The sequence below is a fragment of the Rhinopithecus roxellana genome, chromosome 2 (assembly GCF_007565055.1).
Source record: "Rhinopithecus roxellana isolate Shanxi Qingling chromosome 2, ASM756505v1, whole genome shotgun sequence".
In the NCBI taxonomy this organism is placed as follows: Eukaryota; Metazoa; Chordata; class Mammalia; order Primates; family Cercopithecidae; genus Rhinopithecus; species Rhinopithecus roxellana.
This window is the reverse complement of record NC_044550.1, coordinates 19,180,387-19,324,565: the sequence shown is the minus strand read 5'-3', so window position 1 is coordinate 19,324,565 and position 144,179 is coordinate 19,180,387. Positions and strand designations below refer to the sequence as shown.

The 144,179-nt window shown below is 35.9% G+C and overlaps 1 protein-coding gene across 2 annotated transcripts; it reads left to right on the top strand.

The window, feature by feature from the left end:
- Positions 1-32,098: 32,098 nt before the first annotated feature.
- DKK2 (dickkopf WNT signaling pathway inhibitor 2) lies at positions 32,099-142,706 on the top strand. 2 transcript variants are annotated; one of them, XM_030913467.1, is made up of 4 exons: positions 32,099-33,085; positions 138,579-138,729; positions 139,867-139,974; positions 140,319-142,706. In XM_030913467.1, the coding sequence occupies exons 1-4, from the start codon at positions 32,864-32,866 to the stop codon at positions 140,567-140,569; spliced, it is 732 nt and encodes a 243-aa protein (XP_030769327.1). In that variant the 5' UTR covers positions 32,099-32,863; the 3' UTR covers positions 140,570-142,706. The 2 variants fall into 2 exon arrangements, with proteins under 2 accessions (XP_030769327.1, XP_030769323.1); XM_030913463.1 differs by having other exon boundaries at positions 139,819-139,974.
- The last annotated feature ends 1,473 nt before the right edge of the window (positions 142,707-144,179 follow it).

Sequence of the window (144,179 nt, the reverse complement as noted above, 5' to 3'; positions counted from 1 at the left end):
AAAAAATTATACTTTATCATAATTTCTCTAATTATCTACATGACTTTATATACTTTCTTTCTGTTTATTCGGGGTAAATCTTCATTCTCTTTGGAGAAAAGTGTAAATCCAACATATGTTACATTATTTAAAAGGTATCAACTGTACTTTCAAAATACACTTAGTTTATATGTTACACTCCCGAACACTAAATTCTGATGGTTTCATTGCATCACAATGAAAGTCAGGGTGGGCTTAAGAAAAAAGTGAAACTTTCAGAATGCACATTTGCTATTGATTATGAGAATGTGTCAGATTTGTGTGGGGGGAAGAGGGAAGGGTGAATGGTGCATGATCTATTAATAAGAAACAGTTTAGTGCAGTAGATCACTAAAGCATGGCTAATTCTGAAGCCAAAAGCCACACATTCTTAACTTTCCCCCTAGCTTTAGAACTAGTCTCCACACACTCCCTACAGGAACTGGAACATTACTCTTTGAAAGCAAAGCCAGTGTTTAGAAAATCTGAAATTGAGCTAACAGCACAGCATATAGAAGTCACACAGGATGTTATTTTAAACTGTAATGCAGAAATGTCAGTTCATTTGATATCTTTATTTGTTACATGTGGGCTTGAAGAAAGTAAGTTATGTACATTTTTACTTTACATAAACTGTGTTACAGGGTATTTTCAACTGTCAGGGAGGTTTGAGACCCATCAAAAAACAAGATATTTGCTGAATGTTTTAAAAACTTGGAGAAAAGAACATACAATGATTTCTCTCGTTTATTCCTCTTGTAAAGATTATGTTTAAAAATATCACTCAGTAGTGATTCAGAAAGGATGTCTAACTGGAAAAATTGTATGGCTTTTTAATTGATTGAAATCAATTTAAATGGCTATGTGATTTAAACATCTAACGCATGTTCTATTAACCTACCCCCTCTCCATTGCATATAAGTCAAAGATTTAAACACACAGTTGGATCCAAAGAAAGAGTCATGCAATATCCAGAGGTGGTGATTATCACATTTAATTGATCATATTTAATTGATGAATGCTTATGCTACTCTCCAAGCACTAAGGTTGAAATGTCTTATGTGGTACACACTCTAAACTTAGCTTTTCTCCCTTTACTTCATTACCAGTTTGTTTGACTTCTCCCAAAATGTTAAATAGGATAGTTGATTGATGACCTTCTACTAATTGATTAGCTACTATAAGAGGAAAAAATGGAACGTGAAGTTTTAAATCAATAACGCATGCTTTCGTTTGCACAATAATGTGGAGATTATATACCACCATTCTGCATAAAATATATAAAAATGATTTAAAAATCAGTCTAAATTTTTATGTCTCCATACTATAGATAAGCAGAAAACTCTTTTAGATATATCAGTAAAATAAAGTAATTCTTGGTAACTTTCTTGAAAATGTTTCCAAAATAAAAGAGAGAGAAAAGAGCAAAGTTATTTTTCTTTAACGAAGATGTAAAGAAAGAAAAATATGAAGTAAAAAAGGACTTGAATTTTATCACCTTAAAAATTTAGAAATGAAGGTCTGTACACTATGCCTATATGTTATAGCTATGTGGATAGTGTCTTAGTCTGTTTATGCTGCTATAACAAAACACCTTAGAGTAGGTAATTTTCAAAGAACAGAAATTTATTTCCCACAATTCTGGAGGGTGGGAAATTCAAGGTCAAGACACGAGCAGATTCAGTATCTGGTGAGGTGTTCCGTCTCTCCTTCCAACATGCTGCGGCCTTGTTATATTTTCCAGAGGTGAAAAATGTTGCATCCTCACATGGTGGAAGGGACAGAAGAGCAAAAAAGGGCCTAAGCTACTTCTCTCCAGCTCTTGTATAAGGCACTAATACACTCCTGATGGCAGAGACCTCATGACTTGACCACTTTCTAAAAGGCGTCAATACCACCACAGAGGATTAGGTTTCAACACATGAATTTTGAGAGACATTCAGACGATAACATATAGAAAAAATATACAATTTAGAAAAGGGTCCACCAAGGTGTGGTGGTGGTTTTGCATCTTGACTGAGGCCACGGTGTCTGAATAGCCAGAGCATGTTGGCGATAATGTACCATAACTTCCTCTGCACTACAATTTAACTGAAAAGAACCACCTGTCAGTATAGATATTTCTAAACAGATGAAGGGATATGTAAAATATGATATGATTTTAAAATTTTTTCACCTTCAACAAAGTATTATGATAGGACCACATCTCTTTCAAAATTGTGAAATTAAGCAGAAACATATTTAATCTGGGTTTTATAACCAAGTGTGCTCAAAAAACTAAAGCATACATCTTTCCAAATAACTAACTTGGAAATTTTAAAAATAAGGAAAGCTAAAATTACAGAACAAACTTTATTTAAAAATACTTATTTCAAGCTGCTTAATTAGGAGAGGACTCCACAGTTGCATGTTTGCCCCTGCCCCTGCAAAAAAAGGTAACTATGCAGCAATCAAGAACAGTTACGTTGACAACTATTGGATTCCTTGAATGTTTTCACTGTTTTTATGTTTTTATTTATATCCAATTAAATTAAAAGTTATTGTTTTAGTGCAGTGGATGATATTTTATTACGATTTGAATAACAGTAGTCAGTACAATCCACTCTCAAAAATAACTTTTGGACAGTGAATACCTACAAAATAATTTTGTTTATTCATTCCCTTATTCATCCAGCAAATATATTTTGAATGACATTTCTTTACTAGGCATCATTTAGGCACAGAGGACATAGCACATAATAGTTCACTTAATCATGTATTTTTGGTAAGTTTGTTGCCAGAGTATTCCCTGGGATTCTTGTCTTTATGGGAGGATCTCAAACTATTTTGAACAAAATAAAAAGAAGAGATTGATGAGAGAGATCACTGAACAACTACATGTTTCTAGTTTTCGATTTTTAGACAGTTTGTGAGTTCCTCATGCAGTCAATGTTAAAATCACTCCCTTTTTTTCCATGGGAGAAATATCCAGCAATGAATGTATTTACTTTGAGTTGACAAGACTGAGTTTTCCATCTTCAACGGATGTGCGGGCACAGGAATTAAATTCATAAAGAGGATTGAAAAGCTCAATTTTTGCATAGGTGAGCCTGTGATGATAAACTATATAGCTATTACATGCACACAGCAAAGGATTTTGTGGCAAGTATAAATAAATTATTTATAAATCTTTACTGATTAGTATCTTTCTCATTTTTAGAAGGGAACAGTTTTGAAATTCTGGCCTTGCTCAACCCAAGAAATCATGATGTTATTAACCACATATGCAGCTATTTGTGGACGTTTCCAGTGCATGGAGACACACAGAGAGAGACAGAAAGAAAGAGGAAGAGAAAGAGAAAAATTTTAAATCCCACATTTAGTGACATGGTAAATAAAATATAATACACTGGCTACTTTTGTGAATTTTGTACATAAAAACATAAGATAAAGAGATTCTGCTAGAAAAATAGGGGTGGACAAATACATGTTGAGATGATAATACTTTACAGCTTCAGGAAGCATCAACTTGTTTCAATACATCAAATTCAGTGTGAAAAGATAATTTACAGGAGAGAACTCAAAGAGTCACTCCAGATTGTGTTGGCACTGGCAGAGCAGACAGACCCAGCACACACCTAAAATCTCCAATCTCACCTGGACTCAGCACAGTGGCTTGGCTGATCAATTCTGTTGCTCACAGTAGAGTGACCAGCATGCAGACTCTGGAACCAGGCTGTATGGATTTTCATCTTTGTTATGAGCAGCGAGACTTCAGCAAAACTAATTAACTTCACACTCTCTAAATTCCCCAAAGTAGTGCTGATAAAATTCTCTAATTCATACAGCTGCCCTAAAATCATAAAACTAGACCCTTTAAACAATCTTTGGTGCTCAATAGTTATCTGCTATTATTATTTTTTGTTTGCATTCGTGTCTACTCCAAGTATTACCATTCTCCTGAGATCCATTAATAACTCCACCCATCTCATTCTCAACTGACAATCTCAACATCCAGTTTAACCGAGATTATTGAATTCCTTGGGTGTCATCTTTCTCTACTTCCCACTTCTATTAATTAGATTATCTATAAAAACAGGTGTCTTAACTTTCAATTTTCTAAGCTTAGGGATATGGTGTCTGTCCTATTGTGGGCCAGCCCATCTATATTCTTAAAGTTATCCTGTCTTTTTCATCTTTGTTACATTTGTTCTACTTAGAGTGAACTTTTCAAGTTATTTTTGGTCAACTTATTCCTCTCTGTAAATCCTTTTAATGGGATTCCTGGGTCCTTAGAATAAGTTGCTAATCAGACAACATGGCCTCCATGATCTGGCTTCTGTCTACATCTTCACTCACACTACTCATCACACTTCGTGCCTTGGCTTTGTGGCTTCAGCAACCTCATTTTTCTCTAGTCACACTAACAGAATAAGCTCCTTCCCACTGTAGGACTCTGCTCATGTGGTCTCACTTGCATGGAGTGTCCTTCCACCATGCAAGCATCTTATTAAGCCTAACTTGATGCTACCCATCTTCTTCCAACTTCGATATTACTTTATCAAGTAGAACTTCTCCATCATTCCAAAGTTGCTGATTTTAACCTCCTTTAAAGTATCCTAAAATTTCTCCACCATCTCTGAAGTATTCTGACACTGCCCTTGATACAATCTAAACTGTAGACTTCATAATTACTTGTTCAATTCTTCGATATCTCAAGCAAAACTTCAACAAAGTCTACAACTATGCTTTCTTTCTCATTGTTGTATTTCTGGCACTAAGTGACTATTTTTAATAAACAAATTATGGTGTGATCACTAGAAGTTTTCATGTTAGAAAACTTTCTTCATCCTCCTCTTTAGGCTATTAAATTTCACTACATGATTTATGAGATTCACCTAAGCTTTAAAGTCTACGTAACCAGCAAAGAAACTGAGGAGGAGTTTTAGTTATTTCACAGCCAATTATGATGAATTGATTTTCTTACCCCTCTAAAATTGTTTTATGAATTATTTATGGAATGTTTCATTAATGACTTTTATTGCATTAGTTATAGCCATCTTGTACTTTTGTGCTGAAGAGGTGAAACTTGGGCAGGTTAGTTAATCTTTCTTTGACTTAATTTTCTTATTTTAAGTACAAAAATATATTTGGTTATCTCTAAAGTTTTTAAAGACATTGTTCTTGGAATATGATATCTACTCAATAAATGGTAGAAGCTCCTCATGATTCTTATGATTAATATTAAAGCCAGATATAAAAGCTATACCTGCAATCTATTATATGTGTGTGTATACGTGTGTATATATAATTTCATATATATATTTTATTTCATATATTATATATTATATATGTATATATTTGGAAAACCTATAAAGCAAAGTATAGCTTGCCTGGTTGCAACCAATCAAAAAATAAAGAAGAAACTATTCCACGAGAAAGGACAAGGAACAGAATTGGTTGTGTATAGTAGGTATAAAGTATATGTTTGTTGAAAGAATAAATTAATAACAGAATTATAATATTATAGTATAACTTTCATTTTTAGAAATACAGGAAAAATTGAAGTTATTTTAAACTAGTGTTAATTTAGCAAACTTAGGATATTTTAAAATTCTATATATCCATGCTGGTAGATAAATTTACTTTTTGATGTTTCACTCTGGGTTTTTAAGTGTAATTTAATGTAGTTAAACATTTAAATTAGACATTTAAATTTAGAGCAAAAAAGGAGTCTTGATAAAATGCGATATGAATTCTTATTCATTTTTAAAAATTATCTAATACTTTCTAGTTATGGTAGAATCCTTCTTAAAAGGTTTGAAGTCATATATTATCACTTCTGACAATGGAGTCCACAAAGGGTATTTTTAAAATCTCTATAATGTTCTTATCTTGGAGGTTGATTATGAGTGTCTGGTTATGGCAGATGTTGCAGGAGTAATTATAAACAGTAAAATGATTACGTAAGGCTTACATGTAGTAGTAGGCATTCTAGGTCTATCCTGCACCTTCAGAGGCAACTCTACTCTCCACTATTATTAGGAAAGATTCAACAAAGTATTGATAAATATTGCCTTCCTTAACAAAGTCATGTAGCCCATAATAATACAGGCCCTACTTCTCTGGATTTGTCTTGGAAGTAATAAGCCGGGGAAGAGTAAGCCCCTACTTCTGATGTCACCATGTCAGGAGTTGTGGGAGTTGCAAACATTGAAAACCTATTTTCTTTTTTCATTTTTTTTTTTTTTTTTTTGAACCAGAGTCTTGCTCTGTTGCTCAGACTGGAGTGCAGTGGTGCAGTCTCAGCTCACTGCAACCTCTGCCTCCACAGGTTCACGTGATTCTCCTGCCTTAGCCTCCTGAGTCTGGGATTACAGATGTCCACCATCATGCTTGGCTAATTTTTGTCTTTTTAGTAGAGACAGGATTTCACCATGTTGGCCGGGCTAGTCTTGAACTCCTGGCCTCAAGTGATTGACCCACCTCAGGGTCCCAAAGTGCTGTATTGCAAGTGTGAGCCCCCTCCCCCAGCCTTAATAACCTATTTTCTTGTAAATGAACCATAGTTGAGGTCAGAGTGGGAGGTAGCTCTGTGGAGTCTCTGAGCCCTGTTCACAAACCAGGGCAGCTACAATGACTTTCTAGCTCATTCCTATTAGGGTGGCACTCCATGAGGAAATCCTACTCTCTCTTCCATCTTTGTGCAGGAGCAAAGAGGACAAGTACACCCAAACATAGCTAAGAAAAGACATTCACATCACACAAGTCAAAAGTCACATTTATTCTCAGGAAGAATACCTAGAACCGTCCCTGGGATAGGGCCTTGAGACAGAAAGGGAAAATGGGGGTAGGTATTACTGGTGTCACTTGCATTTGCATTCACTACATGCCCTTCCATTCAGAAAATAAAAATGTACAAAACCTATTTCCTAAATTTCTAGGATTGAGAGCTCAATTCATTCAAACTATCAAGATAATTTGGGGACTAATTATCTTTAAAATTATTTAGGTTTATTGGTAGCCATTCTGAAACTTCAGTTGAATAAATGAAAATGTTAGACTGGAAACATATAAACCTAAAGAATGTTGCAGAAGCCTACCTGTTCACTGGAGAGTTGGAGGTAATGCAAATGATACTTGTCAGGTTTCTTACTCCTAAATAAGTTCTACTGATGGAGCTCCAAGTGTCTTAGTTGCACATCACAGCCATCAGTGAAACTTACAAGACAGGCATTGTAATTGTTACAAAAAGCCTGGGACTTGGAAATGGTTATGCCAAACCTTCTAAACCTAGCTCTACCAGTTAGAATTTTATGTTGATTTAAGACGATATAAATGAAAGTTTAAATAGCAAAACATTGAGATTGGTGGGAAGAGATGAGAGGCATCTTTTATAAAATAATTTATAACTTCATAAAATATTTGACTAAAGAATTCTTGCTAATAGAGCGTTCAATAACATGAAATTAGAAATACTGAGCTTTTCAGTATTGAATCAACTGTCTTGTGCGATTCTTTTTCTTGTGCAAAAGTATACATCTCCCTGTAAAATTAAAAATGTAGTAATTCAGACAAACAAATTTCAAATTGTGTTCTATGAAATCCTGGAGTTGAAGCAATAGTTTAAAGAGGTTCATTGAAAGACAGTGTGGTCACGAAAGGCATGCTTTAACACCACCACCTTGGGGACCTGATGCTGACACGGAAAATATGTTGGGGATAGAAAATAAAACTGCCTTCTCTGGTTTGGGGAATTTAGAGTTGCTTTAGGGAAACAGTGACTAATTTATGACAAGTATTTGGAGACGAGATAATGTGTCAAAATAAACGTATCTTTCTTATTTGCTTGAGAGGAAGCAAGCTGCTTTATGGAGTTCCTTGGAATCCTTAAAAATAACAGCAAGATAACTGTTTCCATTATTCATGGAATGTTTTATTCTTGAGGCTAAACAGGTCAAATATTTGTGCTTATGTAGGTGAAACTGAAAAACTCCACGAAATGTCGATTACTGAACTCTTTGGGCATGATCCAAGCCCACAGCTTGTCGTACCTGTGTTCTGTTCCTTGAGCTTCCTCAGTCTAGGAACCAGTACCTGACTTTAGCCACACACAGATTCTGAAGATTATGTAGGTCGAACAGTGGGCAGGAGAGCAGGGTATATGGTAACAAGACTATAGTTGGAATTGAGTGCTTGTTTTCTTCCCATGCATAAACAAGGCAGAATTTACAATGCCAATTCCTTGATCACCCTGCTTCTATGCGTCATCCAGACTATTTATTCTACCTGAAAAGCCCCTCATATCTTTTTTCCCTCATCCCACTTAAATTTAATGCTTTAGTTTTGGGAAGCTTCTAAAGACAGGTATATCTGGGTTCAAAGCTCATCCTCATCTGTCAATTTGATATAATATCAATGACTCTCAGGGGTGTGGTAAAGACAAGATGAAAAAATGTACATGCAGCACTGAATAAAATGACTGAGACATAAGCGACCCTTCAAAAATGGTAGCCTAAAGTCAAAGATACTGAGATCTAAATCTATTTGCTTTCAATATTGTCCATAACAATACTATCCCAATGTGCTCTTTCTCTTATTTTCAGTTTCTTCAGCGAGTACTATCTGTATGTACTTTGTATGATCATAGATAACCTAAAAAAATGATATTACCTTGTATTTTTTCTACAATCATACAACATTTTTTTCTATTGTGGTTATAAGCTTACTCAGGTTGAGAAATAAGTAGCCAACTTCCTTAGATTTTATCCTTAGAGGCTATTTTAGGCACACAGTAGGAGAGCACATAGGTTTTTGATAAATGATTTGGAAAATGAATTTTAAATATGTAAAGGCCCCTGACCATATGTCAAAAGTGGGACAGCTTGAGTAAACAATTTTTACTCTCTACTGGAAACAAATGTACGAGATAAGTTTGTGGATGATATTTGGCAGATTTGGATCTTTTTGGAAGATATAGAGGAAAATAATAGTTCATAATGATTCTAAATTTAATTTAAAATTGATTCAAAAGTCCTTCTTTTTGGTTATTACAATTGTTTAGGTTCTGGGCCTCCTCCTCTAATTACTGTGATTTTGGGCCCCTTGTATTTCTCTTTTATTTCTTGCCAAGGAATAAAATCAAACCCTGATGTGATTAGCCTTTTTTTATGTTTTCAACCAAGTCATTGTCTTTTCAGGAATATAGAGAGTGAAGCAGGGGAAAGTAAAGTTCTGGTTGAACTGTTCATCTCTGATTTCTCCTCTGGGAAATTTTTTTTTTACGTCTTCCCTCCCTTGAATCTCGGTAGATGCTATTACTCATAATTATTCACTTTTCTCACTAGCTTTGCACCCTGTACACATTGGTACTCTTTCACTTTACCACATTGTACTGTAACTTATTTCTTTGTTTACCTGTCTCCCTTCTGAGACTGAGGGTTGCTTGAAGGTGAAGATTGTGCTATAGTAACTATCCTGAACTCCTGTTTCAATATATGTTTGGGAATTATCTATTGAAATTAATTGTTGCGTTCTTAGGTCATTACCGTTACTTTTAGTTTAAAAACATGGCTACAGTTCACTTTCACAAGTGATCAGTGATAAATATTTGGCTAAGCTGTAATTTTGAAAAATTGTCTATTTTTAAAAGTCGTTGTGATGTTTTGTAATCTCTCAACTCTTGGCAATGAACTCCTTCTGCTTCACATGCAGCTTCAAGCTCATGGTGAAAAGTTTCCTGTCTGTTCTGCCTTTTCTGATTAATGTTTTCCTGTTGGGTGTGTGTAAGTTATTTACTTTTCCTATAATGACACATTCTGTCCAACTATATAGTGCCTTCTACCTATGTTGTTACATAAATATCTTAGATTTAATTGTCCCTAAGGAAATAATATGATATTTAAAAGATTTATATTCTCCCTGTTGCTCCTCTGATGAGTAAGTTCAGCAAATACAGAAAGGATGTTCAATGGGATATTATGTAATATGTCTTTGTTTAACTGTTTTAATTTTATTGTTGTGGGGGAGATAAACATGAGACTATATAAATTAAGAAGTGAATTCTGTTTATCTCTCTTCTGTATTTTCAACTTTTATACTTTAATTTTTTACCGTATAAACTTCTAAATACAACAGCATTGTAATGTTAATACTAAAATTTTTCTCTCCTCATAATTGGGAGAATAAAGGAAGATATATGTACATAGATAGGAATAGATGTTGTTATGGTTTGGCTGTGTCCCTACCCAAATCTCAACTTGAATTTTATCTCCCAGAATTCCCATGTGTTGTGGGAGGGGCCCGGGGGAGGTAACTGAATCATGGGGGCCAGTCTTTCCTGTGCTATTATTGAAATAATGAATAAGTCTCACCAGATCTGATGGGTTTATCGGGGTTTCCGCTTTGCTTCTTCCTCATTTTCTCTTGCTGCTACCACATAAGAAGAACCTTTCACCTCCTGCATGATTCTGAGGCCTCCCCAGCCATGTGGAACTGTAAGTCCGATTAAACCTCTTTTTCCTCCCAGTCTTGGTTATGTCCTTATCAGCAGTGTGAAAATAGACTAATACAGATATACATATATTTTACATCAAAACAATTACTGATATTACCACATATTAATAACAGTAAAATTATTTTCTACATGCAGTCAGGGCCAAAAGGGCAAAATTAATATTTTTATATAGAATTAAATTATTTTATGAATAATAGTAAATCAAATGTTTAAAAAAATATTTTACATTATATTTGAAGTAAAATGATCTCACATTAACTTTTTACTGTTTAACTGCTATGATATTTTACATTATTTTATAAAATCATAACATTAATGAGTTTAAAGAGACCTGAATGTGAGTTGTCATTTTGAAGATGAGGTTAAGTTACTTGCCCAAGGTCACACATCCAGCTAGTAGCAGAGTTCTCTTGACGTGAAGGCCAAAGTCCTCTTACTTTTAGGCAAATAAATCAAGAGTACACATTAAATCATGAATTATTAATGTATTCAGTTCTCTCTTTATCAACTTAAGACTTTTTCTAATGGGCTATATGTTTGGTGACAAATTTTCATTAACTATCAGTGCAAGGCCTGCTATAAATATGTAGAAAGCTATTGCTTAGTGTTTGTCTCTTTATTTATTCAATAAATATGTATTTAGTAACTACAACATGCTGCATGGTGCTAGGCACCAAGAGTGCCAAAGTGGATGAGGCATTCCCACCACCTGGGAAGGCATGGCTTTAGTAGGAGAGCTGGCCATGTAAACTTATATTCTAAACAGCAAAGTCTCTTTGAATGTTGGATGAAGAGTGCATTTGAGTAAGGACAGATTACATTCTTGGAGTTGTCCAGGTTTAAGAAGCTAAAACTTTTAAAAGAATATAATTACACATATTGAAACTGTGAAATAAGTCAATAGGGCTCTCCTGTACCTAATTGAAAAACTGTTTCCCTGGAATTGTTACTTTTACACAGTCTCCTCTCGTTTGTCCTCAGGAGTTTCTATGCTCCACTTTTTCATGACTGCTTGTTATTTGTTAAAGTCCTGCCACGAACCTTTGCAGCTCAATGTCTTTGCTCTTTTCTTGGTGTCTGTTACCTTCCTCCAGGTCACTATTACCCATTCATTCCTCAAACCTCCGTTCAAACATCGTTTCTTATTTGAAGCATTTCTTGGCCTCTACAAGCTGAATTTATTATTGAGTCATTCCAAATGCAATATCTTTTTGAAGTGACTGCTATTATAAAATTCTGCTATGCCTACTTTATTGTATTGTGACTTCACACTTTATTAATTAATTTAAATAAGAGTGACTCCTAATATTTTCCGTGTCTTAATAGGCATGTGTGGCTCTCATTAGAAGAAATATATCTCCTTCCTCAAAACTGTATTGATGTAATTTAAAGACAACCTCCATCATTTACAACAATGATTGTTTTAATATTCACCTCATAGTATAGAGAGATAGGTTGACAGGAGTTTTCTTCTGAGGTTCCTTAACTTTCTGACTTAAAAGAGCAAGTCAGATGTCTCGGGATGAGCTTTGAAAACCTTGATTTTGTACCACTGAAGACATTAAATAAACCAAAAACTGCAGGTAGAGAACAGAGTGTGTGCCTCAAATAATAACACATTTGAAGCTTCTTTAATGTGTTATCCTACATTGTTTTCTGTCTTTAAACATAAGAAAAGTGCTTCCATGTTCAAAAACTGCCCAGTTTATTAATAAAATATTATAATAATCACCTTTATAAGTTTGAAATACCAAGCAATATAAGAACATAAACAGTTATAACAAGTATTGTACACTATTTTACATTGTTCATATTAGTGACTTTTTAATGACATTGGCCTCTCTCATCTTCTAAACTAATATCATTTACTCAATTGCTTCATCAGTACTGTTTTGTTTTGTTCTTGAGATGGAGTCTTGCTCTGTCACCAGGGGGGAGTGCAGTGGAGTGATCTCTGCTCACTGCAACCTCCGCCTCCCGGGTTCAAGCAATTCTCCTGCCTCAGCCTCCTGGTGGCTGGAATTACAGGCACCTGCCACCACGTCCCTAACTTTTTTTTTTTTTTTTTTTTCATTTTTAGTCGATACGGGGTTTCACCATGTTGGTTAGGCTGGTCTCGACCCCTGACCTAAAACGATTTGCCTGCCTCAGCCTCCTAAAGTGCTGGGATTGCAGTGAGCCACTGTGTCCGGCCCAGTACTCTTTTTAATAGAGATTATTTCAATATGTCACACTTCAGAAAAAATATCAGATCTTGGAAAACTTCAACTCTTGCTTTAGTTTCCTCCTAAATTTCTTTCTATATTAGGTCATAAAGATTTCCTAAAGCTAAATCAGACAGATTCAGTTTGTATGGTTATACTTTCTTTATTTTAGATAAATATTATCTATTACAATAGAAATATGTTTTAAATTATTTTATGATGTCTTGAGAAATTATGTTCACTGTAACATCAGAAACAATTTTGGATTTTTCAACTGATCTTATGGGTTAGTCATTGATATTTTTCTATTTCCCTTTTTTCTCCTGAACTGTCCAGTAAAATCAACATTACTAAACAGTTATCAGAGTGAACGTATGTTGATTTGTTTCTAAAATCTGTTTCGAGTCCTGAAGTGTGTGTATATATATACACAAAATAATCTATAGAGATAATGCCCTTAATTTGAAACTTCATAAGACATAATGGATAGAATACATTTAAATATGTTTAATGAATTATTTGAGATACTTATATTTTAATTTACTCTTTAGTAAAAACAAGCCAAACTCCTTTGTATGGAGCAAAAATCATTCAATAGTACTTTTAAAGTATAAATTAATTATTTGAAACATTATGATTTGTTTCTAATACTATCTGTTATGATTTTATCCTGCATCCCCAGTGAGAAGAAATGCATAAGTACCCCTGTGGTAATCAGAATAGTTTTTACATTACTTTCTGTGGAAGAAAATGTAATCATTGTCTTCCTGCTCACATCCTTTTTGGAAAGGCCCTTTCTCTACTGGAAGCCATGGGGGACTGGTGAACCAGTGAAGGCTCTTTGTACCAGGTGATCCTACCCCTAAAATGACCTAAACTGATTCTCTTGGCCATGTATTTGGAATTTAAAACCATCAAACTGAGTGAATCATCTAGCAGAGGTAACTGAGTCTGAAGATCATAAAGAGTTGTGACTAGAGTTGGCTCTAAAAAAAAAAGCCAAATGCAGTTGAAAGCCAAAGTTCCATGGAGAAGAGAGCCACAGTCAGCAAATCAAGAGAGTAGCAGTATCAGGTCAACATCTAGGCAGTATCAGGAGACCAGCTGTCTCATGAAAAGCAGAGGGTGTGGTCTTATTCTGGGCTCCCAGGTCTGGATCCCATGCTGTCAAGCTGAGCTTTTGTTTTATCCTCAAATGCTTGGGTGCTCTTAATTGGGAGCCTGTTGGACTCTTACTATCAAGTTTCTTTTACTGCTTACTTCAAAATTCCCATGCACATTTGAGCAAATTCTTGTTATTTTAAAAGTAATAATCCCAAGAGAGGTATTTATAAATCAAAAGTGTAAGAGATTCTTCTTATAGTTCCATTTCATAAAATTAGCAGATTCAAAGTATATGAATAATAAGATACATTTCAATCTAAAAATAATTTTTCAATCGTAACATATATACCCATATTGGAAAATCATAAACACTTGTTTTCATATAATGTCTATCACCAAAACCAATCATGTCAGATGTTCTCTAATAAATTCTGAAACATCTTTTTGCTTCCAATCAAACCCAAGCTCTAGCATGTGTTAAGCTTGACTTAAAGGAAAATAATAACTTATTTGCTCAAGAGCTTCAGTAATGAATTTCTTCTATTTGTTTCTAGGTTGGAATTTTCCAAAGTAGAACTTTGATTCATTCCAAATTCAGTGTATTTTTAATCTATTAGAATTCTTTTAATTATAAATGACGAAAACCCAGGCTTGAAGTAGCTTAAGCAAAAAGGGAAATTTATTGGTTTTATTTTATTTTATTTTATTATTTTTTTTTATTTTTGAGACAGAGTCTTTTTTTTTTTTTTTTTTTTTTTTTTTTTTTTTTTTTTTTTTGAGAGGGAGTCTCGCTCTGCCGCCCAGGCTGGAGTGCAGTGGCCGGATCTCAGCTCACTGCAAGCTCCGCCTCCCGGGTTCACGCCATTCTCCTGCCTCAGCCTCCTGAGTAGCTGGGACTACAGGCGCCCGCCACCTCGCCCGGCTAGTTTTTTGTATCTTTAGTAGAGACGGGGTTTCACCGTGTTAGCCAGGATGGTCTCGATCTCCTGACCTCGTGATCCACCCGTCTCGGCCTCCCAGAGTGCTGGGATTACAGGCTTGAGCCACCGCGCCCGGCCGAAATTTATTGGTTTTAATCGGAATGTCTAACACTGGACTTCAGGTGTGGCTCAAATCATCATCAGTAATTTTTCTCTCTTTACTTTGCTTTCCCTTGTACTACATACTTTCTCAGGTAAATTATCTCCTACCTTACATCCTGCTAGTTAAGAAACCTTGACAAAAGGAGGACTTCTTACTTCTGATGCTTCCAGCAAATGTCTGACCTTGGTGCTAAGAATCAACTTTTGTGGCCAGGGATAAAATGCTCCTAGTTGCTAGGTCTGGATTCTCTGTTCACTGTTACGGCCACATGAAGTAAGAATGGGACAAGGGGAGCAGGGTAGTTCTACAAAGGAAAACCAGAATGCTCTTACTATAAGAAGGAAGATAGGTGGTGCTGGGAGGCATAAGCAAAGATATCCCTTATATCCACCCAACACTTCACCTATTCCTGTATTCATTCTGACTTCACATGCCCACCTCAGCTCTTATGGTTTTGTTGCTGTTGTTATTGTCAGATATGGGTTGTTGACCTACTCATTCTCATGAACTGATATTACATTATCTTTCAAATGGTATCCACTAATTCAAAAACTATTTTTCCAATAAGAATCTTAGGATCTGAGATCTCTTATGTGATACGATTCAAAGAGTGCCTGGAGATTTCTTTTGTTTCCAAATATTTCCTCCCACTATCTGACACTATCACACTTTTTGAGGTTTTATGAGTCTTGGAGTTTTACAGTTTTATTTAAACACAAATGTCCCCCTGGAGCAGTAGTGCCCTAAGCCACTCAGAGTTGGTGCAAAGGCAGAAATTTCATGATGGCCACTAATACAATAGTTTTCTTAGGAGCAATGTTTAAGGGAGACCAAATATTAGATTATTTTCATTGGCACAGCATCAAAGATTTATCTGATCTAACTTCACAATTTTGCTTATAGTTATTCCTGACTTGAGATATATTTTATGTCTTAAATTCTAATAGAAAAATACAGATTAATTACAACAGATATAGGATCGAGAAGCAAACTAAGAAAAATGACAAAAAGGTGTATTATTCATAGATGTTGAGAAAAATGAAGACATTTCAAGTCTCTAACCACATGAAAGACAAGATATGGGCCAGGCACAGTGGCTTACACCTGAAATCCCAACATTTTGGGAGGCCAAGGTGGGGGGAATCACTTGAGGCCAGGAATTTGAGACCAGCCTGGCTAACATGGCGAAACCCTGTCTCTACTAAAAATACAAACATTAGCTGGGCATGGTGGCACATGCCTGTAGTCCCAGCTACTTGGGAAACTGAGTTGGGAGAATCATTTGAACCCAGGAGATGGAGGTTACAGTGAGCCGAGATCACACCACTGCACTCCAGCCTGGGTGACAGTGTGGTGAGAATACATCTCAACAAAAAAAAAAAAAAAAAAAAAAAAAAAAAAGACAAGATATGATAGCAATGCGTCACTGTTTGTAGGGTGTTCAGACTAAGTAACAGAAAGATAATGTTACCTTTGAATGTTTTTCTGGTAAGAAAAACTTATTTCAAAATAACAAATATTGAGAGCATGAAAATGTTATGAAATACAAGTACAAAGCAGTGATGTTTTATTGAGTTGAACTGAAGAGGATTTAAGTAAGTTTGTATTATTAAGTGCCTTCTGCATGCTAGGCACTGACCTAGATGTTTGGCATTCATCCGTATGTAAAATAGACTAAAATCCTCACTCTCATTGAGCTTACAGTGAAGGACATGTATAATAATCAACACAATAAATAAGTAAGGTATATAGAATTATACAACTTACAAATGCCATAGGGAAAAATATAGAGCAAGTTAACAGAGATAAGAACTATGGGGTGGTAATGGTGCAATTTTAAGTAGGGTAGACCTGATTGAGAAGATGGCATTTGGACCAAGATTTAAAACTGGTGAGGGAGTGAGCCACACAGCTGTTGGCAGAGGTGCCAGCTGGGGCAAAGGTCCCAAGTGAGAATGGATCTTGAAGGTTCAGAAGCAGCAAGAAGGCTGGTGTGTTGGGATTTAATGAAAAAGGAGGAAACAGATGAGAACAGAGAGAATGTCGTTATATATTCTATAACAAAATATCTTATGACAAAGGTTGTATCCTCTGAGGTTTTGAAAGTGTAGCTATTACAATTTTAAAAATATGTTCTGCTTTGTAAATATGTCTAATTTAACAAGGTCTGTGATATGGTCTACTTTGGTTAGATGTTGTTTTACCTATCTTAAAGCCAAAGTTCCATAGAGAAGAGAGCCACAAGTCAGCAAACCAAGAGAGTGGCAGTAGAATAAGGCAGAAGCACACAGCTAGGCAATATCAGCACACCAGCTGTCTCATGAAAAGCAGAGGGAGTGGTCTTATTCTGGGCTCCCAGGTCTGGACCCCATGCTACCAAGCTGAACTCATTCCTCAATTTGGAATCTCATTTTATAAATAGATGTTTAAAATGTCATTTTATAAATAGATGTGAATTACAGTCATGTGTCCACCACAACATTTTGGTCAACAATGAACCACATATACCACAGTGGTCCTGTAAGATTATAATACCATATTTTTTACTATACCTTTTATACTAATATGTTTAGATACACAGATATGTATCATTGTATTACAGTTGCGTACAGTATTCAGTAAGTTACATCCTGTATGGATTTGTAGCCTGGGAACAATATATCCTAGGTTTGTAGTAGGCTATACCACCTACGTTTATGTAAATACACTCTATGATGTTCACACAATGATGAATCTCCCAAGGACATCTTCCTCACAATATATCCCCATCCTTAAGTGATACATGACTGTATTTCCTAGATAGTTTTTTCTTCCATGTATGTTATCAATAGAAGAGTGCTCTTAAAAATGTTTTTTCTTGATAGAACCTAAGGATGCAAAGCAGCTTTATGGGACTGTATGCAGCCATAGACTTGACAATGATAAAAAGGACATCACCTTGCTGCAAAATAGGCCTAAGAATGGATAACTGCAAACAATCTCCCTCTAGCATCCAAGAGGGAAAAATGTGTATGTCTCACTAAAGTAGAATTTGTGCTGAAATGAAGTCACAGATGGTGTTCACTTTGGGCGTTACCACCTATGCTCTGAGTGACTATGGGCCAGTTATTCATCAGAATCTTCAGTAAATAAAGAGGTTTGATTGTATCATTGTAAAGTAACTGAACCAGATGTTAAATTGATCTGAGATCAGTTTTTATTATATGTATTTGTCAATTTGTAATTAAATTATATGTATAATCATTTGTTTCATAAACATTTTTAAGTATCAAACTCTGTGAGTGGAGTTAAAGTATTTTGAAAGAAAAATTACACAAAAACAGAAAATCAGAATCCCTATTCTTAATTATAATATATTTTGGATTTTCTGTCCCAAATATTTATCCCTATCCCCATCTCTGCCACTAAATGACACAATTTGTGGCTTCTTTCTAAGTAATGTGATTACTTAGGGAATTGCAATTCATTTAATGTTAGACTAAATAAAATACAAGACAGCAGGTCTGTAAAAGGAAATAAAATATGACATTCCAAAAATGGGTCTTTTAGTGGTAAATTGAGAATTGATCGAATTTTTTAATTGATCTTCTTTTACTACTTTTTAGATCTTCTTTTACTAATTGTCTTGAAGTCAGTTTTGCCTTTCACCCTAGGTCTTTTACTGCTGTATTTCCTGGATATTAACATTTTTAAATTTTTTTTTAACCTATTCAAGTAATATAACCCTTGAATATAGGTATATCTTACATTTACATAACTTAAACAAAAATAGAAATAAACTATAAAATATTTAAATAATATTGAAATTTATAAAATTAAGTTACTTTTTACCAATCCCCTTTTTCTCAATTTTAGCCTCTTCCTTTGTTCTCTGGAAGAGATTCATAAGAGAGGGATACCTTACTGAGTCAAAGAGCAAATGCATGTATAACTTCACTAGATAGTGAAAGTCCTCTCCATACAAAGTGATGCCATTTTGTATTCTCACTAGAATGTATAAGGGTGCAACTGTTTTCTTACAGCCTTGCTACAGAGATATGGTCAAAAATCCAAAAAAAATGGATTTTTGCAATCTGATAGGTAAGAAATGGTGTATTGGTGTAATTTTAATTTGCATTTCTCTTGTTATGTACCAACTTTTTTTTTTTTTTTTTCTATTTTAAAGAGATACTTAGTTTTGTCTCTTGAAACTTGCTATTCACCTCTCCAGGCTATTTTCTCTGTAAAGTTGTTGAACTTTTCCTTTTTCAGTTTTAGAAGCTCTTCATATATTAAAGATATTCACCATTTTTTCTTGGTATAAAATGCACATATTTTTCCTTTTGTCATTAATCTTTTAGCTTTGTTTGTAGTGATTTTTGCCATGAAAAACCATCTTCATAAAATCAAATTTTCCAGTCTTTTTCTTTATTACTATTGTATTTAAGCCAAAAGTAAAAGTGTGCTGGTTGTGGAGGAATTTAATTTATAAAGGAATTCATCCATATTTTCTTTTTACCTCTTGCATTGTTTTATTTCTTTTACATTTAAGTTCTTTATTCATTTGGAATGTGTCATGTTGCAGTGTGAGGAATAGATACAGTTTTAGCTTTCTTCATATGTCTAGGTAGTTAAACCAATACTTCAAAAAAATAAGTAACTGTGAGATGACAGGTATGTGAATTTGTTTCATTATTTTAACCATTTTACTATCTATATATATATCCTATAACAACATGTTGTAAACCTCATATGTACCCAATAAGATTTGTTTTTTAAAAATCCATCTTTTTCCTCTACATATTTGAGATGCTGCTTCTATCATATACTAAATGTTTATATGCAATTGACTCTACTTCTGAGTTTTCTGTTGTATCATGTGGGTCTGTGTGTCTGTTTATGTGACAATAACAAAGTAACCTCTTTTCCAAAGACTTCAATTTCTGGTTAGTGTATCTCCAGTCCTCTGACCAATACTCTTCTTTTTCAGAGTTTTCCTGATCCTTCTTGTTTACTCTCTCAAAAGATGTTTATTCAATACATTAATTTTAAATAAACTTTCCCAGTTTAGAGAAAAAAGAAATATGATGTATTTTTATTGAGATTATATTAAATTTATAAAGTAACTCAGGAATAATGGACATCTTGATGATCTTGAGTCTTTGACTTAAAGGACATTGTATAACCTTATGTTCACCTCAAGCTACTTAAAATTTTTTTCGGAAGTCTAGTAGTACAGTTACATTCATATAGATTTTATATGCTTTGGGTTATGTTGCATTATTAGCTTTGGCAATTGACATGGGGTCTTTTCTTCCATTACAATTTCTAATTTTTTTTTTTTTTTTTTTTTTTTTTTTTTTTTGAGATGGAGTCTTGCTCTGTCACCAGGCTGGAGTGCAGTGGCGCGATCTTGGCTCACTGCAACCTCGGCCTCGGGGGTTCAAGAGATTCTCCTGCCTCAGTTTCCCGAGGAGCTGGGACTACAGGTGCACACCACCATACTCAGCTAATTTTTGTGTTTTTAATAGAGATGTGGTTTCACCATGTTGGCCAGGATGGTCTCGATCTCTTGACCTCATGATCTGCCCTCCTCGGCTTCCCAAAGTGCTGGGATTACAGGCATGAGCCACCGCGCCTGGCCTAATTTCTAAATTTTTAAAAATACCTAAAGGCTAATAATTATTGGATATTAAGGTTTAAAACTGCTTCTTTAGTAAGTGCTGTTTTTTGAGTTTTTCAGATATATACTTATGTCAAATGTATTTTCCACATTTATACTTTTGTCAGATATATACTTATGCAAATAGGAATTGTTTACTTTATACTTTCTAATTCTTATGGTTGTTACTTTTCTCTTGCTTAATTGAATGAATGTTAGCTCTAACCAGTGCTCACAGAAGTGGAAACTGTCGGCATTCTTGTCTGAGTTTCCCATTTAAACATTAAGTGATTTGCTATTAAGTGAAGATGCTAACTTTTGTGATGAGATGCAGGTATACATGCATTCATAGATTCCCATTTTATTGATTAATTTTTTAACATGAATAGCATTGGTTGAGTGTTGCCAAATGCTTTTTTTTTTTTTTGCATCTATGAAAATGATCATATATAATTTTTCTCCTTAGCTCTATTATACTAATGGAGCATGTTAGTGTATTGACTAAACTTATATTTCTAAACAAGCCCCATTTGGTCATGGTTTATTGTTTAAAAAGCCTTTTGGATCTTCTTTACTACTATTTTACTTAAAATTACCTCACATCAATATTCACAAGCAGATTAGTCTATTAGTCTCTCATATAACTTGTTGCTGCGTTTAGCCATTAGATAATACTGTGTTTTCCTCTGAAGAACATCATATAGTCTTAGTTCTACAGGTGACTTCATATTTATCACAGTCCCTATTCTTAACAGTAATATATTTTGGATTTTCTGACCTGAATTTATCCCTAGCCCTATCTCTGCCAATAAGTGACATGATTTATGGCTTCTTTCGTTCAAAAAATGTGACTACTTAGAGAATTGTAATTCATTTAATGTTAGACTAAGTAAAATACAAGACAGCAAGGCTATAAAAGGAAGTAAAATATGACATTCCAAAAATGGATCTTTTAGTGGTAAATTGAGCATTGACAGAATTTTTTTAATTGATAAAATTTTAAATCTTTTACTAATCATCGTAAAGTCAGCTTCTTTTTCCTCTCTATGTCTTTAATTGCTCGGTGCCTTTCGTATCATTCCTTATTTCAATCTTGCCAATCATTATAGTTGTTGTAATATTGTTTTCTGGTAAATTTCCAAGGAGGGGCTTACGTAATAATGTTTTCTGACTTCTTGCATTCACAAACCATTTTGTCTGAAAACTGTTACGTGAAGATCAGTTTAGCTGGATTTAAAATTATTCATTCACATATTCTTTCCTTGAGTATCCTAAATATGTTACTTGTCTTCTGATATAAAACGTGTCTGTTGAAATGTTCTTTGTAAGTGATATGATCATTTTGCCCACTGGCCAAAGGTTGTTTTTTTCAAGGTCAATAGTTCAGCTAGAATATGTCAGGGTGTTGTACATCCTGGATTTGCTTTCCCCTAAGAAAGTATATCGGTAGTTTGAAATGTTTTTGGTTTTGTTCTCATTATTTTAGAAAAAAAATTGATTATTGTTTTTAGTATTTGACTTGTTTCATTGCTTGGGTTTCTTATTTGGTGAAAATTATTATAAGTATGTTGGATCTTCTTTGTCTATCCCATCTATATTATTTCGTGGTTGAATTTTTTATCATTTTACTTATTTCTCTCTAATTTTTCTCTTTCCCATCTTATATTTATCCTAAAGCATTATATGTGGCTTTTTTGTTCTTTCCAGTTTAATATTAATTCTGAAATCATTTTTCTTCTTACATCACTTCTTCAAATCCTTTTTTCTTGAAACATACGATTGGAAAATTTCTAGTTATGATTTATAATGTTCTTTCATTGAGTAAATATGTTTCTTAAAAATGTTATATTTTGAAATATTAAGTTACTGTTTATATGTATTCTCTGACATTGCTTTATAGCTTGCTTCTAGTGATACTGTTTTGTCCTTATTTTTTTTTTTTTTTGTCATATTAGATATACACATGATTGGGCCACAGTCTCATTTGGTTGCCCAGGTTTAAGGCAAATGAGTTTTCCTTTGCTATCAGAGAGATGGTTGGGCCAGAATAACTTTTCCAGTTTTATTGTTCTTGGCACCCCCTCTTCTATTGTTTTTATGAAGTGGTTTTTAAAATGGTGTCACATTTTTGAGATCTGCTTCCTCTCCATCCCGACTTTCATTTAGAATTTTTTCTTTTGTCCCTAATTCCTTAGCCTGCTCAATTTGAATTCTACTCCAAACAATTTCTCCTCACCAGGGCCTTTGATCCTGGAATTAGGGCCTGCAGAATCCATTTTCTTCTGATTTTGTCTACTGTTCTCAGATTGGCTGTGCTCTTTCCAAAGAGGATCTGTTGGAAATTTGAGGATTCTCTTATTCTCAGAACTCCATTGCTTTCCCTCAAACTTCCTTTTTTTTCTTTTTTTTTCTTTGAGATGGAATCTCTCTCTGTCACCCAGGCTGGAGTGCAGTGGAATGATCTCAGCTCACTGCAACCCTCAACTTCTTGGGCTCAAGCGATTCTCCTGCCTCAATCTCCCAAGTAGCTGGGATTACAGGCATCCGCCACCACACTCAGCTAATTTTTTTGTATTTTTAGTAGAGACAGGATTTCACCATGTTGGCCAGGCTGGTTTTGAACTCATGACCTCAAGTGGTCTGCCTGCCTTGGCCTCCCAAAGTGCTAGAATTCCATGCCTGAGCCACCACACCCAGCCCAAACTTCCTTTTTTATAATAACTGATATTATGTGGGCCTTGTAATTATTGGGGGTTCGACTTACTCACCTTGTCACCTAACTTTACTCTAGATGGTGTGTGTGTGTGTGTGTGTGTGTGTGTTGTGTGCTCACATGTGCATTTTGGGGAATTGTTATTATCATCTCTTTTTCTGGTTTTTCGTAACACTGCAGGAGTTAGAATAACTATGCCATCATGTATTCCCAGATTCTACGTTCAAATTTTTACCTATGAAAATTTTAAATGACATCCTCACCTCCTACCACTGTTTTGGGTCTGCTTTATTTGATGGTTTATTTCAAGCAGTGGAACAAGGTATAAATTCAGGGTGATGTGATTGAGGAAAGAAACAGTTTGCTAAAGTAGTTTTTGAAAGAACAAGGACAAAACGTTGCTAACATAATTAGGGTAGTAGGCAGCCACAGCAACTAAAGGAAGGTAAGGATGGAAGTCCCTGGATTTTGTTGCATTTTTTTTTTTTTTTTTCAGGTAGCGAGAGAAAGACAGATAATAAAGTGGTAGTAAATAAGATGAAAAAAGTGTCGTTAATTTCCAATGCATTCTGCACACTTGTGAGACCATTTACAATGTTGTGTAACTGCCTCTGTTTCTGAGTAGTTTGGAAGAGCTTTTACAATGCTACATGGGCAATGTCTGCATATGCCTTGACATAGGGAAATGGTTCATTATCTATGAAGTTAGATAAGAGAAAACTTTCTGAATTTTTTTTAGTTCAGTCAATCTAATATTTGAAGAGTGTTGCAACCTTTTCATGAGAGGAATAGGTGAATTTATTTATCAGTTCTCCTCTATTTAATAACACTGGTATAGGAAAGGCCATTAAACACCTTACTCCAGAAAAGTTACTTTGTAATAATCTCTGGCTCATCTCTGTTACCATGATAAGTGTCCATTACTGCCCTCTGCTGCATGAACTTGGACCTCTCAGTATTTCCGACTAATAATCACTACAAGATCACTACTTAAAAAAATAATAACTATTACTAACCATTAACAGGAATTCTTTTGTTGTCAGAGAATAATACCATGATGGGTTGTATTTTCCATCCCCCACATATATAGATTTACTTAGAGGAATTCCTTAGAATGGTTTCCTTAGAGACATTTTTTAACATTAAATAGTCCCTGAAACAAAAAATTGGATATGATTGTGTCAGCTATATTCAGAAAGTATTTCACAAGTGAGTGACAGATATCATCATAATAAGCTATCTTAAAATTAGCCATTTTAGGCAGTATCTACACTTGGCTAAAGAGAATGAAGAGTTTGGACTATAACATGTATAACTTTTGATTATAACTTGCAGCTGGGGGCTTTTTTAATAAACGACCTATAAAATTATGCTAACATATAGGAGGAAACACCAAGTAATTTAGTGAATTTGGAAGTGGTATTTAGAAGGCTGGAAATATAGCTTACCTTTTCATGTTAAAAAGAGTCCCCATTTATAGTTATAGTTTATATATTCCTGGCCTCAGTGGTAGCTACCTCCAGTGTTAAGTGGAGGGGTGAAATACATTGAAGATTATAAAACAAAAAGATGGTTTTCAAACTTTCAGTACTTCTATTAATACTGAGCATATTTATACAATATATTTTGATATATAAAAGGCAAATTGATCGAAGGTTTGAGAGTTTCATTTTATTATTAATTTAAAAATACAACACTGATTGGCATTGGAGAACAAGGCTAACCCAACAATTTCAGCTGTAACATATAAACAGCTGTTATATTCTTGGAGATATTGATTGTTCTTTAATATATACAAATGTTCACATACATTCTTGACAATAACAACCAAAATACATTTTATAAATTTCAGGAAAAAACAACAAAAAAGCTAAAGTAAATTTGAACTTATTCCAACTCAGATTTCTTAATAACTTAAAAGACTAAGTGGTCAAGTGCACTTATATTAAAAGTGATTTCATTACCAGTTTCAATGAAATTAGATATCCTCCCTGTTTTTACATATTTAGCACTGCCTTGAATTAATTAAAGGTACTGTGATTCCAAGGAACTATTAACTTTCTGAGTAAATTAAACAAATCAAATTAAATAAGTGGACAAATTAAGTTAGTAACAGAACAACTTGCTGATTGCTAGATCACTGTAGTTTTGATTGCTGTTTCCTTTTTCTTTGATCTACAATGATTTCACTTTTCTATCATGTACTGATATGTTTTATTGTTTCCATCTTTCATTAACTAGTCACTTTTTAAAAATGTAGAAATGACTTTATGTTCTTGGCAAATTGCTTGTATTCTCTCTTCTCTTTTTCAGGACCCCAGTGGAATCTTGACAATCACAGTCAGACTCAGTTGGCTGATTTGTAATTTAACCATAAGTCACACAAAGAGAGAAGGTTAAAAAAATGAGTATCATTAACACAGCTCCAGAAATAAAATGGTAATAAAAATATTTAAATAATATTTTCAAAATAAACATATAACAGTTCTCTGTTGAGTTTAGGAACTCTGAGAAACCGCTATATGTCTTTTGTACCGAAATGTTACTGTTTTCCCAAGTGTTTCAATATGCAACTACATCTATAAATCTATCTGTTATGAGCTGAATTTTGCCCTATGCTCTGCTGCCAAGTTCATATGTTGAAGCCCTAAGTCCTACTACCTCAAAATGTAACCACATTTGGAGATGAGTTCTTTAAAGAGGCAATTAAATTAAAATGAAATTAAAGTAGATCCTAATCCAATATGACTGGTTTCTTTATAAGAAGAGAAAATTTGAACACAGACCTAGGGATGACCACAGGAGGACACAGTGAGAAAGTGGTGACATATAAGACAAGGAGAGTCACCTCAGAGGAGCCCAAACCTACCAACACCTCGATCTTAGATTTGTAGCCTCCTAAATGGTAAGGAAATGCATTTCTGTTGTTTCAGCCACCAAATCTGTAGTATTTTGTTATGGAAGCCCTAGAAATCTAATATGCCATCTGTAGCAGAGGGCCTTTTTAAGTTCTCTGCTTTATAATTATTAAGGCCCAAGAGTTTTACTATATTAGGCAAAGCTGCAATACATGTAGTCATGTACTTATATTTTTGGTGTTCTTTGCAATCCTTTGCCAAGTGACTTATTTTAACTCCTTCAGAGGAATCTGTGTTGGGGTCTGCTACAAGGGTGAAATGGCACCTCCAGTTTCTTCTGATGGATTCCCCTTTTCTTGTGTGCCCTCCATATTATTGCCATAACTGGGCATCCATTACTGCAAGTGGAGACACACTGTCCTGCAAGCTACTCTTTGCTCAATATTATTTTAATACTGGACTGTACATTCATTATCTTAAAGGGATGAATTGTGGGATACAAATAAGAGACACTATATGTAAAGTGTTCAACAAACTGGCACATGTAAGGCATTCAATAAATCTGGTTGTTATTATTATTACTTTTATTATCACTGTATATTCCAAGCCAGTTACCTATAACATTCCTTAAGCTGACTGAAGCATAGTATCTTGACTTTCTTATATCCCAAACTATTTCTGACCCTAGGTATTATAATTTATACCTAGAATGTCAAAAAGTAGGATCTATTACAAACTAATCTTCCAAAGATAAACTAAACACATTTTTCATTTTCTGTTACCAAGCCCAGTGGTTTGAAATCTGTGTTTCAAAGACAGATTTTTGAGTTGCCTCTTGAGAATCTATTTCCTTATTATTTGCAAATCCACACCATAGTTTATTTTATGTGTGGTATGAGTATAGTTAAATTTTTGCCATATTCATTAATCATAGGTTCAGATAATTGATCAGGAATAAACATATGGTACAATGAATGGATTAGCTACCCTGCCTTTTCATTTTTAATGTTCCCTACTTCAAATGACCAAATCATTTCTGACTAAATAAATTGCCATATGTTTAACAGTTTCCCCATTTGAGTAATGTTCATTTTGGAAATTGTCTGTGATACTAACAGGGTAGAAATAAATCTATCATGTATTTGGCAGGTTGACGGCTCATAGAGTATTTTGCCCAGTTCACTGTGGCTGCTAAATTGGATCAGCTAACAGTTGATTAAAACCAACCAAACAACAAACACAATCCTTTCCCAAATAAAAACAGTAACAAAAACAGGCACTTAAAAGTTAACTTTGATCCAAGAGCTGGATCCCTCTCCTCTGAAATCTTATAAAAAATAGCACAGTTCTCAACTTACTTTGAGACCTCAGCAGAACCCTAGTGAGCCGAAAGGAACAGAATCTGAAAATCACTTGTCCAAATTATCTAAATGTTGTTTGTTTTGTTGCTCATCAGGATGAGATTCTTTGGAATTGAACCTCACTCAAGAATTAAACATATGATTCGTTCACTGCCAAGTATTACTTGGTACTTTAGTACTGTTTCAAAAGATGAATCTTCAAAAAACCTGCCAGAACTCAGCAGTGAGAACATACCACAAAGGATATGCATTGTATAGAACTAACAACAATTTTATATCATAAAGGAAAGTGTTTCTTATTAAACATTTGATGACTTTTTCTAATTCCATCTCCATCTACGGTCACATACATGCACAAGGCTCAGTAGACGTCTTTATCTGCCTGAGTTTCAGATTATGTTATTTGCATTATTTTGTTGTTTGGGTTCAGGCTAAGGGGAAATATCTGTTCAGTAATCCTCTTTCATTTAAGTGGCAGCTAAAGTATGGATAAGATGACTAACTTGTTAAGGTTCAAAAAAGAAGCTGTTGGCTGAGCAATTGTTTCAGATTGATTTACTGTGAAATCTTCTGACCCATTTCACTTGTGCATGTTTGTGTCAAGCATAGCTAGTGATTCAAACGTAGGCGATGAGATCTTTTTTATTAGCTGGTCCTGTTGTCCATGAGACCTTGTCAAGATCTCATCAACAACTGAAATTAATGCAGGAATCAAATAGGAGACGCAGTTTTTTCATATCTGGTATGAAAATTATTCCCATCAAGAAACACAAAAAATTTTCACAATATTAATGCAAGCTTATGTTTGTTACCAGGTATTTAAAATTGATTTGTAACAACACATGAGACTGTTGTTCTTAGGCAGGGGAGAAACATAAAACTCTCAAAGTATTACTAGGCTACAGAGCCAGGTAGCTTGGTTTACTATGGAGAGGGAAAACCCACATAATCTTATTTTTCAGATCCTTAACATCCATCAAGGTCCAACCACACATTAAAGATTTTCATGTCTATTCTGTGTGTGCAAGATAATTTGGTGTCCTGTGGGACCTACCAAAGAGAATCTTACTTCCCAGGTGTGCTATTCTGTTCTTATTGACCTAACATTACCATCACTAGGGTCATTTCTTTGAGTTCAACAACAAATGTAGGAGTATTGTCTCTCTGAACACCATTAAAATGTGCATATAAATTCTGAAGGGAAAAAAAGAACTCTGGGGGACATATTTGATCATTTATATTCCCAAAGTCACATGAATTCAAGCCAGCTTGGCTTGAATTCGAGTTGCAGATATTTTGTGACAGATTGAACTCTCAGACTGGCATAATTCAGCAGCGGCTGAGAATAAAGAAAGGCTCACAGCAGCCACTTCTGAGAGCGGCTAGAAGCAGATTTTAGTAAATCAAGGTGTCTACAGAGCTCCAAGCCCCTTTAGATGGAAGGCCCCCACTCATTCACCACTGTGTCCTCAGGGCACCATACCTGCTTCATGTGTGGGGAATGCATGAACAACTGATAAAAAGGCTATTGTAGGAAGTATTCACTAATGCAGGGAGAGAGCTAATGGGATGAAAATTAGTAAGCTGCAGTAAACAAGACTAAGGTGACAAGTTATATACCTTTGGGACTAAGTATTCGAAAGGAATCCAGGATCCAGAAACAACTGCTGAGAAAGTAGTGGCTTTTCTATGAACCAAAATGGCCCCACAGATAGAGGAGCAAAGATAAGAGGGAATGTATGACCAAAGGAAAAAATGTCCATTAAGGCACTTTCTTCTGGACAAGAGGGTTGTACATCCTGCTTTTGTACAGTCTTATTTTTAAATATCTACTCTCTAATTATGTTATAGCAAGTGGCATAAAAATCTACTTTCCCAAGTAAAATATGAAGCTTTTGTCTTTATAGTTAGGAAAACACACAAGGGAAAAACACGTGTGGTGCTATGACAGTAATCCAAAGGATTATGTTTATTTACAGTTAGTTGATTTTGTGTATGCATATCTACTTGTCAACATATGGGTCATGTATGTTTGTTTCTGTCTGTCAAAAAAATTTACAGAAAGTATTTGTCTCATGAATGAAATTAGTTTTTGACTCCTTTTTAGCCTAAGGCGTAATTGTGTATGTTTTAGCTTTTGATTCTGTATGTCTGATTTTGTTTTATATGGAAGAATGTTTGTGTAAGTAGATTTTATGCTGACTTTCAATTTAACTGTATTTGTAAAAAATTGCTGTTGGAACTTGTGGGGTGTTGAATGAGCCTCTGAGATAATGTCTTTAGGTTAGTACTCAGAACTGAGAGTGAATGTGTTGTGCTTGATATTTCTTTTCTGTTTAGCAGTACATATAAGTAAAGTTAGGCCTGTGTATGTGGGATATTATTTTATTTAGAAGTAAAGAAAGAAAGAAGTGACAGAAACAGGCAAAGCATCCTCACATTTTCTCATGGTTCATTTGTGTTTGTTCTTCAATGTATGGTCAAAGTCTACACCCTTCCAAGTGAATGTAGAGTGATCTGTTGCCTACATGTTTAGCTTTTATCTTTTCCTTTTCCTCTAAGCTACTTTTCAGAAATATTTAAACCAGTAGATTCCTAAGTTAATTTTCTCAGTTTCTGTCATGCTTTCTGATTGGCAAACCCAGAATGAAGGCAAAAGATATACTCTTCCGTAAAATCTAAGCTTGAAATCCTAAGTACTTTATTTATAGAGTAAGGACCCATCTCCTTGCCTTTTATTAGTGTCTAGAATGCCTCACTTAACTTTATAAACTTACAAATTTATTACTGGGCATATATAGATGTTAAATGTTCTTACTACAATAATATTATATGCGTGTATATATATATAAATACATATATACATTGTACATGTATGTAATGTCACACACATATAAAGTTTATATCTATATAGCATGAGATCTACCTTCTCAATAAGTTTGTAAAAGTACAATGCATTATTGTTGGCTATAGGTACAATACCATATGGCAAATCTCAAGAGTTTGTTCATCTTGGTTAACTGAAACTTTATGATCATTGATATAGTAACTCCCCATTCTCCTCTCCTTCCAATCCCTGGTATCCACCATTCCAAACTTTGATTCTACGCATTTAACTATTTTAACTATTTTAACTATTTTAGTTACCTCCTATAAGTGGATTTGTCTTTCTGTGACATCGTATGATGTCCTTCAAGGGTCATCCATATTGTTATTCCTGGCATATTTTTAAAGTGGAAAAAAAAAAAAAAAAAAAAACCCCACACACTAAAATGTGAAAAAATCTCTATCTTAAAGAAAGGAAATTCAAAAGATAAGAACACATGCCAAAGGGTGCAAATTTTAATCCCCATTTGCTTGTGTATTAAAAAAATTCTGAAAATGAAGAATTTCAGAGCAGACAGATTCATAGGTCAGGACTGAGAAATTTGCAAAACCGGAGCTGTCTGGGAGAAAATAGCTCTAAATCCACACTTTAGAACTCTGCGTTGTTTTGGGGAAAATAAGAGTCACTAACATTCTCACTTAGCGACAAGTTTAATTCCTACTCATGGACATGCGCCAGGATCAGGTGTGAAAGCTGTGAAATCTAGGTCCAAAAATTCTGAAGAGGTTGCTGCTAGTATCCTCCCCTGGCGGCTAGCAGCCTTCTAACTTCAAGTTGTGGCTCAATGCTTGGATTTCTCTGCTCCTGACCGTTAGTGTCCGCGAAGCAGAAATGCAACAACTTTTGAACAATCCCTTGCTGTGCTTGGGAAGTCTCGCACTTGGCCACCAGACATCACCGAACTCAGCGCTTGTCTCCTGCAGCACTTCCGTGGCTCGCTGAACTGCTGCCACTGGCGCCCCCAAGCTCCAGCGCGTCCCAGTAGTTCCCGGAGCCGCCTTCGACCTTCAACGGAAGGGAATTGGACCTGGAGAGCCCCGGGGGCTGACAGGAATGACTTCTCTTGTAATTTCCAGGGGTTAGAAGGCAGGAAGTCAAGGGAGACAGGATCTTAAAGGCTCCCTGCCCCCGTTCATTCCTATCTGGGATTTCCTTTTCGCAAAAAGAGCAGTTGCCTGGCATGGTAAAGATGCTCAATCGAGCTGTGAGATCCTCCTCCTTCACACACTCCCTTGGAGGCACAGGCTATAACCAAACATGAGCGCACAAATAATACAATTCTAATGAGCAGATGCGCAGATGCTTACTTTTCTAAAGCTTCCATAGGGTTTTTCCAGCTCTCCCCGCAGAGTCAGGGGCTGAAGAAGGGTGGGAAGATCTAAGGAAGGGTGGCGGCGATCACGTGGTGGCAGCTTGCCCCTCTCCGTTTCCACCTTTGCCCTCCGCCTGTTTCCAAAGACCCCTCCAACCGCTGGAGTTGTTGGCAGGAATTAGGAGCCCCTAAGTTCCACTCACCCCATGGAAAAGCTATATTCCCCTTTTCCAGCAGTTGTGGGGCGGAGACAGAGCGGGAGGATGAGGAGGAAAAGCTGGAGTGGAAGCCACAGAAGGAGAAGCAGCACGCGGAGGTGGGGGAGCGGGGGCGGAAGCGGTGGGGGGTGAGAGAAAAGCTTTCACTCTTCGTCACTCTTGAATTGGGGGCGGAGGTTAAAAAAAAAAAAAGAAAAAAAAAACCCACTGTGGGAGTCTATAAAAAGCAAAGAGGGAGGGGGAGAGAGCAGAGAGAGAGAGAGCGGGAGCCCGAGGCGAGCGTAGCGCAAGTCCGCTCGCTTGGCGTCGCTGCGCTGGCAGCGGTTTTCTGTCTCTTGTGAGTCAAGGGACTACGCTTCGGGGCAACTGTGAGTGCGCGTGTGGGGGACCTCGGTTCTCTTCAGATCTCGAGGATTCGGTCCGGGGACATCTCCTGATCCCCTACTAAAGCGCCTGCTAACTTTGAAACGGAGCGTTGTGTCCTGCGAAGTTTGACACATAAAAGTTAGGAAAAGAGAGGAGAGAAAAGCAACTGAGTCGGAAGGAGAAGGAACTGGTGCGGGCCACCTGATCAATTAAGAGGAGAATTAAACCGCTGAGATCCCGAGGGGACCCAGGAGGTGCGGGGCAAGAAGCAACGGAAGCGGTGCGATCCACAGGGCTGGGTTTTCTTGCACCTTGGGTCACGCCTCCTTGGCGAGAAAGCGCCTCGCCTTTGATTGCTTCCAGTTACTGCAGAACTTCCTGCCCTGGTGGAGAAGCTGGTCTCGCTTGGGTTCCGCTAATTTCTGTCCTGAGGCGTGAGACTGAGTTCATAGGGTCCTGGGTCCCCGAACCAGGAAGGGTTGAGGGAACACAATCTGCAAGCCCCCGCGCCCCGAGTGAGGGGCCCAGTGTTGGGGTCCTGCCTCCCCTTGCATTCCCACCCCTTCGGGCTTTGAGTCTTCCTGGGGAACCCCTCGCCGGGAGATGGCCGCGTTGATGCGGTGCAAGGATTCGTCCCGCTGCCTGCTCCTACTGGCCGCGGTGCTGATGGTGGAGAGCTCACAGATCGGCAGTTCGCGAGCCAAACTCAACTCCATCAAGTCCTCTCTGGGCGGGGAGACGCCTGCTCAGGCCGCCAATCGATCTGCGGGCATATACCAAGGACTGGCATTCGGCGGCAGTAAGAAGGGCAAAAACCTGGGGCAGGTAGGAAAACCCTCAAACACATTCTTCAGACAGGAGAGGCAGGGGCCAGCTCTCTTGGGCTAGCAGTTTGCCATTGCATCTCGCAAAATTCGGAACATGGCCCCGGGTATAGAGAACAGACTGCTGGGGAGGGATTCCCTGAACAGGGTCTGCGTGGGTGGGGGGTGTCTGGGTGGCTGCTGGTCCTGCACTGCACGGAGTGAATGGGTTAGGATTCGGTCTCACCTTTGCATTGGGGCGTGGGCACGTATCAAGATCTAGTGCTTTTCTTTGGAGAAAGTGGTCAGGATGGTCCTTCCATTTAACACTGTGATCAACTGATGAAGATGTTAATAGCATTTAACCTGCAGCACCTATTAACGTGCCAGGCACAGTTCTAAGCGTTTTACATATTCACTCATTTAATCTTCACAACTTTGTGAGCTAGATGCTGTTGCTTTCCTATTCTGCTAATGAAGTAATTGAGGCACGGATTGATTAATGATTTGCCTAAGGCACATAGCTAGTATAAGTAGCAGAGTGGGATTTCAGTCTAGACATTGAGATATTGGGCGTTTAACCATTATATTTTACAATCCGGAGGGGGAATTAGTCCTTTTCAGGTTCTCCTTCCCTCCCAACCACTTTCTCTCTTCAAAGAAGTAAGGTCACAGACAAAACAACTGCAGTAGACACGCATTTCTCACTCACGCATAATAGTACATAAATCACCCGGAAGGAAGCAAAATGATGAGATGGCAATGACAAAGTCGTAGGCGCCAGCGATACAGCAGAATACTGAAGGCGTTTTTGAGAGAGGGAACTTTCCGCAGGCGCCTCTGTCTCTGTCACACAGACAGATAGATTGAAAGCTACTTGCAAATAGTTATACAAATAGACACGCACAGAGACGAGCGCGTACACTTGGTACCAGCTGTGGCTGGCGCGCAGTGGCCAGCAGAGGGGGCTCTGTGGGCACTGGGAATCACGACAGCTCCCCCTTCCGCTCCTTTTTGTGGGAAGCCAAAACTGAGAAAGCCAGTTTGCCAATGGCACACGCACCTCGCACAGCACAAGTGTCAACCCCTGGCGGCGGCCCAAGCCCCAAAGATCTGAGTTTCCTTGGAGCCGAATGATGCTGCGGTTCTGCGCGCTCTCGGTGTCCTCCGCCGCCCCTGTCCACAGCGCAGCCAGCAGGGTGAAGGTTGACAGAGAGGGCCAAGCCAGTCTGGGATGGACAGAGAGACAAGACTCAGGCCCGGGCTTGGCCCCCTACTGCCCTCTCACGGGGACAATTTTGCAGTTTTGCTAGTTTTGCAGTTCCAGAACTCTTCCCAGATCTTTGAAATGTCTACCATTTCAGCTATCCTTTCAAGGGATTACAAAATCAGCAATCAGATTTTTTTTAAGGTCTCAGGAAAAATAAGAAAGTACATATACGTACACACAAACATAACTGTTGCACATCCTCATACACGTGCACATGCCTACACGCTTATGTGACCACTTTCATTCGTTTTTCCTCTCCTGGGAGACACCCTAGGATTATCAATAGCAATGGACCTAACCTTTTCTTAGAAGTGTGTCGTAAGATGAAACAGGGGTTAGAAAGAATGGGTGCTCTCAATCTAAATCATGACTCCTCTAATGCTACTGACTTCAAATTTCATGTTCCCAGTTGAAGAAAGCTTAATGTGTAGTTCTCCCAAGGACACAGAGAAGCACTCAATAGTACTGAGGTTCCTTTCCATTCTAATCTATGTATTTTCTGGGAAATTTTTGTAAAGCGCTTTTTGTTTCTGTCCCACAATTGGGCCCACATACCTGATGTTCCTCTGTCAGAAGATCAGTTACACGCGTCTTTTCATTACCCATAGCGTTACACAGGTGAGACTGAGGAATGCATCCCACAACCTAGCTTCTTCTTTATGTTTTGATACTGTGTCTGTATATAAATCGGTATAAAATACGTTTTTATGTGGCTCCCTCTCCAAATAGCTACTTGATTATGTTTCTTAAAGAGTTTGGAAGTCTATTTACATCGCCTTACATTGAGAATTTATTTATTTATTTATTTCACAAATGGGTTGAATTTCTAATATGCTTTTCATAACATACCAGTTCTATGGAATATCTTTTATTATATTTACTGAAGTGGAATCCTAGATTGTTAAAATTTGACATTAAGCTTGTGAAAAAAATTGTTAACATATTCAAGATAAAGGTAAAACAAAATAAAATATTGGGTTGAATAGCAGGAGGATAACTGGCAAATGGGAAAATTTTATTTTGTATATTCTTGTTTAATGAATGATCTAAAGTATGTACCGTTATGAAGAAACAAATAGTAAAACATTTTCTCTTTGAAGTAAAAAGAATAATTCTTTGGCTATTTGCGAGTCTCTTTATCTTTTTTATTCTATAGTTATGTGGTTACCAACATTCTTACTATTATTATTTTCATAAATGAAATGGAAATTAGAAAGGCTATTACAGGGAAGATGTCATTTCCTTTTGTAGAGAAAAACTCTAGAATAGAAATGTAGCTGAACTAGAGTTTTAGGCATCACAATAGTAAAATATGATCGAAAATATTGGAATTAAAGTGTCAGCTAATCTAGTTAGCTAACCATATAGTATCATCCTAAGACCTATTAAGTTTGATTTCCCCCAACTCCCTTTATACTTGACAAATGATGTTGAAATAGATTTCTTTCAGGGACACAGGAGGAAGAAGCTCTAGGATGCAGCTTCAGGTCGGCAGATTGGAAGCTTAGTCCTTGGTGTTCTTTCTCTCCAATGGAAATTGCAAATAGCCTGTTTTAATTTTTCAGGATAGAGAATTGAATTTTGCCACTGCAGAAGGAATTCTTGAATAAATTTAGAAAATTCATTAATCCACAAAAGTGAAAAAGAGACTTATATGAGCTCTAAAGTTTTATTGAAAGTTGCCTGATTTCATGTAAAGATAAATATTCTTATTTACAGGAATTCTACTTGTTCCATAGGCAAGATGGATTATTTGTAATATCACTTCTAAAATGTGCCTTTGAATTTTAGAAAAGATTTAGAGAGAGAAAATCCACTGTTCTCCAGAGGTGTTACATTTCTCAGTTTAGGTTTGCTTTCAAAGACACCGTATGAGTTATAAAGGAAACTGACATAGTAAATTGAGAGTGACAGTATTCAGAAGATTGATACAGAATTAGCAAAAATTGAACTGCTGAATTATTCACATCAATGTTTTAATTTGCCTTTTCATTTGCAGCTATTGCTAATAAGTACTGCATGTATGTACTATATTTGTATACAGGCTAAATTAAGTTTCAGGACTGTTACTAATATATTTACATAATATATAAATATTTATGCATTTTAATATATATGCCAATTTCTAAGGAGACTGTTTCAGATGTTCTAAATTAAAAGTAATTTCAAACAAAATCTTCAACATCATGTGAATAAATATATTTTGACGAAGTATGCCATTTCTCAATGCTACCTCTGAAGTTTGAGGTGTTGACTTTTATGAGCCACCTTCAAAACAAATTTTAAAAACCCAAACTACTAAAAAAATCAAGCTTTGCAATTCACATATTTTTCTGTGTGAATGAAAAACCTTTGGATTTGTGTTTGCAATTGCTTCTTTTATTCTACCTTTTTTGTCTTTTTGAGACCGGCAGATGAATTTAATTTGAATGCAATGCAGTAGCATTTTGCGATTCTTTTAAAAGTGACTAGAACAGTGATAATTATAGTTATAGTTTAAATGTAGATGAGCTTTCTGATATGTGTTTCTCAAAACAAGCTATGGTTTAACATAAATTCAGATTCTATGCTTTTCTAATATGACTTGGACACTTCAAGGATAGTGGTTTGGATGAAGTTATGTGTGAGAAAAGAATGAAAATTCACTGAAAGAGAAGCTTGAACAAGTTGACTGAAGAGCACTAATATTTGTAGAGTGCATTTTCTTTAATGAAAGTATGCTGTATCTGTATGCACAAACATTCATGAAAGTGCTCACTGAAATAAACTATATACTCTATTTTCGGTAAACGATCTCTTCGCTTTCTGAAATCATCCATGACTTTTTTTTCTAACCTCAGCCCAAATTTCTCCTGCTTAAGAGTAAATAATCTGATAGCCTCTCTGGACGTTGACTAACACTAAATATAATCAGGAAATAAAATCATTTTTATGATTAAATTTTTTAAAATAAAGGAATTTGAAATAATCCATATTAACGTTCCTTTCTTCTCACCACGAATTATAGAAAATTGATAGTTGATACAAGTGGAAAGTTAGCTCGTGAATAGCAAGAAATTTTAATGATAATCTAATATGAACATCCATCATTTTATTTTTGTGTTAGACTAGAGAGCACAAGAGGACAAAGTTGCTCAAACTTACTCCAGCTGTGACTCTGACCCTGTCATAATCTTCTTGAATATTCTTCTCCAGTACAAACGTTTGCACCTTCTTCTCCTTTCCAAGATGTTTTGAAACTTATAATTTTAAGATTAGGTAAGGCAATGTCATAGAACTATAGCTAGTGTATTCTGATCTAGGAAAATATTGACTCTTCTTCATTTCCTTACAAACTGCTTTAAACGTACATTAAAATAGTCGGTTATATTTTAGAAGAAATTTATAATAGTTAACATATTTGCCATTTTAGACTCAGTCTCTAATGACTGTTTATTCTTTAGTATTGAATTAACAGCAAAATCAATTACAATCTTATTTCTGCCTATGACTTTCTGACAGCCTGCTGGAGTTGTTTTACTTCCTTATGCCTCTAGTCACTTGTGCTCATTTATAACAAGGAGATAAACCTGTTTTTAGCAATTTATCTGATTGTTCAAATGGTTTATGTGATATTTGTGTCTGCCTGAGCCTCTTACTGAGTCCTTTTTTAACAACCCAGAAGCATAAACCAAAAGGAAGTAAGGCTAATCATAATTGATAGACATTTTGCATTATGTAGCATCGCTTTAAGATTGCGCAGAAAGATTTAATACAGAATGCATAAGAAAAATTTAGTATTACTATTTGAGGTAAGCGAAAGTCAATTTTCTCTTCCTTCTCTGTCCACTCTTGACAGGAACTAGAGCAGAATATCATATTTTTCTCTAATTGTTGTGTTAGGACAAATATAAAGCATTCTTTTAAAGAAGTCAGTCAATATAACATTTGGTAGGTTCTTTTCTTTGTAATGGCAAATTGAATCAAAGAAAACTTTAAGGCAGAAAGATTTCAATATCCTGTTTAAATTTTTTAATAGAAGTAATTAGTTTATGTATCACTAACAACAAAATTGCTACACTAACATGTATTCCACAACCCCTGAATCTGTACAACAGATTATATTTTGGGAATCTCAATAATAGTTTAGATTTCTCTATGTGCTTTAAATAATAAATTCAGAAATAAAATTAGCAAAAATACAAAAGTAGTAAATTTTTAAAAAATGTTACTTATCTTTTTCCACAGAGTCAAAAGGGACAAATGGATATCAGATATCCTTTTAAATACTTTGCAGTATCTAATTTAAAATAAAACAATCTAAAGCAAAAAAGAACAAATCTACAATTTTAAAAAATCAATGAGCTAATAAGTACATTAAATGACAAAACAAATAAAAATATCACAATTAGGGAAACTGACTTATCAAAGTGATAGATCTGTCCAAACCTCTCCCAGGAGACATTAGATCTTCATGTTATACTTTATCATCTGGAATAAGATTGTTCTTTCTTCAGGGAAATAGAAGAAGTGAGTGATCTTCAGGTATATTATTTCCTTAAACTAGCTTGCAAGAACTTATGGCACACAATAAATTATAATAAGGGGTACCATTAATTGATTATTCACTCTGTGCCAGGCATGAAACTAAATCCTCAATTGCATTAACTCTTTTGATCCTCTAGGCAACCCTTTGAAACAAATCCTAGTATCATCCTTATTTTTATAAATGACGAAACATTTAATAAATAATAAAAACATTCCTGAGACACAGAGAGGTTTTACAATGTGTACAAGTCACATCGCTGTACATGGAGAAAGTTAAAGTTCAAACCTAAGCAATCTAATATTAGAACCCATATATTAAACCACCTACTTATGCTGCTACAATATGCTGTTTATTCTGAATTTAGGAGAGAACATGAACACTTACTCTTCCCTCTCTATACTTGAGTGACATGGGTATAACTCCAATTTAATTGAAAGTCACAACAAAATCCAAACTCCCTGTTGCTCCCCAGCTGCTACTCTGAGAAGTCTAAAGTGTGTTAGTACTTCGTGGATGCTAAGGCAGGCACCATAACAATACATTATTTTCACCTCTGCCTCTACTTCCCTCCCTGCCTTCCCACATAACCCTATCTTTCTTTTACTCTTTCCCATTAAAGTATAAAATGATAGTGTCACCCCAAGTAGAAAGTAGATTCTGTTGCATAAAGCTTATTCTCTCTTCTTTCTTCACACCCAGCAAGAAATTCCCCTGTCCTCATCTTCCTGAATCTGAATGTCACTATGTGATAGAGAAGCACAGGCACAGGCTTTCCCAATGGCTCCTCTGCAATGCCTTTGTTTGTTTGGCTGACATGTCCTACATCCTGATCAGATGGGGGAAATTCTCTAAATTTAGAGTCTTGTATTGCTTTTGCTTTTTCCTTACCTTTGACCCCTTCTAGCTGCAGTTCAGATAATCAGATGATCTGTGTCAGCATCACAGCACTACAATTTCAAACAGGTTTTAAATTCCACTCACCTCTGATTAGTTTAATGTGTTTGGAAAAGTCAGTTAATCTCTCTAGTCTTTCCTTTTTTCAGTATACCCATAAAATAGGGATAACAATAACAACAACAACCATAAGAGTAATAATGCTTAACTTACTGGGCAATGGTGAGGATCACATGTGATAATATATATAAAGAAAACTTTGAAGAATAAGAAAGTGCACTTAGTTGTTGTGCTGATGTCATTATTACCACTGCCATTACAGAAATAAGTAAAGTCAAATGCTCATGCACCAAATAAGAAGTGGCCTCTTAATCTTCCCCACCAAGTTGGGCAGAGGTACGAGAAGGAAAAAAATGAACTCAATTACTCTGAGGCTAAGAATTATAAAGCAAAACGAGACAAAATAAACATACACATACAGATGATGTGACATTTCTACTATGTAATGTTTACATTAAGAGAGATGATAAGTCAACGTTGTCTTGTAGAACATAAGCACACTGGCAAACAATTAAGTAATTAGTGGAATTGTGGAAAGAGCATGGAAACAAGGGTACCCCAGATGTTAAAAATACAATCATAGTAGGTGGAGATCATAAGCAAGACAATATTAGTTTTTCAACCACAAGAACCAAAATAATTGAACATCATGTTAGTCTGCTTCTAACAGTATTCATTTGAAATTTTCCAAAGTGAGAAAACCCCTGCACTGGCAAGATTCTTGACACTTTCTATATAGTGTATTGGCCAAGACAGCTTGCTAGGATTTTGGAAGGCTAACAACCTTCATTGAGGGTCAGCTGTCTCTTCCAGGAGGACTCAGAAACTGGGAATTCATTGTTTCTATATCATTTTCTTTTTTTTTTTTTATTTTGAGATTTTTTTGTGTGATTTAGGTAAATTGAAACATTTTAGTAACGTTAAATCAAGAGTGAAATACATTTCATGGAAGCATGTGATAAATTTCATTTAACATATTGGAAACAAACTGCCAGTAAATGTTTCTATCTGATAATGGACTAAAAAATCTTCATCCAAATGAGAGGCAGAGGGAATAATTATCATTTAAAATCACCTGAAATTACAACCACATTCAAATAATGGTTTTCACATTCTATTTCCTCTCAACCCTTTGAAATTTGGAGCAGCAGGTATTGTGTTAGTCTTCTGAAATGCAGAGTCTTTTTTCCCCACTAACCGTGCTCCGTACTCTCGGCAGTCTATTGTCTAGTCCTTATGCCTAATTCATTTTTTGCATGTTTACTATTATGCTATTCTGTTTTCTTCTCTGGTTCATTCCTCTTTATTTTCTTCACTTATTTCTCTACAATTATCTACCTAGAAATGTGAGCTCCCTCAACAGTTCTCTTTTCTTTCTGTTCCACTTTCTCTTCTTTACTGACATTATTTTCCTTTTTGGAATCACCTGCCACATATGCAGCTGTCTACTTTTAGTTTTATAAAATTTAGGCCTCATTTCTTGCTCAACTATTTTGGAAATCCTGCCAGAAATAACAGTAACCACAACAGAAAAACCCTTGATAACAAAAATTACGCCTTTTTTTATTAACCTCATATTGTCTGGAGTCGGGCAACCAAGTCTTCATGATTTCTGACATGATTAAATGACAAAACAAAGTTATCAAAAAAGCCTATACATTAATTAAAGCTATAACACTCAAGTGTGATTACTGAAAATTTGTTCTGCGCTCTGGTCTATTTCATCACTCACGGGTGACGAAACAATGCTATGTAGGTTCTTACCAAAACAAGTGCTTTTTGTTTCTTTAACCCTACTTGAGTATTTGGAGTTTAAGTTATTGAGTATTTGGAGTTTAAGTAGACTTCCATTTTTTTTCTCTGTGATGGACTTGTTAAAGAAACTCATGTCTGATTAAAATGTGCAAGTAACTATGACTTAAGCTCATAAAATGTTAATATAATATGCACAAATATTTTAAACAGCATATATTTATCTTTATATATTGAAATACGTACTAGAGTTTTTTGCTATTTACTTTTCATAAATAATATTTTATTAATTTTCAGTGTGAAAAACCTTCTTAACATTTACTTTCAACCTGATAAGAATCTTTTAAAATGCTTGAATATTTTAATAACCAAATAAGAGGATTCTCCAAATGTGCTTAAGTATTATCATTAAAGATAGAGAGTTTTATAGAAAGGACCAAAAGAAACTTTTATTATCTAAAAGTTTCAAGAACTTATACAACAGACTAAAGCAGGACACACAACTGGGTAACACATTGGGAACTGCCTAATTTAACTTGCTTGTTTTACACACGAAGAAATCGGATTAAGAGATGTTTCATGATCTGCCCAATGTACTATAATCAATGCCTGTGACAAAGAAATTCTCACTGGAACTTGCATCCTCTGACTTCTAATATAAACATTTCAAATAATCAGAAGAAACACTTTCTGTTAAATATTGAATAAGAAAGCTCTGTGAAAGAATTACATTCAGTCGCCTTGAGTTGATTAACTACCTAGTGGAAGAAAAATTATACGTAGACTCTTTTTCAGCTCTAGATTTGTTTAGGTCAAAATGTATTATCAAAGTTTACAGTGTCACGATGACAGCTGTGTCAATCAGTTTTAAACAAAGTTAATGAAAGGAAGTGGCTTCGACTGTATTGTTGCTCACTTTTTCAGTCCTGATACTTTAACGGCATGGTTAGCAAGAAGCCTGGCTGGAAAGTCTGCACAGCAATGGCAGGAGCACACAACAGAAAGGACAAAAGTGGTGGTGGGGCTGCTCAGAATGCAGGGTGCTTGTCTTTTTCCAAGTGCCAACTAGGATAGAGGCCAATGGCTTTTAAACTTTTCTGACAGAAAAAGAAATATATTTTACACTGTGATTCTGTATCCCCCCTTCTCCACTCACACTCCTAAAAAGAGTTTCGAAAATAAACTATCTTATAGTAGGTAATACAGTATGACTTTTCAATTTTAGTCCTTCTCTTCTGCTGTGTGCTATTATATTATTCTATCTTTAAAAATTTTTTTTATTGTAAATCATTATTCATCGAATTGATCTGAATACCACCGACTCATTAGATTACTGCGCTTCCTGGGCAGAGAATTTGGGGCATTGTGCTTGGAGATCAGCAGTGTTTTAGGAAGACACTGTCTCTGAATCAGCTCCAGTGAGGGATGCTGGAAGCAGCCTGAGCTTCATGTAGAGAAGTATCCACTTTTCCAGTCCTCTCCCAGTTTCCCTTCTTCAACTTCATGCGGACCTCTGACTTAGAGGGATGGGCCTCTTTGCCTGGGGATATGTTTAATCTCTTCCTCTCTCTCCACTTCAGGGGTAAGTGAGCCATAACTATGAAACATTTGATACTCTGATGTTTCACACATGATTAATCTGTGTCTGTTACCTATGTTCCCTCTGGGTATATGCCTTGTGCACTATCACACTTTAATTTCGAAGAACATACTGTTGAAAGGGGTTATGATTTCTGCATGGGACAGCAGGTGAGCCTGAAAGCGTGCTGGATATCAATTTAGAAGAAAACCTCGTTAACTTATTTTTAAAAAATATGCAGGACCTCAAAGAAGTTATCTAACACCTTTAAGCCTTAGGTTTTTTATTAGTAGAATGGTTATCATAACAGTAAGTCCTTTCTCCATCTCTTTGCAAAGCATAAAACACTGCTTATTTGCCTCAACATCATTAGAGGTTGTTTTACAAAAAAGAAATTTAAAACCATACCACCCTGAATTTATGAAGTGTAAATCTGAATTAAGCAGTTAGAATCAACCAAAGAATAATTTATAATTTTGGAATCATGAATCTAGTTTCTGTTTTGATGGATTACTTTTTAAAAATATGGGTGGAGAGATTGAAAGTAGAAGTTTTTTGTTTGCTTTTTTCGTTTTGCCTATTTATTTTGATTTTCTTGGATTTGTTTTAAAAACTAGTATCGGTAGTCATACTTTCATATTTCTAGTAAGAACTTAGTTTTTTGTTCTTGCAGGCAGGCTGCAAACAGCTTTCTTGCTTGCTGTTAGAATACCCTGTCTATTCAAGAAGAGCCGTATGCCTTTATTTTTTTCTGTCATGCCTGGGATGTGCTACTATTTACATATTTTCAAAACACCTTGAACGGCTTGATAAGAGTCTCAATAATAGATATCAGTATATTTTTAAGGTTCTGAAACTAAGTTTTAGGATCGTATTTTGGACACATTATAGGTTACAGGCTTCAGAATAGACAAAGTTCAGAGAAATAACCAATTGTAAAGCCAGGTTTTACTGGTGCAAAACCACATAGATTAGGACAAAGGAAATATATTTTGTCAAAAACTTTTTGAAGAAGAAAGTGAATGTTTTTCAAAGCTGTTGAAAACACATTATTGTATTGTTACACAAGCGTCAAACAATGTAATAAGTCCATTTATTCATATTATATGTGCAGGAATCTCAGAGTGGTAACCTAATAAATATGCATATAATAATATAGGGGTAAAATTTGTGTTCAGAGAACTAGTGTGATTCTTTTTAAATTGTTGTTAATAGGTTTCATTGTTTTTTTAGAGTAGTTTTAGTTTCGCAAAATAGTTTGACTAAAAGTGTAGTAAGTTTCCATAAACTCCCTTACCTCCTCCTATCCCTAGCTTCCACTATGATTTGTAGTTTGCATTAGTGTGGTAAATTTGTTACAACTGATGAGTCAATGTCGATACATTATTATTAATAGAACCCATACTCTTTGCGTTTTGCATTCTATAGGTTTTGACAAATGTATAATGACATTTATTCATCATTACAGTATCATACAGAATAGTTTCACTGTCCTAAAAATCCTCTGTGTTCCACCTATTTACCCATTCCTCCTCTCTAATGCCTGATATTCGTTGATCTTTGTACTATATCTAGTTTTGTCTCATCCAGGATGTCATGCAGTTGTAATCATATCACATGTGGCCATTTCTGATTGGCTTCTTTCACTTCATAGTATATATTTAAGATTCTTCCATGTCTTTCACCATGATGCTTTTGTTTTTATAAGCTAAAATTGTTTTCCAAAATAAATGAATACTCTTAATTTTATCCAGCTCTGAGTGTAATCTTTGATTTCCAGTTTACTCAATATGTGAGCAAAAGTAATGAATTATAGAAATATGATTATTACTCTTTAATAGCATGAAGAAAAGTTGAAGATTATACTCTATGGAAAAATTGCAAAGAGGGAGACAATTGTGGCAAAAATAAGGCCAAGGATTATAAACTATCAATTATATGATTAGATTCTCAGGAAAAGTTCTATATATCCACCTTCCCAGGAGTTACATCTACTTGGACATTTGACAGGCAACTCAAATTGAACATGTTCCAAAACTAAAAACAGTATTTATTTCTCTTAAACTTGCTTCCCTCTTGTATTCCATATAAAGGTAATTAGCATTGCTACCCAACCATTTGACCAAGTTAGAAACAATCTAGGCTTCCTGCTTTCTATCCCTCCTCCGAAGCAATTATACTGTAATTTATGGGATTCTACTTCTTCCCTAATAGTAATCCTTTTTTACTGATTTATTGCCATCCCAATTTTTCATTGCCTTGATTCAGACCATTGTTTTTTCTCAATAGATTACTACAATATTATAAATGTTTCCTACTTTCTGAAACATTATATACACTACTTCTAAAGTGAGCTTTCTAATGTAAAAATCTGATCAGTCTATTCTCCATCTATGTCCATTTCTAGAACATGAACATGTTCATCTATGTCCATTTCTAGAACATGAACTCCTCAACATGGCACACAATATCATCAATTATCTTATTTCTCTCTACTGTGTCCCTCAAGCCACACAGCTCATGAGTAGCAGAGTTGGGATTTAAGGCCAAGCAGTCTTTCTAAAGTCTGTACACTTAACCTACTTAATCACCGTGCTAGACTGTCTCATATAAGTTGGAGGCCATAGAAACCAGCTACAGACCTTCTATTGGTATATTTCAAAATTCAGATGTGATTCAAATTCTTCAGGTAAGTCAGTCAACTTGCTAATTGCTTACTTCTTAAGTGTATTAGATACTATGATCACAGTCAACAAACATTTAGGACAAGGTATATGTAGCAATAAAAACAAATGTAATGCATTTGAAGCATCTAGTTGAAACTTTAAGGTTGAAAGAGGCTCCCAGAAATTGTCTAGTTCATGATTCTATTTCTAATACAGTTTTATAATTGGACAACTTGATGAGTTTTTATTTTTTATAAAGATTTCTAAGGGTGAACATTTGTATTGTATCTCTTAGTTATCTAGTTAACTTCAATTAAGGATGGAAACATTCTGCTTTTTGCTAGAAGTGAAGCAAATGAATAAAATAAACTGGATATCAATATCCACTCAAAAACTTTTCCTCATTAACAGAAAATGTAATCAAGGGATTTTAGTAATTCTTCACAGACTATACCCTGGCTCTTTGGGCAGACAGTCAGGCTGACTTATAGGTACAAGCAAGCTACCTCCACAAACAGTCAGGAAAAGGTCTGATTGTGCTGGGCATTGTGCTGACATTGTAAAGAATTGATGTCTGTTTTTTCCCCACAAATATTGTAGGAGAAATTAAAGTTTGATTTTTTTACCTTCGTAAATGCCTCACTGTTCCCTGAGAAGGTCTGATTCTAACTTCGTAATTTTCAAAGCACATAAGAAATATTAGTGAGAAGAGGCAGGCTCACAGGAAAGTAGAAGTGTGGGGAGAAATAACTAGGTTGGAATGTAGGAATTGGCGGTGACTTCAGCATTGATTGGTGTAGAGATGTCGGTAAAGTGGACAAGAACTTACTGCAGGTAGGGCAGAGCAACAGAAAATGTGCTGAAATATATCAAATTAAGACGTTTGATAAATAAAGACACAAGTTTAAAATACTGTCATAGATTTTGTAGTCAAACATTCTCAAACATTATTTTCCATATTAGTCACCATAGAGAACTCATTCCTTTGATATTGTTATGCAGACCTTTGTTTTGAAATTAATTTAGAAGTAGTTTACATGTTTGTTTATTTTAGGCCATGACTTTAGGGCCATAAAAACATTATACGTATTGATTTACACACCACATTCAAAATACTTGGCTCTGAGTGGCTTTTTGTTGTTTCCGTAAACAAAGTACCCCACAGAAGGTGAGAATGTCAAATAAATGTGTTGTTTCTCCAAGTAATTTTTTCAAGCTCTAACAAGCATTCTGAGTCAAGGATTCAGCATTGTGATTATAACTGTAAACCTTTCAATGTCAATTGTTTTAAGGTGGAAAACCCTCAGTTGGGTTTAGAAAGTCTTAAAATTTAAAATATAATGGAATATTATTTTGTAATCTGGTCTTCTCCATTAAAAGAGCATGGTCAAAATTCATGTAATATGCTTATTATTTCCAAAAGAATCATGGTGTTCTAGAGGCAGTTAATGAACGTTGGTCAGTGGTATGTTCTCCACCCCAAACCCATCTTTTTTCTGAAAGAGGAGGCAGGAACAAATCATACTCAATGCAATTCCCCAGGGTCCAGTCTGGTGGCACACGTTACTTCATGTGCAACTTAGTTAAAATGTGTGCACAGAGACACACACACACAAAAAGCCTGTCAAAAATTATTTTTAAAATGAGTTCAATTGTTTTAGATTCCACATATAAGTGAAAACATGCATTATTTGTCTTTCTGTTCATGGTTTGATTTAATTATTCTAAATTGTATTTAATAATTGTAATATTACTTGTACCCATAGATTTACACAATTCTAAATTGTCAATTTGCAATAAATTTGTTTTTAATTTTAAAAAGTTATTTTTAAAAAAATGCAAACCCATCCCATTAAAATTAAGAGGAAAGACTAAACTTCTTAACCCATAAAAATGTTCTTGCAGTTGTTCAAATTAATACATGCTTCCACAGTACTCTTTGGAAATCCTTGTAACTTTTCTTGTTTGCCTATTTGCCCTGCTGCTATCTTCCCAACACTTTTCAGGAGGAAATGGCTTTTTAACAAGAAAAATCCTCTTGAAATTACATTTCCAAGTGGGTCCTGGCCACAGCATCTGCAATGTATTGTAACATTTTTGGTCTTTTTAAAAATTCTCATTGTTAAAATCATAAGTGGCCAATACTCAGGTCTTCTGCCACAGCCATCCCAGTGATTGACTACAAATTGAATTGAAGTGTGTACTATGAATTTTCTCATTAGAAAATAAAAGCTTTCAACACCAAAAAGAAACTATATTTGATGGCCTGAACCTTATAAAATTAAGACCTAAAAATATAACCCTGGTTTTTAGCAGAAATCAATAAAGAATAGTGTAGCTCAACCTCACCACTATTTTTTTTTAAATGTTCACTCTGGGAGAGTCAGACACTAACAAAGAAGATGCTCTAATGGTGGAACCAAGATGTTCTGGATATTCAAGGACTATTTCAAATATCTTTGGAAAACAAAGCCAAGGCAGTGAACACATAATTCATGACAAATCCATGCTATTGGAATTAAGAATTGTACACTCAGTGAAGTTTCAATAGTAATCATCATAGTGAGATTTAATGTAAGATATTGAGGGAGTGATATTTTGTAGTTTTGATGCATGGAAAGGAAATGAAGAACATAACTGACTGCTGCTTTTAACACAATGATGAACAAAATCAATTAGGATAAATAGACCAACTTCCAAATCACAGTCATTGCTTATCCATGTATAATGCAGTCTGACGTTAAATGATGCAGTCTGGCATCAGTATACTACTCTAGTATATTCCTAGCAATATGCTACACACAGCATTAGTGTGACTAGATATTTGAGAAATACATCCTTTTTTTCTGGAAGATAGTGACAGCTAATATTTGTAGAGCACTTACTTTATACCAGGAATTTTATGTTGCCTCATTTAACCTTCCCTAAACACTGTAAGCTTCTGTTATGTGCAGAGTAATCAGTAAATCTTTGAAGGAGGTAATCAAGCAGGAAGGATGATGCCAAAAAAGTGACCATTTAGGTTTTGGGCAAGCTCAATACTTGGTATCTGTGCTCCCATGTGACTCAGTTTCAAACTCAGAATTATTTGATTAAAATTTTAATATAGGACAGTGTTGCCTTGTTAAGTGAGAAGACCACTTGAATTTGGTTTTTTTGGTTTTGTTTTTTTAAAAGTGAATGAGATTGGTTTTTTCCCAAGTTGGAGTTCTATTTTGTTTTGTTTTAGGAGGTTAACATCTCTATACAGCTGTGCCCATAAACTCTGGAAACATTGTTGAAGTTCTTATCTTCTCGTCTCTGAGGAGAAAATCCAAAATGACCATAATATTCAAGAGGACCAGATTGTAAATCTCTCTTCAAAGCAAAAAACAAACAAACAAAAACAACTAAAAACCACCGCCAACAAAAAATAACATTTTAAATACCCGATAACTACTAGTAGTTATTGAAGGGTGACAGATTGTAAAACAAGGACTTAAAGATAGTTTGCAGGAAATTGAGGTCCCCAAATTGCAAGAGTGTTAGTTTATACTTTTTTAGATGCCAGTTTTAGTAGGAAAAAAGATAGGCAGTTAATACTAATTATTCAATAGAGTTTGTATTGTTCACTTGTTTCCTTTGACCAGATTTTCAATGATCAGGACAGGGTATGGGTCAAATATCGCATCATGTTTTAGAAGGGCTAGGAAAGAGATATTCCCTTGTTGATCTGATTGTCATAAACCCAGCAACCCATACAACATTTTTGGAATGTGCACATGTTTAACACCTGGAATTATAGTCATACTTCATTCGTCACCAGAATGAAAAGCCAAGGGCCGACTAAAGAATTTCTGAGGCAATTCTTCTGGAGCTAGCAATATACCCTACTTGTCATCTCTCAGATATGAGCCTTTAATCCCCTTTTCCTAAAATTGTTTATTTTAAAATACGAGAAAGGCTAGGGATGTTACAACCGAGTTCTGAGCTTTCTGTTTTAAGAATCTAATCCTTCAAACCCATCTTCAGCAAAGAGACTGGCATTTCATGTGCTGAGCAGATGATGTTCTGCAGCTCTGGCCAGCACACATGTACAGCTGGGCCGGTCTGGCACACAGGTGTTCTGATTTGGACCTTCTTGAAATTCTGACACCACACTCTCCTCCATTGGGAAAGATGACTTGGCTATGCTATTTTCTAGTGACAACAGATATACTGACCGAACAAAAACAGCTCCAGCTAAGGTGATAACATAACCCTCTGACTCAGATTGAGCTCAGATTGAGGGTGTATGGTGTGTTCTAAGAGTCTGAGCCAACTTTTTGGTTTTGATTTCCTCTTTTATATTGCATATTGTCATTCATGTTTCCTCCCTTCACCTCTCAGAATTTTGGGTACTTCTAAGAAGGGTGGGAACATCCCTCGGTGGGAAAAATGCTGGAGTAATCAAACAAACAAAGCTAAAAATTTGTACTGAAATGGGTGTTTTTTCAATCGTTGGTAAATATTGAGCAACCACATTCCAAAGTTAAGTAGTCTGCCAGCATTTAAAAATGAGAAAAACTGGCAAATTTATTAAACTTCATAGCATTTGACAAAACTACTGTAAAAGTAAAAGGAGATTTCAAAAATATAGGCAATAAAGAAGAAATATCATTGCTGTTCCTTCTGCATAATCTTTTATATAATCATTTCAGTCTCACCAAAAATGTTTCTCAGTGCAGAGCCCAGATGTTTTGAAGCTTTTTTTTTTTTTAAGAAAGCAATATTTAAGAACTTTTCCATTCCTTTCCATCTTAGTAACAGCTGCTTCTAAAAACTGCTTATAATAATCATGGCTAAATAGGAAAAATAATAGTGGAAATGAATGAGGAAAGTAGATTGTATCACAGTTTAGGGCTTTATATTGTGTCATTACTTTGTCTCTGATTCTCTCTCTGTCTCTCTAACAAAAACACAATTTTTAGAATTGTCTCAATTAGTAAAACCCACTCATCTTCACTCAAGTGTGCCCTAAAAAATCAATGGGCTCTGCCTTTAAACAGCTATAATTGCTAAACTCAAGAGGAAACTAAAAAATTATTATCCAGATGGGATTTTATCCCACTGCATTAAGATAACTTCAACCTTTGCCGTTAATCTAAACCGAATCATATATTGAAGAGATATTCTGATTTTCAAAGAGGGAAGGTTTGTTCTAGTAGAATGGTGAGCTTGTTATTGATTCTGGACTACATTATAGAATGGATTATAAAGTTAAATACTTAGGGAAATAGAGACACCTAAGAAACAACATAGGTTTATTCAGAATGAATTATGACAAACTAATTTCGTTTCTTTAACATGGGGACTGGTATGAGTATGAAATTTCGTCCTCACCATCTCCAGTCACTCCTTTTGTGACTTAATGGTCTTCTGGCTTTAAATACCACTGTATGTCGATGATTCTTATATTTATATCTCTAGACAAAATGCCTCTCTTGAACTACATATTAATATATTCAAGTGCCTACTTAACATTTCCACTACTAGATATTTCATATTCAGCATGTCCAAATCCCATCTTTTCCCTTTCCCAAACCTGCTGCACCCATGGTTTTCTCCATCTCAATTGATGGTTAGTTTTCCAGTTGCTCAACCAAAAGCCTTGGATTCATCCGTAATTTTTCTCTTTCCCTTATACTCATATTCAGACCATTAAGAACGCCCCTTAGCTCTGTCTTCAAAACACATCCTTAGATCCAAAAAAGCATCTCTATAGAAGTATGATAGTACCTTACAGAAAAATAGCTAAAAACAGTAAAAACAAATTAAAAACTAGAATAAAAGTTGCTCACCAAAAAATAATTTAGGAATTTAAATTAGGCTGAATAGGATATACGCAGGACAGAGCAGACCTTTCTAAGAAAATAGCTCTTATACAAATATGAGAAACATCTTTATTTTGTAGTTTAGGGTTTGTTTTTATCTATCTATATTTAGAACATTAAAAAGAATTGATATTCTAGAAACCAATGAAATAATCAAGTCTGTCAGTGTCAGGGCAGGGAAAATTACCAAGTAGCATTTGTTAAACATGCTCTATAAAAATAGAAAACTTTTATTTTCCACAAATTAACTATATTTTCTTCATGTCTTTAATTTTTTAAAAGATTTTTTTCTATGTTTTGGTACATATATAGCAAACAGTGAATGCTAAGCAAACAAGGAGAATGGCTTTTTAGATTTTCCACGATGATCTCTAATGCTGTTCAGGTAAGATGGTGACTTAGCTCCCCTCATACTCAGACTTTCAAATAACTTTGCTCTAATCTGACTCTTTGGAAGGGCAGGCCTTCTTTGTTGCTTAAGGTTAAGAAAAATTATATCACACAAAAGGTGTTTTGACAATGTTACCACCCCATTTATCATATGTTCCAATTTTTATCATAAGTATTAAAATTTTCTCTTTTAATTTTCACTCCTATTACCAATATTTTTTTATCTATCAGACTGGTACATAGACATGTGAGGGAAATTGTATTTGTTTTATCAAATAAAGGCATCTGCTTTTGCCTAAATTTCAGGTCATTCTGTGACCCCATTAACAGAAATGAGTATTCATGTATTAAGAGAGATGAAAAGTACAATTATTTAACTAACACTGTAGTATTCACAATTTAATCAACAAGACAGATTAGAGAACCTAGATATAGATTGAGACATAGACCATTGATGGAAGAAGGAACTATTTAAAAAGTGATGCTGGAAAACATTGGGTAACAATGTGGGAAAAAGTGGTATTTGAACACTATGTTACTACATACAAAAATTAATTTCCAATGGATTAGTGTTTTAAAGGTAAGAATACTAGTTTATTCAATGTACCATGAAGAAAATAGAAAACAGGGCACTAAGTGGGAGATGTATGTAGTACCTGTAGTCAACCTAAATCCCATATGTCTAAAGATTCCTGTTTAGAATATATACAAAATCCTATAAATCAATAAGGAGTTACCAGAGAGATAAACAATCCAATAAAAATGGGTAAAATACATGAAGAGGCACTTGACAGAAAAGCAAAATAATGGTTAATAAGTATTTGTATATGGACCTCGATCTTATTAGTAGCAAAAAGAATGCAAATTAAGATACTAATCTTCCCTTTTATGACATTAGGTTATCAAAACTTAAGAATATTAACAATACCAAGTGTATAGGTACCTATGTAAAACTTTAACATATGGTTCATGGGGTGTAATTACGGCAATCACTTGGCAATATCTTATAATTCTGGATATTCATATATATCATGATCTTGAAATTCTACTTTTAAGAATATAACCCACAGAAATATTTGAGCATGTGCACAAGATGGTCTGTGTAAAATGGACCACAGAACCACTGCTTGTCATATCAAAAGACAAGAAACAATCCAAATGTTCATCATCAAGATAATGTATATATAAATTAGGGTAGATTAACACCAGGGAGTTAACACTGGTGAATAAATAAATAATGTACAGTTAGAAATAAACATGAATGAGGATTTGAAATACAATGGCTACTGATAGAAGACTTTGTGTGTGTGTGTGTGTGTGTGTGTGTTTGTGTGTGTAGAACCTATTTTTAATTTCATTTATAATTGACTAATTGAGACATAATTGTACATGTTTGTGAGGTACAGTGTGATGTTTCAATACATGTGAACATTGTAAAATGATCAAATCAGGGCATTTAGCATATCCATCACCTCAAACTTTTATCATTTATTTCCGGTGATAACTTTCAAATCTTCTTTTCTAGCTATCCTGAAATATACTATACATTGTTATTAATGGTAGTTGATTTTCTATGTAATAGAACACCATGACATATTCTTCCTATCTAACTGTAACTTTGTACCCCATGACCAGCCCCTCCCCATCTCTCTCCCTGCTCCCCTCCCTCCCTAGTCTCTGGTAAACACTATTGTAGTCTATAATTCTATGAGATCAACTTTTTTATATCCTACATATGAGTGAAATAATACAATATTTGTCTTTCTTTGCATGGGTTATTTTACTTAACATAATGTCCTTCAGGTTTATCTGTGTTGCTGCAAATGACAGGATTTCAGCCTTTATACAGCTCAATAGTATTCTATTGTGTATATATGCCACATTTTCTTTATTCATTCATCTATTGATGGCCTTTTAGGTTGATTCCATCTCTTGACTGCTGTAAATCATGCTACAATAAACATGTGAGTGCAGATATCTCTTTGACATGCGGATTTCAATTCTTTCGGCTATGTACTCAGAAATGGAATTGCTGTATCATGCCATAATTCTATTGCTAATTTTGAGGGAACTCCATACTGTTTGTTACAATGGCTGCATTAATTTTCATTCCCACCAACAGTGTATGAGTTCTGCTTTCTTCACATCCTTGCCGGTATTTGTTATTTTGTCTTTTTGATAGTAGCCATTCTCCGCATTTCTCTGATGATTAGCGATGTTTAGCATTTTGTCATATAATATCTCTTCTTTTCAAAAATGTCTATTAAGGTCTTTTCCCCACTTTTAAATAAGATTATTTGTTTTTTGCTAGCGAGTGGTTTGAGTTCCTTACATATTCTAAATATCAAACCCTTGTCAGATGCATAGTTTGCACATATTTTATCCCATTTTGTAGATTTCCTCTCTGCTCTCCCCATTGTTTCTTTTTGAGTGGAAGCTTTTTAGTTTGAAGCAATCCCATTTTTGCTTTTGTTGCCTGGGCCTTGGAGGCCCATGCTTGAGGCCCTATCTAAAAATTTATTGCCCAGATCAATGTCATAAAACATTTCTCCTGCATTTTTTCCTGGTAGTTTTATAATTTCAGGTGTTAACTGAATTAAGTAGCTAATCCATTTTAAGTTGATTTTTATATATGTGATAGATAGTCTAATTTCATTATTTTACATGTGTATATCCAGTTTTCCCAGCACCATTTATTAAAGAGACTGTCCTTTCCCTAATGTGTGTTCTTGGTACATTTACTGAAAATTAAGTGGTTGTAAATGTGTAGATTTATTTCTGCATTGTCTATTTTGTTCCATTGGTTTATAAGTCTGTTTTTATGCCAGTACTATGCTGTTTTGTTTACTATAACTTTGTAATGTATTTTTAAATCAAGTATTAATATTATGATGGCTACAGCTTTGTTCTTTTTGTTCAAGAGTGCTTTGTCTACTCAGGATCCTTTGTGGTTCTATACAAGTTTTAGGATTGTCTCCTCTATTTCTGTATATCATCTATTTTTCTAAACAAGTTACCCAAACAAGCAAAGAAAAGATAAATAATATGAAGGATAGTGGTAATTTTGGAGGGAGTCAAGGAGTTGGGATAGGGGAGGTACACTAAATAGAGGCAGAGTACTGATGTTGTTATAGTTCTTGAGTTGAATGGTGGGTTCACTCTTGTGGTTGATAATCTAAAGATGTTTAAATATATTTTGCATTTATAAAATATACTAAAATATTGAAAAAGATATAAAATATATTAAGAGATAATATAAAAGAAAGATCTGAGAATCTTTGTCTAACCTGGGGATCTTCCATTCAGGTAAGATACCTGCAGACGGGACTCAAGGGAGAGGCAGATATCTCTGAGTACATACTCTGAAAAGTGTTATTTTATAAGTATTTTATAGAAGGCATATGTTGCAATATCATGATAAACAGTATTAGAGAAAGTTTTATAAAAGGAGAACTTGGACCTTAGAGAATGCAGTTAAAGCTTTTACAAGTTTCCTCCAAGAACAATGACAAAACCCTTTCCCACTCTTGCACTTCCCCACCTTCTGGAATATTAACTTGATATGTGAACTAGTATATTCTTCTATTACTCACCGTCTTTGAAAATATCCTATTTTGAGTGCTTTCTACCTAACTTAGACACACTTTTCTTTTAGAAAAGCATTCATGGCTCCCAGAAAGCATCCCTTCTGCAAAACATATCTCCATCCTATTGCTGTCACTTCCTAGGAAATTGGAGAGAGATGAAATTGTTTTTAATGAATGAGAAGAATAAAGAATCATAAAGTCTCAACACAAATAAATACTGATTAAATTTATTTTAGTCATATTTACAAAAATTGTTGCTGAATTGTTCTACTGTGAATATTCTTTCATCTATTTGCTTCTTAGCCTTCTTACTTATAAAGTAAGTGATGGGTCTTAAGCTGTAATAAAACAGGTTTAAATTTCTTTAAAATCTGTGTTTAAACTTTTTCTTCAGCAATATTACGTACATGGGATATGAGATCTCTCAGGACTTTAGCTTTGGATAAATTTTGCTTGTAATACACGGAGAGTGTGATTAAAATGATTTTTGTTATTTAAATGACAAGTTATATCTAGTTAGTGACTCCCTGTTATAAAGATAATGGAGGAGGTGCTGCCACTCTTTAGGAGCAAAATAGAAATTTACTTTTACAAATATATTGAGATAAAAAATTGCCTTATGCCAGTGATTCTTCAAGTTTGGCCAGGACTCTTTTGAGAAGTCTAAAAGGTCAAAACTGTTTTCATTAATAATACTAAGGTACTATTTGTTTTTTTCTTGCTGTATTGACATTTGTATTGATGGTGCAAAACATGGTGGGTAAAATTGTTGATGCCTTAGCAGAAATCAAACTGGTGACAACAAACTGTATGTTGTGTTCTTTATCAACACACTCAAAATAAAATTATACACACACACACAAATGCACACACACACTCAGACAAAGATATATGCCAATTTCCCTTAAGAATGTCCATGATGAAGCAGCAAATGTTATTTTATTACATGTTAACTCTCAAATACACATATTTCAGATATTTTGTATGATGAATGCGGAGTATGTATAAAATACTTTTGCTTTTGCTGCATACCAAAATATGATTGTGAAATACTTGAGCTGCAAGCTGGACTGACAGCAATTTTTCACTATTTTTTACCTAAAAAGAATGACTGACAAACAAGCTATGGTTAATTATACCGAAGTATTTCGTAAGTATTTTTTCAGAAATGAACAAAGTGAATCTGCCACTTCAGGAAAATCACCTCATAATATTTGCTGCCATGATAAGCTTTGAGCTTTCTAGGTCTGCAGAATTCTATGAACCCACATTTTCTAAATGAACAACGAACGATATTACAAAATCACAGTGCAAAGTAGACCCAAAGAGTTTGATTGTCACAGAATATATGATGTTCATTAATATGGTTTCAGATTCCATATTGCAACTAAGCTTTAAGAAACTACCATCTGTCAAATTTTGTTGTAGTTATCAAAGAAGACTATTCACAGTTATATGAAAAAGCTATTAAAATACTCCTCCCCTTTCAAACTACATATCTGTGTGAAGTCAGATCAAAACATCCACCAAAAAAATTCACATTGCAAGAGACTGAATGCAGAAGCAGATAACAGTATCCAGCTGTCTTCTATTAAGTGAGACATAAAAGAGATTTTTAAAAATGTAAAACAATGCCATCATGCTTCATTCTACTTTCATTCTTGAAAAATATTTTTATTTAAAATATATTATTTTTATTAATATCTATGAGTTTTTACTGAATTAATACTTTTTTATTTTTATTTTCTAATATGGTAACTATGGATAGATATAACAAATATAAACAAAAGCACTTTGGAGACCTCAGTACACTTTAAGACTGACAGTGTCCTTAGATCAATAGCTTGAGAAGAATTTCCTTAGGCAAATTATTATTCTTTCTTTTCCAGTGGTTAGTAGCAAAGTAAATAAAAATTTTCAGGAATTTCAGGACATTACAGAAGTAAAAGGAAGGCAACTCGATCCCTTTTTTTCAGCTTGGTGTTCCGGTTTCTGAGACTTGACACTTCTTACTAAGGTTGGACCACATACTTATTCTCTTGATCTTTATTGTGAATCTTTTATGCAACAAGTATTGTCTAGAAGTAGGAATACAGAAAACAGAATATATGTCCCTCTCCTCTCCTAGAAGGATTATTTTAATATTGGATTTAGCTTAAACTAATAACAATGAAAGATTACATGAAAACAGCAATGTATACTTAGTAGATTGTTTCAACTTAGAAAATAGGAATAGAATTATTATCTATTTTATTATCTAATGATTTCATACTTAGCTGTCCTAATAAAGGGTTAAAGCCATACTTTAAAAGAGAATCACTGGACACTTTATAGTTTTAAGTTGACGAGACTTCAACCAAGAATCATGCTTGCAATTTAAATAAAAGCACACACTATTAGTATAAATGTCATATTATTACTTGTTTCCTACTTTGGGGGAAGGCAGCCTACTGGTAGGTAAATCAAATCACTCATTTATGTGAAAGGAAAAAACCCACATTTTTTTTTTTAAGTGTAAAAAACAGCTAATATAAGGCTATGAAGTGATGGTAAACTTCACAGATGGAAAAATGCTTTGGAATCCCTAGAGGAAAATAAATTCTTTTGAAGTATAAATTTGAGGAATTGAGGGACAGTCACCTGGGGCCAAATTCTTATTCTCTGTAATTCGAGGAGAATTCCCACAGAATTACAGAGACTTAGAAACTGGTTAGCAAGTACTCATTTAAGGAAAAGTCTCTGTTAGCCAAAGAGCCTAGAATTGCTTTTTGCGCAATAAAATGCCTGATTGCACTTTGATACTTATTCAAGAATGTCCCTTCCAATGCTGTGTCAAAGTGAGGGCTTGTATATTTTATTAAAGTGACTTACTTGAAAAATATTGCTGTCCCTTTGCCCTCCCCCAGTTGCAAGTTCCCGTGTGGAAGTATGGTTTCATAAATTTATTCTGAAATAAAATTTCATTTTTCCTTTGCCTTACCCTTCCCAGCTGCAAACTCCTACCTGGCTTTGTGTTATAATTACTACATATGTTAAAATAAAAACTCATCTTCTCTCCTCGCCCTCCCAGCTGCAGATATCTAGCTCTTTTGTGGTTTTATTCAGATTTTTGTTCATAGTAATATTTCATAAATATAGAAAAAGTGCAGATTTTCTCATACCTCTTTCCAAGCTCACTCTGTTGTGCCAGCATTCAGTGGTTCTGATTGCTGCCAGCCCAGATTAGCTAAGGTCCTTCTTCTGTTGCAACATTACCTTTACATTTCACTATTTTTATTTTATTTTTTAATTCTTCAGATCTCAGAATGTTACAAAATGAGCATTCGGCAAGAAAGAGTATGTTATAAATTTTTAGTGTTAAAATTAATGGGGATTTTTTTTTTCTGTGATTGAAGACAGTAGACACCTACCTTTCAACTGATCCTTTAGTAGGTAATCTATAATGCCTGTATGTTGAAGATGCAAGTCTGTAAAATCATTTTGGTGGTTAAGAAGATATACCTGGTTCTATCGTAGTAACCCTTGATGTTCACATTTGTTCCCATTTATCAGATTTGCAAACAGAAAATCTTAATTTGGCAGCTTATGAAAAGACATCAAATATAATCAAATATTCCTGATCATAGAGTAGGGAACTGATATTTCTGTTAGATAACGTAGTTTTGATTATGTTTATTTGTCATATTTCTGCCTGACCTTGAAAATTTCTGCTTAACATGTCTAGGAAACTTCTATATTATTAGTAGCACTAAAGGAATTTTATTTGACTTACAATTTTTTAGACTATTGAACACTAAAAACTTAGAAACAAATGTAAGCCTAATTAGACACTAAGTAAATAATTTGAAGTTCATGTGTGCATGTCTGTTTAGGTATCCCTGTGTGGACGAAACATTGAAAGAGCCTTGGCCCTCTCTCTTTGATCTTCTACATTGTGGCTCCAGGGCAAATCTGATTGTCTCTGCTGTTTAAGATAAAGCCTAACTGCCTTAATATAAGTTACAAGTCTATGATTTACAAGATTGCTTATCTTTGTCTAACACAGGGTGCTTTTTCTTTCTCCTATTACAAATTCTACTTGGATATCTCATACTCATCTTATAGTCTAAAATCCTATATCACTTTCCCCAAAAAGCCTTTCTTCATTTCTTAAAACAAGACTTTTTTCTAGGTGTTCCAATAGCACCTTGTATTTATCCTCATTATAATTATTGCTATTCTAAATATTTTTGATCAGTATTACTGCTCACTTCCCATTTCCACTCACACTGAAAGATCTTATCTTTTTCATCATCATTTACCCAATGTCTAGCACAATAACAAACACAGAATAGATGTGTAGTAAATATTACCTGAATGAATAAATGAATATTGAATTATAAAATTGTAAGGTCCCTCTCAACGATGAAATATGATTCTATGCTGATTTTTACCTTTGTGGCCTTCATGGGTTTTAATGGTGGTGATCAGAAATTCTATTTTCTTTTGGCTCTGTTTTACCAGAGGCTGAAACGTAAGCTGGGACATAACTGGTAAAAAGCAATGGCGTTGAATCAAACAAGTTTTTGCCAGGAAGAAAGGGTGAGGAGGTGATATAGGGGACTAGTTTGGGAAGCTTTCTCCCTCTGGGGAACTGATGTTTCCAAATAAATCAGCAAGCCTGTACAATAATAATCAATTGGAATCACCTCCTACTATTTACTGGAAGTTCTAGCAATGCCAAGTATGTCGTTATGTATATATACTCATGACTTCATCCACACCAGCTCCTAAGCTTAGCTACACACTAGAATCACCTAATACCCAGGCCACACTTCAGAGCAATTAAATCAAAAGTCATGATGTAAAATCCAAGCATCATTAGTTTATAAAAGTCTTCAGATGATTTCAGTGTGAAGCCACACTGATATCCACTGCACTTCAGGAGGACAACAGAACTTCTGATTTGTAATCACATTCAGATTCACGAGCATGTTCAAGGACAGGCATTTTCGGGTTAAATAATCACCTTCAGTTGTGAACTATAGCACCACCACACCCAAAATATTTGCTTTCTTTTTAAATCATTTCTTATTTTGTAGTGTTTTTATTCAAAATATATTTATTTTAAAATATGCATGATGTTTCAAATCTATGGATAAATCAGAGTCACTCTGATTATTTTCAGGAGTGCTAAAATAAATGTGCTATTTTGCCAAGGAAATACAATACATATGAAGAAATAATCTGTTTCCTTAGTGCTACTTTGCTTAAACCATAATGATAAAGAATTTAAAATGTTTATGATCATATGAAGGGAGAAGAGAGCCTTCATTATTCCTGAGTCTATTGACTCAGAGAGGATATTAAAATTCCATGTAGAAGCCTCAATTTACAAGTTTAAAAATCATCACAAACAAATCACCTATGCTTTATAAATTCAAGATCTCCCACTGGAGGAAAAAATCACTAAACTAAAACAGTAAACTTTCTATAATTGTTGCTTTTCCAAGATATATGCACCCATTTATTTTATTCATTATGTCTGAAAACATTCAGTCCTATATGAAAGAATGTCTTCTATTTACAACATCTAAAAAAAAAAAGTACTGTTCTTTTGAAAAGTGTTTTGAGTCCATCAATGTTCAACATGTTTGTTGTGTAAACAATACTTATTTTCTTCCACCATCCTCCTCCAAAACAGGTACATTTGATAATCAAAGTAGGTTAAGATTTCCTTTTACTTAGCTCTCAAAATGATGTACTTCCCATTCAAAAATTGAAAACAATATTTTAGCAAAAGGTTTTAATTTAACAGCTATACAGTTCCTTAATTTTCATCTGATTTGCTTTCTATAAATGCAGGACGCAAGCCAGAGATTCTCAGCTGCCTTTTCACTTGTCTTTCACTTGAGTTAGATTGAGAGGTATGCAGTGTGGGTGTGGGGAAGGGGTGAGCAGAGTAAAAAGTAGAAACCACCTGCACTCAATTCAGCCATCAAATTAATCATATAGAATTTAACACTTTGCAAATATGTGCAGCTAGCATGATCTTGTAGTCATTAAAGATTTCAAGCAGATCCTAGAAATTCAACCCAGACAAACAAACCTTGATTACTAAAAGATTGTTTTCTGAAGGTATTCTTTTTTCCCACAACCAGGTGCTGCTAAGTGCGGAAAGAGGATCTGAGACCAGAGAGGACTTCCTCCCTGGGGTTTAGTTAGGTTTATAGAAAAATGAACTGTTTTGAAATTATCATTGAGATGCTGAAATTCTTCCTTCTGAATCATTCTATAATACCCTGCCCACATTACCAAAATTATGTATTAAAAGATAATTGTCATTAATAACAGAGGAAAATGGTTTGCTTTTTTAAAAGTTATTTTAATGTGAACCCCCAAACCATTACCTTCTAGCTCTTTAAGTTTTGTTTCCAACATTTACCTCCCAGCTCATTTGGTAAGTTCTAGCTTTTTGACTGCTTTCTAGACCTTTGGTTTTTATTTTTAATATAATCTTAAACGTTGAAATTGGTCTCTGGAGTCACGACTAGTTTTTACCCCAAATGGTGCTATTTATTTTAAATCTCTTTGCCTTTAATGATAATCATTTTTGTAGAGATAAGCTGTTTTAAAACAAGGGACTATAGTGGTCCCTGAGAAGCTTCCACAATGATTCTGATATACTGTCAGATCTGGAAACCCACTGCTCTAGAAATAAAAGTTTATTAGATGAGGCTGAATAACTTCTTGTAAGTAGGGTAGCTTATTCAGTGGAAGAAGATACTTCTACTGATAACTGTATGGTCATAATATAGTTTATCTAATGGTGAATATATGAATCTATCAGAAACTAAAAATGAAATACTAATACAATAAAAATCTCCTCATTTTAACTCTCCACTGAAAAACATTTTTGAGACTATCTCTACCTCTTTAATTGCAGGTTCAGAACAATGATGTAAATGGGACTTGTGGGGAGCTTGACTGCATTCATAGCATACACCAAATACCATCCAAGGAAGAAAGAATATAATGATGTCAGAGCACCATCAGAATATCCTCATTTATTTGAGGAGGACTGTGTTAAAGGCATCAGGAAGGAAGATGCAGATCTTCTAGGACTTTTTGTTGTTTCAATTAAATATATATATATATATATATATATATATATATATATATTTGTTTTCTCTATATATTTACCAGAAAATTAATTAATTACCAGAAAATTAATGGCTTAAATCCAAACAAATAATCATTTTTATTTTTATTTATTTATTTATTTTTCTGACCGAGTCTTGCTCTGTTGCCCAGGCTGGAGAGCAGTGGAGTGATCTCAGCTCACTGCAAGCCCCGCCTCTCAGGTTCACTCCATTCTCCTGCCGCAGCCTCCCAAGTAGCTGGAACTATAGGCGCCAGCCACCACCCCCGGCTAATTTTTTGTATTTTTAGTAGAGGCGGGGTTTCACCGTTTTAGCCAGGATGGTCTCAATCTCCTGACCTTGTGACTTGCCTCGGCCTCCCAACGTGCTGGGATTACAGGCGTGAGCCACCGCACCCTTATAGTTACATATGTCAGAAGTCCAAAACTGGTCTCACTGGGCTAAAATCAAGATGTCAGTAGAGCTGAGTTCCTTGCTCCAGGTTCTCAGAGAGAATTCATTTCCTTATGTTTTCCAGGTACTAGAAGCTTCCCACATCCCTCAGCTCCTGGTTTCTCCTTCTTTCATGTTCAAAGTCAGTAGTAGCAGGTTGAGTCCTTTTCATGTTACATATTTCAAACCTTCCTCCCTTAGCAACGTCTCTTTCACTATAGCCTGGAAAGCTTCTCCAGTTTTAAAGACCCTTGTGATTAGATTCTATAATCTTATATTAATTCCCAGATATCCCAGAATAACTTTCTCACACAAAAGTCTTAATTATATCTGAAAGTTCTTTTTGCCACATAAGATAATATATTTCCAGGTTCCAAGGATAGATATCTTCGGGGGACTTTTATTCTGCCTACCATAACATGTGTGACCTTTAGGCAATTATTTTGCTTGCCATGTCTTCTGCAATTTGCAGAATTATAGGATTGCATAGTGAGGCAAATTTTGAAATTTTATTAGTGGTATTTTATAGCAAATGCATCTGCAATTAATTAAGGTAACTTATGGATAATGGTAGGATAGATGTTACAGATTCTTAATTGGAGCTTTGGTCTAAGTCATCCTTGAACATTTCTTAGGAAGACATTATTGTGAATCCTAACATAGGTCTGTCAATAATGACCAATACAATTAGTTTTTCTTCTGTACTGGAATAGATCACTAGAATTGTGATCTGGATTGAGCACCAGATACAGTAGTTAGTAGATGAAATATTCATATCTCTAAACACTTGAATGACAGTGAAGCGAGATGCCCACAGCATAAGAAGCACTGTGGAAGTGAGACTGAGTAATGCTAGCATACTCATATAGCCAGTTCCTCACTGACCCTGATTATGTGTTCTCGAGTGGTGAGCTTATTTTAAATTGTTCCCTTTATTGTATTCTATTTTATCGATTCTTGTTCTCTCTCTTTCAATCCACATAGTATTATGAATATGAGTGATGTTAAACCATACTGTTTCATCAATTCTAATTTTGGCCATCTCTCATAAACAACAGTAAATGAAACGAACAGGGAATATAAATTCCATCCAGATGAATTTTTGCCCACCGGTGTGAAATGCAAGATTTACATAATTTCTAGAGCTCTGCTTCTCAAAAGTGGATATAAATTACCTGGGGATCTTATTACAATGCAAATTCTGATTTTTTAGGTCTCAGGTCTGATATTTTGAATTTTAATAAGGTCCCATGTGATGTGATGATGCTGGACCCAGTCCTGAGACAGGTTAGTTTCATACTACTGATGATATGTTGCTGCTGTGAGAATCTTGCTCAGTATGAAAAGAACCTGCAAGTTCAGACATTTGGTGTATATGCTTGACTGAGGAGCCAATGGGGGCACAACTACCATCTGTGGAATTATGACCACAAATCTCTAAGTCAGAATCTCTCCAAAGGAAAATGTTAGGGCAGTGCCACTGATCTTTCGTTGGCTCTCAGTGCAATGAAGATATACGCTGGTAAGGTTGCCCACCAAGATGATCTCTCCAGACCGTTTCAATCTTCCAGGGTGCACTTTAGAGACCAATCTTGTCCAGAGCATCCAGGAAGCAGAGCATAAGCATGGTGCTAGGGCCTAAAAGATGGTGAACTATGGCTGAGCAGAGGAAAGCCACAGGAAACTCGGTGGAGGTTTGTAGTAGTTCTGATGTGCAGATTGGTCATCTGACCTGGGTATAAGAGTGAAAGAGGGAATCTAGTAGCTGATTTCCTGCAAGTGTTCCCCAATATAGCTGGCACACACAGGGAGAATGCTGCGAAATTAAGGCAGAGATCTCTGAACCAAGACCACCTAAAATTGCCAATAAACCACCAAAAACTAGGACAGAGGAAGGGAACAGATTCTCCCTGAGCTCGCTCAGAAGAAGCCAATCCTGCCACCACCTTTTGAGGAACAAAGTTCTAGTAGACTTGAACTAAGAAGACTCTCACTTTCAATCTACTCATAATCCTGTAGTAGGTGTCATGAATTATGTATTATTCCTCATGTATAAGAGTGTTGACTTACCTAATGCTACATTAAGGATTTTATATGTTATCTAATTTAATCACCACAACAATGCTAAGAGATGGGCATTCTCCCCATTTTATAGGAAAGAAAGAGAGATTAGAAAAGTCAAGTGATTTGTCCAAGGTCACACAGTTTGTAAGTGTCACGGTTGAATTCAAAAGCATCTACATTTTTCCAGGATGTGAACTTTTAATTACTGTAATGCTAACTATTTCAACGAGGAGTAGAGCCCGAAATCCAGGTCTGGTAGCTGGAATATTATAATAAGATTTATTTTCAGTTTCTCATTCTTAGGCCATACCAAATTTACTTTTGACTCAACATTTGTTCAGTGACTAGTGGTTTTCTCTTCCCTTTTCTTTTTTTTTTTTTTTTTTTTTTTTTTTTTTAACTGTCTTTCTGGCAGTAAAAGTCATTGAGACAGCAAAGCAGAAGCATGTGAAGCCCTCTAGCAGATAAACATTTTCCATTCACGTTTGGAAGAAAACAAAAAAGCCAAATAAAAGAACCCAAATGACAAACACTGTAAAGCCATATCTTTGTAAAAATAAATTTTTGGTGAAGAAGTCTTTCATTTGGAAATGAGATCCAGCTTCTGCTTATGGAAAAAGCAAGTAAAAGGCAGAAAGAACCAATAGATTTGTTAACTATATAGCTACACATCGATACTTAGAGTTCAATAATACAAAAATGTAGACTTAAATGATTTTAATAATTTGTTTGCATATCATGCACTATGAAATTAGACATTGTAAGGAAGCAGTCTTGCAGCTAGTTCAGAACAATATAATTTAGGACAGATTTTTTTTCCCTAACAGATGGTTTTGAAATTAAAGATTTCTTTTCTTTGAAGGAAGATGGAAAAGTCATTATATACCAAGTGCAAAAAATTAAGTTTGAGTAAGACTTTCATAAAATGGAACATTTAACTTCCTGCTTAACTTTGATTGGGTGGATGTATTTGTTGTCAGCAAAGACCAGTAAGTTTTCCAGGTCTACCTGGGTTGAGGTCTGTAGTGGTGTAATCAAAGTAATGTAATGATAAGTCTTACATGATCCAAAGGACACTAATTTATTCATATTGTGAATTCAACATGTTTATTGTTCTTAATTATTCCAGAAATCATCTTTAATGCAAGATGCACACTTTTCTTTATGGAAAATAAGTAGTCTTTCATTCTTTTAGGTTAAAATACAACTGTTCATTCTTTTATACATACAACATATTGTCTTCTGAGTGAGAACACACTGAATGGTGTGAGACATGGTAACCCATGGTCTCTGCCCTCTAAACTTTTAAAACCTGCGAATAACCTGAGAGAAGAGGATAGAAAAAGAGAGAGAATGCAGTGTTCTTTACTGAGCACCAGGCATCTTCCAGGTTTGGGGCTAAGAACTTTAAATATATTTGAAGAGTACTAGTTTATCTAAATTCCGGTTTTAAATTCTGGTTCTGTTGCCTCTAAAAGCTATTTCCTTAATGCAATCCTGAATGTAGGAATATCATCATATGAGAGTTAAATTGCTTATTTAGAAAATTCTTAGAAGAGAAAAGGCTTTAGGATTGCCCAAATATCTGTTATAATTTCCTGGAGTTGCTGTAACAAACTAACACAAATTAGATGTCTTAAAATAACATAAATTTATTTTCTCACAGCTCTGGATGGGAGAAGTTTAAAATCAAGGTGTTGGCAGAACCATGTTCTCTCTGAGGGCTCTTGGGAAGGGACCTTCCTAGCCTCTTCCTAGCTTCTGATGGTTGTGAGCAATTCTTGAGATTCCTTGGCTTTGTATGTTGTACAGATTTGTGATGCTGGAAAGTATAAAGTTATAACGCTTGATCTCATTGGGAAATAATGTTTCTAAGCTGAGAGTAGGGTAGGTTTTTTTCCCCCTTTTGGTTTTGTTTTGTTTTGTTTGGTCAAAAGAGAGAAGAGCCCTATCAACATGATACGGTGAGAAATAAAAAGAAATCAATCCATAGAACAGTCATCCTTAGTTTTTCCCTCCCAGGAAGCCTCAAGTCTATGAACTTAGAACTTGTTATAGTTAGTACAGTTTGAGTAATTTTGAAGTTAAGGATATTTGTCTCAACTCTCATGAACTCTGAGGGTAGGGAGATCTAAACTTCCTAGTTGTATGACCACAGACATCATACTTGATTCAAATTCTTTTTTTAATTCTATAAAATGGAAATAATAAAAAATGTATGAATACTTTATGAGATGATGTATAAAGAGTCTGGCATCATGCCTGGCATGTAAAAGACCATAGGTATTTGTTCTTTTTTGTCTTATGGCATATAAGGGCGCACTGTATTACAAAGTGCCATAACTTTGGAAATCTGGAACAGGGTCCCTTCAATTAGCATATAGAATAGGAAACAGTAAAATGGAAAATGATTAGCATATAACAGAGCAGAAAAACACTTAATAGTTACTAAATGCTTATAAACATTGAAATATGCAGGTTTAAATTCCCTTTTTGCCTTTTGAGTAGAACCCTCAGCTATGAGTAATGTTGCAGGTGCTAAAAGTAGTTTAGTGACTAAAGTTACAAAACTGATGATGTAAATTTTGCTTAGATCAAAAAACTCACAATCATTTTGTCCAAATGTTGTAAACAACATTCTTCATTCTAATGGAAATAAGTGCTATATTGTTGGTGAATTAATCTCTAGTCATTAATATCATTCCAAAATCATTGATCTGTGTTTTTAGTGTAAAAGACTAAGAAAGAAAAATCCATAGCAAAAAACAAAAAACAAAAAAACAAAACAAAAAAAAAAAATTACCATTGACCAAGGACTAAGACTTTTTTAAAAAATAAGAATTCATCGGACACAGAGCCAATCCAAAGAATAGTTTCAGTGGGCTTTTATCTTTGACTATTCATAAAATGATACATTCTTTTAAATAGTCTGGCTTCTTAATGTTTATATTCCTTTTTTATCACCCCATTACACACTTTCCTCTTCTCTGATTAAATTTGCTCTTATCACATCTTTCTATACTTCTTTTTGTATTACATATTTCATTATCACATTTATGTGTTTTTATAGCGAGATTTCAAAACGATCCTCTTCCTTTCACAAGCATTTATTTCTGCCATAGTTATGTGAAGAATTGAAACCTTGACAAATTTAAAATGCTCCATTTCTACTTAAAATTTCCATTATATGTCTATAGAATATCAAAATTCAAATTTAATACCAGAAAAAATACAAAAATTTGACATATTTTTAAATTAAATCTATTTTTTTGTTATGTAGTCATATCCTTTCTAACCAAAAAAACTAAAAAATAAAAATTGAGGCTGGGGGCACAGTGACTGAATTTGAAAAAAGTTTACTTACAAAAAGATATGGGTCGGGCATAGTGACTCACGCCTGTGATCCCAACATTTTGGGAGGCCAAGGCGGGTGAATAACACAGTCAAGAGATTGAGATCATCCTGGCCAACATGGTAAAACCCCGTCTCTACTAAAAATACAAAAATTAGCCATGCATGGTGGTGGGCACCTGCAGTCCCAGCTACTTGGGAGGCTGAGGCAGGAGAATCACTTGAACCCAGGAGGCAGAGGTTTCAGTGAGCCAAGATTGTGCCACTGCACTCCCGTCTGGGACAGAGAGAGACTGCGTCTCAGAAAAAGAAAAAAGATATATACATATGTGTATGTGTATGCACATAATGTACATATATGTATATGTTATACAGATTTTATTTATGAAGTAGGGTTACTAGTAATGCATTCTTAAAACTCTGCAACCTACAACTGCCCAGACTGTCTGCTGGGTGATTTCCATACTTCAGTTGTGAGTCTCACAGGAACCCTAAAAGTTAGGCATAGCATTAGGAAAGTAAAGTAACTTGCCTAAGAACACAAAAACTTAGCTGTGGGGTCAGGATACTAAGTCAGGTTTTTTTTAATCCCCCGAAGTTTATATACTTTCTCTGAAGCCAATCCCTCTTTTATTTTTCTAAAGAAAGTCCTAACAGGGATAATTCTAAAGAGTTATATTATGGGCATATTGGTGAACCCAGTGACTCCCATTTTTAATGCCTCTGTTGTTCCTCTGAAAAATTATCACATAGCATTCAGTGAACTATTTGTATCAGTTGTAAAATCATATACTTACAACATAATCAATTTATGAGATGCAAAATGACTTGAAATTTTACTGCTTTAGATGTGATCTTTCTAATACATTCCCCAGTAGGAGGTACTCTTTTATTTTTTCTATAATTAACACAAATAAACTGCTTTCTTTTTTTGAAAAGAACATAGGGCAGTTTTTCTGAATAGCCATAGCTATTCATATAAGACTTATTTTGAGAAAATCTGACAACAAATTTATTAGGCATTTACTTTTGGAAGATATTATTCATACTTTATAAAATTATTCCATTTACATAAGAAAGCAGTGAAGAGTTTTATTTAAAATTGTTATAATTTCTAAAAATCACTATTCTTTATTGACTACAGCTATTGAATTAAATAAGATTATTATAACTACTTGTTGGCATTCATTTCAGAGATTGTTCTGGAAGGAACATTGACTGCATGTCCCCATGGGAATAAAGGAAGGTAGAAATATACCTTTATAACTTTGAGTAACCAAAGTGATTGCAATAATTTGACAGATAAATGTGGAAACATTTTATGTATACTTCTTCTAGAAGAAAATTAGTAAACAACTTTTTTGGGGCCAGATTGAGAGCTACCACATTTTGAGATTGAAACAGAATAGACTAGAAAAACCCAACACATTCAAAATACATTAGAAAATTGTGATTCATTTATTTTGCGGAAAAACAAGATATCTTGGTAACAGAAGAAAAAGTTCCTTTGCTTGGATATTTCAAGCTCTCCATGTTAGTTGTTTAGCATTCGCCTGCCTCACCTACTTATATGTTCACAAAAGGGGTGTTTCATATGCCCAATGAGCTCTGGGTCATCCTTGTTCTTGAACAGTTCTGACAGCTTTAAGACTGTAATTCTAGAAACAGGAGCTTGGTGTTAAGCATCTGCACATGTTCTCCATTATTTCCTCTAGAAGAGAACAATAGTTAGGTAACATTGCACTCTAATGGAATCCATTTTCACGAAATAGGTACATTTAGTCAGTTGTAATTTGGTGGGTGATAAAAGAGAAAAAGAAGAAGCTATTTAAAATGAGAAGGTCAAGTGTAAACCTATTAAAGAACTTTCTGAGTAACTGATTACACATGCATGCATAGTTGCAGACCTGAATATGCATTTCAACATCCCTGAAGTCCTGGAAATTATTGAAAAGAAAATTCAGCATTTAAGTCATCACGACCTTTGTCATGGATGTTTTGGTCTATAAAATGAATATGTTCCTGTCTCCCCATTAACTTTTTTTGGATGAAATTGCAAGGAGGTTTTTCAGTTGAATGGGAAAATAAGAGTTGAACTCTAAGGGAATTGAGAAATAAATCTCTTCAGTGACTGGATAGAGTTTTGTTGATGCTCATGGTGGTCTCCTATATTTTGAGAGGAGTTGAATCTATTTGCGTATTGCATTACATGCATGCACAAACACACATAAAACTTGGCTGATAAAAAGTCTGAAAGCCATTTCACAGGATAAACAGAGAAAATAATGGGAGCATTTTAACTAGGAAGGGATGTCTAATAATATATTGACATGGAGTAATATTCATTCACATACTCATTTCATAAATATTATTTGAAAGCCTTCTCCGTGTCAGGTTCTGTGTTAGATGTTAAAAGTATAGAAAGAAAGAGCTCTTATGTTACTTCACTAGTATAATGGGAATAGTTATTCTCTGCATTATAACCTGAAAAAGAACTGGGACTAAAGAGTGGGCACTACAGAGATTCAAACTTGAGTTTTGCATGAGGTAAAAATTTCTAAACATCATTGATTTCTTTTTTTAAAAATGGCTATTTTAAGTTATAGAACTCTCCAGGAGGGTTCTAAAGGTAATTCTGTGCCAGTTTGGAGGTAATCCTTAATATTTAAGAGTTGCTTTATTTCTTTCTACTTTTATTTTAGGTTCGGGGGTACATGAGCAGGTTTGTTACATGGGTAAATAACATGTCACTGAGGCTTGTTGATGAAATTTTCCAAGTTTCTGCTCATCTCAATGATTTATTTTTAGTATAGTATGTAATTTTTTTTTAGTCAAATTAAAATTAGGTTTTCAGAGTTATCCTTGGCCTATCAAGAAAGGCTAAACTAGGTGTCAGGCAGACATTTTTCAGAGAAGCAGGAAACAAATCTACTGGTTGTATTGCTATCACAACTGCCTTAGGAAAGAGGAAGCCAATTTTGTGCAGCTGTTTTTCCTCATCCTGCTAGTTGGTAGACTAGCAAAACAGATCACCAAGGGAACTATGGAAATCTGTCTCCATCCCATGAACCTGTAATTTTGTGTGTGAGGTTAATCACCAGACAGCACCCTTTCTTTGATGTCTTGGGTAAAGAAAGTTGTTGTGGCCTTCAAGACTTGTCAATTTCAAAACACATGTGATTTTGTATAGTTTATGTCAGAACTCAAGTCTCAAAAGAACTTCATTCAAAAACCTTTCTTGGTAACATACTAACCTTATAATCTGCTGTCTAGGAGAGGTGTTCAGTTACCTTTCCTAGAAAGAGAATGGAATCCTGGTCCAAACACTTGAAACAAGAAATGTCTCAGTTTGTCCATTTTCCCTTTGAGTTGCATATTCTATGTCTTTCTTAAGTTGAATTGTATGCTCTTTTAAAAATCTAATCTACAAATCATTGGTGGTGTGGACAGCTTTGTATCTGAACAGTGTTATTCTTTAAGCAATTCTGTAACTGAAGATCCAGAAATGACAAATATGCATTGTCAATACACATTCTTTTTGACTTTCATTACAAATGAAAGACTAGCAATGTTGACTTTTTGTTGTTGCTTATAATTCTTCAGAACTATTTTTCCTCCTCTATGATCTCTCAGTTTCACAGAATTAAGAGTCTGAGACAGATATTTCAATAGCTGGTTGAGTAAAAATATGGAAGTAAAATCTCTTTTGGAGTGCCCATGGAGAAAGAGAATGTTAAAGATACATGGAGTCCTGACCAGGCACAGTGGCTCATGCCTGTAATCCCAGCACTTTGGGAGGCAGAGATGGGTAGATCACGAGGTCAGGAGATTGAAACCATCCTGGCTAACATGGTGAAACCCCATGTCTACTAAAAATACAAAATTAACCTGGCATGGAGTGACACGCCTGTAGTCCCAGCTACTTGGGAGGCTGAGGCAGAAGAATCGCTGAAACCCAGGAGGCACAGGTTGCAGTGAGCCAAGATTGCACCACTGCACTCCAGCCCGGGTGACAGAGCGAGAGTCCATCTCTAAATAAATAAATAAATAAATAAATAAATAAATATACATAATGTCCTGTTCTTCAGTGACCTCATTCTGCACATGAAAATTATTTGCTTTTCCTCATTATGTAAGATTATGTAAATCATATTCGTGAGTTTAGTTTTTAAAATTTCCTTTAGCAAAAAGTGAATAAGCAAGAGCAAAATTAATTTGTTCTGTGTGTCTTATTTCATGAGAGACAACAGAACACTGAGACTTTTATCACATGTAAAATGAAAATAAAACTAAGACAATAAATGAGAAACTGGTGACATTTCTGAGATACGGTTTTAATTTTAACTTATAAATTTTATAGAAAGTAGTGTAGGAAGAAGAATTTCATTGCCCTAATCAACATATTTCCAATAATGTCTATAGCTGAGGGAAATAAAATAAAAAGAATAACAAAAATTCTATGGATTCAAATTCTGCAGGCATTAATTCTCAAAGAAGTTGCCTTAGAAAACAATGTTAGAAATATTACCAATCTTAATATAATATTTAATATTATTAAATTTCAGAAACATAAAAAGGAAACAAATTAGATTACAGTAAATTAATATTTTAGGTAATAGTTCAAGTTTTATATGTAGTTAATACTGTTAATATTATCTGTAACTCATGAAACCATGGTTTTAATAAAATAATATGCCAGGCTTGAGAAATTTTTGTTACAGAATAACAGCTTATTTTAATAGAAAAATGAATGCGCAAATGAGTACCCCCATCTCCTTAGAACTGTTTGAGCTGAGTTAACTGCATGTGCCCCATGTGTTGGCCAAACAGGAGCCCTTGCAGGGTTTCCTCCAGTGTCAGGTGCTGAGGGCATTCCATGGAGGAGCACCAGGACTTCAAAGGAGAGCAGCAGGGGGCCAGATGGGCCAGTGGTAACCATTAAAGCATTAATTGGAAGTTCCTTGCAAGCTCTAATTCTTCCCTGGCTTCTCTTCTATTATTTACACAGTTATGTTATTGAATTGTAAAACAGAAAAAGAGAATTGGTCTCTACTCCCCCAATTATTATTTTCTTCTATAGCAGATTTACTCAGCATAACACATCCTTTGGATTATTTAATTTAAGATTATTATAAACTTTAATTGTGAACTTGTCCTGTGTGTGTGTGTGTGTGTGTGTGTGTGTGTGTGTGTGGTGTGTATGTGTGTGTGTGTGAGAGAGAAAGAGACAGAGAGAGAGAGATTGTTCTGAAAGATTTCTTTCTAGAAGAAAGGGTGATGACTATATCTAGATCCCAGACCAAAATTGTGTAAATGGACTCTGAAAATTATGTCAAGTGAATGTAAGCAAACCTTTAGATGTGTTTGTCTTCAGAAATAGCCAGCAATACACAAGCATTGCAGGCAAGTTCTGAAGGCTTGGCTTTTGTCTTCAAGAAGTCTTGGACAGGTTGGTAACAACCCAGAGATAAAGCTAAATTGCCTTACTTGGTGAAAGTAAAGAATGGTATGTGAACCTAATAGTGGAGAGGCTGCTAAATACAGTGTCTGCTGGCAGTTTACAAAAACCACAAAATGCTCTTTAAGTTCTTCAAACCAAATTATTTCAACCACTAGATAAGGTTACAATGCATGATATTATTATGCCGCAGGCTTTTTCCCCCTTCCAAGTTAATATCTTTGTTTTGATTTTGGCTAGGGAAGTTCCTTTGTTGGTCAGCCACAACATTTCCATTAACTCACATAAATTCTCCATCTCATGACTCCTGCCAATTTTCTCCCTGCCCAAACAGGATAGATAACATTAGCAATGTTGCATGAAACATTTAAAATTAAAATTATTTTCCCCGCAGCTTCCGACCACTGGATGGTGAATAACTTCAGTATTACTCACAACATTCATAATCAAAGCAATGAAATTGGGAAGACTTTTAACTAAGAATTAAGACTTTATACATTATATTGAACATTATGTAAAGGTTTAAAAAAACAAAGGAGTGCCAAAGTTGCTTCAGAGATTACTTTTTGATCTTGTGAAATCTAGTTTGCCTATTTTGGCAGCTCAGAGCAGTGATCACTAAGCGCTTATATATCTTCCCCCTTTAATCCCTAATAGCATGGAAGAATCCAGCAATTCAATCTGTCAGCAATCCAAGTAGCCAACATATTTACTAAATACCTGTTAGTTGTAATGGAAATTGGTCTTCGTGGATACTATGGCAATGACTACATGGATAAAGTTAGCTGATATTTTGCTATTCAAATAAACTAGGGAAATAAGTTTAGTAGTGGGTTAATTGAGAAACCTCCGTTTATTGAACATTTAGTATGTACCGGCCATGAGGCTATGTGCTTCATACATATTATCTCTTGAATTCCTGACGACAATGCAGAAAGATAAATATTATTCACATTTTATAGATTTACAGGCATAGCTCCTTTCAATATTTGTACAAGGCAATATAGTCACCAGTGGAAACTGGGAATTAAGCAAGACTCCAGAGGTTATGCTCTGAACAGTTATTTTATGCTGTTTAATTGAACCCCAGCTAAAGCCAGGTTAGCCAGGTTTTGAGAAGAGTAGAAATGAATAAACTTCTCTGCACTTGAATTGGTTTCTGATTCAAATGAACTCATAAAGAGGTCCATATTGGTCCTTTGCAATATCCGTATGGAATTCTCATATCACTTGAAAAGGGTCCCTGTTCAATCCACACGCAACTCTGTTTCTTCCACAGAAAACACGTAGACACCTGTTGAGGTCCTAGTTAGACATTTATGCAACAACAATAGCAACAAGCCCAAAGTGCTTTTGTCTTCAGCCAGGCCCTGTTTTAAGTGCTTTCCATGTAATAGTAGGTAGGATTTCAAGCACATATTTAAGTAGAGAAATCTCCCTCTGCTGTACTCTGCCCCTAGAACATTAAAATTTACCCTAGAGTGTTGCTGTGAAGACTGAATGAGATTTCTCTACTTAAATATATGCTTGAAATGCTACCTATTATTGTTTTAACAATTCACATTCATATTGGCTTAGTAAAAGCTCTGAGAAGTTTTGCAGCAAAGAAATTTGTCTTTGTTCTAGCTAGCACAACCCATATTTATTTTCATATACATCCCTTATCTTCATTCACAACTGTCAACATCTCACAGAGCAAAAATTGAGGATGGCTGCTCCAGACCTTCAATAACAGCCTGAATCCAGAAGCAAACTTTGAATGGCCAAGAGGTGGGAAGAGGGGCAGCCAAGCATGAAGGAGTGTTCCTATTCCAGAGACCACAGTGGAGAAGATGGACTCGGGTGAGAAAAGCTGCATTCCACATGTTAATCAGAAAGTTGTTGGCCAGTGCAGAAACAGATGTAGAAAAATTTGGTACTTAATCACAGTCTGGCACTTAGTAAACCAAACCTTTGGCATTTCCGCTCCATCCTAATGAACATCTTTCATCTAATAATATGGTGACTCCAGGGCTTAGGGGAGTCTAGCATCATGCATGTTACTGCTAATGATAGAATGAATCTCTTCACCAAATATAATCTTATTACATTTACTTGTAAAAGTTGTTGGTCTTTTCTAGCCTACTGCTTATCTCAGAACTCTGAGGAAAGTTTCAGCAACTGACTGTCATTTAAAATCTAATCACCTTTCTGGATTCATGGGATTATTTTTAGAATTTAATGTTAAAATGGAAGCAAAAAGGAGTGATGCAAAAGAAGGAATGGGAACAACTGCAGTGAGGATCCAGGTACAAAATGAGTCAGGGGATCAGTTGCCACTGGAGTTCAGAGCATGGAGCTGATGGTGTAGGCCAGATATAAAGCCTTCAAAAAGTTTGTACTTGAACCTCAATGATGGATGAGGTTTGGAAAAATACAGATAATAAAAAGTGATATTTTGGTGTGTATACATGCATGCCTGTTTTTGTGTGTGTGCATGTATGTGTGTATGTGTATGTGTTGGGGCTGGGCAAAAATGAGTTAGGATAAAATGAAAACACCGTGGTAAATTGGGCCTGTGTTCTGGAGGTAGCAATAACTTGATCTGGCTGCGTGGATGTGCTCATATAGGATTTTAGAAATGTAGGTTAAATTCCAGTTACGAAGTTCTTAGAGGCCCAGGTGAAGAATTTGGATTTGTTTTGATAGTCAAAAGAGTCTCTGAAGGTTCTTGACTAATGGGATGACAAAAAATGTGATATCTTAGGAAGAATCACCTCGTGGTGCTATGTAGGGTAATCTGGGAAGAAAGAGAGAAGGCAGAGGGCTACGGCAGGCAAAAGCATGAATTGCAGTATGATGAAGACCTGGATTTCTACTACAGTGGAATGGAACTAAAAGGAAGAATCTGAAGGATTACTGGTTATGAGAAAAGACAGCTGTAGTAGATTGTACGTGTACAAACCTGGGCAGTTCCAAAAATGGAGGATGAAATAATTAACTGAAACAACATTTTATCTTTGCAGCACTTCAATTTTGTCAATATACTGAATAATTACATTATTGATATAAAAATTTATTGTTTCATATAAAATGTAACATTTCAATTATTGTCTGCTAAAACTCTTTTTTCAAAAGTTTTATAGCAGAAGGACATTTTTCCTTTGCAAAAGCTCTATAGTCATAGAACAAAAATTTTTCATCTAACAAATAAAAAATCTGATGCCTGCCCTACTTAACATTCTGCCTTCAAAATCTTCGAGCTATTGATTTCAACTTCTTTATGACTGTCATTTTCTTCTACATGTATGGAAGTCAAAGATAAAAAAATAGACAGGTCTTTGTAATTTTGAGCATCTAGTATACCTTCCACTTGCCCTTTCTGACCCTTCTCCATTCTATTCAGTGCCACAGGTGGCTGACATGTATTCAGTGTCATGGGAGGAAATGTATCAGCCACTTTCTTGCCTCTGGTTGCCAGTTGAGTTTGGCCAATAAAAGACACTAGCTGGAGACTGGACTGTAAGAGGTGCTTGGAGAGAGCAAATTCTGCATACCTTTCCATAAGTCTGTGTTCAATGACATCATATTGTCAGCTTATAATCAGTCATGGTGAAAGAATTTACACTATGGAAATGAGCAAATGCTGCAAATCAGGGTTTTCATTTTTGGTAAGTCAAGTTACCAGCATGGAGCTAGAGAAGTGTGGTTGTAGGTGTTAATTCCTTTGTTTCCCTCTGTACTTGGTCTTCTAGGTTGGTTGTGTATCTCAATCCAAGGAATTTAAAGGGGCTCTCTCCATACAGCTAACACCTGAGGTTTCTGAAAGCACTGTTTCCCCTTATTCTTTCAAGCTTGAACCTTCCCTGCTCAGGTCACCTCAGACTACTACACTACGTCTTTTGTTTCTCTAAACCTGCATCATCCAATCTGAAGCCACTAGCTACATGTGGCTATTGACCTCTTGATAGAGGGACTGTCATAACGGTGTGACTGAGGAAATAAATTTTGTATTTTAAGAAAAATTCATTTATTAATTAATGTTAAAATTTATTTACTTTTTATTATTTTTTAATTTTTTTAAATTATACTTTAAGTTCTAGGGTACATGTGCATAATGTGCAGGTTGTCACATATGTATACTTGTGCCATGTTGGTGTGCTGCACCCATCAACTCGTCAGCACCCATCAATTCGTCATTTATATCAGGTATAACTCCCAATGCAATCCCTCCCCCCTCCCCATGATAGGCCCCGGTGTGTGATGTTCCCCTTCCCGAGTACAAGTGATCTCATTGTTCAGTTCCCACCTATGAGTGAGAACAGGCAGTGTTTGGTTTTCTGTTCTTGTGAGAGTTTGCTAAGAATGATGGTTTCCAGCTGCATCCATGTCCCTACAAAGGATGCAAACTCATCCTTTTTTATGGCTGCATAATATTCCATGGTGTATATGTGCCACATTTTCTTAATCCAGTCTGTCACTGATGGACATTTGGGTTGATTCCAAGTCTTTGCTATTGTGAATAGTGCCACAATAAACATACATGTGCATGTGTCTTTATAGCAGCATGATTTATAATCCTTTGGGTATATACCCAGTTGTGGGATGGCTGGGTCATATGGTACATCTAGTTCTAGATCCTTGAGGAATCGCCATACTGTTTTCCATAGTGGTTGAACTAGTTTACAATCCCACCAACAGTGTAAAAGTGTTCCTATTTCTCCACATCCTCTCCAGCACCTGTTGTTTCCTGACTTTTTAATGATTGCCATTCTAACTGGTGTGAGATGGTATCTCATTGTGGTTTTGGTTTGCATCTCTCTGATGGCCAGTGATGATGAGCATTTTTTCATGTGTCTGTTGGCTGTATGGATGTCTTCTTTTGAGAAATGTCTGTTCATATCCTTCACTCACTTTTTGATGGGGTTGTTTGTTTTTTTTTGTATATTTGTTTGAGTTCTTTGTAGATTCTGGATATTAGCCCTTTGTCAGATGAGTAGATTACAAAAATTTTCTCCCATTCTGTAGGTTGCCTGTTCACTCTGATGGTAGTTTCTTTTGCTGTGCAGAAGCTCTTTAGTTTAATCATATCCCATTTGTCAATTTTGGCTTTTGTTGCCGTTGCTTTTGGTGTTTTAGACATGAAGTCCTTGCCCATGCCTATGTCCTGAATGGTACTACCTAGGTTTTCTTCTAGGGTTTTTATGGTATTAGGACTAACATTTAAGTCTCTAATCCATCTTGAATTAATTTTCATATAAGGAGTAAGGAAAGGATCCAGTTTCAGCTTTCTACTTATGGCTAGCCAATTTTCCCAGCACCATTTATTAAATAGGGAGTCCTTTCCCCATTTCTTGTTTCTCTCAGGTTTGTCAAAGATCAGATGGCTGTAGCTGTGTGGTATTATTTCTGAGGACTCTGTTCTGTTCCATTGGTCTATATCTCTGTTTTGGTACCAGTACCATGCTGTTTTGGTTACTGTAGCCTTGTAGTATAGTTTGAAGTCAGGTAGCGTGATGCCTCCAGCTTTGTTCTTTTGACTTAGGGTTGTCTTGGCAATGCGGGCTCTTTTTTGGTTCCATATGAACTTTAAAGCTGTTTTTTCCAGTTCTGTGAAGAAACTCATTCGTAGCTTGATGGGGATGGCATTGAATCTATAAATAACCTTGGGCAGTATGGCCATTTTCACGATATTGATTCTTCCTATCCATGAGCATGGTATGTTCTTCCATTTGTTAGTGTCCTCTTTTATTTCACTGAGCAGTGGTTTGTAGTTCTCCTTGAAGAGGTCCTTTACATACCTTGTAAGTTGGATTCCTAGGTATTTTATTCTCTTTGAAGCAATTGTGAATGGAAGTTCATTCATGATTTGGCTCTCTGCTTGTCTGTTACTGGTGTATAAGAATGCTTGTGATTTTTGCACATTGATTTTGTATCCTGAGACTTTGCTGAAGTTGCTGATCAGCTTAAGGAGATTTTGGGCTGAGACAATGGGGTTTTCTAAATATACAATCATGTCATCTGCAAACAGGGACAATTTGACTTCTTCTTTTCCTATCTGAATACCCTTGATTTCTTTCTCTTGCCTGATTGCCCTAGCCCGAACTTCCAACACTATGTTGAATAGGCATGGTGAGAGAGGGCATCTCTGTCTTGTGCCACTTTTCAAAGGGAATTTTTCCAGTTTTTGCCCATTCAGTATGATATTCGCTGTGGGTTTGTCATAAATAGCTCTTATTATTTTGAGGTACGTTCCATCAATACCGAATTTATTGAGCGTTTTTAGCATGAAGGGCTGTTGAATTTTGTCAAAAGCCTTTTCTGCATCTATTGAGATAATCATGTGGTTCTTGTCTTTGGTTCTGTTTATATGCTGGATTATGTTTATTGATTTGCGAATGTTGAACCAGCCTTGCATCCCAGGGATGAAACCCACTTGATCATGGTGGATAAGCTTTTTGATGTGCTGCTGAATCCGGTTTGCCAGTATTTTATTGAGGATTTTTGCATTGATGTTCATCAGGGATATTGGTCTAAAATTTTCTTTTTTTGTTGTGTCTCTGCCAGGCTTTGGTATCAGGATGATGTTGGCCTCGTAAAATGAGTTAGGGAGGATTCCCTCTTTTTCAATTGATTGGAATAGTTTCAGAAGGAATGGTACCAGCTCCTCTTTGTACCTCTGGTAGAATTCAGCTGTGAATCCATCTGGTCCTGGACTTTTTTTGGTTGGTAGGCTATTAATTATTGCCTCAATTTCAGAGCCTGCTATTGGTCTATTCAGGGATTCAACTTCTTCCTGGTTTAGTCTTTGAAGAGTGTAAGTGTCCAGGAAATTATCCATGTCTTCTAGATTTTCTAGTTGATTTGCGTAGAGGTGTTTATAGTATTCTCTGATGGTAGTTTGTATTTCTGTGGGGTCGGTGGTGATATCCCCTTTATCATTTTTTATTGCATCTATTTGATTCTTCTCTCTTTTCTTCTTTATTAGTCTTGCTAGTGGTCTGTCAATTTTGTTGATTTTTTCAAAAAAACAACTCCTGGATTCATTGATTTTTTGGAGGGTTTTTTGTGTCTCTATCTCCTTCAGCTCTGCTCTGATCTTAGTTATTTCTTGCCTTCTGCTAGCTTTTGAATGTGTTTGCTCTTGCTTCTCTAGTTCTTTTAATTGTGATGTTAGAGTGTCCATTTTAGATCTTTCCAGCTTTCTCTTGTGGGCATTTAGTGCTATAAATTTCCCTCTACACACTGCTTTAAATGTGTCCCAGAGATTCTGGTATGTTGTATCTTTGTTCTCATTGGTTTCAAAGAACATCTTTATTTCTGCCTTCATTTCGTTATATACCCAGTAGTCATTCAGGAGCAGGTTGTTCAGTTTCCATGTAGTTGAGTGGTTTTGATTGAGTTTCTTAGTCCTGAGTTCTAGTTTGTTTGCACTGTGGTCTGAGAGACAGTTTGTTATAATTTCTGTTCTTTTACATTTGCTAAGGAGTGCTTTACTTCCAATTATGTGGTCAATTTTGGAATAAGTGTGATGTGGTGCTGAGAAGAATGTATATTCTGTTGATTTGGGATGGAGAGTTCTATAGATGTCTATTAGGTCCGCTTGGTGCAGAGCTGAGTTCAATTCCTGGATATCCTTGTTAACTTTCTGTCTCGTTGATCTGTCTAATGTTGACAGCGGAGTGTTGAAGTCTCCCATTATTATTGTATGGGAGTCTAAGTCTCTTTGTAAGTCTCTAAGGACTTGCTTTATGAATCTGGGTGCTCCTGTATTGGGTGCATATATATTTAGGATAGTTAGCTCTTCCTGTTGAATTGATCCCTTTACCATTATGTAATGGCCTTCTTTGTCTCTTTTGATCTTTGATGGTTTAAAGTCTATTTTATCAGAGACTAGGATTGCAACCCCTGCTTTTTTTTGTTCTCCATTTGCTTGGTAGATCTTCCTCCATCCCTTTATTTTGAGCCTATGTATGTCTGTACATACGAGATGGGTCTCCTGAATACAGCAGACTGATGGGTCTTGACTCTTTATCCAGTTTGCCAGTCTGTGTCTTTTAATTGGAGCATTTAGTCCATTAACATTTAAGGTTAATATTGTTATGTGTGAACTTGATCCTGCCATTATGATATTAACTGGTGATTTTGCTCATTAGTTGATGCAGTTTCTTCCTAGCCTCGATGGTCTTTACATTTTGGCATGTTTTTGCAATGGCTGGTACCGGTTGTTCCTTTCCATGTTTAATGCTTGGGAGATCCAGTGCTCTCTTCAAAGCTGTCAGACAGAGTCATTCGCGTCTGCACAGGCTTCTGCTGCTTCCCCTTTTGTTGTTTATCTGTGCCCTGTCCCCAGAGGTGGAGTCTACAGAGACAGGCAGGTTTCCTTGAGCTGCTGTGAGCTCCACCCAGTTTGAGCTTCCCAGCAGCTTTGTTTACCTACTTAAGCCTCAGCAATGGCAGGCGCCCCTCCCCCAGCTTCCCTGCTGCGGTTTCTGTTAGATCGCAGACTGCTGTGCTAGCAATGAGGGAGGCTCCGTGGCCGTGGGACCCTTCCAGCCAGGTGTGGGTATAAACTCCTGGTGTGCCCGTTTGCTTAAAGTGCAGTATTGGGGTGGGAATTACCCGATTTTCCAGGTGTTGTGTGTCTCAGTTCCCCTGGCTAGGAAAAGGGATTCCCTTGCCCCTTGCACTTCCCAGGTGAGGCAATGCCTCGCCCTGCTTCAGCTCTCACTGGTCGGGCTGCAGCAGCTGACCAGCACGGATTGTCCGGCACTCCCCAGTGAGATGACCCCAGTACCTCAGTTGAAAATGCAGAAATCACCAGTCTTCTGTGTCGCTCGTGCCGCGAGTTGGAGACTGGAGCTGTTCCTATTCGGCCATCTTGCTCCGCCCCTCCAATTAATGTTAAAATTTAAAAACAAAATGTATAGTGCAAAATATGTTTTTCTTAAACACGACTTTATTATTATTTTTGGACTGCATTTTATTTGAGGATTTATTATTTGAACAGAAATGGGCTATAAATGTGAAATACACACAAATTTCAAAGATTTAATATAAAAAAAGAAAACTTCTTGCTAATAACTTTTATATTCATTTCTGTTAAAATGATATTTTGATATGTTGGATTAAACTCAAGATATTTTTAAGATTAATTTCACCTGCTTCGTTTCACTTTTTAAATGTGTTTACTTGAAAATTTTAAAATACTATGTGGCTTTGACTATGGATAGTCCCACTCTAAGCCTTCCCCATTATTATACTCTCCTCAAACACATAGCTTGAATATGCCATCAGTTTCCTTCTGTGACCCTAACTAATATCACCAACAACCAAAACAGAACAAGCTACTCTGATTAATTCATTTTATTCTTCGTGAACTAAATTACAACTGTATTTTTAAAGAGAAAAGAAACATGTTTCCTTTAGAATGTAGTCAGTGGGCAATATTAGTTAAGTGATACTTTGTTTCTAATGATGTTTGCTAAGAAATTGATAGAATTTTTATAGTGTGCTCTACTGGAATAATTCTGAAAAATGTTCCCTGAATGGGAGGAAATATTAATACAGTGAAGTAGCTGTCATATTCCAGGCAATTTTTGGATAGATTAACCAATTCAACCCTCCCAATAACCCCAAATGATAGAAATGTTTTGAGATACCCTAATTTTACAGAGCAGGAAACTGAGGCATGAAGAAATTACTTGTCCAATTCACACAGCTGGAAAACATAAAGGCTAACATAATAATCAGGTTTGCTTGGGTTTATGGTCCAGGATCCTTCTGGCACACTATACAATAAATATTCCTTACTCCAAGGCATTTTAAACACAATTTATGGGAGAAAGTTGTTGATTTTACTAGATACTGATTTTAAAACTTTCCTCAAAATGTAGGTGGTCTTTAGCTTGCCTTCTTTCTCAGACCACATTCCATTTCTTCCTTGACCCCAGGAGTAACCACTTTGACATAGACATAGAAAATATCAGAAATCATCATACTCCTATTAGAAGTTGCGTGCTTGTCAGGTCACTTGCTGGAAGAGGTGAGTCAGAGGATTTGTGGCATTAGGCCAGTTTGGGCATTTTGCATTCAGGTGAGCCAAGCTTCAACCCCAACCTTGTCTATCCCACCCTGACTTTGATCCTTAATCCCAGTGCTACTTGGTCCATTAGACAGTGCTGTTTTGCCTTTAGGATGCTGAAAAAGGATGAAAAGAGAGGCTCAAGATGTAAACTGTACACAAGTCACAAAAGGGACAAAAGTCCTTGACCATTGGATTGGAGACTTAACAGTGCTTTCTCCTGTTTTTACTTTCAATCTAGAAATAATTTGATCCTCCTGCATCTGACTCTGACTTAAAGTGTAGTTCTTCATGGGAGTTTTAAAACGATGTTTACACACATGTTAGCACTCATTGCACTGGACTTCACTTCTCCCTTCTTGCTAAATGGGTGTGAAATAAAAATATTTTTTTAAATACAGGTAGGCCCTGTACTTGAACTCACGTTAATTCGGAATTGTGCACAGCTGCATGACATTAAACACTAAAAGGAACGTAACAGGAACTTCCAGGATCACTGCAAAATTGGTCATGGTTTTGTACTCCTTATTTAATGCAAGGAATCTTTTGGGTACATAATAAATACTGTCTGGTTAAAAGCAACAAAGCAATAGATGATTCCTCTTATATCCATTTTATATTTTTAGTCTAATCTAATATTACTGTGGGACCACCTAGATGTTCTCACACCTGAATGACTGAAACTGAAAACAAGGAGTCAATGTTACTTTGAGTTTGAAAACAGAGCTTGGAATCAGGCTGCCTGAGTTCAGCTGTTTTAACTAAGCACCACGTGATTGTGGACCACTGCCCCTTCACCTCTTTACACCTCAGTTTCCTCATCTGCAAGAAGAGGGTAACATTGGGCCGGGGGCGGTGGCTCATGCATGTAATGCCAGCACTTTGGGAGGCCGAGGCGGGTGGATCATGAGGTCAGGAAATCGAGACCATCCTGGCTAACACGGTGAAACCCTGTCTCTACTAAATATACAAAAAATTAGCTGGGCGTGGTGGTGGGCGCCTGTAGTCCCAGCTACTAGGGAGGCTGAGGCAGGAGAATTGCTTGAACCTGGAAGGCAGAAGTTGCAGGGAGCCAAGATTGCGCCACTGCACTCCAGCCTGGCAACAGAGTGACAGAGTGAGACTTGGTCTCAAAAAAAAAAAAAAAAAAAAAAAAGACGAAGAAGAGAGTAACATCATGTCAGTTAGGGTTTTCAGGTGCAAGAAACGGAAATGAACTTTTAACTATCTTTTTAAAGAAATTTATTGTGAAGATATGAGGTAGCTAAAGGAAACAAATGAAAAACTGAACTGGGGCTCAGGAAGGTATGAAGCCATTCAGCTCCAGGGTTTGAGAGAACAAGAACTTACGCTCATTATTAGGGTGCCAAAATTAGAATCAAAGAATGAATTGAATTGCATCCTTATGCCTATCCACTTAAGTTGCAAATACTCCAGAAACAGTCTGAGTAGCTTGTTGGGATCCTGCGTCCCTTTCCTCGGTCAGGGGAGAAGAGAAAGCAGGATGTCCTGATTGACAGCCCCATCAAACTGCAGGCCATGCCTGAGGCCAGGTTCTCAAATAAAACATCAAGGTGGTGTTACACAAGAAAGGGACATGAGTGTTAGACAAGCAAGAGAAACTGAAGTGTTTAATAGACTCCCGACTTACATAATTATTATGTTTTTCAAATGAGATAATTGACCAAGGCACACACAGTGACACTATATATGTTAGTAATAAAGATAATTCTTGAAAATTATAATTAGAAAGAGCTCACAATCTGGGTTATTCTTCTCTACTGAGAATAATCATGTTCTCAAAGAGCATATTTTATACACACCCACATGCATACACACATATATGTATATGAATATATATGGGTTATTTAAAACAGAATATTTATAACAGAAGATTTTAATATTGTGCTATCTAACTAGGTGGAGATACATGAAAAACAAAGTAACTACAATTATTCCTCAAACAGTTAGCATGCAATTATTTAATTCAAAAATCTGTCTTTGCTATTTCAAACATAAGCCAACAATAAATCCCATGCCATCTATTTTAGTTATGGTAAATCATAGTCGTATGTGGTCATGATTATGGCTAATTGTGGGATAAAGTATTTAATTTTAGAGTATGAATGAAATATACTCTTGTTGACATCTTATGCATGACAGTCTGGGAACAATAGGGGGAGAGCTAGCAGCTCTGTGATATAAATCCCCCTACAGAGAGAATAGTAAAGAAAGAATAATAAATCAAGGATTCTGATTGTTAATGATGGTTTTAGAAACCCAGGCTCTCCATATTTAGAATGTACCAGCTGCTTCAAATTAGGAAGACTGTAGGCTCTTCTGACATGAGTTCATTGATGATGGTGTGTGTGTGTATGATGTGAATGAGTCACTCCAGTTACATGTAACAGAAAATCTAGAACACTTCCCCGAACTATTAGTTTATGAGGAATATATTCTGTGGTAAACTGTTATTCCATACTATGATTGCCAATCTGCATTAAAACTTGTAGCTTTTTTAAGAACATTAAGAGATGATACATTTAGCACTTTGTCCGAAATTGCTTATAGACTGCATGATAACACGAGCAACTTAAAAGGGAGGAACTCTGTATATATTTTTTAACTTCTGCTTTCACTTCACAACAATGTCTTCCATTCAACTAAACAATTAGCCTGTCAAAGCAAGTCCTCAAACGATTAAGTAAGAACTCAAAGTTATTGTCTCGGAAATCTTTAATAAAAAGCAAAATATTTATAAAACATGAAGAAGGAAGAAACTAGAGTATGCCCTTTGCTTCTTAACATGTCTCCAGGAAGAGAAACTCCTAGTGCACTGACGATGGCCATTTAACATGAAAATATAGTGACTGTCAAAACTTCAGGGAATTCTGGAAATAAATAGAAGTTGAAGGAAATTTAAAATTGTGCCATTTTATTATTACACTGTGTGCAGCACACTGCGGACATTAAACTGAATCTGAATAATCACCCTTTCCAAGAGGTAGCACATCTGAGTCACCATTAAGGGATGATGCCAAGGAGATTGGGCTGGCTGAGATCTAAAAGGTTTCCTGATGAGATTTCTTCCCTTCCTCCCTTCCTTTCTTCTTTCTTCTCACCTTCCCTCCCTTTTTGTCTCTTCTTCTTTCTTCCCTCCTTTCTTCTCTCCCTCCTTTTTGTCTTTTTTTTCTTTTTCTTTTCTTTCTTTTTTTTTTTTTGACACGGAGTCTCGCTCTGTCATCCAGGCTGGAGTACAATGGTGCAATCTGTGATCTGGGCTCACTACAACCACTGCCTCCCAGATTCAAGCGATTCTTCTGCCTCAGTCTCCTGTGTAGTTGGGATTACAGGTGCCCACCACCATGCCGGGCTAACTTTTGTGTTTTTAGTAGAGACGAGGTTTCGCCATGTTGGCCAGGATGGTCTCAAACTCCTGACCTCAGGTGATCTGCCTGCTTTGACCTCCCAAATTGCTGGGATTACAGGCATAAGCCACCGTGCCTGGCCCCCGTCTTAATTTTAGTTAAGCTTTTTTTTTTTTTTTTTCCAGATAATTATACATTCATATGCAGTTGTATTAAATAATGTAAAGACATCCGATGTACCGTTCACTCAGTTTCCTTCAGTGGTAACATCTTGCCAAACTGTAGGACAACATCAAAACCAGGATACTGACACTGATACAGTCCAGAGACAAAACATCATCACACCATCACCACAAGGATTTCTCATGCTGCCTTTTATAGTTACATTCTCTTCTCTCCCACCTTAATCCTGTCATTTCAAGAATGTGATCGAAATGAAACCTTACAGCCCATAATCTTTTTTTTTTTTTTTTTTTTTTTTTTTTTTTTTTTTTTTTTTTTTTTTTTTGAGACAGAGTCTTGCCGTATCGCCCAGGCTGGAGTGCAGTGGCGCGATCTCGGCTCACTGCAAGCTCTGCCTCCTGGGTTCACGCCATTCTCCTGCCTCAGCCTCCCAAGTAGCTGGGACTACAGGCGCCTGCCACCAAGCCTGGCTAATTTTTTGTATTTTCAGTAGAGATCAGGTTTCACCGTGTTAGCCGAGATGGTCTCGATCTCCTGACCTCATGATCCGCCCCCCTCGGCCTCCCAAAGTGCTGGAATTAGAGGCGTGAGACACCGCACCTAGCCCAGCCCACAATCTTTTGTGTTTAGCTTTTATCAGTCAGAATTTCTCTGGGGATTACAGGCTGTTGTGTGTATCAATAGTTCATTCCTTTTTATTGCTAAGTAGGATTCCATGGTATGCCCATTCCAGACTGCTTAACCATTCACCTGTTGAAGGATATCTGTATTTGTTTTTAAGTTTTTGGCTAGTAAGAATGAAGCTGCTACAGACCCTTGAACACCAATATTCTTAGTAGCATTAGTCACATTAGCCACAAGGTGAAAACAACCCAAGTGTCCCATGACAGATGAATGAATAAACAAAATGTTATATATACACACAATATGAGATTATTTGGCCTTAAAAATGAAATTCTGAGAAACAAAATGTGGTATATACATACAATATAAGATTATTCAGCCTTAAAAAATGAACTTCTGATACATGCTACATCATGTACTAACCTTGACAACATTATGCTAAGCGAAATAAATCAGACACAGGTCACATGTTGCATGATTCCACTCATAAGCAGTAACTAGAATAGGGACATTTAGAGAGACAGAAAATAGAAGTCACTAGAGGCTGAGGGAGAGGAAAATGGGAAGTTACTATTTAATGGGTATAGTTTCCATTTGAGATGATGAAAAAGTTCTAGAAATGGAGAGTGGTGATGGTTGCACAACACTGTGAATGTACTTAGTGTAACAAAACTGTACACTTAAAAAAGATTAAGATGGTACATTTATTAATACCACAGTAATTTAAAAAATTAATAAACCTGCTGCAAACATTTGTACACAGGTTTTTGCGTGAACAAAGTCTTCATTTCTCTGGGATAAAAGCCCAGGAGTATAAACACTGCATTGTAGGATAGTTGCATCTTTAGTTCCTTAAGACATTGACAAACTGCCAGAGTGGCTGTGCCATTTTCCATTCCCCTCAGCAGTGTGTGAGGGATCCAGCTGTTCTGCATCCTCACCAGCCCTAGGGCTCTGTCATCTATTTTTAAATACAGCCATTCTGATAGGTGTGTACTGATATCCTATTGTGGTTTTAATTTGCATTTCCCTAATAACTAATGAGGTCAATCATCTTTTCAGGTGCATTTTGTCATCTGTATAATATTAGAATCATAAAATATGTTATTAGAGTGGTGTTAGTGTTGAATTTGCTGACAATATTTTATTGATTCACCCAATATTTACTGAGCACATAAATATTTAAGGCATCATCCTAGATGCTACTATGACCTCAAGGAAAAAATATTGCATAATTTCTGATTTCTAAAATTTAGAAATTTTCTTTCTTTCTTTTTCTCTCTTTCTTTTCCTTCCTTCCTTCCCTTCCTTCCCTTTCTTTTTCTCTTTCTTTCCTTTCCTCCCTCCCTCCCACTCTTTCTTTCTTTCTTTCTTTCTTTCTTTCTTTCTTTCTTTCTTTCTTTCTTTCTTTCTTTCTTTCTTTCTTTCTTTCTTTTTCTTTTTCTCTTTCTTTCTTTTTCTTTCTTTTCTTTCTTTCTCTTTCTTTCTCTTTCTGTCTTTCCTTCCTTCCTTCCTTCCTTCCTTCCTTCCTTCCTTCCTTCCTTCCTTCCTTCCTTCCTTCCTTCCTTCCTTCCTTCCTTCCTTCCTTCCCTCTCTTTCTTTCTTTCTTCTTTCTTTTCTTTCTTCTCTCTCTGTCTTTCTTTTCTTCTTTCTTTCCCTCCCCAATGTATAGAAGGTGACTATGCTTTCTCTATTGGTTTTTCTTTTTTTTTTTGGAGCTGGAGTCTTGCTTGTTGCCCAGGCTAGTTGTGAACTCTGGGCTCAAACAATCCTCCCACATTAGCCTCTCAGTAGCTGGGATTACAGGTGCATTCCACTATGCCTGTTTTGAAATTTTGTACATTTCTCTCTCTCTCTCTCCACTGCTTTACATAACCTACAGTATTTTCACTGTGGCTGCTTTTTATTTCTATAAACATAGGTTGGGCACCTTTGTGCTATGAGATTTGATGCTTAATATGTATATGAAATACATGAATTTTTATTCTTTTATATATTTACCAAACACCTAAGTTGGAATTTCACTGGTCCAGTTAGGCACTTTCATGATTGTCACATTAGTTAACGACCAAAAGAAAGATTAAAATACATAAAATAATTTCAGCCCTCTCTGTTATACGAGGTACCCAGCACTAGCAGCCCTGATTCACCAGAATTTCTTTCTGTTCGGGTATATTAGGAGCAATGGAAACTAGAGAATGAGGCAGAGGTGACTTTCTAGTTAGTAGAAGGGGTGATGAGAACACTAACTTATGCAAACAAATTCTGTGCACTTCTTTCTTCCCCTTCTCTCTTTTCTCTCCTTATCTCTTTCCTTCCCTCTTACACATATTCAATGCACACTTGAGAATAAAATGTTGAACAAAGTGTGTATTAGCTTTTATGGAGATTCCAGTATAGTGAAAGACAAATAAAATAACCAACCAAATAAATGAAATAATCAGAGTGGAATTAAATATCATTTCATAAGTTTTTATCCTTGCCATACATTGAAATACTCCACTTCTTAAAATATTTGTTCTGTGAACTATAATATTAGAATCATAAAATATGTTATTAGGGTGGTGTTAGTGTTGAATTTGCTGACAATATTTTATTGATTCACCCAATATTTATTGAGTACATAAATATTTAAGGCATCATCCTAGTTGCTATTATGACCTCAAGGAAAAAATATTGCATATTTTCTGATTTCTAAAAATTTATAATTTAGCTGGAGAGAGATTATACATAAACACATAAATATATTATATAAGTACGACATAAATGGGGTGAATGATAAATAAAAGTAAAGCAAAAATGGTTGGTAAAAAAAAGAAAAATTCCTTTTCTCTGGAAGGATCATGGAAAGCATCCTTGAGTAGCATCAAAAAAGATGGGCTTTGCAGTAAACCTGAAAAGATAGGTAGGATTTCAAATAGGCAGAGTCCACAGAGGAGACAATGGGAAGTAAACGAGAAGAAGTTTGCCCTACGAAAGGCTCAGCATGGAGAGAGAAGGAAGCTCTTCTGCTTCAGAGAATGACAAAAGGACTAACTAGTCATTATAGTTAAAAAGGGGAAAATTCAAATATGAAGGGAACAAGCACATGGTAACGCATTTTGAATGCTGTTGGAAAGCTACCTATTTGTACTTAGATGCTATACTCAACCATAGTTTCCAAAGCCATTCAAAGATACAGGCTTTAAATAAGAGGGGAAAATGTTTTCATTTGGGCAGTTTATTTTCAATATGTTAGACTGAAGAATGGAGAAAAATGTAATGCTTTCTAAGAAAAATCTTTATTTTCCCAATTAAATGCTAGAAATATTTTTTGCATATGGTGTCAATTATGAAATTATAACAATTTTATCATTAATTTCTTTTTTTCCTTCAATTTAGACCACCCTTTCAAGTATATTTAGGGCACAATTTTGCTTTACTCTGAGTCCCTCCCCCCCTACCCCATATAGGTTGACCTCTAATGATTTAATAGCAAAGTCAATCAACACTTTAAACAGGCTTTAAATGATTATTATAAGACACGTGGGCAAAATTAGCAGCAAATTCCTGTTACTTTTTCATTTGGGCAGCAGTAGTGAATTCCTGCTCATGAAATTTTTATTTTCCTTTACACATGAAACCTGCTTAATAAGCATGTTGATAAATAAACAGATAATGCTCTATGAACTTTAGCTTGCAGCGAATTCAGCATGTATTATCTTATTTAACCATAATAAATCATCCAGAATAGAAAAGTTGTATTATGTCCAAAACAAACAAACAAAGAAAATTCTCACAGAACTATTACTTGTTATACTTTTGGGATGAGTTGTCTAACATAATGCTGAATAAGAGTTAAATTACATGTCTTCCATTGGCTTTACTTTGTCTAAGCCAACATAATACACTTGATATAATAGTTAATATATAACATGCAGAAATGTTATGAAGCATAATAAAGTTTAGAAGATTTGAGCCTAAACATTTACATGTGACTTTTGATAACATATTGATAGACCTATGCATGTACCTGTGTATATATGTACATACACATATATATCTATAGATATATATTAATATGTGTAAATATATAGATGTGTAGATAGTAAAGATATATAACCATATAGCCTAAGTTGAAATCAATAATACAAGTGCCTCAGATGTATTGAGTTTCAAAGCACACTGATAGTGAAACAAAACATAATAAAACAAAATAAACATGTCTAGCTATATAGCAATTTTCTTGTTTAAATTAAAACTTTATTTCAGAGCTCTTCTAGCATACCATTTGAGAGAAGTTTTCTGTAATATAAGTTGGTATAGCAGAAACCGTGATATGGTCACCAAAATGACATTTTAGAAGTTTTATATGTATGTTTGTGAACGAGTAATTTAGACTTATGGTAGTAAACTATTTAAACTGACTAGTATTATGAATTGCCCCCTTATGAATCTATTTGACCACTTATAAAAGTCTTGTGTGGTTCAATGTCATGGCTGAGCAAACAAACAAACACATGGATACTGTGATGTATGAGAAAAGACAGAAACTGCATCTGTGCCTGAGTGCAGCGAGTTTGAGTAAGTCGGTAGTAACGCTGGGAATAGCACAGCATCTGCATGTGGGTTACACACTTAGCAGAGCTGATCCTGAACACGTGCAAGCCCTCATGGTTTTGGCCATGGTCAGCAACACTGTCCCAGAGTGATGTGAGGCTCCTTCTAGGATAACTCATGAGTATGTAATTTACCATGGAGTAGCCTATTTATGGTACACAGGAGGATACCTTGCTGTTTTTCCCTCCAAAGTTATTAAATCTTAGCGGCAGTTAAAATCCAAGATACAGTATGATTTTGCACAAGATGACAGGATGCTTCCTACACTCTTCCTGTATTTGGAAAAAAAAAAAAAAAAAAGAAGGATACTAAGTAGTCTGGTTAGAACTCAGGGAATGGAAACAATGTGAAGAAAGAATCTGATTTTTTGAGTTAGATGAGCTTGCCTTGAAATCCTGGATTTTTATTTAACCTTTGTTAGCCCACAGTTAGTTTTTTGCCCAACAGACAAAGCAGTATGTACCTTGTGTGGCCATTGTGAGTATTTAATGAGGTAATGTGTGCAAATATATAAATATAATATCCTACACCTGGAGGCCACAATTCCTTTATAAAGGATGGCCACATTCCTTTATTCTTCAACACCATATCTCCTCTCAATTTCCTGTCATCTATGGAGAAGTTAGCAATAGAACTTCACAGTTTTATAAATTCTGAAAAAAAAAAAAAAAAAAAAAAAAAAAACAACCTTTGAATGTTTCCTTATTTAAGATTAATACAGGTCGGGGAACTCCTTCCCCTACCCAAGGGAAGCTGTGAGGGACTGTGCTGTGAGGAGCAGTGCATTCCAGCCCAGATACTACGCTTTTCCTATAGTCTTTGCAACCCACAGACCAGGAGATTCCCTTGGGTGCCTACACCACCAGGTTCCTGGGTTTCTAGTACAAAACTGGGAGGCTGTTTGGGCAGACACTGAGCTAGCTGCAGGAGTTTTTTTTTTTTTTTTTTTTTTTTTTTTTTTCCTTTTCTTTCTTTCCTGCAAAGGGAGTTGAAGCCAGGGAGCCAAATGGTCTAGCTCAGATCCAATCCCCACAGAGCCCAGCAAGCTAAGATCCATTGTTTGAAATTTTTGCTGTGAGCACAGCAGTCTGAAGTTGACCTAGGATGCTTGAGCTTAGTGGGGGGAGGGGCATCCACCAGTACTGAGGCTTGAGTAGGTGGTTTTCCCCTCCCCGTGTAAATAAACTTGTGCCAGGAAGTTTGAACTGGTTGGAGCCCACTGTAGCTCCACAAAGCTGCTGTAGCCAGACTGCTTGTCTAGATTCCTTCTCTCCAGGCAGGACATCTCTGAAAGAAAGGCAGCAGCCACAGTGGGGGGCTTATAGATCAAACTCCCATCTCCCTGGGACAGAGCACTTGGGGGAAGGGGTGGCTGTGGGCGCAGCTTGAACAGACCTAAACGTTCCTGCCTTCTGGCTCTGAAGAGAGCAGCAGATCTTCCAACACAGTGCTCAAGCTCTGCTAAGGGACAGACTGCCTTCTCAAGTGGGTCCCTGACCCCTGTGCCTCCTGAGGGAGAGACACTTCCAAGCAGGGGTCGACACAGACACCTCATACAGAGAGCTCTGGCTGGCATCTGGAGAGTGCCCCTCTAGAAAGAAGCTTCCAAAGGAAGGAACAGGCAGCAATCTTTGCTGTTCTGCAGCCTCTGCTGGTGATATCCAGGCAAACAGGGTCTGGAGTGGACCTCCAGCAAACTCCAGCAGACCTGCAGCTGAGGGGCCTGACTGTTAGAAGGAAAACTAACAAACAGAAAGGAATAGCATCAACATCAACAAAAAGGACAGCCACACAAAAACCCCATCTGAAGGTCACCAACATCAAAGACCAAAGGTAGATAAATCCATGAAGATGATGAAAACCCAGTGCAAAAGGGCAGAAAATTCCAGAAACCAGAAGGCCTCTTCTCCTCCAAAGGATCACAACTCCTCACCAGCAAGGGACAAAACTGGATGGAGAATGAGTTTGATGAACTGACAGAAGTAGGCTTCAGAAGGTAGGTAATAACAAACTACTCTGAGCTAAAGGAACATGTTCTAACTCAGTGCAAGGAAGCTAAGAACCTTGAAAAAAGGTTAGAGAAATTGCTAACTAGAATAATCAGTTTAGAGAAGGACATAAATGACCCGATAGAGCTGAAAAACACAGCAAGAGAACTTTGTGAAGCATACACAAGTATCAACAGCTGAATCAATCAAGTGGAAGAATGGATATCAGAGATTGAACATCAACTTAATGAAATAAAGTGTGAAGACAATAATAGAGAAAAAAGAATGAAAAGGAAAGAACAAAGCCTCCAAGAAATATGAGACTATGTGAAGAGACCAAACCTGCGTTTGACTGGTGTACCTGAAAGTGACAGGGAGAATGGAATCAAGTTGGAAAACACTCTTCAGGACATTATCCACGAGAACTACCCCAACCTAGCAAGACAGGCCAATATTCAAATTCAAGAAATACAGTGAATATCACAAAGATACTCCTGGAGAAGAGCAACCCCAGACACATAATTGCCAGATTCACCAGGGTTGAAATGAAGGAAAAAATGTTAAGGGTAGCCAGAGAGAAAGGTTGGGTTACCCACAAAGGGAAGCCCAACAGACTAACAGCAGATCTCTCTGCAGAAACCCTACAAGCCAGAAGAGAGTGGGGGCCAATATTCAACATTCTTAAGGAAAAGAGTTTTTAACCCAGAATTTCATATCCAGCCAAACTAAGCTTCATAAGCGAAGGAGAACTAAAATCCTTACAGACAAGCAAATGCTGAGAGATTTTGTCACTACTAGGCCTGCCTTACAAGAGATCCTGAAAAAAGCACTCAATATGGAATGGAAAAAGCAGTATGAGTCACTGCAAAAACATATCAAATTGTAAAGACCATCGACCCTTTGAAGAAACTGCATCAACTAACGAGCAAAATAACCAGCTAGCGTCATAATGACAGAATCAAATTTACACATGACAATATTAACCTTAAATGTAAATATGCTAAATGCCCCAATTAAAATACACAGACTGGCAAATTGGATAAAGAGTCAAGACCCATTGGTGTGCTGTATTCAGGGGACCCATCTCATGTGCAAAGACACATACATGGTTAAAATAAAGGGATGGAGGAAGATCTACCAAGCAAATGGAAAGCAAAAAAAAGCAGGGGTTGCAATCCTAGTCTCTGATAAAACAGACTTTAAACCAACAAAGATAAAAAAAGACAAAGAAGGGCATTACATAATGGTAAAGGGACCAATGCAACAAGAAGAGCCAACTATCCTAAATACATGTGCATCCAATACAGGAGCACCCAGATTCATAAAGCAAGTTCTTAGAGATCTACAAAGAGACTTAGGCTCCCACACAATAATAGTGGGAGATTTAACATGCCACTGTCAATATTAGACAGATCAATGAGTCAGAAAATTAACAAGGATATTCAGGACTTGAACTCAGCTTTGGACCAAGTGGACCTAATAGACATCTATAGAACTCTCCACCCCAAATCAACAGAATATACATTTCTCTCAGCACCACATCGCACTTATTCTAAATTTAACACATAATTGGAAGTAAAACACTCCTCAGCAAATGGAAAAGAATGGAAATTATAACGAACAGTCTCTGAGACCACAGTGCAATCAAATCTTTATTAGAACTCAGATTAAGAAACTCACTCAAAACCGTGCAACTACATGGAAACTGAACAACCTGCTCCTGAATGACTACTGGGTAAATAACAAAATTAAGGCAGAAATAAATAAGTTCTTTGAAACCAATGAGAACAAAGATGCATCATACCAGAATCTCTGGGACACAGCTAAAGCGGTGTTTAGAAGGAAATTTATAGCACTAAATGCCCACAGGAGAAAGCAGAAAAGATCTAAAATCAACACCCTAACATCACAATTAAAAGAAGTAGAGAAGCAAGAGCAAACAAAGTCAAAAGCTAGCAGAAGGCAACAAATAACTAAGATTCAAGTGGAACTGAAGGAGATAGAGACACGAAAAACCCTTCAAAAAAGTAATGAATCTAGGAGCTTTTTTTTTTTTTTTTTTTAAGATTAACAAAATAGACTGCTAGCCAAACTAATAAAGAAGAAAATGGAGAAGAATCAAATAGACACAATAAAAAACGATAAAGGGGAGATGACCACTGATCCCCCAGAAATACAAACTACCATCAGAGAATACTTTAACACCTCTAGGCAAATAAAGTAGAAAATTTAGAAGAAATTGATAAATTCCTAGACATATACACCCTCCCAAACTAAACCAGGAAGAAGTCGAATCCCTGAATAGACCAATAAGAAGTTCTGAAATTGAGGCAGTATTTAATAGCCTACCAACCAAAAGAAGTCCAGGACCAGACAGATTCATAGCCGAATTCTACCAGAGTTACAAAGAGGAGCTGGTACAATTCCTTCTGAAACTATTCCAAATAATAGAAAAAGAGGAAATCCTCACTAACTCATCTTATGAGGCCAGCATCATCCTGATACCAAAACCTGCCAGAGACACAACCAAAAAAGAAAATTTCAGGCCAATGTTCCTCATGAACATTGATACAAAAATCTTAAATAAAATACTGGCAAATTGAATCCAGCAGCACATCAGAAAGCTTATCCACCATGATCAAGTTGGCTTCATCACTGGGATGCAAGCCTGGTTCAACATACTCAAATCAACAAATGTAACCCATCACATCAACAGAACCAATGACAAAATCACATGATTATCTCAATAAGTGCAGAAAAGGCCTTCAATAAAATTCAACACCCCTTCAAGCTAAAAGCTTTCAATAAACTAGTTATTGATGGAATGTATCTCAAAATAATAAGAGCTATTTATGAGAGATCCACAGCCAATAACACACTGAATTGGCAAGAGCTGGAAGCATTCCCTTTGAAAACAGGCACAAGAAAAGGATGCCCTCTCTCACCACTACAAGTCAACATACTATTGAAAGTTTGGGCCAGGGCAATCAGGTAAGAGAAAGAAATAAAGCATATTCAAATAGGAAGAGAGGAAGTCAAATTGTCTCTGTTTGCATATGACATGATTGTATATTTAGAACACCCCATTGTCTCAGCCCAAGATCTCCTTTGTTGTAACTGCAGCAAAGTCTCAGAATACAAAATTGATGTGCGAAAATCATTCCTACAACAATAACAGAGAGCCAAATCATGAGTGAACTCCCATTCACAATTGCCACAAAGAGAATAAAATACCTAAGAATACAACTTACAAGGAGAACTACAAACCACCGCTGACGGAAATAAGAGAGGATATAAGTAAATGGAAAAACATTCCATGCTCATGGATATAAATAAATGGAAAAGCATTCCATGCTCAGGAAGAATCAATATCGTGAAAATGGCCATAGTACCCAAAGTAATTTATAGATTCAATGCTATCCCCATCAAGCTACTGCTGACTTTCTTCACAGAAGTAGAGAAAAACTACTTTATTTCAATATGGACCCAAAAAAAGAGCCCATCTAGCCAAGACAATCCTAAGCAAAAAGAACAAAACTGGAGGCATCATGCTACTTGACCTCAGACTATACTACAAGGCTACAGTAACCAAAACAGCATGGTACTGGTACCAAAACAGATATATAGACCAATGGAACAGAACAGAGGCCTCAGAAATAACACCACACATCTACGACTCTGACCATCTGATCTTTGACAAACCTGACAAAAACAAGCAATGGGAAAAGGATTCCCTATTTAATAAACGGTGTTGGAAAACTGGCTAGTCATATGCAGAAAACTGAAACTGGATCACTTCCTTACACCTTATACAAAAATTAACTCATGATGGATTAAAGAGTTAAATGTAAGACCTAAAACAACAAAAACCTTAGAAGAAAACCTAGGCAATACTGTTCAGGACATAGGCATGGGCAAAGATTTCATGACTGAAACACCAAAAGCAATGGCAACGAAAGCCAAAATAGACAAATGGGACAAAATAGACAAATTAAACTAAAGAGCTTCTGCACAGCAAAAGAAACTTCATCAGAGGCAACCTACAGAATGGGAGAAAATTTTTGCAACCTCTCTGTCTGACAGAGAGAATCTACAGAATTCTCCAGAATCTACAAGGAACTTAAGCAAATTTACAATTAAAAAAAAAAAACCCCATCAAAAAGTGGGTGAATGATATGAACAGACACTTCTCAAAAGAAGACCTTTATGTGGCCAACAAACATAGGAAAAAAAAACCTCATCATCACTGATCATTAAAGAAATGCAAATCTAAGCCAAAATCAGATGCTGTCTCACTCCAGTTAGAATGGTAATCATTAAAAAGTCAGGAAACAACAGATGCTGGAGAGAATGTGGAGAAATAGGAGCCCTTTTACACTGTTGCTGGGAGTGTTAATTAGTTCAACCATTGTGGAATACAGTGTGTCAATTCCTCAAGGATCTAGAACCAGAAATATCATTTGACCCAGCAGTCCCATTACTGGGTATATACCCACAGGATTATAAATCATTCTGCTATAAAGACACATGTACATGTATGTTTATTGCAGCAGTATTCACAATGGCAAGACTTGGAACCAACCCAAATGCCCATTAATGATAGAGTGGATAAAGAAAATGTGGCACATGTACACCATGGAATACTATGCAGCCATGAAAAAGGATGAGTTCATGTCCTTTGCAGGGACATGGATGAAGCTAGAAACCATCATCCTCAGCAAAGTAACACAGGAACAGAAAACCAAACACCACATGTTCTCACTCATAAGTCGGAGTGGAACAATGAGAACACAGGGACACAGAGAGGGAAACATCACACACCAGGGCCTATAGTAGGGTGGAAGGGTAAGGGAGGAATAGCATTAGGAGAAATACCTAATGTAGACGACGGATTGGTTGGTACAGGAAACCATCATGACACATGCATACCTATGTAACAAAGCCACATGTACTGCATATGTGTTTGAGAACTTAAAGTATAAAACAAAAAGATTGATATGAATTCATATGACAAGAATATAATAGCTTTTCATACACTGGTACTCATGGCCTAAAGCTAGACACTGTTCTAAGAACTTTATATATGTTGTGATTTTAATCCTTGCATTAATAAATGTCCTATCTGGTAAATTTTATTGCAAGCCCATTTTGCAGATGATTGTCATAATCTTGAGGGAAAAAGTGACAACTTACTTTTATTGGCTTTATAACAATAAAACAAGCTCTGAAAGAATAAGGTATATCTTACCCTCCTCGTCTTTTAACAGTAGTTTGTACTTAGGAAGTCAAGAAACAAAGTTTTGTTTTGTTTTTGAGATTTTCATTGTTAAACCTGGAAAGATAATAACATTCTAGAGACTCTCTGCTTCTTTGATTCAAGTAATAATCAAGAAGCTATGTAGTAAAGTCTATCTAGGTAATAAATGAAGAAGCAAGATACTTGCTTTGTAATTAGTGAATAACCTGGATAAATTTGCTTCTGTAAATTGACTTGTTCGTTAGTGTAAAAATGTGGGTGGGGAGGAGAAGTAGTGAGGCCGGGGTAGATGGCACATAATTCTCTAGGTTTCAGGCACAAGAAATTACAGTAAATTATCCTTGAAGCCATTGAATTGCATTCAATAGGTTGCTCTGAAAAAAGTATATTAGTAAAAGATTTATTACAGCATTACCGGCCTGAGGCCTTTATTTATCTGGACTTACTAGCTAGCATCACAAATTAATGGACCCTTCATTACAATGGATTTAGAGTACCAAACAAAGTAGTGTCAGGTTACTACATCTGGATTATTTTCAGGGGTGGAAAAAGAAAATAATGAGGATGCCAACTGGGCCACCCACTGCAAAATGTGGGTGACGAAATGAGCCAACAGAACCTCTAATGAGTATTTACTCCAAGGACTCTGCATGTAAACTACTTCCAGACTGATGTGGTGCCAAGCTTAGAGGATTAAGTCTTTCAATGGCTTTTGTTGATTAGCCGCCAAGGAATCTAGGAACAAAGGAGGGGTCTCATTATTAAACTATCAAGAATATTGCTTTCAAAAAAGAAGAATGCAGAGAATGGATCAAAGAACATTATAAAATAGATGGAAGACAGTAGAAATAAGTAATAGCAGCATCATTCATACTCTGGATGTAGGGAGACTTTGTTTAGTTAAGGAATTATTTTTCAGAAGACTTTAAAGCATCACTTAGCATTTCTGTGGTCTGGCCTACATTATAGGTAGTTGTGTACATGTCTTTGGTTTAGATGATCTTAGAGGCAGAGAATTCTCTGTTCTGTCCCATTAGAGTGTCATTAATCTTACAGTTATTTCCTTCTCTAGCACTAAGCAGAGTGTAGATATAAGCTGTTTAGATATAAGCTGTTTAATAATTAGTTTTGAAATACATTAAAGTGAATTATGGGACTACTATTGTTAACAATATAGAAAGGAACATAACGTGATTTCCTTTTAAGACAGAAAAATCTGTAACACAAAGAAATTGCTTGTCAACAGGGAATGGCCCAGTATCACTTAGAAAGTTAATTTCTGGGTTTATCCTGACTCATGAATCCTGTATATCTCCAAAGTAACCCAAATGACAGAGTACATATGGAAAATTACATTGTCTATATGTTTACCCAGAGGGAACACAAAGCTAGAAAACATTTGCACACTGTGACAAAAGTCAGTGCTAGAATAGATTCAAAGATGGCCACCCAAACAAATGTTTACTTCAGTAAAGCAAAGCAAAGCAAAGCAAAACCTAATTTGGTATTTTAAAAGTTTAAAACATAACAACAGTAGTTATTGTATTCCTTTTTTCTGTTTCCAAATGTTGACGTTTTGGAAACCTCACCTCTCTAGTCCTCAAAGTGCTTGATTGCATTTAATAGCAAGATTTCTTAAGAAACACTTTCAAATGTGAATTGAAACTGGCCACCAGTTTTCCCCTCCTTAGGTTCAAGGTAACCATACGGGTTTTAAGTGTTGACCTGCACCATCTGGATTAAAGATTTTCCAATGATCAGCAGTGCCAGTTTTGCTACAATGCTAACATTCTGTGGGCTCAGTCGGCCTTGTACAATATAGCAGTCCACAAACAAGACCACAGTGGTAATGAGATGGAATTTTGACCAAAACTGGAAACACCTATTGAGTCAATCATTTGAGAGGTTCTGTAATAGCAACAGGAATTGCCAATCAAGAGATTCTTGATGATGAGCATGCCATGGGAAGGGTTATATAATCATGATAACATTGATAATGGTAGTATAATAGCTATTGTAGAGTACTTGCTCTACGCTAAGCACATTTCTGGATGTGCCATTATCACTCTAAAGATGCAGTGACATTTCATCTCACCGTATCTCTAGAGTGATATTGGCAAAAACAGGTAACCACTATTCTCTTCCAGATCCACTACTACAGGCTTGATGTTATGTATGCATTCAGAAAGTTTCTGCAGTGTTTATCTATCTCTTCAATTAAACAATCCCACACAGTGTCAGAAAATGTTCTCAGTTCTTCACATTAATTAATTTAGTTAATCTTTACAATACCCGTGTGAAGTATATGACAATATTGTTCCTATTTTATGAACGTAAAAACTCAGGCTAAATACTTGTCAAAGGTAATGCATCTCATAAGTGGTAGAATTGGAATTCAAATACAAGCTACCTGGCTTATGTGCACTTAAGTTTGCTCCAAGCTTGAAATACACGTTCTGTTAAAAATAATGACAGTGGTTGAGCTTTCATAAAGTTTTATCCAACTCATAATATCCCTGAAACTGTGTATTAAGAGTCCCTCTCTTTTACTTCCCACCCAGGTCTATAGTTCTCCAGGTCTTATGCCCCTGGAGTACGAACGCCTCACAGATTTGAGCTGAGAGGAAGGTTAGAATTATGAGGGTGATAGGTAGATATCTGACCTATTTAAACTCTTGGAGATATTTCTGTTCTCTTCAGGGCTCCATTTCTTCCTTTCATCAGCCTTTTCCTTTTGCTGCTACCAGTTAATTCCAAAGAGTTTTTTAGTCCCTGCTCTCTTTAGTTTAGAAAGCAGTAGAATATTTCTCACACATGAAGCAAACACCCAAAATAAATATCAAAAGCTTCCAAAAAAGAAATTAGAGAGGAGTGAAAACATGTCAGGGGGAAAGAATATCACTCCTGTCTTTTTTTAAACACTGTCTTCTTCTCTTTTTAAATACAACACTTGGTGCAAGTTACTTATTAATTTTCAGAGTAAATTTCTTTTTTCTGTTCAATTGTGAAGTCGGCATGGTGCTTTTCTTAATAGAGGGCTGGGAAGCATGGGAAGTGATAGATGAACAGAGAGAACCATTAGTACTATAGAGAGAGTCCCAGGAAAATAGTCATGAATACAGAGAGGTGGGATCATCTGAGATGAGCCCTGAGTATGTGAGATAAGAGATGAGAGAGGAGAGATAAGAGAGGAGAGAGGAGAGAGGAGAGAGGAGGGGGAGATGGGAGACAGGCAGAGAAAAGAGGGGCCCCAAACTGGAGGCGAGAAGTTTGAGCAAAAGCAGAGCAAAGGAAGCCCAGCATCAATTCTGAGCAAAGATTAAGAAATGGCTTCTTTGAGGTCATTGATTCCTAAATTAGGAAAAAAAAAAAAAGCATAAATCAACTCAATCCTTCAGGAACTTAGCACTTCATTCCAGAAAGAGCTGGGATGTACTTTTGTTCAAATGCTAAAATTTCTTTTTCGGTATTTTTGTTTTACTTCCCACATGCCTGTAAATTGACCAGGTATGCCTTAGTTATGCGTCTGTGAAATCCACACTGGCAGCACAGGAAAGGGATATATCTTGAAACTGTTTATCTTGAGGGAATGTCTTCTTGTCTTCTCTTGGGTTGAGGAGTCAATATTATTAGCTGCTTTCCTCTTGACCTGAAGGAACTACAAGCAGAGCTAGCCCTTTAATTTTCTATCAGCCTCATGTATGACAACCACTTGGGAATCTTACCAACACATTCAAAGCCAAACTGTCCAGAAAGCCATATGGAAAATGAAGACTCAATTACTTCATTATGCAGTGCATTTTCTGCATAAATAAAATTCCCACTATCTGTTAGACGCACTCTTTCACAGCAACTTTACTTAAAAGTAAATACAATGTTTGCAATAATTTTAAGAATATATAAGGCATGGTCTCATTATTTTGACTCTTACTTGGAATCTAATAAATATTAAGATATTCCCAGTGGAGACAGAGAAAAAGGACATGCGTGCACATACATGATGTAGGTCTACACACACTCATTCATATGAATGTGTTAATATTCTGGAGAGAAGGCTTGTGTGAGAACTGGTTACATCACCTTAAGCAAGTTGATTTTCCTGGATTTATTATCCCCATCTATAAAAATGGGAATAACGACCAAAATGAGATTACCTGGGATGTTATGGAGAAAGTTCAAGGAGCCACAGTAGTAGATGGGGAATTGATTTGACTTGTCTCTAAATTCTATGCCTCTGCTGTGTCTCACTCTTTGATGTTTCCTTCCTTCTCCCCTTTTTCCCTTTCTACCTACCTTCCTTCCTGCATTCATTCCTTCCATCCTTTTTTGTCTCTTCCTTTCTTCCCCTTCCCTTCTCTCCCCCCTTTCTTCCTTCCTCCTTTTCCCTTCCTTTCTGTCCCCCTTCCTTCCTTCCTCCCTTTTTGTTTTCTCCCTTCCTTCCTTCTTTCCTTCCTTCCTGCCTTCCTCTCTCCATCTCCTCTTACTCCCTTTCCACTTTTTTCCTTCATTCCTTTCCTTCTTTGTTTTCTTTCTTCCTTCCTTCCAGCCCCTCCCCACCCCTTAACCTGTCTCTCCCTCCCTTCCTTCTTCTCCTTTTGCTTCCCTCCTTCCTCCCTTGCCCTCTTCCTTCTTTGCCTTTCTTCCTTTTTTCTTTCTTCTCTTCTACTCCTGTCCTTTCTCTTTTACTTTCTTCCTTTCCTAATTCCCTTCTTTCTTTCCTCCCTCCCTCTGTTCTTTCCTCCTTTTTTCCTTCTTTTTCCTAACAAATATTTATCAGCTATATTAAATGTCAGGCATTGTCTGCTAGGTACCATATTTCACAAAAGCCCTGGCAATGAAGACAGATCTGTGGCATAAGATGTCATCACCCTCCTAAAAATCCTGTAACTTCCTGTTTCTTCCAGGGAAAAGGTCAATCTCTGGAACATGGATGAGCAGCCTCATCTCACACCATCCCTACCTTACTCTCTTCCCTCTGGGGTTCCACCTTCTTTATCCCCAGGCGTTCTCCAGCCACAGGGACTTGACATAGACCTTTTCAGTTTCTGGTACTTTTCCTCAGCTTGGCTCTCATTTCAACTAGGTAACTCCTAGGTATTCTTCAGGTTTAGCTGGAGTACCACATTTTTGCGGTACTTCTGACTTTTAGTCTAAGTCAGGTTCTTCCACTGTGCAGTGTGCCACATTTACTCAAACTACTAAGTTTGGTGGCTTTATTTTATTAATTGCTATCTACTCCACAAAATAGTAAGCTCCCTAAGAGCAAGAGTTATGTTTGTCTTCTCCCGCCACTTTGTGTAGCCAGTGCCTGACACGGTGCCTGGCCTATGATAAGTGCTCAATATTCATTAGTTAAATGAATGAATTGATCTATTGAAGAACTTTATTGATATTCTATTAGTACCTGTAAAACTTTAAATACAGTTGTTCCTCCTTTAAACTTAAAACATAAAATTCATGACTCCTGTGATATACAAATGAACTACAGTAATGAAGGAAATTGATATGGTTTGGCTGTGTCCCCACCCAAGTCTCGTCTTGAACTGTAACTCCCAAAATTCCCACGTGTTGTGGGAGGAATCGGTGGGAGGTGATTGAATTATGGGAGTGGGTCTTTCCTGCACTGTTTTCGTGATAGTGAATGAGTCTCATGAGATCTGTTGGTTTCAAATATGGGAGTTTCCCTGCACAAGCTTTCTCTCTTTGCCTGCTGCCATCCATGTAACTCTTTGGGGAGAGTTCCTCATTGTGACCTTTCTTTTACTTTATTATTAACCAGAAACTTATGGCTGAAATGGCTGTTAATTCAGAGGCAGCCTCCAGGGAATTATGACTTCCAGGCTCTTCATTAAGATGCCTATTGTTTAAAGAAATGAGAACCCAGGGGCTGACAATATGCTGTTTCAAATACGACTATTTGTGAACAATGATAAGACATTTAGTTTAGTTTCTAACACATGAGATTTAAATAAAAAACACAAATACATTCTTGGGAAAATTGGAATGGTTGAAAATTTAGAAGAGATGGAGAGTGGATGTATATGCTTAAATATATTTCATTGTGTAAAATGTATATAAGAATCAATGAATTCTACACTTGTCTGTAAACTTGAAGTCTGATTCCAAAGTGAAAAACATTTATTATTCTTCAGTGAAAGAGTAGTACATCACAAAAGCCAACTTTTTGGCAGAGTCAGAATTATTGCATCAAATTACTAGGTGGTTATTCTATGATTTCAGGCACCTCATGAGCACAAATTAATTATCCCTGAATTATTACAAGTATCTAAGCCTAAGTTAATTTGCAGCCACTTATCTAAAATCCTTTACATTTTCCCAAGTTATTTTTAAATCTCAAATTACTATAAGTACCACTGGATTTTCACTGAGTTTCAAGTATAACCAAGAATTTCTTAGTAAAATTAATATTCTTTGGGATTAAATGATAAGAATTATATAAATACAAAAAACAAGTGAGGTTATATGTATTAAATTTTATTTTTGGTGATATGTTCCAGTTTTTATTGCTTTTTAAGTGAGAAGACCTGTATAACTCTTGGTTTTGACATTCTTGAGAAGCTTATTTCCGCCAAACCTTTAGAAATAACTCACCAGACTCACAAAAGTTTATGTTGTCATGGTTTAAACACAATGGCTAATATTAGTTGTCCCTCAAAATATAAAACATTAATTATCTGGATATTAACAAAATAGGGCAAAGACATATTTCGATTTTGTATCTTTGAAACTTCTATCCTAGGTGGTGTTTAAATATCAAGAAACAAAATTTATAAGACATAGATAAAGTAAGAAGAATGTAGGAGTACAAGAAAAATATGGAAAGACAAAGATAAATATATTTCTTATTTTACCTTTATCCTATTTGAAATCATGTAGACTGAGTGATAATGAACACTGCACTGTATCAGGCAAAGTTTCCAGAGAATCAGAATCTATCTATCTATATCTATCTATCTATCTATCTATCTATCTATCTATCTATCTATCTATCTATCTATCTTCATCTATCTAATCTATCGTCTCTCTCTCTGTCTCTCTCTGTCTCTCTCTGTCTCTCTCTCTCTCTCTCTCCTATCTATCATCTATCATATTGTTTAAGAATCAGGCTGACATGATTGTGGGACTGACAAGTCCAAAAATCCTTAGGCTGGAAATTCAGAAACAGTTGGTGTTCCAGACTTGAGGCAGAATTTCTACTTTCTCTGGGAAATTCCACTGTATGTCCTTATGGACTTTTGACTGATTAGATGAGGCCCACCAACATGGTCCAGGGCAATATCCTTCACTTAAAGAAATTGATTATAGATGTTAACCACATCTAAAAATTGCCTTCACAGCAACATGTATATTAGTATTTGATTATAGGGCACATGTGACATTTTGATACAAGCATATAATGTGTAATGCTCAAGTCAGAATAACTGGGATATCCATCACCTGAAGAAATCAACATTTCTTTACGATGGGAACATTCTAATTCCACTCTTAGTTATTTTGAAAAATACAATAAATTGTTAACTATACCCACTTTATTGCGCGACCAAACATTAGATCTTATTTCTTCTATCTAAACATCGTTTTTGTACGCATTAACCATCTCTTCTTTATCCTGTTCTCCCCACTGCCCTTCCCAGCCTCTGGTAAACACCATGCTACTCTCTACCTCCAGGAGTTCAATATTTTTTAATCTCCCACATATGAGTAAGAAGATGTAATATTTGTCTTTCTGTGCCTGGCTTATTTCACTTAATAGAGTGCCCTCTAGGTCCATCCATGTTGTTTTCAATAGCAAAATTTAATTACTTTTATGGCTGAATAATATTCTATTGTATTATTTTCATGAATAATATTCCAGTGAGCAAAAAGAACAAAGCTGGAGGCATCACATTACCTGACTTCAAATTACACCTCAAAGCTATAGTAACCAAAAAGCATGGTGCTGGCATAAAAACAGACACATAGACAAATGCAGCATAATAGAGAATACAGGAATAAATCTAGGCATTTACAATAAAGATGTCAAGAACATATACTGGGGAAAGGACAGTCTCTTCAATAAATGGTACATGGAGAACTGGATATACATATGCAGAAGAATGAAAAATATACTTAGAAGAAATAAAATCTAGTGTTTGGTAACACAATAATGTGGCTATAGAAATGTACCCCATTTTCTTTATCAGTTCACCCTTTGTTGAACACGTTGAATTCCTATCTTGGCTATTATGAATAGTGCTGTAATAAACATGGGAGTTCAAATATCTGTTCTATAGACTGATTTCCTTTCTGCTGGGATATATATGTAGCAGTGAGATTACTGGATCATATAGTTTTATTTTTAGGTTTTGAGGCACCTCCCAATGGTTCTCCATAGTGGCTACAATAATTCACATTCCCACCAACATTGTATGAGGGTTCCTCTCTCTTCACATCCTCACCAGCATACGTTATTGCCTTTCTTTTGGATAAAAGTCACTGTAATTGGGATGAGATGATATTGGATATAGTTTTGATTTGCATTTCTTTGATGATTAATAATGTTGAGCTTTTTTCATATACCTGTTGGCCATTTGTCTGTCTTTTGAAAAATGTGTATTAAGATTTGTTGCCTCTTTTTTTCTTTTTCTTTTCTTTTTTTTTTTTTTGTTTTTGGAGACAGAGTCTAGCTGTGTAGCCCAGGATGGAGTGCAATGGTGGGATCTTGGCTCACTGCAACCTCTGCCTCTCGGGTTCAAGCGATTCTCTTGCCTTAGACTCCCAAGTAACTGAGATTATAGGTGACTGCCACCACGCCCAGCTAATTTGTTTATTTTTAGTAGAGACGGGGTTTCACTGTGTTGGCCAGGCTGGTCTCGAACTCCTGACCTAGTGATCCACCCACCTCGGCCTCCCAAAGTGCTGGGATTACAAGTGTAAAACACCACGCCCGGTCTTTTTTTTTTTTTTTTTTTTTTTGAGATGCAGTTTAGTTCCTGTTGCCCAGGCTGGAGTGAAATGGCTCGATCTCGGCTCACTCTACCCTCTGCTTCTCGGTTTCAAGCGATTTCCCTACCTCAGCCTCCTGAGTAACCTCTTTAAAAGTAATTATTTTACTTTTTTTTTTTTCTGTTGAGTTGTTTGAGTTCCTTATATATCCTGGTTTTAATCCTTTATCCGAGGTGCAGTTTGCTAATATTTTATCCTTTTCTATGAGTTGTCTCTTTGCCGATTGTTTCCTTTGCTGTGCAGAAGCTTTTTAGTTTGATGTGATCTCATTTATCTGTTTTGCTTTGGTTACCTGTGCTTTTGAGGTCTTACTCAAGAAATCTGTGCCCAAACAAATGTCTTGGAGTGTTTCCCCAATGTTTTCTTCCAGTAGTTTTAAAGTTTCAGGTCTTAGATCGAAATCTTTAATCCCTTTTAATCTGATTTTTGTATATGGCGAGAGACGGGCATCTAGTTTCATTCTTCTGCATACACACACACACACACACACACACACACACACACACACACACAGTTTTTCTGGCTCCATTTATTGAAGAGACTGTTCTTTCCTTAATGTATGTTCTTGGCACATTTATTAAAAATCAGTTGGCTGTAAATGCCTGGATTTATTTCTGTATTCTCTATTGTGTTGCATTTGTCTATGTGCTCAGGATTGCTTTGGCTATCTGGGTCTTTTGTGGTCCATATAAATTTTGGATTTATATTTTCTATTTCTGGAAGAATGTCATTAATAACTACCAAATTTTAAAATGGTGATGAGCGAGAACAATATTTTGAAATCTGTAAATAACTATAATGTAATATGGACATATCTGTTATTTCTATTGTTGACAACATTACAGATTCTGCAAATAGCACTGTAATGGATTTAGTACATTCACAATTGAAGGACATATAGTTAGAAGTTAGTGAAAATAAAGATGTCCTGTTTTCCCAGTCCAGTTCAGGACCCTCTGGTTAAGACCAGTGCATTGCTTGGTGAGAAAATTAATGATAATTTAACAAGCAAAGACTTGAGGATTATCGATAGATTTATGTTCTCAAGCTTTGCCCTGATAACAAGCATAATAATAGTAGTGGCTAACACTGACAGCACTTATTAAGTGTCAGACATTGTTTTAAGTGCTTTGCGTATGTCATAATATTATCCTATTAAAAATTTAGGAAAATTAATATGGTGTTACAACATGGCTAATATAATTAAATATTAAAGTTTTTCAACTCTAAAAATTTTGTAAAAGACAACTCACAACATGTGCCAACTTTTTAACAGGGTCAAAATAAATTTTTTCTAAAAGATTTAGTGAATTTAGGATTACAATTTTAGAACACACGGACATTTTGTTAACTTTTGATTTTCCAAAGAAAGAGGAGGTGAGATGGCAAGAGTCTTCACAAATATTGTCAAGCCAAAATTAGTATTTAATATTAATATAAGTATCCTCTTCTATCAAAATATTAAACTTCTAACAAATAGATGCACATTTAAAAGCAATTAGCCTCTTCATGTATTAACCTGTTAAAAGAGAAAACTTCAGATAAAAAGAGAATAGAAAGATCGAATTCTTGGACCCTTCTAAATATATATAATTGTCATGAATAATAAATATACAGTGACAATATAATTTTACTATTTCCCTCAAGTAGAGCAGACCTATGATATTAGAATAAAATAATCAGTAGAAAGGAAGACAATTGGAAAAATATAAACCAGCTCACTTCATTGTTTTTTGTAGTTTAATTTCTCATTATTGTTAACACTGGATTGGTAGAAAAAGAGAATTTAGTTAATCAATTGTAAACATTCTCTCTATTTATAAATTATAATGAATGCAAGGGAAACTTCGTATATTTTATAAAATATAAATATAATATGAAATATCCTGAAATTTCAGGCAGTGTGTCTTAGAGTTAGTTGACCATGTGTTTAGTGAGACATAAATCATTGTTGACAAAATGGATATCTATTTTTTATTTTAACTTTTAATTTCAGTAGCTTTTGGAGTACAGTGGTTTTTGGTTATATGGATAAATTGTACAGTGGTAAAGTCTGGGATTTTAGTGCACCTGTCACCTGGGTAGTGTACATTGTTCCCAAAAGGTAGGTTTTCATCTTTTAGTCACTTTCCAGCTCCCCTTTTCTGAGTTGCCAGTATCCATTCTACCACTCTGTATGCCTTTGTCTACTTACGGCTTAGCTTCCACTTAGAAGTGAGAACATGTGGTATTTGGTTTTAGATTTCCGAGTTACTTCACTTAGAATTGTAGCCTCCAGTTCCATTAAGTTGCTGCAAAAGACATTATTTCATTCTTTTTATGGCTGAGTAGTATTATATATGTGTGTGTGTACATATATATATAACATTTTTTCTCTGCTCATCAGCTGATGGATACTTAGGTTGATTCCTTATCTTTGCAATTGTGAATCATGCTTCAATAAAAAATAAAATAAAAAGGATATCTAGATATCTAGTATAAAAGGGATACTAAACATCAAAGTTTTTCTTTCTTCGCATAACTAGTTTTATACAGTTAGCAACTCTCATTTCAGCTTTTATGCCACTGAGCAAATTGTTTTAAAATTTTATATGTTGAACAAACTCTGAAAGGACATTTTAAAAATGACTTGAACTTCATTGTGTATAAGCTTAATTGAGTATTTATACACCCCAAGGGAGGAAAGGCAACTAGGTTTCACAAGGGGCAAAAAGTATTTGGTGAATGAATGCATGAATGAATGAGTAAATGAACGAGGAGTGAACTTTTGCTAACTATAATTTTTTTCAATATCTTTTATTTTTCCAAGTATACTGTTATGAATTTGTTTATATTCCATATTTTAAAAATTTAAAGCTTTGAAATGTCCATTAAAATCACACCATTCTGTTCCAGAATTGAAGTTACTTATGGGAAGTTTACAAATTGCAGTCTAGATCACACTTCATCTGTATATCCTCTTAGGAAATATTTGAAAATATAGGCATGAAGAATCAAGTGTGCTTCCCAGATAAATGAAAAAATTTACATGAAAGGGAAAAGAGTAATTTCCTCGGGTTGAGTACAGCAAGCCAACTATTTCTTAATGGCATGGAAGACCAATTTCTTAAGAATGAGATCAATCAAGAACATAAACTTATATAAGGCAATCAGGTACTCATAAAAACAGCTTAATGAAATGATTTTTTTGTGATGTGGAGATGTGGGATGTTTCATTCCTAATCTACCAGAAAAAAACCCTTTTATATATTTGGAATATTTTCTCATACAGGCAAATAAAATCTTTTTTTAGACATCTTGTGATTTCAGAAAGTTAAATACAATAATTGAGCATGTATTTTTGGTTTTCCAAAATATTGTCTGCATATAATCAATTTTAAGAAAAGAAATTTAAACATATGTGAGTATTTAATATCTTTCATCTTTTATGTTCATATATTAACCTTTCTTATCATTTTGTTTTATTTAAGGAATGGAGATAACACTAGGAAAACTGAATCTATTAGGAATGAAGGCAATTGGTTGAACTAGACATCAAAAATTAGAAGCAGCTGTGCTTAGTTAATATTTTCTTATTCTTTCTTTCTTTCTTTTTTTTTGAGATGGAGTTTCACTCTTTTTGCCCAGCCTAGAGTGCAATGGCATAATCTCGGCTCACTGCAACCACTGCCTTCCGGGTTCAGGCAATTCTCCTGCCTCAGCCTCCTGAGTAGCTGAGATTACAGGCACCTGCCACCACACCCGGCTAATTTTTTGCATTTTTAGTAGAGATGAGGTTTCACCATGTTGGCCAGACTGGTCTCGAACTCCTGATCTCAGATGATCCACCCGCCTCAGCCTCCCAAAGTGCTGGGATTACAGGCATGAACCACTGTAATCCCAGCAATTTGGATATAGATTTTACCAACTATATCCTTCAAAAATATTGCTTGGCATGCCCCGATAAATTTAGACTTACTTCACAGTGCCTGCCATGCCATATATTCAGTACAGTAGGACTCCAGTTTAACTTATATATAAAGGGGTGGAGGAGGTATAACATGAATGGACAGTAATCATGACAATATCACGCTCGTTTCTTGAATATAGGTGCAAATCTTGTAAATTATGGGTAATGTATAATCCAGGAATATTCTCATAGATCTCAGATTTGCATCTAGTTTTGACTAATCCTTTTAGAAAAGATTGACTAACATTTATATTTGAGTTTGGGATAACTTTTTTATTATTAATAATGCTCCCAACAAAGATAGAGTAAAGCAGTCCATTCCAAGACCCTGTAATATAATCTATACATAAAATATACTTTTGAAATATATTATCGGCCGGGCACGGTGGCTCAAGCCTGTAATCCCAGCACTTTGGGAGGCCGAGATGGGCGGATCACGAGGTCAGGAGATCGAGACCATCCTGGCTAACACGGTGAAACTCCGTCTCTACTAAAAAAAATACAAAAAAACTAGCCGGGCGAGGTGGCGGGCACCTGTAGTCCCAGCTACTCGGGAGGCTGAGGCAGGAGAATGGCATAAACCCGGGAGGCGGAGCTTGCAGTGAGCTGAGATTTCACCACTGCACTCCAGCCTGGGCCACAGAGTGAGACTCCATCTCAAAAAAAAAAAAAAAAAAAATATATATATATATATATATATATATATATATATTTTATCATGCCGTCAATCATTTCTTTTGTAGGTCATAGAAACTGCAAAAAAAGTTTTGAAATGCAGACAATTCTAAATAAATTCTCAATTATTTTACTTTAATAGACTTGGTCAGCTAAATTTTCTAAAGAATTATTTCTCTTTCAAAAAATGCTAGTAGAGAATCATCTTAACACATATGGAGTATATTTATTAATTCTTAGATTGTGTTATCATTATCATTTGGAATTACTGTATGTATTCAATAATTATCCACTGACCTTCTGTGTACCAGAAACTGTTTCAGGTGGACTTACAAATAGGGATGAGTTAACACCTAGTTGCCCTTAGGGAAATTCTAAGCAGTCATAATAAAATGAGATCAATGTAGCTATAGTAAAAGGAAATCAGTGTATCAGTAAAGGTGAAAGAGTTCAGGGAGTAAGGCTGAGGGGTTGGATTCTGAGCTGGAATGCAGGAGGAGGTCATGAAAGAGAGGACTTGACAGAAGTGTAATACACACTTCAAATCTTTACTGGACTATGTCATAAGTTAAATGTTGGATTTTTTTTTTTATCAGTATTCTGGTAAAATAGCTTAGTACCAAGATACATTTTTTTATTTGTTCTCTTTATGTTTCTGATCATGTTAAATAAAACCAGTTGATATATCTAGATTTAGCTGCAGTTTTGCCAAAGGTTTCCATGACCCATCACATATTTGTTGATCCTTCTAGAAAACAATTTGATTCTTCTTTTGTATTGTTAGGTGTGAAAAGGGAGATTGTGGTGAATTCATGGTGAAGTGTTGATGTGTGTTGGGTATAATTCCATAGGGAGAAAGCAAATAGCCAACAACACACTATGGTGTGGCTGTTCCTCTGCCAATCCTACAATGCCCTAAATGCCTGGCCTAGCAATTGGAGCCAGCAAAGGAGTCTGTTTACGAAATGTCTTTACCTTACATTATTTTCAGAAATCATTAGCTATGAAGATGCTTTACCTTTCCAACTTCTAAAGGAGAGGTAGAAAAATATGGATAAGGAAGAGAGGCAAAAGGGCCATTTAGCCTTCAGCTTTTGGGAGGGCATTAAACATTAGACATTATAAGAAATAACATTATAACATTAAAAGAAAAAATAAAAGCCCATTCAATTTCCAGTAACTTATTATTTTTAAGATAATTAACATTAAAATTATAGTACATTATATCTTGTTCATTATTACTTGATTTATGAATGAAACAAATTTCCATTGAGAAGACATGTGAAGTTCCCCTGTTATACAATACTCACGGCTCTTCAATTGAAGCAAAGTGATGTTACTAATTATGAATGTGTGAGGTCATTGTCCACAATGGGGCAACCCCTGTACATTATTCAGAAATGTTTCCATCCCAGTCCCTACAGATAAAGCCTTCTGTTTAACATTGATGGTATTTTCTGTACAGCATTAACTGCCAAAGACCTGTTTTTCTCTGTCACATAAAAATGAACATTTCTAGCCGGGTGTGGTGACTCACGCCTGTAATCCCAGCACTTTGGGAGGCCAAAGCGGGCAGATCACGAGGTCAGGAGATCAAGACCATCCTGGCTAACACGGTGAAACCTCATCTCTACTAAAAATACAAAAAAGTAGCCAGGCTGGTGACCACACCGGTAGTCCCAGCTACTCGGGAGGCTGAGGCAAGAGAATCTCATGAACCCAGGTGGCAGAAGTTGCAGTGAGCCAAGGTCATGTCACTGCACTCCAGCCTGGGTGACAGAGTGAGACTCTGTCTCGAAAGAAAGAAGGGAAGGGAAGGGAAGAAGGGAAGGGAAGGGAAGGGAAGGGAAGGGAAGGGAAGGGAAGGGAAGGGAAGGGAAGGGAAGGGAAGGGAAGGGAAGGGAGGGGAAGGGAGGGGAGGGGAGGGGAGGGGAGGGGAGGGGAGGGGAGGGGAGGGGAGGGGAAGGGAAGGGAAGGGAAGGGAAGGGAAGGGAAGGGAAGGGAAGGGAAGGGAAGGGAAGGGAAGGGAAGGGAAGGAAAGGGAAGGGAAGAGAAAGAAAGGAAGGAAGGAAAGAAGGAAGGAAGGAACCTTTCTAAAATCAGCTTTAGGGTGTCATTTAAAATAATGGAGTTGTACATTAAAGAATATATTGTATCTCGATTAAAGTGCAACGTAATAGTCATCTCTTTTTCCTCTCTTATTTTCTAGGCTAAAATAAAATTTTAGATAGTATAAATAAAAAAAAATATTGTATCAGGTAAAATGAACCAATAAACAAAAGAAAAAAAGAACCCAAACTGTGAAGTTCATGTGCACAGTACTAGAACTTTTAGATAATAGCTTGCCTTTTAAATATATTTTGCAAAAGTGTAGTGAGCACACTGGTGACATTGGCTACATCTGGGAGAGGAGACAACTTTCCATCCTGCAGGTTATTTTCTACTCTAGAGCTTATATATAAATCAACGAGAATAATAACTTTTAAAAATATTTTATACTTTAAACAACATATTATTTCATTTGGCTACTCAGTGACATACTAAATAGTATTTTTATACTCATTGTGTACTTGTGGGAAACTGAGGGTTGGCCAGTAATTTGCAAGAAATGATCCCCATACTCAGTCTAAGACCTGGATTTTCCTCACCACATTGCGCAGCAGGACTTTTAGCCATAAGAAAACTAGAAATCAAGAGCTTAAGGTAAGTTGACTAGAATTATAAAGTAAATGAATAGAAATTTGAATGCTTAAATATTACATTTTGTTTCCTGAAAATTATTGGATTGTGCTGCAAGATCTATAAGCTCTACGTCCTATGATTTTGTGATTCTGAAATGTCAGAAGGAGGCTAAAGTGTTCCATTTCTGAAGGGGAACATCCTGAATCCCATAGTTTGTCTCAAATGGACACAGAAAAAAAGTAATCTCTCAGTAGCCTCTGAGCTTCTGAGGGATGGGTGGAAAGAGTAGGAAATCTCAAAGCTTTCCGTTTTCATCTACAGAGTGGAAAGTCTGATCTGTAACCTTGAAAACTGTCAAAATGGAGTTGATCCTGCAAGTGGTAATGGTTAAAGCCTTCTCTGTTCCCCTCTCCAACCCGTATTTGTGATTTTTTAAAACACTTTGTTCTTTTTATGTCGAGCAGAACTGCTGGGAAGGTATGAACAGAGTTTACATCAGAAGGGTGTTCAAGCTGCCTTTTTAAGTTTGTGCTCTAAGTGAATTTTTGTCTGTTTTATTTCCACAAAGAAAGGTGAAGTCCAATTACCCACTCTGGAGTAGTGAATGCATAGTGATGGGGAGAGCCAGCACTCAAGGCTGGTTGCCCCGGTAACAACATCTCAAATCTTAAACTAACATCTGGTGTTCTTAAGTTTAACAGCTGGTGTCTACAGAAAAATTTGAACAAGGAGTTGAAACACAAATGGGAATACCACAAACTAAACGTGGTTACCTAGGAGGAACACCAAGAAATAACCTAAGATAAGGAAAGAAATTAGATACAACTTGCAAAAGACAGAACTATATCAAATATTCAAGAATATGGATAAAAGAGAATGTTGTCCCTAAAAAATACAATGCAAGTATTTTTGTTTAAGCTTTGAATTACTTTTTATAAGTAAATTGAAAAACATATGAGGGGAAGATGAAAGATTAAATTTTGAAGAATTTATACTAACAAAACCTGACTCTTGAAATGCTAACGGAAGTGGCAAACATGGTTACCAGTTCAGACTCGACCATTCATGATAAGGTGTTTGACGATGAGAAAATGCCCAGATCTTTCCCTAGAAGTGGTTGACCAATGACTTTTAGTTTTTTATTTCTACACATTAAATTAAACATATTATCATTATATTTTAAGACTTGGAGGCTATTTTTATTTTTGATAAGGCTGCTTACTTTATGGACTCACTGAATATGTATTGACATTGAGGTAGCCCTCATTTTAAATCATGACCTTAATATAAATAAAGAATTTTATCATCAATATAACTTATTTTGAAGGATATAGGATTTGATTAATTATGAAAAGTTTTAAATAGAAAGGCACAGTGAAGGTTCTTAACCTTCATCTCATTTAAGTTGGAAAATTCAAGTTGCCAGTTTCTATGGTTTAAGAAAGTTCTGCTATACCTACTATCATGCTAGGTGATATCAGTATAGCTGAAATAAAAATATGTTCTTTTCTATAAGGAAATTAACTAAAGCCAAGAGGGTACTTTTTTGGAGTTTTAGATGTAATCATAGCATTAAATAAAACCTCTGAACTTAAAAGAGCCTAAGACATACTCTGAGTTGATCTACTAGGAAGAACTAAAGAAAACTGAATAGGATAGAAAGGGAAATAGATTTTTACTTTTTATACGAAAGAACAGCTTAGCAATTCATTTTCAAAATGGAATGGACAGACCCTTGAGGTCACGATTTCCCCACTCACTGGAGCCAAGTTAGATGGCCACATGTCAAAATGCAGAGTAAAAATTCATATTGAGTTAAATAACTGCTAAGCTCACATCCAAATCTAAGATTCTTTAGTTTTGTTGTTGTTTAGTCAATACCACACCAAACAGGCAGTTGTTTCCAAATATATGTTTGTGTTTTATGGCATTTAACAAAATAAGCAAATTGACTACATTACTTTCCATTTAATAGCAATGTTTTCCCAAATGGTAGACATATCTATTATTTTTTTTCTTAGGAGCCATATTTTGCAGAAAATTTAAAAACATTAAATATTTAAAAAGAATAATTAAGCCCCTGATTCCCACCAGTTAGAACTAAGAACGATTAATGTTTTTGCATACTTGCTTTAAAAAAATAAAATGTTAGAGTTTAACATGCTTGCCTTTATTATCAAGAGTCTCTGCTGCCCACATATAGTTTCAAGCCTGTGGTGTCTGTCATTCTACTCCCTACCTTCATGAGGTCAACTCTTTTAGCGCTCAGGTAGGACTGCTAAAATATGCAAATTTTGTCTTTATGTATCTGGCTTATTTCACCTAACATAAAGACCTCCAGTTCCACTGCAAATGACATGGTATCATTCTTTTTTATGGCTGAATAGTATTCCGTCATGTCTTTATCCATTCATCCACTGATGGATGTTTAGGTTGATTGTATACGTTTGCGATTGCAAATAGGACTGCAGTAAACATGTGAATGCAGGTAACCTTTTGATACATCGATTTCTTTTCCTTTAAATAAGTACCCAATAGTGGGATGCCTGGATTGTATGATAGTTCCTTTTTTTTGTTGTTTTTTTGAGAAATCTTCATACGGTTTTCCATAGAGGTTGTATGAATTTGCCTTCCCACCCTCTCTCTCTTTACATATAAAGAGAGAGTATACATATATTATAATATATATATATATATATATATATATATATATATATATATATGTATATCTTTTGATTAAACATGGGTGTGCATTTCTTTTTGGTGTCACAAGAGAGGTAAATTTGATATGTTTGTACACTGAAAAAAGTGTGTCAGCAAAAATAAATAATCTGTATTTACAGGCAACAACATGGGTGAATCAAAAACATGATACTGGGTAAAAAAAAATCCACATACATTTCAAAACCACCCAACTAATAGAATGATAATAAAAGTCAGAATATGGTAGACTTGTGGGGCTGGTAATATATGGGAGGAAGCACAAAGGAGGTTTCTAGGGGGACTACTAGTATTTTATTTCTTTACTCAAGTTATGGTTTCATGGGTGTGTTAACTTTGTGGAAAATTTAGCAATGTGTACACTTATGGATTATGTACTTTTATGTGCATATTATAATTTAAATAAAGTGTGAAATAATTTAAATAAATAATTTAGGTAGTGAGGTAAACTTTTACAAGAAATAATAATTGGAGTAAGAATCTTTGGGGACTAAAAGATGGAGAACTAGTGCTCAGCCCCCAACCCAAGGATGCTGGCATGTGGGAATAACAGTGGGAAGATGAATATGGCTGGAGCAGGGTGACCCAAGGGACAAGTAGTAAGAAAGAACCTAGAAGCACTAGCAGACAGAAGGGGCTTGGGTGTTCGTGCTGAGTGAGATGCAAAGCCAGTGGGTGGCTTTTAGCAAGTGAACTGACATGATGAGATTTCCCTTTCCACAGGTGCAGTAGGGCTGCTGTGTTGATAACAAAATAGTGTGGGAGAATGCTGGGATAGAGGGGCAGGGTGGATGTCTTGGAATAGAGTGGCAGCAATGCACACATTGAGGAGAGGCTGGATTCTAAAAACACTTTGAAGATAGAGCTGACCAAATTTGCTAATAGACTTAAAGTTGGGAGTGAGAAGGGGAATTAGAATTGCTCCAAGGTTTTTGGTCTGAGCAACTGCTTTTGTAGACTTTCCATTTACTGGGATGGAAAAGACTGTTGTGAAAAAGAAATAGAGTAGCATTTTGAATAGTTCTTGAAGACCTCTAAAGAAGTCCTTCCTTACCTAAAACATTTTTGCAAAACACATGTATCTACTGAGACCTTCTTGACATTCCAGTTTGTAACTGAATTGTGAAAGTTGTACAATTCAAGACATGTTTTACACTCTCCAGAAGCCTTCACACAGCAGTCATTGCTTGTAAAGCCCTTAACATAGAGCATGGCACAGAGGAAACAGTCAATATTCGTTATTATTAGAATTTTTTTTATAATGCTGGGCTGTTAACAATGTTGATGCTATTTCATGTTTAACAAACGTTCTGTCTAGGTGTTTGGTTTGGTCCTAATAGATGGACACAACAAAAAGAGGTCATGTCATATTATTTCTGTAATGCAAAAGAAAAATAGATTAATGAAAAACAGAATAGCTCCAGGACTATGGTAAATTTTTCACTAATTGCAAGAGATAACTTGTTAAATAAAAACCCCAAACTGACTATTTAAAGCTGATTTCCTTCATTCCACATAAAAGAAAACAGAAGCCACAAATGTTAAGTGACATGTGTAAAGCCTACATCTGAATTGATGGTAGAGTCAGGACTCGAACTTAAAATTCTGCCTCTCAGTCAGTGACTTTGACTACAAAATATCCTCTCTTTTTGCTTAAAGCCGGACATCGTTCTTTGTGCTTTTGTTTGATGTATGGGCAGAAGATAAGTAAAAATCATACCAGTGTAACCAGAACTGCTATCTTTTTACCCGAGGTAAAACAGAGTCAAAATAGCCACCCACCCACAGAGAAGAGATCTAGAAATGTGTGAGTAATTCAAGTCACCTGGTACTATGGGCGCTGCAGGTGTTTGTAACACACACCCTTCACTGGAAAATAGTTTCCTGGTGTTGCATTTAGTCCCAGTGTCATTGCATAAAGAAGGAAATCTCAGACATCAAAGGAAGAAAGAAGATTAAAGGATCCCAGCACTTTAGAAACAAGACATTGTCAGCTCTACTGTTGACTCTCCTGAAGAGCTCCACCTTACCCAACCTCACACCAAATGACCAGGAGGGTGCACACAGATCTGGTAGGCAGATGTTGAAATATGTGTTGGCTATTTTACAGATCATCATTTATACACTCGTATACACAAAGGGAAAGGGCAAAGAAAATGGTTTTTGGTTGATGCTAAAACATTGGCATCAACTTTAACAAAGATCCGAAAGAGAAGCAGAAGTCTCGGGCACTTCAATACATTAAGGTGGCTTTTTAATGCATTTAGACTAGGACACTGGCATGAAACCTGACTTGGCTAGTGATTAACTTATGTATAATATTATGTACAGTGACAACTTACGTATAACTTATGTACTGTGCATGAAGTAGATCATATAGGTTCTGAACATTTGGAAGTGCTTCAAATAATACCAAAAGAAGCCCTCTTACCTTTGATGTTCAGTAAACTAATTTATTAGACAAACATTTAATAACTACTATATGCCAGGCACTGTGTCAGACCCATGATAGGAGATACTTCTGGTTCTGGCCTACAAACTTACACAGTTCATCAGTTTCCTCAGATGTACTGTGAGAGATACTAAATTCAGGTGGTTAAGTAAAAGGGTCTTTAGAAAGACATTTAATTCTAATCTAAATGGCAACTTTTAAGCTGTCAAAATGCTTTCACCTACATGTTTTCATTCCGATGGTGAGTTAACCAAAAAACTGGTGAGGTACAGAAAGTAAGCGCCTCCTACAAGCTGACTTTGTTTCAATATATAACCATCCCTGAGTGAGTTAACAAAACCTATAATTAAAGAATAGGAGAATGGGAAATTCAATGTGGTGCAATGGTTCCCAAAGTGTGGTCTCTGGATCAGAAACATTAGCATCACTTGGAAACATAGATTTTCAGGCCCCACACAGACCTACTGAATCAGAGGCTTTGAAGCTGGAACCCTGCAATCTATCATTTAACATGCCCTCCAGGTAATTCTGATGTACACTAAATTTTGAGAACCTCTGGTCTGGTAGAGAATTTACAATTAGCAAAACTGGGTTCTGTTTCTAGCCCTAACACTTACTACCTGCATATCATTTGACAGTCTCTGAGTAGGCTCCCTCACCCGTAAAACTGAAGTTAATAATGCCCACTCAAACTGCTTAATGGATGCAGAGTTTTATTTAGGAGCGATGGAAATGTTTTGGAACTAAATAGAGCTAGTGGTTGCATGACATTGTGAATGTACAAAATGTCACTGAACAGTTTACTTTAAAATGGTTAATTTGTTGAGTGTATTGACTCAGGCCTGTAATCCTAGCAACTCGAGAGGCTGAGACAGAAGGATAGCTTGAGGCCAGGAGTTTGAGGCCAGCCTGGGCAATATTTCAAGACCACAGACAGGCATGGTGTGCACCCTGCAGCCCCAGCTACTTGGGAGACAGAGAGGGGAGGATTGCTTGAGCCCAGTAGTTCGAGGTCACAGTGAGCTATGATCATTCCACTGCACTCCAGCCTGGGTGACAGAACATGTACCCATCTCTCAAAAAGAAAAAAAAAACAAAACAGATAATTAATCAATTTTTTAAATGCCTACCCAACTCACCTTCCTTATCAGATGAGAAAATATGTACAAAGGCTCTTTGCCAAAGAGAAGGTACTGTACAGATATGAGTTTGTGGGAAGGCTACTCCAAGAGTAACTATTCTTACCTATTTTCATTTTTCCTGAAAAACAGAGAGCTCTGTAATTTCTATTACACAGACATTTAGGAAGTGTTGTGAAACAGTGTGGTATTTTAATGAAAATACTATTATTACAGTACCTTTCAAGCAGCTGTCACAGGGCACCAACATTGGGCTGAGCAGAGAGGAACATAGGCTGCTGATATGGTTAGTAGCACAGAGCGATGCCACCTTCAGATGCCACACCTCCAGGATGTATATAGATCCAATTCATTCCAAGACTAATAAATAAATAAGTCAAGGTACTCCATATAATAGACAATTTTTACTCTGGTCATATTGATTCATTCCCCCCTGTTTGCCCACTCCAATATAATGGAGTTCCTGTGTGGTCCCTGAAAAGATGGATTGAAAGTAAACACTTTGTCAGCCCTTGATGAGCTGTGACTACCCACAAAAGCAATGGCTTGGTTCTGCCCTCTATAATATGGGTTTCTTGAGGGCAGTGACCATGTTTTAAACATCTTTACCTCTGTTAAAATATCTATATTAGTAGGCCTTTGGTAAATCATCAATAGTTCACAATGGTTTGGAATGTGTGTGTTTTCCTGTTGGCTCTTGGGATAATCTGTGCTCTGGGGATCTGAGGAGTAGAAGGTAGAGCAGAAGGTAACTGGACTATTTATAAGCCCAGTTAACTCATGGCTACCTCTGAACAGTGGATTGTGACCATCCAGCTTGTGGAAGCTCAGAGGTTTCTTTACGCTACCAGAGGTCTGTTCAGCCTTGTCACAACCTTATCAGAGGTTGATTTTTCAACCTCTCCAAGGAGAGGATGGAATGAGGAGAACATTTTGATTCACAGTATCAGGGTGCAGCCTATGATCTATGTGTAGAAACCAAGAGATGTGAGAATATGTCTCCAACTGGCTGCTTCTTGAAGATTAGTTTGGGAGCTCTGTCTATGTTGCAGAGACTGTTTAGTTTTGTTTGTTTGTTTGTTTTTTAAGTGGAAATGTCAGATATATGCAAAAGTATAGAGAATAGTATGAGTGAATCCCTATTTGTCAGTTCTATAACCTCAACAATTTTTAACTCATAACTAATCTTGTTTCGTCTACACTTTCAACTCATCTTACTTCCCAGGGATCATTTTTAAGGAATTCTGGACATCATATTATTTCACCTAAAAATACTTATTTCTTTAAGAGAAAGGAGATTTTTAAAAATAGCTGCAATACTATTATCAAAACTAAAAATTAATCATAATTCCTTAATATTAATATTATTAAATATCCAATAGATAGAATTCTTGAATTCTTACAAATCTGGAAATTACCAAAGACAAGTGATTACAATTAAAATCTGTAATAAAGACCAGCAGTTGGTCTTTATTCATTTGTAAAATGACACATAGATAAAGTGCCTAGGCAAATTGTGAAATCATTTTGTAAAAAGTACGTCTGCAAAATATCTGTAGTTTCCAGGAGCCTGTTATTTTCAGGGTCTCCTGAAAATATATGCAGTTTATAAAGAAGCTCTAGCAATCATGGCATCTATTAGCAGGAGAAGTCTTTTTGGCTGGTGAGATGGTGAATTTAAGGATCCATGGCTGGCTGTGGTTATGTGTAGAGTTACTGAACTCTAGTGAGAAATGTGAAATGTTCATCTTCACCACACCCAGGTTATGCACCCAAATTCCCAGACAATTTTTGTGTTATTTTCAGCAAAGTTTATCCTCAATAGAAAACATATTGCTCTGTCACTGGAAACATATTTTTGTCTTTGACTGGATATGGTTGAGGACTCAGCAGTGAACCAGCCAGACATCAGGATATGGGTATATATTATTACTCCATCTCTGTACATCCAAACATGTTTTTCTAACCATGGAAGGATCCCACTGCAGACATGAACAGAACACATGGATGTTAAATAAATTTCTTCCCAGAGCTCTCCAAACATGTGTTGGAAGTTTGCAACAGAGAGAGGTAGTTTGTTAATACTTAGGAACCTCATTACTTCAAAGACAAAAAGCTCTATGTACAGATGCTGTTTAATATTACTATTAATTATTATTATATAATCAGTAACTGACTGATTACTCCTCTAACTGGTTCATTTTGTTAAACTGTGTTTGCAAATCTGTAATTTCTTATTGGAAGGTTCCCAGAAAGCAGGACTGAACTTTTTAGCAAATTTTATGACACTTATTAACATTTCTATATAAGAAAGGCATTCTAATGTTTCTTGGAAGCATCACTTGCAAGTTGTAAATGGTTTTCAATGTGCCATTAATAAAAGTGAGGTTCCAATTCTTTTTACTGTAGAATGAACTGTTTTATTTCAAGGGCCCATTCTTTGCTTTTTCAAAACATCCTACTTAAAATCCTGGGCAAAATGTGATCAGTGTGTATCAGACAGTGCTGTGCTCTAGAAGGGAAGATGAAGAGTGGTGCATGACCATATCCTTATGCTTTTGATCTGTCTGTCCTCAGACAGGAGCCTGACTAGTGCTAGGTTTTATAATAAAAATCACTTCATCGGCCGGGCGCGGTGGCTCAAGCCTGTAATCCCAGCACTTTGGGAGGCCGAGACGGGCGGATCACGAGGTCAGGAGATCGAGACCATCCTGGCTAACACGGTGAAACCCCGTCTCTACTAAAAATACAAAAACTAGCCGGGCGAGGTGGTGGGCGCCTGTAGTCCCAGCTACTCGGGAGGCTGAGGCAGGAGAATGGCGTAAACCCGGGAGGCGGAGCTTGCAGTGAGCTGAGATCTGGCCACTGCACTCCAGTCCGGGTGACAGAGCGAGACTCCGCCTCAAAAAAAAAAAAAAAAAAAAAAAGAAAAATCACTTCATCCAGTTTTAATGTGGAAACGACCTGAGTTGTTTGTGTGAATAAAGTTCTGGCGATCTCATTTAAACCTAGAAAATGTTATAGTCAGATGGTAATCCATCCTGTTTGATACCTGCTGCGCCCAGGTGTTGTGGTGTCTTTCTTTTTATAGAACAAGGGAATCCAATTACTCTGGTCTCTAGAGTATACAGCTAGATGTATAAGTCTTAAAAGGACTTAACATTTTCAAATACACAGTGGCATCCCTGTCCGGACTCAAAACATGTAGCAAAAATGTAACTTAGGAAATTTAACCTAGAAAGTGGAGTTCTTACTTCTTGCCTCTTTGTCCAGGTAACAGGATTATATCGTCTTTCTACAAATATCACATGTGAACCAAGTTTATGCTGAAGAGAGTATGTACATTTCTGTAAATTATGTAAATTTCTGTAAAGTATTAAACCTGGGATTAGGGTATGAAAAAATATATGGGTGTTTCTAAAGCTTTAATAAGCATGGGCATAATGAGAGGAGTTGTATGGATGTGTACAAAGATCGCAGACATTATTTGAAATGAATTTGGTTCAATACCTAGAAGCATTGTCTACATTTCTGATAAAAACGAACACGCCATGAGGTTTCACTAATATAACATAGCTGGTGAGAACCTCGTTTAACTCAATTTGTTTAGGATCATAAACAAGTTAGACATCATATAAATGTTTGGGTGGTGACATTCCATGAGGCAAGCATTTGGAAAATGTACGTTACTTGTTAGGTACTGGTTGCTATATTGCTGTGACTAAAGTGTATCAGGAAATTGATCTCCTTAGTACCAACAAGATGTTGAAGTCTGTGCACCCCCTAAGATGTTTAAAGGAAGCTATCATGAATTATATTCTTGCTCCTTTTCAATAACACCTCATAGTGATGGTGCTTAACTGGGAACACTATCAGATATGATCCACCAACAAGAAATATACTTACAGACAAGGGCAAAGACAACTTAGAAATAATTATTTAGGATGGAAGTGTCACCAGTGCCATCTGATCCTCAGAAATACCCATTGTCATAGCTCCCACATGCCAATAGGCTTGAAGAATTTCCAGATGATTGGAAAAGGGGTAAAATAGTAGCTGCTCTGAATGGCTATTGGGGAATCATTATTGCTGGGGCAGAAACAATGTATGCCACTTAGAAAGAAAGAGCCTAATTTTTATCATATATAATTTGTAGATGAAAAATATGATCACTTGTAGAAATGTAATGCAGAACTGATGGTAGTATTTGAAAATGTGGGCTGATGCTTCAATATAAAATACTTGCAGCCAAGTTGCTGACTGCAAAAGCACTCACTAACCAATGTTCTTTCTTCTCAAATACATATAATACCCTTCCCTCTATACTGTACAGGTTATAAATGGCTTTTGTAGGACTTAAATTTTAAAAATCAATTTAAAAATATCCACAAAGTCAACTCTTTCATTTCAATATTTTCCTTTTTATCATTCCCTGATGGGTTCTTATGTGAGTATTTTTGTCAATGTAATGCTATATACTTCCAACCACTGTTGCAACAAATATCATGCATTAATTCATTAGTGGACACATTGTGGAATGGTAAATTATTCCAGGTATAATGTGGCCACTGAAGATACAGAAATGAAAGATGATTTCCTTACCCAAAGAGTATAGATGGGGCAGATGAAGAATTCAACAGAGCGTAATCTACATCATGGTGCAAATAAGCATGTGGTGTCAGCAACGTGCAGGTTAAATGGGACATCAAGCTTATCTGGGGTGGTCAGCCAGCTTGGAAGATTGCTTAAAAGTGAAGTCAGTTGATATAATCTCCAAATGATGAGTTGGAGTTATTCTCACGATGAAGTGAACGGAGGAAGGGTGTTCTTGGCAGAGGGAAACTTTGCAAATGCAATGAGCCCTGAATGAGTGTGGCTGACTAGGGGATGTGCAAGTAGCCCCGTACAGCTGGAGTGTATAATACAAGACTTGGAGAGGTAGACAGGGAACACAGGGTTTATATAGCATATCAAGAACAAACATGTTTCTGATTAGTCTTATTTGTAATGTAGATTCTTTCTTTGTTTAAAACAAACAAACAAACAAACAAACACCAGGCCAGATTTCATATAGCATACTATAAATGTAGTTCCAGGTATACTTGACTGTTCAATGTGAGGGAAAAGAAAAAATTGAAACAAGAATAAGATTACAGATTGACCCTAGCAAAGTTGTATAAAAGCCCTATTAGCCAGTTGGTTAATACAGTTTATTTGTTTTATTTGCCTAGACTTCTTATTACCCAAAACAGCCCTCAAATTATGTGTTATGTATCTCAATCCCTGGGGGGAATTTCTTATCTGAGCTTTCCTTTCTTTTCCACTCTCCCTCCCCAGCTCACTTTTTGAAGCCCCATATCTGCTGCAAAGGCTACTGGAATGGGAGGCCAGACATAGAGACTCTTAAAAAGAGTCTAGTAAATCTGGGGATCCTGAGTAATGAACAAGGGCCAACAAAAGAAGTAGCAGTAATACAGAGGAGTATACTCTTTAAACAGACTAGGAGAATCAGTGGGATGGAGGGAAAGTCACTTAAACCTGGAGACAGGATTTCATTTTTTTATCTGGCAACAAATCTTTCCTCTCTTGCACCATTGAGAATGTACTGGTCACCACACCAAAGCAGATGTACTGGGATGTGGGTGGTGTGGGGGACCAACATCTTCAGTATGTTCTTTTGGGGATTGCTAACACATTGCGTATGTCATCACAAGATGTACCACATTTCTGAGGCTGAGATTTGAACACTAGGGTCACACAAACCAAAGCATCTATCATCTGGCTTATAATTTCCTCCCTTTCAAATCCTCTAGCAAAGCATTCAAACAGAGTATTTTGTTAGAGCCTTTCTCTATACCATGTTGTTCACTAGACATGAATCTCTTTTGCCCTTGTGAGCTGACTTTTCCTTCTTCCACACAATAAAAATTTACATTAGTTTATGGAGGTAGGAGGCTGAGAGGCAAGCCCATGTATGTATTGAGATATTGATTACTTTTTAGAAAAGTATTTTATTTTAATAAATAACATGTGGTCATATTATTGCTATTATCAGAAATTTAAAATAAAAATTCCCTCCATGCTGGGGCTTTTTAACTAAATCGTCTGGAAAATTTCTGAAATAAATGAATGGCTTTGGCTGTTGTAAAATTCTGTCTGTCAAAAAAATAAGCACCTCTTCTAGCAGGATGCTTAACCCTATGATGATGCTGAAACTCTGACACTGCCCAAACTCTCTCAAACATAGTTTGTCCTGAGTTTTGTAACCCAGTAACGATTCGATGGACAATATAGTGTACTTAGGGTGCTTCATTGCATTAACTGCTATGTGAGATCTGCCTTGACAACTGAACATTCCAAAGAAATGAGAATGTAGCATAGGCATGGAATACATATCCTTACCTATTTTACAGGTTGTGTAAATACAGGCCTGGGATACCTAGAGAAGGAATCAAGCTGGAAAATGGGAAGGCATACGGATAGTTAAAGAACTGATTATATGAGATAACTTCCATTTCTTTCTCTTACTAACAGACAAGCTATCTTGTTCAAGGCTCAGGAGGTAAAGTCCCTTATGCAATGGCAAAGGGAGAAAAAGATCAGTTAGGTAGAGTTCCGTGGTGGAGCTGTGAATCACCTCTTTGTCATGCTTTTTTAACCAAAAGGTTTATCAGTCTATTTAAACTTTGTAGTGATCACTATTGAGTAAACCTCATGCTCAAACTCTCTAGGTAATCATTTGGGGCCAGCTTTTTCTCAAGTCATTGTCTCTCTGCACCAGCACATCAGAGGGATAAAATGCTTCCTGCCTTCTTGTTTATAGGTTCTATATTAAAATGGGAACTTTTTATAATTTTAAGCAAAATTTTTGCAGCACTTAAAGTATCTCTTTTTAAACAGAAATTAGAAATCATTTCACCATAGAATGAATATCAAGGATTATATTCTGCTGTGCTTTTTTCCATCTTCCCAATCACGAAAGAACAGTCTTTTAAATTTTATCTACTTCCCTCAGCTGTTTCTTCAAAAGCAGAATAGAATTTGACTATTGGTCTGGCCTAATTCCTAGAGGAAATGAAAGAGAATTCAAAAAGATTAGAAAAGTGTTACTGTTGGAAATTTCTATATTAAATGAAATTAGCCAAGGCAATAAACATTAGCTCAATTAAATAATTGTTGGAACAATGCATTGTATATGTGTATGTATATTATATGTGTGTGTGTTTGTGTATGCATTTGAATGTTACATCAATAGTCTAATTCTGCTATTAAGGTGACATTTCTGAAACAAAACAGACAATTTTTAATAAAGAAACTTCAGTCGGGGTGCTTGATACCTCTTCTAAGAAGCCCTGCCTCTAGGAAAATAACATTTTTCAAGCTCTCTTAGCGTGAAACCATAAAGCATAAACTAGCAAGAAGTAAGACATTTCACTTTAATATTGTAGTATTAGTTCCTTTTTAAATTGCATTAATTTTAATAGGTAATACATGCATCTAGTGCAGATTACAAAGTGTTTAAAAGAGTTTACATGTAAAGTAAGTTTTCTCCTTTCCTCTGTTCTCAATCCTGTCTGTTCTCAATAAGCCTGTCTACCTTCCCATGGGTAAACCCTGTTACACACTTTCTGGGCATTTTTCCTGAGATAACTTGAGCTAACTTTATACATACGTGTGTGTGTGTGTGTGTGTGTCTGTGTGTATGCATATATATATTTGCATATGTATACATGTATATTTATATATGTATATATGTATATATATGTGTGTGTATATATTTCTGAACCCGTAAGTTAAAAATTACTTAAACTTGTATAACATTTAAAACTCACAAGTGTTTACATTTTGGGTGCAAAAATATTCACCAACCTTAACCTGTTCTATAATCATAAAAAAAGTATTTTCTAAACAGCAATTTGAAAGTATGTTTTCTTATCTACCTGAATATAAACTTTCGAATTTTAAATGTTATTTTCATTGGAAAAGAGAAAGGTGATGCTATACAAAGAAAAGCATATAATAAAAGCACACATCATCTATTTATCATGCTTGATATGGGGAAGAAGAGTGTTTTGTAAAGGCCCACAGTATACAAAATATAAAGAAAATGCAAAGTTTGAGCATTGCCAGCAAGACATAGGTGTACACCACATGAGGATATGAAACAATCCAGCCATAATAGGTGTGTTGACAGCTCTGAGTCCACACAGCGTTCCTCCCAAAGTGCACTGGTGTGTTTGTTATGTGTTATTTTACTTTTTCATACAGTTTTAGAAACTCTCAAGCCCACTCCCAAGCACAGTAGCTAAGCACTAGGAGTGAAGATGAACCTTCCTGGAAATTGTTGTTGTCAGTGAGCCTCTCATTTAGACTCATGTTGTTTTCAGGGAACCAATCCTTCACTTAGACCCATGTCTATTTGGAGATAATACTGACTTGCATTTTATATAGACCAGTCATTGTCAGTATGATATATATGCAGGAGGCATCAGTAATCTTGCAACAGTTCTATATAGCCGTGTTTCCCTATTGTACCATATTATATCATCACCAGAACGGTATTAGTTAAAAGTACAGATTCGTGGACCACATCCGGTCTTCTAGAAATAGAATCTCTAGTAGAAGAGTCTGTGAAGCAGTAATTTGTAAAAAAAAAAAAAAAACCATGGAATTTTTATGATTAAGTAAGTATGGAAACACTGCTGAATTCAGAAATTGTAACTATTTTATCATAGAAGAAACTAAGACTCGGTAATTTAGCTAACGGTCCCTCAACCAATCAATTTTGTTTGATTTAAGGAAGCATAAATTGAATTGCAGTATAACTTCATATTTTGCCCTACCAGGTTACTTTTCTGAAGTAAAATTAGGTCATGAAATCAGGAAAATTTACAAGGCAACAATGAAAATGTTATACTATAGATGATCAGTTCCAGATTTGGAAGAGACCTTAAGATTGTGCAGTTTCTTCCTCTCTTTTGGTTAGGACAATTATACTTACCCAATTACAATTTATAGAGGACTTTATAATTATATATTACTCCCAACCACTGCTATAAAACCTGAGATGCTGCTTTTTCAGCATGGAGTAGAAGTGTTTTGTCCTATACATTTTAAATGAGTGGGGATGGCTCAAAAACAAACAAAAACAATCAAGAGCCAGGTAAACCTCATAGTTAAGATTTCTCTAGGCACAGAGATCACATGGAAAAGTTTAACTCTCTCCATTCACCCCATGATCAATATCAGTATTGTACATGCTACAGTTGAGAATGTGGTCTGTGTTCAAAGTAGAGCATTCCCTAGAATTTCCTTTCTGCTTAGTGACGTACAGAGAACAGGGAGGAGCAACCAAAGTTAAAGAGGACCTTGCCTTCCTTTGATAGAGTTACTGTTTCTTTGGATTTAAATGAGGCTTTCTGAATACGTTGGAGAAGCTAATGGACCACTGGAAGAAATCCATCATTTCTAATTTCTAATTCAGATAGGTTTAGGAGATACTCTTTCACCTCTGAACTTTTGTATCAAAAACCAATTTGCTAACCACCCTAGCCTTAAAATGAATATGTGTAAAAGGTATTGAAATATTTTCCATGGGGATGCAGAGCATGAGTTTTTCTAATAAAATCAATGTCCCGATCCTCAGCTTCCAAATTGTTTCTTAAAATTCTCAAGGAATATGCCTGGGTTTACATTAATTTTTTTGCCATTTTATGTGGCGAAAAAAGGCAAAACCTTCATGCATTCCAAATCTCAATAGACTGCATTAGTCAAAGGTACAAAAACTTTTTTAGGTGACAAATAAGTAAAACTTGGAATTTTGATTGGAACAAAGATATGTTTAATGATTGATCAGGGCATCTTAAACTCACAAAGATACTTTCTTTCTTTGTCTTATACTTATTTTTTTAAAAGTGAAACTTGGCCCCAGTTGGAAATTCTGTATGCAGAACATTCCAAATAGTCGCGATGACTTGTATATTTTACAATCTAACTGAAGATTTTTCAGATTATGTAATTTTTCAAGAGAAAATGCCCATGCGTAAATATGTTGCGATTAATTTCAGGATCAGTATGCTTTGATTCGTACAATAGTCAGAAGTTACTTTATTAATCATGTCAAATTACTGCAAATTTTATCTTAGAAAATGTTTAATGATTAATAAAGTAGCCAAAAGTTATTTTATTAAATCATATCAAATTACTGCAAATTTTATCTTAGAAAATGTTTAACATTATATTTCATATTAATAAAATAAACACATGCCAAAAAATTTTAAGTGTCAAATGTATTGAAGGATATATGTTTTTTTCAAAATTATTTTAGGGGTAACAGACAAAACATTTGCACATCACTGAACTAGTAGTTTCTGGATCATAGTTGGTGTTCAATAAATAAATGCTGAATAAATATTGATTGAATACTGAATAAATACCCAAGCAGCTGCCTTAATGAACCTGTAACTACACATGCAGGACATCATGTAATATCTGAACTTTTCCCCTTAAATTTAATATAGCTCAATCCCCCTGGCCTGATGTTCATGAATCTTCAAAGATGCATCTAGTACACCCTTATCCCCTAGAGGTAATAGGAGACAAAGTGAAAGATGAGATTGCACAGCCTTTGGCAGATAGTGTACAACAGCACACAGCCAGATTGACATATAAGTCCCTACACCTCCTGCAGTTGCACTTTAGTGTTTGATTTTGAAATGACCACCTGAAGGGTACCTTGCCTGTTTGTGGAAATATAGATCTGTCATGTAGAATATCATGATAAGGAAAATTAATATTTTCTCTAAGGACTCAGGGCAAGCCATTCCGATCAGGTTTCCCAAATGTAATTGCCAGTCTTCTGCTGTGCTCTCAGGGACCCTAGATATATTCTTATCCCCAGTTCTTTGCTGCTACCTCCATCTATCCACTAGTCTCAAATATTTTTCATTCCCACAGCTGGGTCGTCCCCTGCAGGCTTTCTTCTGCCTGCCTAGCTGATGATGTTTTCCTGGCTCCAGAAAACTTCTGAGATTGTTACAAACAGTGCTTGTGGGGACAAAAGATTGTCCTGATTAAAATAACAAAAAAACTAGGACGGTCTTGCAAGAATCCGGATGGGTGGTCATCCCACATGAACACTGTGATGTTTCTCCCTTCTTTTCTTCCTCTCATCATTAAATAAGGCCAGTATTATTATTTTGAAAACTTAGGAGTTAAACTAAGGTATTAGTTGTAGTCAAAGGTTTATTCAATGATTGGTACTACTGAGATACTTATAACACTTTTTCCCCTTTCATTGTTCTTAGGGATCTGATTACTTCATTGTTGTATTTTCATGTTCAAAGGAATAGGCAAGTGAAAGTTAATTCAACCCTAAATGTAAGTCTCAAGTTAATGGGCTTTTTCTTCCTGCAGTTTTGAGAAGACTTTGGGGGAAGACAGACTTAATTATTTCACATAAGATTGAGTGACTACATTTTATTTTACTTTTGTTCGTTAGAATATTATGTAACTATCATTACTTTCATGATGTACTTTTGATCATAACTCTGATTTACATTGAGTTTAAATGAACATAAAACTGTGCTCAAGAAATAGAATGAGAAAATACTGTTTACAGCTTTGTCAGTGTTTTCTGCCAGTATTCTGTTTTTCCAACAGCTGCAGTAGGACATGCCGTTGGTATTCGGAGCCTTCTAGAAAGAGATGTGGCCAAGTATATTTTTCTAATCTCTAACTTCAGCACATAGGTCACCACTGAGTCACCTTGTCGATGTGTCCATTACACTTTCACTATTAATTGCTCTTAGTGATGATACCTGAGGCCTGAACGCCAGGGAAGAACTCAAGATCCCTAAGTTCTCTGCCACTGAGCACACATTACTTATTTCTAGCAGTTACTTAAACTCTCTTCACTTTACTGCTAAAGTTTTAGGAAATGATTCTAAATTAGTACAGAGGAAATAGACTTTAAAAAATATTTTGTGCTAAAACGAAATATCAATTTTTGATAGATTTTATTTTCAAAATATGTCCAATGTGTTTATTCTTCTAGTTCCTGTCATGGTTGTAATAATAAGTAACACTGCTATTTGTGGGAATCACTCTATTTTTAGCCTAGAAAGGGGGTTGCAGAAAATGTCTTTGTTTTTTGGCCTAATCACTGACAGTTCCCATGTATTCTGAATTTATGGCCAATCATCTGTTATTATTAGGTGTCCTGAATTAATTCATCTCCTAATTGTAACTGATGCAATAATGAATGATTCTGCATGAAGCTAAGTGTTCCTGGATGCTCATAAGCTGAATTTATGATTCAATTGTGGGGCATTTTAGCATGTTATAGGTGTAGTAGAGTCCTTCCCTAATTCTTTCACTTGATTTCCAGTCTTCCACAAAATCATTGGTCCTCAGACAAAAAGGAAAAGTTATCTATTCTGTTCATCTAAAGTCCAAGTAAACAAAGAGCCATGAGAATGCACTATTAACAATTGTCATAGCAAGTAAAACAAAAATCAGCCCTTTAATTCGCCTTTAAAATAAGCACCAGGTAAGCATATTATTGATTTTGTTAAATGGAAACTTAGACTAAGATATTCAAGCTCATTTTTTGCTTGTCACCAAACCATCATCAAATGAGACTAGGCAATAGCCTTTGGAGGCCAAAGTAAATGGAAAATAAAGAGTATCCATGTGAGAGTTTCTGAAGGGCACTTTAATTAATGTATATAATTCTCTCCAGCAGTCCTTTCATTGCCACAGTCGCTTCTTCAGGATCCTCCACAACTACTGTTAACCCTCTATCCCTCTCTCTCTCTTTCACCAATGATATCATTTCCAGAAACTTTAGAGGAGCTAATGTAGGGAAAAAACCAATGGCAACTGGCAACTGCAGAACCCTCATACTTCAGTAGAAAATGCCTTCTTTAAAACTCTTTACTAAAATATAATGCATTATGCTTAGTAAGACATAAGAATTGTTATTAATGGGTTAGAACCATATTATTTCATGTTTTATGTTTTCTTGCTAGAAGTTATCACAAGGGAAGCTTTATGGTTGAAAAAATCTGGGCTAAGGGAAATTGATTTCAGAGGGCAAGGCATGCCCCCAAATATCACTTGCTTTCCCTATACTCTTCTTCAATCAATTTATTTCATCCCCTCTTGATTGTATTCATATATAAAGACTGTTTATTGGATCCAGGAGTTACATAAGCATATTAGAAGCTGTGTAACATAACTTTACTTTTCAATTATTACAAAATTTATTTTTAAAATTTCCAAATAATGCCTCCTAGTATTTATGTTCTGAGATTCAATTCCAAGTATAAGTTCCCAATATACATAATCTTGTATAGTTAGGCATTTTTTGGCATACTTTCTCTGCCTGTGTCATTTTTACTTCAAGTTAATTAAAAGATATATTGGAGCATAATAAAACTATGTATCTTTTAATATACTTTCTATTTTTGACAAAATGAGGTTCCCTCTTTAAGAATTAAATTATGATACTTTTATTGTAATCCCATTCAAATAAAAGACTACTGTGCATCCCATTTTTTCTAATGTCATCTGCATCAGATATTTGTCATTTTAATATTTTCCAGTTCCTGTCAACTGAGAATGGAAAGATGGTGATGCCCCATGCACAAATTTTTTGCATACACTGCAACTTTTACCAAATGACCAGAAAATAAACAACTATCAATAACAGCTAATAAATAAAACAGTGTATCCTGTGGACTATTTTGGGGGGATGAAATCCAGGATTATCCTATACTCAGAATTGCTTGAGGATTTGTTATTTGAGTTGTAAATAGCACATGATGTTTTATGTGTCACATGTTTATTTCCGTTGAAAGAGCATGTCCTATTTTTGAGGAAGGAAAGAAACTTGTAACATCAAATGTTTCTTGCAAAACAATTTGATGAAATAAATGTAAATGAATCAGAAACATGTGAATTGTATTTCATTAAAATTAATGGGTTTAAATGTGAAGGGGGTAAAATGCTTGGGGGAAAGAGTGTGGTAAGGCGGGAAGGGACATGGACATTTGTTTTGTTTTCATCAATCTTGGATTCTTTAAAAATGGCTTAATAGTCTGAATTTCATCTCATTAAGATTCTCTTAAGCCTAATGGTGGAGTTACAGAGTGGGACAATAAAATGCAAATTTATTTTATAGCTTTATGTGGTTCCAGTTATAAAGTACGCATCAAACATTGCCACTATGCAGTCCTTCAAAATCACTTTCAGTTTTAAGTTGGTGGTTTTTCTATGTAATTCTTTTAATGGTAAACAAGAAATTGTAATGATGCTAAAATACATGTTTTATCTCTCAGACTGACACATAAATTTCACATTTCCTTTTTCTAACTGAAGATGATCTGATCTAAATGGAAAACATGTGAGGCCTGAATGTGTAGACATATATGCAGGAGATGGGCAGGAGGAGAAGACACTGGAAGAAAGGGAAAGAGTAAAAGAAAGAAAAAGAAAAAAGGACATGATCAATGCAGGCCAAGCTATACCATCAAACCTAATTCATAAGTAAAGCAGTGAAATCTCTCTAAGTATTTGCGAGCCATAAACATTTTATCCCATAGTTTATGTTCAAATTATTTATGCTTGCTTAAAAATAAATACATAGCTTATTTTATATTTTGTATTTTCATTTAAAAAATCATCTATTACTCTGAAAACAAGAAAAAAATCAACTTCAAAAAGAAAAAAGGTTTACAAATGAGTCTCCCTGCCTCAAAATCTGAGTAAGTTTGATGTGGGTTATGACATTTTAGTTTCTCAACTCCCAGTCTCTGAACACAGGGACATTTTTAATGTTCCAAACACTTCCAAGAGGCAGGGAGTACACAAATGGGTATATACGTATGTATAACCCCCAAAATCTTCATTTTCCTAAACTCTGACCACCTTCTGTATTTTACGTGTATTTTTTTAAAGATAATATATGACACTGCTGAAGTAGCCTTCTGGACATACCACTAGGTAGAGAAATGTATGAACAGAGGTTCTTTCTTTACAACTGAAGGCGTAGTAGCCTGTGGGGCTATTTCAGGTCTGTAAGGAGACTGCTTTTGTGCTTCCTGGGAATATAATGATATAACTGGATCTTAGCATCTCTCTGGCTGCTGGGAGCTCAACTGCTGCTTATCAACATGTTTGGAATGAGGATCCTGTTCCTTAGTGTCTTTGTGTCAAATAATTTACTGTCTCAAACTGTCCTGGAAATGTTTCTCCTCCTTGCTTTTATAGGCAGGAACTGAAAGGATTCACTTTTAAAGTATTGGTTTCATAATTGGGCAGGAGATAACGTTTTGGCTTCTAGCATAGCCCTTTGTTGTTTTATTTAACATTTCTCTCATCGTTCTTTAACAGCTGAAAAAAATCGAGTGGCGAAGATGACTGTGTCATTTGTACCTTACAATAGCATTAATGCAATAATTACAACTGCTTTGGAGACCCCAAAGTCACTCATAAGGGTTCTATGAATCAATAAAAGTCTAAATTCTAACTCTAGAGTTGTGTCAATGAAAATATACGAACAACCTCAGCTTTATCTTTGTCATCGACAATAGATACTTATAAGGTCCTCAGTTAAGTGTCACTACTTAGGATCTAGGTTCAGAACATTATGATGCTGGTATAGTTCCTTTCAGGTGAGATATATCGTGATTTATTTTCTATGATGATTTGCTATAGTAATGTTTCATAAGTGAAACAGGATCTAATCCTTTACTTTTGGTGTTGTTCCACTTGATGTCAGGCCTATCCTTGTAGCAGTGATAAGGAGTGTGAAGTTGGGAGGTATTGCCACAGTCCCCACCAAGGATCATCGGCCTGCATGGTGTGTCGGAGAAAAAAGAAGCGCTGCCACCGAGATGGCATGTGCTGCCCCGGTACTCGCTGCAATAACGGTAAAAGATCTCACTAAGTGTTCATGGGCCTCTTTCTTTTCATCATAGTAAGCCTGTCTCTCGAGTCAGGCTATCTTCTCCTTACTCGGACTCCTGAAATATAAGGAGCCTGGTAGAATTGGTTTAGGTAGTGCAAGATTACTTGAATTTCCTCCCCAAACCTTAGTTTTCCTAGACTCTGGTTACTTTCTATATTATATGACCTGTGCTGATCTAGAATATCGCCATGTTGAAGTGTCATGTATAAACAGCAAGACGTTCTATTCCAGTAAATACATGAGTGAATGCATGTAAAAGAACCAAAGACAGAAACTTGATGTGATTTAGTAATGCAGTTGTAAATATCTGTTCCAGTTTTGTACTTTGGGTTTACTCAAGATGTTCTGTAGCTCAGTCTTATGGTAGTAGAGTGATTGGTTCCTCCAAAGAGAGACACAAGATTTTACTCCCCAACCTGGCTTCATCCAATATCAGTGAATTTATAGGCAGACAATTCAGCAATGATGATGAAATGGATCACAGACAAGATGTGGCAAAAACTTTAAATAATTGCAGAAGGTAATTAGAAATATACACTTAATCATATAAAACAACATAATCAGGCTCATATTCTCATGCCTATTCCTGACCTCTGGGTGTAGACCTACTTTGAGTCACCTGCACAGGAGGTGAAGGGAAGAAGAAGACCTTACACCATTAGAGAAGTTTACAGTGTAAATTAAGATTATGTTGTTAATTAATAAAGGAATATGGATCCAGAGGGTGAATGTCTGATCAGATTATTTAAAAATACTTATAGCTAACATTGATTCTTCACATATATTCACAATAACTTTGTGAATATATAAAATTATGCTTTTATTCCCAGTTTTGTCCAAGGTCACTTGGTCTTGAGAGAGACAAAATTCATATCAAAGACGTCTCACTTTAGGGCCAGAGTATTCTCAGTCTCAATAAATAAGTAAATGAATGAATGAGTGGATAGATAGATAGAGAAATGGCTTCATATTTCACATCAAGAGAGTACATGGATAAGTCTCACATTTCGTAGAATTGAATTAGTCTAACTGATTATGTGATCATCTCCAGGTATCTGTATCCCAGTTACTGAAAGCATCTTAACCCCTCACATCCCAGCTCTGGATGGCACTCGGCACAGAGATCGAAACCACGGTCATTACTCAAACCATGACTTGGGATGGCAGAATCTAGGAAGACCACACACTAAGATGTCACATATAAAAGGTAGGGATATCTGTAGTTGTGGGTTTTTTTAAAATAAATAAATAGAAGAAAAATATAGATAATTAATTCCATTGGTTTTAGAAAAAAATTACAAGGAAGGTTCTTTAATCCTAGCTAGTCATTAAACTTGTTATTCAGGTGGCAAATAATGGAAACAGACCATAATGGATTTATGTGATTAGAGGCAGAGCCAATCGATATTAACCAAGACTTTTCATTATAAATGGTAACAACATAGAAGATAGTATAAGTGAAAATACTTTATGTGCTTCTGACTGCAAAATAGAATTTTTTTTTTTCTGAAGTGTCAGGGTAACATCTATTATTGGTCGTCATCCCTGCAGGGCATGAAGGAGACCCCTGCCTACGATCATCAGACTGCATCGAAGGGTTTTGCTGTGCTCGTCATTTCTGGACCAAAATCTGCAAACCGGTACTCCATCAGGGGGAAGTCTGTACTAAACAACGCAAGAAGGGCTCTCATGGGCTGGAAATTTTCCAGCGGTGCGACTGTGCGAAGGGCCTGTCTTGCAAAGTATGGAAAGACGCCACCTACTCCTCCAAAGCCAGACTCCATGTGTGTCAGAAAATTTGATCACCATTGAGGAACATCATCAATTGCAGACTGTGAATCTGTGTATTTAATGCATTAATAGCATGGTGGAAAATAAGGTTCAGATGCAGAAGAATGGCTAAAATAAGAAATGTGATAAGAATGCAGATCACAAAAAGAGAGAAAGAAAACATGAACTGAATAGATTAGAATGGGTGACAAATGCAGTGCAGCCAGTGTTTCCATTATGCAACTTGTCTATGTAAATAATGTACACACTTGTGGAAAATGCTATTATTAAGAGAAAAAGCAGACAGTGGAAATTACTGACGAGTAGCATGTGACTTTCCAAGAGTTTAGGTTGTGCTGGAGGAGAGGTTTCCTTCAGATTGCTGATTGCTTATACAAATAACCTACATGCCAGATTTCTATTCAAAGTTAGAGTTTAACAAAATACTCCTAGAATAACTTGTTATACAATAGGTTCTAAAAATAAAATTGCTAAACAAGAAATGAAAACATGGAGCATAGTTAATTTATAACAGAAAATTACCTTTTAATTTGTAACACTACTTCTGATGTTCAATCAGGAGTCTTGGTAGACAAGAAAAAAATCAGTCAATACTTCCAAATAATTGCAAAATAATTGCCAGTTGCTTATGAAGGCCTTTAGGAAGACAAATAAATAACAAACAGCCACAAAAACATTTTTTCAAAATTTTAGTTTTACCTGTAATTAATAAGAACTGAAATAAGACAAAAACAATTCCTTCAGATTCTGTGGAATGACAGTATATCTCTCTATCCTATGTGATTCCTATTCTGAATGCATTTTATTTTCCAAACTATATTCATAAATTGCGACTAGTAAAATACTTGCACAGAGCAGAATTTTCACAGATGGCAAAAAAAATTAAAGATGTCCAATATATGTGGGAAAACAGCTAACAGAGAGATCATGATTTCTTAAAGATTTGCCATAACCTATGTTTTGATAGAACTAGATTATTAAATGTGTTCATACACACTCTGTGGTAATAGAGACTTGAGCTGGATCTGTACTGCACTGGAGCAAGCAAGAAAATTGGGAAAACTTTTTCGTTTGTTCAGGTTTTGGCAACACATATTTCATATGTCTGAGGCACAAGTTGACTATTCATCTTTGAAACCAGGAGATGCACAGTCTCAATGAAGATCTGCGTGGGATTTGCTATCATAATATTTACTACACAAATGAATTCAGTGTGAGGTCATGTGTCCATACTACCCTCAAATTATTTATTTTGTAGTGCTGAGATCCTCAAATAATCTCAATTTCAGGAGGTTTCACAAATGGACTCCTGAAGTAGGCAGAGTAGTGAGGTTCCATTGCCCTCTATAAGCTTCTGACTGGCCAATGTCATCATCCAATTTTCTTTCCAAACCTCTGCAGCATCTGCTTTATTGCCAAAGGGCTAGTTTCTGTTTTCTGCAGCCATTGCAGTTAAAAAATATAAGTAAGATAACTTGTAAAATCTGCATATTGCTAAACTCTAGACACCACAGTTTCTAAATTCTTTGAAATCACTTTACTACTTTTTTTTACTTAACTCAGTTCTAAATATTTTGTCTAGAGCACAATAGAATAAAAGGTTATCTTATAGTTGTGACTTTAAACTTTTGTAGACCACAATTCACTTTTTAGTTTTCTTTTACTTAAATCCCATCTGCAGTCTCAAATTTAAGTCCTCCCAGGAGAAATTGAGTTTGAGCCTGTATATCTATTAAAAATTTCAGCTTCCCACATATATTTACTAAGATGATTAAGATTTACATTTTCTGCACAGGTCTGCAAAAACAAAAATTATAAACTAGCCTATCCAAGAACCAAAGTTTGTATAAACAGGTTGCTATAAGCTTGGTGAAATGAAAATGGAACATTTCAGTCAAATATTTCCTATATAACAATTATTATATTTGCAATTTGGTTTCTGCAATATTTGTCTTATGTTCACCCTTTTAAAAATTATTATTTGAAGTAATTTATTTACAGGAAATGTTAATGAGATGTATTTTCTTATAGAGATATTTCTTACAGAAAGCTTTGTAGCAGAATATATTTGCAGCTGTTGACTTTGTAATTTAGGAAAAATGTATAATAAGATAAAATATATTAAATTTTTCTCCTCTAAAAACTGAATTCAAAGTTCCTTGTGTTTTGCCTACGGGAAGAATTTTCATAGAATCATACTTTCTGAGAGTTCAGTTGAACTTGGTCTGATTTTGAGGACTGGGTGTGAATCATTTAGAGGACATCAGCATGAGATAGAGCAGTTTACTATCACAAAAGGTAGTTTATTTCATGGCAGTTTAGCTGTAATTGTTAGAGAGTCATTTCCTTTTTTTTTTTTTTTTCCTGTCAAACCAAAATATTCCACCTTGTGATTTACACCATTTAGTCATACTTTGCCTTCTGAAACAACTTGGAACAAGAAAGTGCTCTTCACAATTTCTTCAAAATACTATAAGACAGGTAACATATGCCCCATAATCTTCTCTCTAAGCTAAAGTTTTCCAAAATGGAAATACTATTATGCTTAGAGTATTGGTTCATTTCTACATGAACCAATGAACGTGAGCTACACGATGCCTTTTTCTGTGTTTGGAGAGAAACTGAGTGAAATCAAATCCACTTCCTGGGAAGCAAGTGTTTCCTCTGCTTCCTGAACCAGAGATGTCAGGAGTGTTTTGAGGAATAGTGTTCACCAAGTATGAGACCAGGGATGCTACAAAAGCCCATGTTGTATTAGACATCAGAATGGGCTGCAAATGTGGATAATAAACATTCTGTGAGATAGTGAATGAATTAAATGTAGCTATGGTTGCTTCATGAAGCTAAAACAGTCCCACAGCTAGAAGTTAGAGTTAAAAATATCTTAAGCATTGCTGAAATATTTTCCACAATATGTTAATTAGTTAAAGTGTGCTTTTGACTATAATAATCATATGGGAGATCTTTTCCTTTTCTATTTTGCTCAGTGAGATGCTCTGAGAACTGACAAATTTTCCTGACTTTTTAATTTAATTTAATTTTATTTTATTTTAGTTAAGAAACAAAATACCCTTAAGTAGCCTTAGTATTTTAGGGGAAAACATTCAGTTACACTTTTGTCAATGTAATTGTAGCCTTAGGATTTTAGGGGAAAGCAATCAATTATAATTGTCTTCACTCAAAATCAGGCCAGTTGAAAACCAGATTTTTTTTAAAAACAGGCAGATGAAAGATTACTCATTGCTGGTGAAGTTAATATTGGAAAATGTGGCATGTACCTGTGAGCAAGAAGACATTCTAACACTAAACACCAGAAATAGATTCTGTGCCCATTCACATCCAATACCAGGCTATATCAGTTCCATCTTATGGGAGTAGCCCTATAAAATGTATAATATGGATGGGTGGAACAGAATGACATGCCTCCTTCTCGGGTTAACACCAAAGATGAAGGGGGTGGAAAAAGGGCGGAACTATGCATTTCTCATTCAAAAATCTCATCCAAAATTTTCCAAAACTGGACAATTTGAACTACATGAAAGGAGTGAGTGAGGGGTGGAGTGAGACAAAGATGATCATTCCATGCCACATCAAATTCACTTTAAAGATTGGGAAAGAAGA

Excerpts from the sequence above, each read along its gene's own strand:
- DKK2 (XM_030913463.1), top strand. The coding sequence starts at position 32,864 with ATGGCCGCGTTGATGCGGTGCAAGGATTCGTCCCGCTGCCTGCTCCTA. Across the intron at positions 33,086-138,578 it reads AGGGCAAAAACCTGGGGCAG|GCCTATCCTTGTAGCAGTGA; the intron begins GTAGGAAAACCC and ends ACTTGATGTCAG. Across the intron at positions 139,975-140,318 it reads TAAGATGTCACATATAAAAG|GGCATGAAGGAGACCCCTGC; the intron begins GTAGGGATATCT and ends TCATCCCTGCAG.